Source organism: Pseudopodoces humilis, chromosome 8 (genome assembly GCF_049639895.1).
Source record: "Pseudopodoces humilis isolate 2021_Gansu_Grassland_sample_001 chromosome 8, ASM4963989v1, whole genome shotgun sequence".
In the NCBI taxonomy this organism is placed as follows: Eukaryota; Metazoa; Chordata; class Aves; order Passeriformes; family Paridae; genus Pseudopodoces; species Pseudopodoces humilis.
In genome coordinates this window covers 14,369,725-14,513,323 of record NC_142207.1, presented here as the reverse complement: position 1 = coordinate 14,513,323, position 143,599 = coordinate 14,369,725, and the positions used below count along the sequence as shown (strand labels likewise).

The 143,599-nt window shown below is 47.2% G+C and overlaps 2 protein-coding genes across 7 annotated transcripts; one reads left to right on the top strand and one right to left on the bottom strand.

Annotated features, from left to right (window-relative positions):
* Window positions 1-36,144: 36,144 nt before the first annotated feature.
* On the top strand, window positions 36,145-59,893 carry IGFBP5 (insulin like growth factor binding protein 5). The gene is made up of 4 exons (XM_005519689.2): window positions 36,145-37,450; window positions 54,707-54,933; window positions 55,099-55,218; window positions 55,600-59,893. The coding sequence occupies exons 1-4, from the start codon at window positions 37,120-37,122 to the stop codon at window positions 55,729-55,731; spliced, it is 810 nt and encodes a 269-aa protein (XP_005519746.1). The 5' UTR covers window positions 36,145-37,119; the 3' UTR covers window positions 55,732-59,893.
* A 2,875-nt stretch (window positions 59,894-62,768) lies between these two features.
* IGFBP2 (insulin like growth factor binding protein 2) lies at window positions 62,769-121,095 on the bottom strand. 6 transcript variants are annotated; one of them, XM_088059273.1, is made up of 6 exons: window positions 120,696-121,095; window positions 109,598-109,605; window positions 107,500-107,548; window positions 67,566-67,789; window positions 66,009-66,149; window positions 62,769-64,223 (listed from the first exon to the last, which is right to left on the bottom strand). In XM_088059273.1, the coding sequence occupies exons 1-6, from the start codon at window positions 121,093-121,095 to the stop codon at window positions 64,056-64,058; spliced, it is 990 nt and encodes a 329-aa protein (XP_087915399.1). In that variant the 3' UTR covers window positions 62,769-64,055. The 6 variants fall into 6 exon arrangements, with proteins under 6 accessions (XP_087915399.1, XP_005519745.1, XP_087915401.1 ...); XM_005519688.3 differs by lacking the exons at window positions 107,500-107,548; window positions 109,598-109,605; XM_088059275.1 differs by lacking the exons at window positions 107,500-107,548; window positions 109,598-109,605; window positions 120,696-121,095 and adding an exon at window positions 93,956-93,977.
* Between the last annotated feature and the right edge of the window lie 22,504 nt (window positions 121,096-143,599).

Sequence of the window (143,599 nt, the reverse complement as noted above, 5' to 3'; positions counted from 1 at the left end):
TCTCCTTCACATCTTTTTTTTTCCTCCCTTTGATCCAAGAGAGACAGAGCTTCTTCCTTTATTCCCTTGCTAGGTTTCAGGCCCTGAAGGATTTATGATCATTGAGTCATGATCATACAGAATTTGATTCAAAGTCAGAGACCTCTTCTTCTCTCTGCCCTCTTGAAGAAATAAGTTGCCAACCTGAACCTGACCCAGGAGAGGAAAAATGACACAACCAGTATCAGGGCAGAATCTGAAATTCTGCCTGCCAGGGAAAAAGATAATTTGTGTGAGAATAACATACTGGCATCTAAACCCAACAGGCAATTACCCACCGGTGGTATTCATGGTGAACCAGAGCCAGAGCGTGGACTCAGAGCTGGATCAGAACTCACCTCTTCCTTCACTGAAGAGATATATCTTTATTATTCTATATCTAGACCCCCACTAGCAGCGGGCCTGTGTCAGTTTTGCAGTAGTGTTCAACCTGGGAAACCTCCATCTAGAGCCATATACTTCTTTCCTTGAGATCAAGCAATTAGAATGTGTCAGTTAAGAATGGATTTACCCTGCTCTCTTCTGTCTCTGCATGTCAAGAGGCAGGTGCCACCAGCATCACTCAGGAAAGCCACTGATCTGGGAGAGACATAAGAGTGGGAAAAAACTGCCTGAGATACATGTTCTTTGTATGTGTGTTCCTTTTGTGGCTCCCTTAATCCAGATTTTTTCTGTTCCCTCAGCAGTTTTCCTGCTGCCTCTTCCTGCCATCCTCACACTGAAGCTTCATCACTGAACCATTGGCTTGGTGGCCCAGAGAAGAATCCACAGGGCACATATCATCAGGGCTTCCTGATCAGCTGGAGGGAGCATGGCAGGATTTTCCCCACATCCTTTAATACAGTGCTTTAGAGCAGCTGAGCAGCAGAGCAGAGCTGCAGCATCCAGCAAGGCAGTGCTGGCTCAGCCAGGCAATCTCTGGTCATGTCTGAATAAGGGTCTTGTGGCTTAGCTGAGGCAATGACAGGTTTCAGCCATGATCCTGCCCCTTCCTAGCAAACCTACTTTCTGAATAGCAAATTGGCAGATACACCAGGTTGGCTGGACCCCAGGCCTTCCTGGATCCCTTCCCTGACTTCTCATCATGCGTGTTTTAAATTACTGTTTAAATCAAAGATGTCAGTGATTCAGGCCAAAGGGCTTTGCTGAGAGGTAATCTCATACTTTTTTTCTGGCATCCTTCCTTGTGCTGATCCCAGCACTGAAGGCTTGGGGATCATGAGGGGGCTGGAGGGGCTGCCTTTCCATGCTGCACAGAGCACACAGCCCACTTCTTTGGAGGACCAAAACATTTTTCTAACATTTCTTGCTATAGGAAGGACATGAGACAAACATTACATGCCAGATATTTCTTGGGTTTTGACACATTGCAAGTTGTAGCTTTTAGGCTTTTTCACTTTTTTGTTTGTTTGTTCTTTTCCAAAAGAGTTCCAGGGACTTGGGTTCAGGGTTGGTGTATGCAAAATTGTGGGTGCTGTATGGACTATGAGAGCAAATCTAGTTTTGCAGTATTTGGCTTCAGTGACCCAGCTGCTCTGTTGCTCCTCTCCCTGGGAATGAGGTCACCTCCTGGTGCCGTGGCTGCACCCATGCCCCACCAGCAATCTCAGAATGAGCTGAAGGATACTTACAAACTCACTGCAGACTAGAAGGAGCCTTTTAGAGCACTGCCCTGCTCCTCTAAACTTGGACTGTAGGATCTCAAAATGAGGGAGAAGGAATCTAACATCTGCTGCCAAACTCTGCAGGAGAGGGAAACTCCCTTCTAAGCATAGTGGAAATTAATGTTTACTCCCTCCCCTATGACAGCATATCCCACTTAGGGACACTACCTATACCACTGCTTATATCTGAATGCAGAGGAATGGCCTCTCCTGTTATAGCCTCTCCTGTTCTGGAAGGTATTTCAGTAATTATCTGCAGTACTGAATTCCCTAGGTTGGACAGAAAGGGAAACATATTTCCTTCTCTGTCACCTTTAATTGCATTGCACCTCCTCTTCATTTCTCATCCACAGCAATGCTAACAGGATGCCTCTGGTGGGATGCCTGGCATAGTGGATTGGTATTACACTCTGCTCCAGGTTCAAGCAGGGGCTAGCTGAGTATGATTTGGAGGAAGGGAGTGTAGAGTGTTAATTAAGCTGTACATTTGCCATTAGTTCATGGGTTAGTTTAAAGTGTATAAATCAATACTTGCTCTGGCACAGCTCTGCCTCGTCTTCAGCTTTGCCCAAGAAGTTTTCTATCAGGACTTATTTCTGCTTTACCCTCCTCTCGAGTTCCTCCTCTTGTCTCTGCCTTATTGCATGTCTCTCTATCTCAGCCTCTTCAATTCTGCTGGAATTTTGTTAGACTTCAGAGTCTTTTTTACAAAAGCCCAATAAAATATGATCATGGCTTTACAAAGTGCACAAATGTGAAAAAGACAAAGCTGTAAATGCATATCCATCTGAAAAAACTCAGCACACAGACCAATACTCTCAGGTGTGAGTGAAGCTCCTGGAGTTAGTCTGAGGGGCACAAACCATTTTTATTTCCACCCCTGGCAAAATCTTCAATCTCAGCATCTCAGTAGCAATCTTTGTATCCCTTCTGCTGGGAATGTTTCTCCCAACCCCCAACTTGGCTATAACACAGCACTCTTACTCTCCAGATTTCTATCCTCACCAGTCCCTGCCAGGGATTTGTGTCCAGATCAATCTTTTCTTGCACTTTTTTTTTCTGTCCTAAGGCCTGAACAGCTGCAACTCATTCTGAGAAGCAGAGAAGTCCCCAGTGGGTGGGAAGGATGTCTCCTCATTGTGATCTAACCTACTGTTGTCTTTTGACACCTGATTGCTTCTCTTCCACTTTCTAAATGCTGAGTCCCAATGGATCTAGCCCTGTACTGCCAGTCATGTCCTGTTCTTGCACTGTTTCACAGAGTGTACTACACTGACTTAAAATTTATAATCCAACATTAAAAAAAAATAAAAATTAAAAAAGAAGTAAATATAAATATGTCAGTATAGGTCTCAGTTGGTTCCTTAATACTTTTTCTATTTAAAAAAATGTTTAAAAAATGTTGTCAAGCACTTGTCTCATATCTGTTTGCAGTGGTCAGCCCATGCTTTCTGTGGCCTCCTAGGAACTTCCATGGTAATATTCTGGTTAATATCAACACCTCACTGCTTCTATGAGATTTCTGTAGATAGATACTGTCCGAGGTTTCTTGCAAGTCTGATTTTTAATGACATCTACTCAGAGAAGCATCTGGGATATCAGCAATATTAAAAAACAATCTAGGATTCTCTCTTTCAGATAGAAGTGCAATGGGAGGGGATGTTTATGTCACAGGGATATCTGCCCTTCCTGAATTTCTAAATCAGTTACTCCCATCAAAAATTAAATCACAGCCACCCCCATTCTCCAACAAAGGTTTAGTAACGAAGAACTGTTAGACAGATGTAGTAATAGGACAAATCCTTATTACTAAGGATTTATCTGTGTACCAAAACAGGCATTACCCATTATTCTCTGGAATCTATTAAAATTAGGCATTAGATCCAACTTGACATAATTTATGAAAATTTCAAGTTTGGAGCCAGAGAGCTAAGAAAAACTAGAGCACAAAGCCCAAACACCTCCCAGTTTGAGAGAAGGCTGGAAAGAGGTAGGAACCCACAGTCACACGATTGTTAATCAGTTTTTCCTAGGTAAGGACATTGTTTCCTTTGCGAAGTATACTCTGAGTGACTTGTGAGGACAATTCAAGTTTATCCACCATTTTTCTTATTTAGTCTACAATGTTTCTGAGATTAGGTTGTTGGTACTTTCTTCTTTCAAGAGCTAGGGTATCCACGCACAGACCTCCTAGCACTTACATGTAGAAGGGAAGATCCTGGCTTCAGTTCTATGCTCAGAAGGCAGAGTACCAAACAAATTCAAAGATGATAAAAAAAAAAAAAAATGTTGCTTTTTACATCTGACACCCAACCAAAGCACACCAGGGGGATTTTGTTCCTTTACCAGGTCTTTTTTCCTATCAGTGTTTCTCAGTTTCTTGGAATGGGCAATTGCAATATTTGAGAGCAGTACAGACTCCCCATTTAGTTCTTTTAATCTCTACTGAATTGGCCATGTAGAGCCAATGGACAAAAGGATAGTCTCCATTTCTGTTCCCTTGAGATATCCATTCGCCAAGAGAAGAGACCTGACCAAGAGAAAACTCTTGACTCTCTGAGCAGGCTAGAGTTTTATTTCTGGGGTTCACAGCAATTCAGTCAGCTGTGCTGTGAACTGTCTGGGAGGAGATCCCTGGAGAAATGTCTTTATACATGGAGAGTATCAATGTCTACAGTTTCTGCCTGGCACCCTTTTTCCTGGATGGCCAGGTACCTCCAGCTCCTCATGCCATCAGTCTTTGGACCCTTTTCATATCTCTTTCCCTAACAAAAGAAGTGAACTAATGATATTATAACTAAAGAAACCAGAGGTGATACTTAATGAAAGAGTAGAAATTAAATCTGCATGAGGCAGGGGCAACTTCGTGTCATGAAGTTCTAAGGGATGATCAGCTCCACAGACCAGAGGCGACCTCAGAGCTTCTGCAACAACTTTCTTCCAAAATAACAGACTTGAAAACTACACTATATTAGCAGGGTTAGTCCCTATTTTAAGGTGCTTCCTCTCCCTTCAAAAACACAAACAACCCACACCTTCATAACCTGATGAGTTGAGTTTGTGGAAGAGAAGTTCAGGCTTTATTTTGTCCCACCTCTATTTGAAGGGTTCAGCCATGGGTTAACCTCCATGCCCTGTAACATTTCAGAGCAATCAGGGAAGACAGACAGATGGAAACACCGGGGGATGGAGGGAAGCTGATTTATATGCAGTTGAAACACAGCCGTGGGGCTGCTGCCAAGCCATATAGATGTGGTGGCAACACAAACAGAGACACGCAGAACAGCCTGTGCAAATATAAACACTGCCACACGTGATGAGGGTTCACCAAGTTCATGCAAACACCAGGGAAGGAAAAGAAAGAAGATACTTAACTGGGGAGGCAAGTGTAAAGATTATGTCAGGCACAGGAGCTCTGTTAAACAAGAAAACAAAAAGAAAGTGCCTCTTTTCTTGTTCTAAAGAAAATCACACTTAGATAACAGGAATTTGCAACAGATTTAAAGAACTGGCTGTCTTCTTGTGTCATCAGGAGATATTCTTAACACTCCTGTCAATAACAGTTGTTATCAGTGATCAGTTTTCCTCTCCTATCTAGATCTGGTGGCTGGTAGTTCTTTAAATCATATGTCTCAGATCGATAATTATGTTTGGTACTCTGTCACTTCAGGATTGTTTCCAAATGTTGGAAGCTCATTACTGAAAGCTGGCCTGGCACTTTCAGTGCCACTCCAGTGGACTGACATTTCTTCTCTAGCTTTCCCATGTGAATCTACACCAAAAGCTCAGCAGAGAGTAGAAGTCGTCATCCTGCTACAAGGGGCCTGCATGGAACAAATTTGTGGAGCTGAGTATAGTCCCCAGAGGTTATGAATTGCAGGGTAGAAAACCACTAAAGTAATTACTGCTGACTGCTATCCTAGGACAGAAGGGACATGGAAACTAAATACTCAGCCATAGCTGAGGACGTCTCCTCCACCACGAAGTCCTCCTGGCCACGCATGTAATAACAAACCATATTCTTGCTTTGGGGTATTGTGTTGCAGAGATGCCAGTGCAGCATTTTTTAGCAGCACCAAACTGCAGAAAATACTGTATTTCAGATTTTTTTTCCAAGACAGTATGTCTTTCCTTCACAGAAAAAGCAAATCCAGCATTTTTTTCTACTGCACATACCCCCTGTTTTCATATCCCAATGTCCCTCCAACACCTGCCTCTTTGCTGCCATCCTTTGGCAGCCTCCAGGTAGAAAAAGGCCAGAGAGCCACTGACTGCCATCTGTGAAACCTTCAAATATCCCCATCAAAAGCTAAGCACTCAACAAACAAAGCTGTGGTGTCTTCCCAAGGGCCCAAAGGGACACCGCAATTTCCTCTGGGCTGAGAGATTAGATGGTTAGAGTGCAGGACTGCAAGCCAGAAGGCTCCCATCCAAGCCCAGCCACTGACTCAAAGTCCATAACCACCTACAGGCCTTTGCCAAATACAGCTGTAAGCAGAAAGTTATATCCATGAGACTGATGAGACACAGTGTCCTCTTGTTTATTGCTGTCCATAATATTGACCTGAACAGACCACACTGGTTAGTTGAAACTGGTTGAGATATCCTTGAACAAGGGTCCTTCCCATCGTATTCATAGCTACAGAGACAGTCTTGGCTGTTGGCACCCTGTGCTCACCCACAGAAATCAGCTCCAAGGATGCTGAGAATATTCCAGCATTTTAGTGTGTGAGCCTTGCCCTTTCCATGGAGCAAATATCCCTGGGGAAAAAAAAAAAAAAAAAAGGATGATGAGATTATGATGCTGAAATTCCACCAATTTTGTATCCTATAGTTTTTTGTTTCAATGGAATGTTTATATCCGTATGGGGTTAGTTGGATACTCACCATTTGCATTCTCTTTTCCAGATGGATGAGGCTGTGCTGGAATCTCTCATGTGCTAATCAACCCACCTGCAATAATATATAAACACATGCTATTTCGAGATCTCAATCTATCATGGTGCTTTCCTTCAGACTCTTACTTTCTTGATAGTTCTTTCCTTTTTCTTCAGTGTCTCAATCTCTCCAAGTCTTTCCCAACAATTGCTAGATACCATTGGTAACTGATCTACAAGATGACTGTGCCTTTTTCTCTCCAGACAGATTGAGAAATGGAAATGAAGTGACTATTGCTTTTTGTATCATATTTTTGATAAGGAGATGGAGTGAACTCTAAAACATAGTAGTATGAAAGTCATTTGTCTTTTCAAAAATGCATCAAAATGTCTCCACATCTGTTTACATTCTCCAGTTCTACATCTCATCTCCACAGGGACTGAACAACTCTGTTTGGTCTCACATTGAAGTCTGGATATTTGTTCTGACTCCTTGTGAAGGCTGTACAACCCAAAGCACAGTCCTTCTGGATGCCTCCCCATTCCAGTAAGATCACATTTCACTTTTTTTTTTCTTTTTTTTGCATTTATTAAGTGCTCTCCATAGTGTGAAGAAGGTTCAGTTGACAGCCCTGAAAATGAAGATTCTTGCTTAGACATCGTAGATGCAATATATGTATCACCACTCCACCCACTGGAAATAAGACTTCATCTTGGAACCTCAGCAAAAAGAAGCAAATTAAGTTCACTCTCCATGACCAGAATGAAGAAGCTCTTCTGCTGTTGCAATACATGAAAGTGGCAGCTGTGAAGAAAAGGCAGATCTGGGCAAGTCTTGCTTACCCTCTTTGGATTAAATCACAGAATCATGGAATCATTTCAGTTAAAAAGAGTTTTAGATCCCTGCTGACTCCTGTGCAAAGATCCTTCTACCCCTTTGAGACAGGTACCTTGGGTGTTGCCAGCAGGTCTGATGCCATGTAAACCAACCCATAACCAAAAAACCCAAAATTCTGCTGGTGACACCAGGCTCACAGCCAGGTATTGATCTGCTGGCTCTTTGTGCTCTTCATGCAATTTAAATTATTCTTTCCTCATCATTCCCTCCAACTGGAAGGACAAAGAGCACAAGTTGCACTCCTGATCTCTTAACCAGTCATCCCAACATCCTGAAGTATCTCTTAATGTCCTTTATTCTACCTCTTCCATTAACAATCAGCCAAAAACTTACATTTCACAAACTTTCCTTGGTTCTAGACAGAAACCCTGCCAGCAATGAATCAGATTTGCTTCCAAACTAATCACGAGCATCAACCTCAGTCTATCCAGTACTTTGAAGATCTGGAAGACCAATATGAATCCATATTTCTCCTGACTGCCTTATGCATACTGCTCAGTTCTTGCCATTCCCCAGCTCAGCTGGAATTCACAGCCAAGCCAAGACTGCCAGGATGCATTGGGCACACGTGAGGGCCAGCAGTGAGCCTGGCAGCAATCATGGCCTCAAATAATTAAAATTAAAAAAAAAAAAAAAAAAAAATTTGAAATAAATTATGAAAGAGGATCAACTGCTGTATAAAGCTTTTTCATATATTCAGCCATCTCCTTTCACAGTTTGATCCCACATACATTTAAGGAGTCCACTATGAATATACAAATTTGTGATGTTATCCTCCTTGATAACATCACAAAAAAGAAATTATAAAGACACTTCCCTTCTTTATAACATGGAAGGCAGCCTCAGCACTTGTCAGATCTCTGAAATCCTGAGGCAACTGATAGTTACATTTCATAGTTCTCACTGCTCAGTATCGCTATTCATTTTTTCTGTCCCTTCTCTTTACAAGGGTTATCTTTTTGCTTATGAAGTTCACTGAATAATCTAACATTGGTTTATGAAAGAACTTCATGAACACCAATTAGTATAAATAAACCCATCCATTTTAAACGTGATGCATTTATTCTCTGTCTCAAAGACAGAAGGCCCATTCTGTGGAAAAGCTAAGGCTGGGAAAATGTCTTTTAAATTAAGATGGGCAGATCAGGCTGGGAAACAGCTACAAGTGATTCCCTCTTTCCTGGAAATGGCCTCTAAAAGGCACTAGTGTTAGCACTGATGCTACAGTTCAATAAAAGGAGGCCTTTGATTGCCCACATCACCTCTCTTTTTTTTTAGAATTGTGTCACACATATAAACCATAAAAGAAAATAAAATTTGAAAGACTCTGAGCTGTCCTCTTCCTGCTGTATAACTTCTAAAATCCATTGCATCTTCTCTCTCCTCCCAGAATCATTGTTTCAGTAATCAGAAAAGAGTGAGGATGGTTGTCTGGTATTTACAGCTGTCAGTGATTTCATGAGCTGTTGTAAACATCCCTGCCACTTAAAGCATGTTGAAAAATGTGTTGAGAATATATACATAACATTTATGTATAATATATATCATATCTATAATATACATTATATTTATATATATAAAGTGTGGTGAGAATATATTGACCACATACTGTCACAGTCACTGCCATTTTAGTAGAAATTAAATTGCATTTAAGACACCATGGCTGACTGTGAGAGATTGGCTTCCATCATAAGAATTGAAATGCTTTATTGATAACATGTTTTATGAGCCTAGCTATTAGCCTTGGGGGTGTCATCACACTGTAGCCTTCCAGTTCTTTCCCTCTGGAATGAATCGAAGGCAACTGGATCACTAATTACAAAGACAGGTGCTGGAGCAACAGAAAAGAAGGCCAGAAAGCAAGGAAGAAAGGAGGAAAGGAAGAAAGGAGGAAAGGAAGAAAGGAAGCAAGGAAGAAAGGAAGAAAGGAAGAAAGGAAGAAAGGAAGCAGAAGCAAGATGGAGAGACTGACAAACTTAACTAGAAGACAGCATTTGCCTGGGCTGTAATTTGTTTGCATGCCAGATGTCCGTACGGTTCAGGCTGACAGCATTGCAGAGGGTGGGAAGTTCAACACTGCCCAAAGCCAAAAAGAAGAAAATTTTAAAAAATAAAAACAAAAATTACTTTGCTGCTTCCTTCACCAGTGAAAACTGGGTCCCTTCAGATACATAACTGACCATCCCATGCACTAACATCTTCCCCCGCAAACATGTGACTGGAGTGCTCTTCTTTGGCCAGACCAGCTGAAAAAAAATGGATTTTAATTTAGGAGGGCAAGGGAATTGTAAAACACACCTCTCTAATTAGTTTATGAGTTTGAGAGTGAAGGACTTGGGTGAAGAAATACCATGATGTCACTTCTGTGATATTTGAACGGGCTTATTTATATTCATCACCTTATATCTTTTCCTCTTGCACCCATCTTCCTTTCTTCACCTCTCACTCTCCCCCCATCACCCCTGTTTCTTTCTTGCTCCTTGCCAAGTCCGTCACATACCCGGGGTCAAACAGACAGTTCTGCAGATGGGTTGATGATACTGCAAAACACTCAGTATGGGATGTTTCTGTCTGGCCTACAGATGGGAGACTCATAAACACTTGATACACCCAGTCCCCCATTACTGGTTTAACAGCTTTTCTACTGGAAAGCCAAGAGCTTCCCCAGGCAATGCAGGGAGTTGCCATATGTTCAGAATACTAATAGTTCCTCTAAAAGCTCATGTGTTTTCAGGCTAACAGAAGAACTGAAATTATTTTCTTCTTAGCGTGTTTTCAGTCTTTGCAAAAGGATCCATCTGGATGGGCTCTTGCATGGGTATTGGCAGGCCCTGTCAGTTGGATGTGTGTGAGTGTGAATGGTGCTTTTTGTCTTAAGTCATTGAGATTGATTGCATTTAAAATATTCTTCATCAGGATCTTCTGTCCCTGATGATACCACACCACAGCTCACCAGAGACACCACCACTTCATCTGCCTGATTCTGAGCACAGTGCTCCTGAGAGGTGCATATAGCCCTGCAAACACCAAGTGAGAAAAAGAGGCTGTTCCATGCCTCCAGAGTGCTACTCCATCCTGCACAGAGCAATGGACCTCTTTGAAACCATAATGTCCTGGAGTAGGACATAATCAGGAGCCTCCTTTTTTACTGTGCAATTCTAAGTTTGATCCTAAGACATCTACATCTGTCAGAAAGTCACAGGAGATTCTTCCATGTGTGAGGCCTAAAAGTGTTCGAGTATTCTACTGGAAGAATCAGTCTTCTTGAATTCCTTTGGCTAACCTGAAATGGAGACAGTCAAACAGTGATCAGATGCCATGAGAAGTAGTGAACATGATAAAATACTCCTCTATCTACCCTACATTTTCATGAAGTGATAGGAAGACAGCACCCTGCCTCTGTCTGATGGCACCCCAAGGACTGAAGGCTTAAGTGAAGACCACATCAGTCTGTGACAGTGAAGGATTCCAGTCTGCATTTAATAGGAAAAATCTCATTAGCCTTGGCTGTCTGGCTGAGTTACTGTGGAGAAATTGCATTCTTCTTCCTGAATCCCTTTTGTGGTTTGAGATTGACAGAGCATCCTTCTTTCCACACCAGAAATAAAGTAGTGTTGTCCTGTACCACCTTCTGTCCTAGCTATAGCTGTATTTTTTGTATATTATATATGTAAATCCCTAAGGAAACTGTAAAAAGTTCAGCAGACCTCGGTGAAAGCAAACTGGCTGCTCAGTGAGACAGAAATGAGGTGTGCTGAGAAAAGAACACCTCTAAAGGGAAATTCAGAGAGCTGTTCCCTGAGTCTTGTGCCAAATTCCTTTGTAGCCTCAAGTTCTTGCTGTCCAACTGAGACTACATCACTCTTAGGAAGAGGCTAGAAAACATAACTGAAAGTGCTAAAATGCCATTGTGTATGCAACCGCTTTCCCTGACCTCAAACATAGTTTGAATCACCAGCTCTCAGAAGATGTATAACACAAACAAGAAAGATCTAGAGCAGAAACATGGAAGGATTTCCTCATAGAAAATATTTAGAAAGAAACCCTCTGATTTAGATCACTGACAAATAAAATACAAGAAATTAATATAAAACTGTGACTGAAATGTACCTAATGCCCTCATCACACTCCTAGAATGAGGGATTTTCACCTCTTCCTGAAGTACATGTCTAGCTTGAAATATACAAGCTGCTCTTGTCACATATTCATGTGAACACCTTGGATTACTCATAAGGTTTAAATTTTGGCACCCTGCCTTAGGATGTTCCTGAGTCAATTCCCAGTGTGAAGGACTGCAAGGGGACAGGACTGCCCCGTTCATGGCAGTGGGGCTCTGTGGGGAGCAAAGCAGCTGTTGCGCTATCCAATCTCATCCTACCTTCATTCTTGGAGCCATAGTTAGTTCAAACCAAAGACTGTTATTCCTTCAGATTAATTCAATCTCTATGACATTGGATCCAGCTCATGCATGCTGGGGATACCTCTCTGTCCTTCTCTCAAGAGCACTTTAGACAAAGAATGAAGCTCTCTCTAGCTGCACTACATTAATCAAACTAAACACCCCTCAGTTGCTCCAAACCCCACAGTGGTCCCCATCACTGACATGAACATTTCCAGAGAAAATGAGGGCTTTTATTCAGAAGAAGCTGATATTTGCTGTAGAACTTATACAAAAGCCATTTGTGGTGAGATATTTGTATACTGAAGTTGCCTTTAAAAATCTTCATTTCATAAAAGGCTTTGTCATCTCCAAAAAAATACTGACACATTTACATTAAAACCAGAATTCTTGGAAAACTGTTTTGTCTTCTGTTAGCTGCAAATGAAAGAAGAAAAAGTCCACATTGGTAATTCTTTTGTCAAGAATACAGCACAAAGGCCTTGCTGTCCTCTGAAGTCTTGTCAAGTACTTACTGTTACTCACATGGTAGAAAACAATTTTTGTATCTTCTTTAATGCAGTACAGAAGAATATTTATGTAATGAATCAGATGGAGAAGGCTGGAAGGGCTCATTCCTATCTACATTGATGTTCATTCCACCAACTTCAGCCATTTGTAAATTAAATGCTTAAATTAAATAGCTGTCTAGATTATTCTGTTTGTGAAGAAAGGTAGACATTTTCAAACAGAAATATCCTCCATCTCTGGGACAGGCTGGGGTAAATATTCCTTAGAGATACATATCTCTCCCCCCTGCCTAAACTGGGATCTATACAACATGCCATAGCAAATACCTAAACACTAGACAGGAGACAAACCACATCTTGAGACTGCCCTCCAATATAGCATTAACCAGACCACTCATTGGATGACCTCCTTCATATTATCCTGTTTCTTTAATCTTCTGGGTCGTTCTCTCTCTGGTAAAGCTGTGCCAGACACTTATGGGACAGCAGAGGGATTTTGCCAGCCTATCACTGTGTTGATAGATCTTGTTGTTTCATGTCACCACAACAGCAGTCTTCTCCCCTTTCTACATCTGTCCCTTTTGCACTCTGGTCGAGTTCTGGGGGCTTTCCCATCCTGTGTCACTTCATCTGGTCACAAAGCCACAACCCTGCCACAGCCTTGTTTGCCAAATATGTTGCATAAGGTTCAACTTTGTGGGTTCCTCCAGAACAAGGCGAATACAAAGATCTTCTGTGGAAACAGAAACATCAATTTTCTCTTTCAGGGTGCACTAGACATGGGCTTTGGCCTCTATATTTCCAAGTAAAAACATATTTTAAACTTGAGTAGGATCCTGGAACAAGAGAAAGTTGCTCAGAAATGCCTGAAAGTACTAAAAGGAGATCATTTTAGTACCAAGTTCTGAGCTAAGAGCCAGGGTATGCCTGGAGATACTGCCAGCAGTCTCTTCTAGCTGCCACTCCAATAACATCACAGATCAGGGGCTCCTGACCCTTGCTTGGTGCAGGTCATGGTTGCCACTATCCAACACCTAAAATCCCTGCTGTGTGCCCCAGCTGTTCTCCCTGTACCTCTGGCAATCCCAGCAGTGCCTCTGCATGGCAGTGACAGGTCCAATAAGTGAGCTAGGGTGAGCTTATCAGTTCGTGTCTTGCTCCACACCTACTGTGAAGTAGGAGGCTCTGGATTAGACACAGCTGTTTGAACAACAGGCACATCTAGTCTGGTGGGAGCAAAGTACCAAAAAGGTACTGAGGCTGTACAGTCAGGCAGTGCCAGGCAGCCTACTGCAGGAAACAGCCTTTACTGTACACACTTTGCATGTGAGGAACCAAGAGAGAGCATTTAGCTGCCATGGTTAGCGTGGAAACTTCCCCCAGTGTGTTTAAGAAACAACGTTTTGTGGACAACATCTTGGCTTATCACTGAGAAACATTTCTCCCCCTCATTCTGTTAATGGCAACCAAGAGGGAAATATTTGGTATTCTCCATGAACACTCATGGCAGTTCCAAGAAGGGCATACTTAAGGTCTGTGGCCTACCCCAGGCACTGTTCAGCTTAAGGCAGCTGCCAATGAGCTAGAAGATTGTATGAGAACATTTGGAAGCTGAGCTGGATCTGAACACATGTACATCTGGCCCTGCAACCAGGGGAAAGAAAGAACAGGATAAGTAAATATACTGTTTCCCCCATGTTATCTAAACGTGTTACCCTCTTCAAATTTATTAATCCCTAGGAAATTTTTTCTTTATTAACTCATCCAGAGTTCCCTGGAAGCTCACCTCCATCCATATCCATCTGACAGATAACTACAGGCCACAGGAGGAACTGCCTACTTTGTCTGATTCTGACACGGCACTCCCAGCTCCATTTGGTGTGCACCTCACAAGCGTCTGTCCTGCTGCATCCTCATGGATGGCTCTGCATCCCCCTGCACCAGTCCTGCTCACATATGGTAGCTGTGACCAGGGAGCAGGGACCTGTGTAGTGAAAGAGTCAAAGTTCAGCTCCTTGTCCATCCTGCTCCTGTGCTCCAGCACCTCTTTTGCAGAGTTAATACTCCACACATGGTCTGTACCAGACAGGTATTTGAGACAAGATAGCAATCAGCTGACGCATTTCTAAGTGGCAAACTGGCTGTTTGCCAGGGAGCAGGAGAGTTCAGGGAGTGCTGTTCCCTGAGCTCTCCTCGAGTGCACCAGGAGAAAAGCCACTGAGCGTGAAGGAAGGAGACAGCTCAGCGTGTCGGAGCATGACGTCTGGTCCTGCCTCTGCTCGGCACCAGTAAGGAGGAAGTAAGAAAGCTTTCTTCAGGCTTTCCTAAATCAAAAGTGTGTGAATAGCTGAGGCTGGGGAAGAACTTGTCCCCTGCCAACACATACTTACACACACAACCGTTTCCTCCATCCGTATCTCCTCAGGGTGACTGAGTTTCTGGTTGAGCCCAGTGCTGAGTCACTGCTGTATAAATTCAATTAATATAATCCAAGCAATCCAAGAAAGCACAAATGAGCAGAAGAGATGGAAAGAAATAAGAAGGCTAACAATGTATCAGGCCTGACAGCCCCAGAGAAGGTCCTACAGAAGGTATCTCAGCACCCTCTCTCTGCAACAGCTTGCCCCAGCAGAGTCAGAGCCATGCCTTTCCTGAAATCCCCACAACAACAAATCCAAAAGATTAATGCTTGATCCAGAATGATGCCAAGGAGCCCTCCCACTTATATCAGGAGACTGCAGAGAGCTTTGCACCTGGCAGGATGAGGACTTTCAGTCCTGGAGGGGGGATCCCACTTTATGACTGGAGGTGAATGACAGCCATCTGAGCCCTTGTCCCATGCTGTGAAGGGTGGCAGGGCTGCTGTCTGAGCTGCTCTGGCCAATTTTTACAATGGTACCATTATCCATCAGCCATCTGGCAGGCATAGCCTTTATTTTTTCTGCATCCAGCCCTGTGTTGGCAGATATTAGGTGGAAAGGAAGGTTGGCAGGGGGAGATTTGACATCTTGTCCCTTCTCCCCTTTGCTAACATTCCTTTGGCTTGTAAGTCTGACAAACCAGTGATGGGAGAAGATTGTTATCAGGTAAGTTCTTTGCAAGGACACAGTTTTGCATTTCTTTTAAGACTTCAATGGCGACATACAAGCACATTTCCCAGGAACCAGCAAGGAAAAACCTGACTGCAAAAGGAGCTAGGGAAAACCCTGGGTTTAGGGGTTTTGTTCGTAAGAAGGTAGGAATGCCACATCCTCCAAAATATCCTTGAGGGTCACTGATGTTCTTGGTTATTAAAAAACCTCTCACAAGTGTCAAAGGCAAATGCAGGGGGTGCAGTGCAGAGGGAGGAGGATGAAGGTCTTCAACAAACTACTGTCATGCAGGTTTCACAATCAGAGTGCTGACAGGGGCTGACCTGCTCCACAGACTCATTTCCTGGAAGAAAAGAGTGCATCCTCCCCAAATATGGCTCAACTCCTCAGCTGAAGATGCTGTTATTCATTACTTCAAGACCCAAAGCAGGGACTGAGGTCCCATTGTTCTTGGCACTGTATTAACAGAACGAGGATGAGACGGGCTCTGGTAACCAAACCCAGCAGGAGAGGGGCTCCATCACACCCAGCTCCTCCACTGGGTGGTCTCAGCAGAGCTTGTGCTCTTCTGGGGAGACTGGACTTGAGTGGCCAACATTTCCCTGAGTGGCTCAGTACTAAAAGTGAAGACAGAGGGAAAAACCAGCAGGCAGAGGAGCTGCCCAAGGCACTTGCCTGCACCACAGAGCAGTGCTCCTCTCCAAATGGGCTCGGTGGCTTCTGCCAAGGGCAGACTCATCGAGAAACTTGTCCAAAGACAGCGTGTCTCGCTCTCTGAGTTTAACATGATGCCTTTTGGTCTCTGCAATTCCCCTAGCACCTCTCAAAGGCAAATAGATTTGATTTTGGCAGCTGTTCAGTGGGCCACATGTTCAGCTGATCTGGATGATGTGATTGTTTTTGGGAGGACTTTCCAGGAACATTAAAATTGCCTGGAGGATGTGTGTAGCTGGCTGGAGCAGGCTGGTCTGAAAGCAGGAACCCATCCAACTGTGACGAGTTATGGTCCCAGGTGCAGTTGGTTGCTTCTATCGTGTCTTCAGCAGGGTGTGCCTCCACCTCCAGCCAGGACAGACACCCTGGACACACACAGCCCCCAGGAATGGCAGCTGAAAGGAGACACTATGGCCCTGCAGGAGCTGTGTGAGTCTGGACTTTGCTCCATATTAACCAGTGAAAGAGAAGGAGCAGGGCTCGGCTTTCAGACTTGGGAAAGAAAGGAGGTTGTGTCCCTGCTGGAGCAGTTTCAGAGAGGTGGCACAGAGCTGCACACCCAGCACTCAAAAGAGCCCAGAGGAACAAAATATGAGGATTTTTTTGATTTTTTTTTTTTTAGCTAGCTGATGGTGAGGAAAATGAAGTGTTGCTCTTTGGAGTGAGATGCAGGGCATTTTTCCAACAGAAGGATTTTGAGCCTGAACCTCAGCCCAGGGATCTGTCATGACTAATGGTTGGGTGTCACGCTGGCTACCAGCAACCAGAGGCACTGAGACCCCTGGTCTGGCAGGAGCACACTCAGATCAGACTCTGCTCCTTGCAGCAGAGACTAAAGTAGATAATGCAACACAGAGATTTCCACTGTCGTATTTGTCTGATAACACACCAAAAATAGGTCTCCCTTTCAGGATACTTCTTTGTCCTCAGAAAAAAATAAAAAGCACACAGTACTACACTGGCTTCTCTAGATAGTATGGAAATATAAATTTTAAAACCTTCAGATTTGACTTGTGAAATTTAAAATGACCAGAGTGTGGAAAATTGTTAAGTCAGGATATCTGAGTAAAATGAGCAGAGTCCCAACTGCCTGATCCTTCATCCCACAGTCAAGTCCTTCCTTCATGAGTCTTTTTCTCAGAAAGCTCCCTCCTGTCCACCTCTCAGCACCCACCTACAGAACTGTTCAGCTGGCCACCTCACAGGAGAGGCACAGACAGACCTTTCAGTGGAGGAATACTGAGCTCACATGAGGATACCTTTTACAGGAGTCTTTAGTAATGCAAACCCTCTCACACAAACACTCAAAACTTCCTTGGAGCCTTGTCACATTTCTTCCTTATTTGTAATGGGCTTCAGCAAAACGCACTGTCCATCAAATCCATGTGTCCAAGATCATGTAGTAGGAATCCTGGAGCGTGTGTGAAAGTGATTGCATTTTTCTGCTGGATGTCTTAGCTAAAATGCAAATTAGCTGTCACTCTTCAGTAAATTATGTGGTACTAGGCTTTACTCTGCTTCCCTCTTTTCCCTTGTGTTACAAATAAACACAAGGGAAGGATGGCCTCTCCTACACATCTAGGGATGCTGATAGCTCAGTCAGGCAACAAGATTTGGCTGGGCCTTTCTGTTTATAATAGCATACAAATCTTGCAGCTTAAAAACTACAAACCACATGAACATGCTGTTAAATCACTCAACTCCACATGATTGAGGGAACCCACCAAACCTAAGCACAGCAGAGGAACCCCACAGGAATGGATGTCAGGTGGGATAAGAAAAGAGGACTGACAGTCTGGGGGGAGCTGACCCCTGTAGAGCTAGAAATCTATTCCAAACTGCCTCAGGTAGGAGCCACGGCCCATTTCCTTAGAAGTCTTTGCTAGAGAGATGTCAGCTCTCATCCTTCTTTGTTATTGTGCTGGTTTTAGCACCCTCAAATCCACGGGCACTTGAATCTCAAACACTATGCTCCTCTCTGATGGGTTGCCACAACTGCTGCAAAGACTGCCTGCCTCTTGCCCTGTGACCTTCTGATGAGTGGAAATAATGTTTTACTACCGGCAATTACAGCAAGAGAAAACGAATTACTTGTCACAAGTTTGAGCCACAATAAAGCAGCTGATGCTGGGTCTCTTGAGACAATTAATACAGCTCGGCTTGGAGAACAACATGACTGTGAGAGCTCACAGCCAGCTGGAAGGCTGCAAACAGACTAGCAAAATGGCAAAGTCAGCAGTTACTACCTTTTCCTGGCTAGTTGTGTATCTCATGCCAAAGAGAGGTGACAACCTGTGGTCGCTTTACAGGCTTTAATGGCAAACAGTGCTCTCAGCAAGAGAACCCAACCTCCCCCAGCTTTGTGTTCCCTGCTGCAGTCCCATAAAGCACCAACCAAACACGGACAGCCTGCCAGCACCCCGGCTGCACTAAGTGGGTGTATCAAAAATCAGCACAAGGCTGTTTCTGTGCACAACAGGATATTTGTTCCTAGGTTCAGTCACCTCTATAGCTTGACCCAACCTTTGACAAAAATGTGAATGTGGTATTATCACTTGGACTTGAGCATGACCTCAGGCATGAGGGAATCTGACTGCTGGAAGACCTGGAGAGAGCACCAAAATCAGTGAGTGCAAATGGGTGCAATGGGCCAAAACTCCTGAGAGAGAGAGACTGGAAACAAAAAGTGTCAAAATCTCAGGTTCTCTCATGCAATCAGCCAGCACCTAGTGGGCAAAGCACCATTTTCCAAGGCTGCAGCTCTCTCTCCCTGGCCCTCCATCTAAGTGTGGTGCTTGTTGAGGAGCTCTGCTCCACTGGGGCCAAAACCTGAGAGATAATGCAAGGCAGAAACATAACACACTGCACAACTGTCTACCAGGCACATCTGGATGCAGTGTAAACCTCACCTCTTTGTCATTTATTGATCCCTGTGGGACGTCCAGATCTGTGCAACAACAACAAAAAACAAAACAAAACTGTGATTAGTGATGTGGAAATGTTGCTACAGGTTGAGATGCTGCAAAATGCAGACTGGTTTAGATAAAGCAGGTGAAATGCCCAACTCTCTCAAAATAGAAGACCCCTTCAAGCATGTTTTCCTTTTTCCAGGGGGAGGAAAAGAGAGAAAATGAACAGTGGGACTGTTCTCAACGGAGATTACTTCCACCTGCTTCCTCCTGGATAAAACCCTGCAAGTTACTGTCTTCTATAGTTTCAATGGACTTCCCATTCTCCTGTCTCCCATTCTTGTCACCTGTGATGTAACAACTGTGACAGCTTCTCCAGGTCTCAGCTGAGCAAATATTGCAGACACAACCATATCCCCACCAATACATCTTTTAAATTTCCCCACTGTGTCCTTTCCCAGCTCTTTTGCTGGACATAATGTCACCCACATGACGCTGTCCGCTCTCACCCTGCCATAAGCATCTGAAAAGTTTATCCTGCTGTCCTGCCATCACAGTAGGTTTCACAAGAAGCTGACACCAGGCTCTCCTCTCCTCATGTGGCCCATATCTAGCAGATTATGTGTAAGCACAGATGGCTCTGCACTGGCTGCTAATTAGGGATTGTTCCTTTTCATCTGGTCACTGGGGCTTGTCCTGGGCAGGGGCTGCCTGACTCCTTCCTTTTTGATTTCAGAGGGTTTTGTAAGAAGTTACCAGGCAGAACTGACGGTGGATGAGGTTTTCACAAATTTACATGGCCTGCAGGGTGATCTGCAGCTGTGCAAACACACCCATTGCTCTTCAAGGATCTTGTCCTATTTACACCAGGCAGCAGGGCTAAGTAGAATGTACAGAAATGTGACCCAAGTCTCCAATCCCCAGGACAAGGATGAAAGTGGATTTAGAGTAGGGATGTCTGTTTCTACTAGCAGCTCACCGCCTCTGTCAAGTCCCTGAGTACAGGGGGTGAATAAGCTCAGCACATGACATGAGCCAGTGCATAATGAGCCATTTTTATCACCCACTTCTAAGAGTGGCACCACTCTCCTCTGCTGGGGATGATACACAGGAGAAGTTCAGCTCAGAGCAGCTTATGCCTCCATATAGGCACTTTCTCCATCACTGCCTGCCTGTGGCTGTAGAGCATGGGCCAGAATGGTGCACACAGAGATGAGATGAGATGAGATCCCTTCTGGGTGCCTTTGAACAGCCTTTCCAAGCCACTACAACTTCTGTCTCACTGCTCTGCTTCCCCCCCCTCCCCCACTTGGCCTCTGTGGTTGAGGTAGCCTCAGCCACAGAGATGGGGCAAACAGTGGGCAGCAGGAAAACCTAGCAGGACACAGTCTAGATGGACAGACAGACAAGAGTGGACACTGAAGACGTTGCACTAGAAAAGCTTTTTTGGAAGTGTGGGGAGAGCCAAGAGAGTGCCTCAAAAGCCATCAGTGTCAAAGTGATGGAGCAGTGCCTCCCACAGCAATGGAGATGGGAGGAGGAGATGATTTCAAAGCAACATCAAGCTCCAGCTCCACAGGAGGACCAGCTACAGGATGAGCAATCTCCTCATGCACATTAACCTCGCAGCAAAGAACAGGCTTCACAAACCCCTCAGCACATCTGGTCACACTCTGTAATCTAGCATGGCTCATCCCACTGCCTCCATTCCCCTTGGGAGCACAGTCTGCCGGCAATTCATGGGAGGGCTGAGCTGATGGTGTGATTCTTTCCTACGTTAGCCTTTAAGAAGGAAAATAACCCTCAGCTAGGACATCCAACACCTAATAAAAATTACCTTAAAGAGACTTCTGACAATATTCCTTAGACCTCACATTTTATTTACATGTTTAGTTATTTCTGGTGGCAGGGGCAATTCTTATGCAGGTGAGGCATTTTCCAATGTGGAAACACCTCTGTGGGCAGAGGAATTAACTGTCTGGTTGCAATATCTCATGCACATATTCCTTAGATGGCCATGACCAAACCCCTGCTGACTTGGAATAAGTGAGACAAGCAAACAGACCTTCAACTCTGCTGTGGAGTAGCATCTCAGCAGGGGAGTGTTCCTTTGCCCTTCCCACAAGCATCCTGGCATCTTCAGCATCCCTGGCGTGCAGAAATTCTTCCTTGTCAAGAACATGACCTCATTGTTTCAGCAGCTACACAAATGCAGCTAGGAGATGGCTCTGCCCCCAGAGAGCCTATAATCATGTGTAAAATGCTGGACAGGGAACACAGAAGGAAAGTGTGAAGGAATAATAAGATAATACTGTAATATGTCCTTGGCCTGACTCCCTTTCCTCAGTGTGTTACTCTCTCAACCCTGATGATGTGATGTCTCATTTACAATTCTGGAAATGCAGGCCATTTATATCCTTGTAACTAAAAGATCAAGGACCATACTCCGGAGTCTGCCTGGCACAAGTCAGTTCAGCTTGGCTTACAATTAAATACCCTTCCCTCCTCCATCCTGTGGTAGTCACCTTCACAATCCTTACTGGCAACGAGACATGCTGTTCCCCAGGCCAAGCTTCAGAAACACAGGTATGAGCTGGCCAACTAAAAGGACATGTTTATTATGCCTAGTGTCTAAAGCTAAGTGTCTGAAGCTAAGATTTGCCTATGACTATGGGGAAAGTCAGTGTCAGAGACTAGGTTTTCCTGTCCAGGGACCATGCCAGGAGATAAAAAGAAGTATTTTTTCAAGTTAGGATTAGTCCTTATTGCATACCTGTTGCTTTTTTTAGCACATCATTCAGAATTAGTTGTCACTTAAGGCTCAGCTTTGTGAGAGCATGCAGGCACATAAATAATGATGTCCTGTGCTGTGTGCACTTGTGAGTCTTGATGAGGCGTGAGGCGTGTTGGCTGCACATGCAAGCAGCCACCACCACGCACAGGGAAGCCTTTCCAAGGAACATAAATGTTCTTTCTCAACCAGTGCATGGCTGGCGCTGCATACAGTGCCCTGGCAAAAAAAACAGTAAAAAATCACTGCAGCGTTCCGCAGAGGGCATCTGGCACAGGGTGCTTGAGGAGGATCAGGCTGGCTCCAGCTCAGCCCCAGACATTCAGCCCCAGCTTCTGATCCTGCACTCACTACCAAGCTGCAGAGAAGTTGATATCAAATCTTCACCAATGGTGTCTTTGACCACTTCTGGGTTAGGGCTTTAAGTTAATGCACTGGAGGCCTTTATCTTCAGTGCTATGGCTTGTAGTCTGAGGAACTTGGATCTGGGAGGCCAGATAGATCAGGGCTCCTGTGAGCCACTACTCCTTTGCATTAGGAGGTAGCAATTAGCAACTTCCAGTTACGTGATCACATTTCCCAGTGTCCTTACTGTGTGTGGCTGCAATGGCAGAAATGTCACGTTGTTTGCTTGTGCTTCTGTCCTTCCCCTCTGCTGCCGTGGGGAATCTACAGTGAGAGCAAGGAAGGGGTTTATTTTTTTTGGGTGATATAAAGTGAGTGGGGAACAGTGAGACCAGAACTGCTGATTTGACCTTGAGTGCTGGGAGAAAACATAACACACAGTCTGTATAAAGTTTCCTCTTGAAGAAAAATAATAATAATAATAAAAATCTTTTTGTTCCTCCACCAGAGAAGACTGTAAAAATTTGCTCCTGCAAAGCTGAAGTGGATTTCACAGCCAGAGGAGGTCATTCAGAAACTGTTGCCAGGTCAAGTTTTCACTTTGAACATTTTCACAGTTAAAGGAGGATCCAGAACGTGTAAGAAAACACAGCCCCAGATTTTCCACTTTAAACTTCTTGTTGCTTTAACTATAAGGTGCAAAGAAGAAAGGAGGATTGGGGACACTGGAGTGGCAGGGCTTGGGTGATTTGTTGATCTAGAAAATTTGTGCATCTGCTCTTTCGAGTGAAGTTCCCATTGCCTTTTTTTTTTTTTTTTTTATACTCAATTTTCCAGCTGTGTAGCACAAAGCATGAGCAGGTCAACAGCTTTGCTGAAGATCACAGAGTGAGTCAGTGGCTCTGGAGAGATCAGAGCCAGGACCCCACTGTGTGCCAGCTCTTTGTGCTTCCCTCTGCTTTTAAAATTCATTTCAACCCCAGGTGCTAAAACAAGGTGAAACAGGACAAATTCCAGACTGACTTTGGCAGAAGCTTATGAAGGACACAGTGAAAATGCCGCCACAATGCTGTGACACCAGACACCACAGACTGAATGGTGCTCAGTCATATTTATGCTTAAGGGTATGGGCATTTCCATGTCCCCACAACTTTACAGTAGCTTTTCAACCCACTGGCCCATTTCAACCCAATCTGACAGCACTGCAGGATGCTCCAAGATGCAACAATTCTACAGTTTTCCTGAAAACTGGCAACCAGATAAAGAAGAGAGCTGGAAATTAACTACCTGCTATAGGAAAAAGTGACCCATTTGCAGCATTGGCCACCAGCAAACCATCCCAGACAGAGCAGGGAGGGTGGAGTGGGCACAAACCAGAGGTTTGTGACTGCACTTGCACAGGGTAGCTAAAGAGGGCTCAAGTACCAGCAGTGGCTGTGCTATGTAACTGTGAGCACACTCCTCAGCACAGCTGTCACAGCATCTCCTAAGCCTCAATAGGGATCTCAGGCCAGAGACAGGCCCAGGCACAAGATGGTGACATCCTCCTCTTCTGGGGTGGGGACACACACACACACAGCAGCTCTACAGATGTGATTTGTGACTTGGATCCTCCAGACTGTCATTGAGTGTTCCTTCTTTTTCCTGACTGGACAATTAACCTATTAAAAGGGATGTCTGCCTTTCCCTCCGAATTACTATTTCTCTGTGCTCAGCTTAAACCTTTTAATTTCTGAAATGGATAGGGAAAAAATTATTTAGAGAGCTGTTTTGAGGTATTTGGGAAAAAAAAAAAAAAGCCAACCTTGACTATTTTGCCCAGCAGTAGATCTCGATTTGTTATTGTAGGGTCACTCGAAAGTAATGGCTGGCAAGGGTGAAAGTAATTTGCAAGCCCAGAGTTACGCTGATTAATTGTGGCCAAGCTGCACAGCAATAGTAGGGTCTTTTATTGGGAGGTCACCAAAGGGTACAGGGCTGAACAGAACGGATCATTACTGGAGGGCTGCTGGTTAATAGGAACTATAGAGCTGTTTATGAACAGGGGGCTCGGCTGGTCTGAACAGGATATTCATGAAGACTGTGCTACAAAATGGTTCGTTGTTGTGGTCATGCGCTCTGGGCTGCTCATATTCGTGGGTGCACTTGTGTGGGCATGTTCGGTTTATTTAGAAAATAAGGGCATTGAAGCACTTGTTTTCTGAGGAGAAAAAAAAAAAGCACAGAGTAAGAATTACTCCAACTGTGCAAATATTGAAGAGAAAGCAAGGAGAATGTCTCGTTGTCCTTTTTACAAGTCTTCAAATGACAAAGTAATAGATGTGAAACACTGGGCAGAGCTGTGCTTGCCATAGCCTGGGGTCCCCAGCACAGCAGAAGGCTGCTAAACCAATAATCTTGCTTTCCTGACCTTGCAGCCTTCTAACAAATCTTTTCTACTTTAGCAGAACTGGTTTCAGAGAACAAGGCTGTGTAATCTGGTACTCTGCTAATGTCCCCATTTAACAGATGCCCGGCTAAATCCTGCTCGTGCCTTCACTGGCACAGTCCCATCACTTTTGGTGAGACTGCTCTGGCTGAGAGCAGACCATGACACTTTTTCCATTAATCTCATTCCCCCTTCCTATTGTGTTTGATTGTACGGTGCCCTGGAAACTGGGAAACCTGCATGTCTTCAGCCATTTGATCTACAGGAAATGTAGTCACTTAACAATCTTTTCCCTCACCAGAGAGGTATTTTTGGTTTGCTTTCTTTGGGTGGTTTGTTTTGTACAGTTTTTTTGTAGATCTTGCCTTTCAGTGCTTATGGAAACTGGTTATGGCAGAGATAGTAACTCAGCAGCCACACACCATGCTTGGTTAAAACAGTAGCCAGGCAGCTCCAGAACAGAATTCCCAAGCCCAAACTTTATCTAAGGCCACTCTTCAGCCAGAAGTAGCCTTTCTGGCTCACCCACCAGAGTGGAACGGATGCAGGCGTGACTGAGCCTAAGACATCCCGCGCAGGCTGCAGCTGTAGCAGGGTGACTGCATCCACTCATTCCTGCCTGGGCCCTGGAAGCTGAGCAGCCATCAGCCAAAGGGCTCACAAGCCTACTGGAAAAGCAGTGAACTCCAAGGCACAAAAGCCAGGCTGCTTTGGAGGAACACTGCGAACACTGAAGCAGTCACCTGACCATGGAAAGGACAGGATTTCTCAACATCCACCAAAACTCTGTCAGATTTGGGAGCATCTCAGATCTTCCACACCTAACTTTAACCACAGAATAGCTCCACAACTACTTTCAATCAGACACCCAACTTTTAAAGCTATAAGGAGAGATGGGACGGAGTCTAGAAAAATAGGCTATTACATTCATTTGGAAGACCTGTTTTCATTTCTTCACTACTAGGGTGGTAAGGCACTGAAACAGGTTTCCCAGAGAAGTAGTGGCTACCTCATCCCTGGAAGTTCTCAAGGCCAGAACAGGGGTCTGAGCAACCTGGTCTAGCAGAAGGTATCCCTGTGCATGGCAGGGCATTGGAATGAGACAACCTTAAATGCCTCTTTTGACCCCAACAATTTTATTGTGCTATGATTCTATGAGTGTCAGTTGAAGATGAGGTGAAGGTCTTATACGACTCTAACTGTGATCTCCTCCAAAATCTTGCACCATTACACTTGAAATATGTTCAGATTTTGGAAGGTTACAGTGGAGAGTGTGACATACAAGATCTGAAAACTCTGTCTGTGCTTTGGAAAGATGAAATTTTAAGAGGCAGACGAGAAGGACATCAAGGAAGGGATGGGAAATCAGGCAATGTGCTATTCACAGACTTGGAGACCTCAGAAAAGCATCAAGGATCTGGCAACAAGTAGTGACTTCAGGCAAAGCTAGAGCACAGAGAACAGTTACAGGAGCCAGTCACCTGGGAAAGCTGCTATAGTAAAGTTTATGTTGGATCAGACTGTCCTCAGGGATTTCTGCAGGAAGATTGAAGAGGCTGCTGAAAACTCCGGAAAAAGAGTGCAAATGGGCCATAAAAATGAAGGCACGTGGGAGGAATGATTTTTTTCCTTTGGCCGAAACTTAGACAGACTTTTGTTCACAGATAAAGTTCTTGTCCTGAGGAATAATCCATCACTGAGGAATAATCCATACGAATGCTTGCAGAGATGGCATCATTGCCAGAATGCTTATTAATTGTGGTCCTTCCAAATGTGACCAAGAAAGGGTTCTCCAGCTTCCTTATGCAACAGGAGAGGGAGATCCCTGCTCCTTTTCCTATTATAGATTGTCTGCTCTTCATGGCACTGTCTGCTGAGTCTACCCTGTCAAGCTGGTCTGTATTTCACTTGAGCCCTCAATCATCTGTTGCCCATTTTGCACTCACTGGTTCAATCTCAGGTTCCCATCTGAAATATGAAAATTAACTGCCCCAGAGGAAGCCAAATATTTTAAGGCATCATTTACACCAGACTCTTTTCAGACGGAGGGTGACCAAAGGTCCATGGATCCCAGTGGAATTTGCAGCCCACAGCTATGGAGCAGCTCTCCTGGAATTTTCTTTTGTAGGAGGCCTGTGCTTTCTTGCCCTGTTGCCATTACCATCCTCTTGCCAAACAGCACACAGCTGGCTGGCATTTTCCCGGGACCATCGCGAGAAGGGCCCTCAAAGACGTGTGCCAGAGCACACCTTGGGTCTGAGCGACTTCCTGTCAGCCTGATATGCAGGGCAAATACTGAATTAATTCCTGATGCCAAAACATGCATCCCAACACAAAGATGTCACCCACTGGCATGAGTGTGTTGAGTCACTACATTTCCCCAGTCTGCAAAAGCACAGGAATCATATGCTCAATATGCTGTTTCCAGCAAAGACCCGTGAGGTTGCTGGCTCCTGCTGTGAGACCCATGTGCTTCATTCAACCTCCCAGTGATTCTTCTGAGGAATTAGGACCAATGCAAGGCATGGCATGTGGCTCTGACTTTCCCTCTTCCTCTCTCAGCCTACCACAGCACGGCTGTGAACAGAAAATAGGAAGACTGCAGAGAGAGCCACATGCCCCAGGTTGTGAAACTTGGTTCACAAGAGGCTGCGGAGATTCCCTCATCAAGAAAAGAAAAAGGGAGGAGGGCAGGGGGAAAAGAATAGAAATGATGGTTTGGACCAAGTTCAGGCCTTTGATGTGTCGCTGAGTTTGGGAGCCCAAGACACACTTGTACATTGAAGGCCTCACTATTTCTGTACTGGGCACAGACTCTGTTTTCCCTCAGCTCCTTCCTGGATTGTTGCATCTGCTCTTATTTCAACTGCCATTTTTAGGCATGTGCTTTAATACTACTTTTTATGCATCTAGTGTAATACCACTTATTATTTCCTTTAATATTGAGTGAAACAATCCTTAGGGTCAGCCTCGACTCTATGGACCAGTGTGTCCCATGGCTGTTCATCAGATGGCGGCAAGGACTCTTGCTGGGGCGTCCACGAGCAACACTCTGCTCTGCCAGGTGGCAAGCAGGGCAGAGAAGGGAGTCAGGATACTTCCTAGGGAAAACAAGGGGAAAGGATGTGCTGTTCAAAGGGTGAAAATGCCTCCCCTCACCAAAGAGGTAAGGGAGCTAGGGTGGCAGACTGGCAGTGAGGCCCTTCAGCTCTTGCTCTGTGTACTTTTGCAATACTGCACAAGTGAGAGAATAGGGACCACTGCTGCAAGCCATCTGTCAGGAGTGCCAGGGAGATCTGCCCCTGGCTCACAAACACCACCTGTGTTTCTGCTGTGATGGCCATGCCTGTCTATCTTAAGGGAGCCAGCAACTGGAAAGCAGAGGAGGAAGATGGAAAAGGGGAGGTAAAAAAAACTATTGGTCCTAGATGGACAGACAGACAGATAATTATTGCTTTTAGAATCCTGGGGGACAAGTAAATTGCAGAGGAAGCTGTAATATGCCATAAAATTAATATCTCTAGTTGAGGCTGTGATTTGACACAGGCAGGAGAGTTATGAATTCTAGTTCAAGAGTCGGTATTATTTTAGTTTACCCTTGAGGATCAGGATTCACAGGCTGGAGACAAAGTAGATGCTGTATAAAAACATTTCCCCACTAGTAAGAGGGTGTTTCTGTTCTTCACTGAGGGGCTTGTGTAATACACAGTTTTAGGGAGGGCATTTGGTAGAACACATAAAATATATCACATTACAGGTGAGAATATGTGGGATCCAAAGTTTTGATGTGTCTGAAGTAAGACAGCTCTGAAAATGGAGATAACTGGGTCAATGACAAAATGTGTTATTTTAATGCCTTTGAGGTTTGGCTTCTGATGAGTATTTGGGTCCTCACCCCTCTGACTTAAGATAGGAGAGGGGGTGTCAAGCAGGAATTGTCAAGCAAAGGCAATGAGGAGAGAGAATAACTTCAGCTGCAGTGCAAGGGAGACGCTTGTCAGGGATTTAAGAGCTGCAGGAGACTGGGGAGGACAGTGACCTCAGAAAGAGGCACCAGAAGAAGGAGCTGGTTGGAGAAAAGCCAAGTGCCATTTGACATCTCTGTTCTCTTCCCTAATTGCTACACACCTTTAAATAAATATCCTCTGACCAATGAGGAACATTCTGACTTGTGAGAGCTACCCCAAATTGCTCTGTTCATCCACTAGATCCACCCGTGCAAGAGCATGCTCCCAAGAGATCAGGAGGAGGCACAGCTCAGTCCAGAGCCAGAAGAAAGCAGCCCTTAATACTTCTTTGCCTTGAGCAACAGCTTTAGACAATTACCCCCAGTCCTGCATCCTGCACCCCACCTCTGCTGTGCTCTGGACTATCATGGACTGGGTTAACAAAATAAGGCTCTGAAATTCAGCCTCAGAGGAGGTGGCAAATTGGCAAGCCAAGCTGGGACCTGTTTGTGGGAGCAAGCTCTGTCATCGAGGGAGTGAAGCCATCCGTCCCCCCTGCACATGCACATTGTCCTCTCCATCACGCTGGGGACAGAGGTGTCCCAGCAGCAGCTGCAAGTCACAAAGGATTTGTTGTAGAGAAAAAGCAAAGGCCAAAATATACACACAGGTTGCTCTGCAAGAGCTGATCCTCCTACTTGTCAGCAGTGTAACCGTCTGGAAAAGTATAATTATTATAAATGTAATTAATAGTGATCTGGGAAGATTATAACTTTCTCTCCCTATTCTTCTTTCTCCCTCCCCGCCCCCCTTCCAAACTTTCTGGTGGTGCTTATTTTGGCAACCCTAAAATAGTAATTCGATGCAAACTCTGGCCACAAATCCAGTGGAGCTTGATAGGCTTTAAACGAGGGGAGGGGGGGATAGGCAGGGGTGATGGCTTTAATAACTGTTCTTGGAGAAAGGCCATTGATGTGTTTTCATTACTCGGAAGAAAAAGAAAGCCAGAAAGAAAACAAGTGGTAGGACAGCCATTAGAAAATAACTATGAGTGGGGGTAAGGAGAAGTTCAGGGAATTACTTCAGGGATATAATCGTGAGCCCACATCCAGGCCAATTACTGGTGGCTGAGAAGAGGATGTATCCAAGCAGGGTTTGAGGGCCCCTCTGGTTTGGGTCCATCTCCATTCAGTCTTGCATGAGCCAGCACCACCATCACAGAACCTGCTGTCCCTGGAGTCTCAGCAGGACCCCAAAATGCTTCATGCATCTCTGATCTTACGGCACTCTGCAGACCTTCAGGGATGAGGCTTCATGCCTGTGTCAGGGATGGGACAGAGACAGAATATTTTCCTTTCACATCAGGGAAGCTGAGGCTGTAAGCTGCAGCCTGGATTAATTCGGTGAGGACTTTAATTGTCCTTTGAACAATACAACTGCTCACTGTGAGTATTTAATGAAGGCAGCTGCACACAGGCATCCCACCAGCAGAAAGTTTTGCAAGAAATCAAGGTGTGATAGTCACAGGCAGGAGAGTTCTCCCTATTTAAAAGGACTATAAATGGTAACAGCCAGAACTTGCTATCCACAGATCCCAGAATAGTTTGTCCATGGGAACTTCTGCAGCACCTCAGCAGAAGACAGGCTGGTTTCTGAGAGCTCTTCAGAATCCGGCTATAGGGATTATGTTTCCTCATCCCTAGAAAGCCTCCAAACCATCCATACCCACTCCTGTCAATGGTGCAGCCAGACACGCACTCACGAGACTCTCCATGACAATTACACCTCCCTGCCCTTCAGACAGGGGTTTTGGTGTGTTCCTGGTGGTAACACTAATTCATACAAGAATATTTTCAGGCACATGGCATCACAAAAAGAGATGAAAAGCCTATATCCATCTTGGCTCATGCACAGAGCAGAAGGGAATCCAGAGTGGTTGAAAGATGAAAAAAGAAAAAATGAAATCAGCAGGGCTCCAAGAGGATATTTTCATGCCAGCTCCTCAGGCATTATGCAAAGGTTCAGAAATGAACGTGCACAGAGCAGGCTTGGAGGGAGGTCACAGCCAGGAGTCATCTCCTCAAGGTAAAGTGCTCCTCTCTGCTGTTAGTGGGGCCAGCAGCAGGTACATGACCACAGAGGCAAAGGACACCCCACCTCCACACAACACACCCTGTAAGGGACTTCAAGATTCTCAGTCAACTCCAAACGTATTTTCTACCTTGAATCATTATCCAAGTACTCAGAACACATAAAACCTTACATGGGCAGAAAGGATTATCCTTCTTAGGATTTCTTTGCTCCTTCTGCTAGGAGATGCCCCTCTCCTGCCGCAGCAGCAATCCATGGTATTTCTGTGTCACCTATCACCATGGCACCCACATACACAGCACCTTTCTAGAGCACCTGAGTCTATGCTAGAGAGACTCGGCAACCCCTTGTATTTTATCGCACTACAAGGTAAATAATCAGCCAATACCTCCAGAAGACAGCAGGCTAGGGCATCTGTTCAAATTTCTCAGAGACCATCTGAATTTATACTCTTTCTTTATTTACACTACTTTTTCTCCTGATTATTGATGATGGTTCTCATTTGTTTTTATTAGATGCAGGTGTTTTCTGCACTTCAGCTGGGAGCACTTTCCCTTTTCAGCCAACTTCAGATCTACTTTTTGTCTCAGTCACCTTTTGACTGTGATACTGGAAAAGTAGAAAAAGAGAGAAGGAGATACTGAGTTTTGCTGCCTCAGCAGATGTGTGTTAAAGTGCTTTAGTGATTCAGCCAGTGTGTCTGCCTGAGGCCAAAGGAGAGGCATTGTCTGAATCTAAAACAATTAATAACAAAAAAACAATGTGGGCAGCGTGAAGCGGGGGAAGGTGGAGGTGGAAAGCGAGTGAATCACATGGATATTTCCAGCTTGCAGAGCACCTTGACAAGATCTCCAGCCACTTACAAAGACAGTCCTTTAAGTCCTCCCTGTCCCCTCAGAGACACAAAAGCCTCAGCAGTCCTGTTGCACAGATAAGGGAAATTGAAGCTTCTTTTGCAACCCATCCCGAGTGATCAAGCATCTCTCTCCCGAGCCAGACTGCACCTTTCCAATGCCCTAGGGAAGCAGGAACATACCTGGCCACATGGCCATGGCATGCATGCCCTACTTGCTGCTGGGCCATGCACGGTGCTGGGAGGGGCACTGAACTGCTCACCCCACACTCAGGTCCTTGAGAGCCACCAGCAACACGATGACCTCTGCTCTCCACTCCAGGAGAGGTGCAAAGGGGAGCCTCTGTTGTCTGCTCATGATGAAACATCTGTCTTTTCCCTGTTAGCAGAAGAAATTAATTTTGTCTGTGCTCAGGCAAGAGGAATTTGTCCCCTGAGCTATTTCTGTTTCTATCATTTAAACATCCAGAACTGCCTTTATGCTTCAATCCTTGTGAAAGTCTCTAAGGAACGACCTCCTGATGCCCAAGATCTGATGTCCCTCGCTTACTGAATCCCCCCACTTTGCACCCCAAGCTGACTCGTGTGGGCCACTGGGAGGTGGAGGCACCCCAGTCACCCGTCACCACTGGAAATCTTGGCAGCTGAGCCCTGATAATGTGAAACAGAGCCAACACAGCCCTGCAGAACACCCAGGCGCTGATCTGGTGGGGGGGACTCCATTTCTACATGTGGTTTAAAATTGATACCCCCATGAGGCATGTTAGAAAGCAAAACATTGATGCTGTCTTCACTGGAAGCATCGGTTGCTTTGTTTTTTTAATGACACAGAAAGCTGCTTGCAAAGAGATAATTTCATTCAGCCTAACCCTTGCTGGATGTGGAAGGAAGTCCTTGGAGGTGACTCTCCAACGTATCCAGTATGCCACCTAGCCCTCGTTAGCTCTACTACATCCACTGCTGCGGGATGGGCTGCGGGATCCTGCTGGAAAGGGGCTCCCAGCGCGAAGCCGCGAACACTTGTTGGGGTTATCATCACAAGCAAGAAGGTACTGTCCAAGGGAAGAACAAGTATCTTGGGAAGAAATCACATTTTACTTTTGACACTCAACGCAGTCTCCATGCAAAGTGAAATACTGTGTCGATATCTGCACCTCCTGCTGGTGTTCATCTCTCCTTTCCGCACTTCTGTCTCAGACTTGTCCCATCAGTTCTACTTCTGTTGCTTGTCGTTTTTGCCTCCAAGGATTGTAGAAGTATTGGCTTTTTCTTTTTTTTCAGAACAATGCTTTGGGCACCTGATTTCACAACTATTTAGTGTTTTTTAATGCTTGCTCATGAGAAAAAAAATTATACATTTTCCTGTATAAGCATTATTTTGCTAATGAGTTTCAGATCTACAAAAAACCGGACAGTGGTTTTGGAGGGAGAAGAAAAAAGTATCTTACTTTTGTATCTGTCATTCAGCTCTTAATCTTTCTAGATTGTCTGAACATTTTTCATGTTCTAAATGCTTCCAAAACACACAGATTAGCCCAAACTGATTAAAGTATGTGTTCCATCCTCTTTATCATACCCAGGAAAGTCATGCTTCTGCATATTACTGAGACTATCATAATGAGGTGTAACATATCTGATATGTTAAGAACATCAACTGCTTTCCAAATAATTATTTCTCTTTTTGCAGCAGAGCTGTATGTAACACATAGAGCCTATAGCAATGAAATGCATTAGAAGACACTAACAGAAACGTTGGTTTCCTCTGAACACTCTCTGTTCACTCCCTCGAAATAAGAGAGCATGTCTTATAAACATAAAACATGATTGTGATCTCCCCTGGAAGAGCACAAGCCAAGAGAAATGTGATCTTTGTTAGCTGCAGGCTCTCCTACAGTTCATGGGCAGCCATACACTGCACGCTCTCCTGTGGCTGTCTTATGTTGCCAGGGTAGTGGGGGTTTTTTGGTGTCAGCAGAAGATGCCATAAAGACAGACCTTGTGAAGAACATGGAGAGAGCACAGACCAGGGGGTCATCTGCAACTCCATCCCAACTGCTGGCCTCGGTGGTTCAGTACAGGTGGCAGCCCTAAGATCCTCATGGCTGAGACTACTTTCATAAAATGAGGGGAAACCTGCCAAGAAGGCATCTCTCATGGCTAAAATATTGTCATTTTCTGGCTGAGGATATGACTCAGTTTCCAGGCAAGCCTTTGTGGATGAGTGTCCTCGCAGCACGGCACAGGAGTGAAGCGAGGGTGGCTGCAAGACAACTTCACATGACCTGGGTTTTGGCCCAAGAGAAATTTCCCGGAGAGCCCTAAGTCAGAGCAGCTTCCCCTGGGATCCCTTGCAGGATCTCTTCCCCGTGGCAATCCAGCCGTGCCCAAGCCTCCCATGCCAGGGCTTGCAGCTGGGCTTGATGGAGGCAGTTCTCTACATGCCTCACCATTTTGTGTCTCGCAGGAAGGAGTGGGAGTGAAACCTCTCCTCCACCCCTCAGATACTCTCACTGTCTCTGTACCAGGTATTAATACGGGGCACTCTGTTTCTTACAGGGTGGAGGAGAGAACGAGGAAAGCCGTTTTTCTCCTGCCCTAAGCCCTCTCACAAAGTGCTTCCAGATCTCCAGGTGAACAGTGCTCACACTCTGCCTGGTGCTATTTTCTGCAAAGCACCCATTCAGACCAGTGGCAGATTCTCATAAAAAACAGCAGCAGGATGCAATTAATACACTGTAAAAGCCCTAAGTGTCAACTGAAGAAACCATTTTAAAGCACTTCAAGATAAAACCCCTGGGGAGTGCTTTTCTTACCTTAAAGGTGCCTATTTTTTTTTTTTTTTCAGTTAACTGTGATCTAAGCAGAGATTCAGGTAGTAATAAATAAAATCTCAGGGAAAACTCTTGGTAGAAAGAAAAGCGAAAAACCCCCAACCACGCTTAGAAATGTTTTCTTTTTTGAAGGGCAAGGGGTAAGAACAGGAGGAATTTGATCTTTACTACTGAGTCCACACGGGGTAGAAAGGCAGTAAAACAAGGAACACCTGAGAGGTGCAAAGAAAGCCTTAAGCTGAAAATTTTGGAGAAGAAGGAGTTAAATGCTTTTAAGCAACCATCCGTCCTCTTACCATAGATAAGGGTGCATTCTAGTGGCAAAATCCATGCAATGCAGCTGCACAGATGACTGATCTAAAAAGAAACCTGGGGAATATGAAGCTTTGGAGGTGTGTGTGCCTGTGTGGAAAGGGGGGTTGACTTGAATCGCACATAAACCTCACTCAGAATTAGCTGATCCCTTTGAATTTCCCACTGCCCTGCTAGATGCTCCAGTGCTTGAGCTTCTGAGCAGACTCCCATCCTTGGTTCTGCTCACCCCCCTGCTCCAGGTGTAACCCCTGAGCACAGCTGCGGGGGCTGCACACCCAAGTTTTGGAGATTCCCTCCCCTACGCTTCCAGCTTCCCTGCTCCTAGAGATGAATGAGAACTAAGGGAGGCAAGTGAGAAGGACCAGGGCCGGGACAACTGTAACTCTGAGGAATGCAGCGGCGGAACAAAAGACAACAAACCCAAAGCTACCCAGGACAGGGGATGAGCACTGCAAAACGCTTTATTTTTTGCTTTTTTTTTTTTTTTTCTTTCTTCTCCCTCCCCATTTTGTGCGGGGCAAGAGGCAGAAGAATGAGCTAAAACGTGCAAATTTGACTTCACATGGCAAAATTCCCCTTCTTTTCTGGCATGCCCTAAGCAACAGCGAACTTTTCCAAAGAGGAATCTAACACAGTCCTTACAGGCATCCCAGCCCTCCCCCTGCTCACTGTCCGGCCGTGTTAACCCTTACTGTTTAGGGGTTGTCGGGGTGCACCCCGGCACAAGGCAAAGAATCACTGCGGTTTTAAACCTCGCCCAGGGGCAGAGGGACAGGAGAGGAGGGCAGGGCACCCTGCACACACAAAGGCCCCTTCCCGGGCCCGGGCGGGCGACAGTAGCTCGCTGGCAGGCAGCCAGCCATCCCCTGCTGCGCTCACCTTTGGAGCGCACGGGTGCCAGGGCTCGCAGCCCGCCCGCTGCCCGGGCACCACATGGGGGTCCACACCCACAGCACACGGTACAGCCCCTAAGGTCAGGCCCTGCTGACTCAATCCTCCCGCTTCCTCCCCAAACTCACAGCCCTGACCTCTCCCATCCAGACTCCCCGCAGCCCAGGCTGCCCTGCAACCCAACGACAACCACTTTGCTGCTTTTTTTTTTTGTTTTTTTTTTCTTCCTTAAACCGTGAGGATCTGAACTTCCCCCCCCACACACACACCCCCCCTCCGGTCCTCGGCTTCCCCTTCCCCCTCCTCCTCCCCTTGTCTCTCCTCATAATATTATCCTTGATCACTGCCCGGGGTTTGAAGCCCAGAAGTCAGGAGCTGCGCACCCCACCCCCACGGCCCGAGCGCGCACTGATAGGGCCCTCGCTGCTGGCACCTAGTCAAGCTGAGGTGTCATTGGGATCTCAAATTGCAGCGAGGGGCTGGCAGGCAGCCAGAGGCAGTCTATTTAAAAGACAGCCTGTTCTGCAGTATTCAGTCTCTTTAGAAACTTCTCCAGGGGAAAAGTGTTGGGAGATCTACAAAGTGGATTTTTTTTTTCCTCTCTTTTTCCCTTCCCCCTGATTTTTTACCGCTCCTCTGCCGACTTTGCAACAAAACACTCCAACTTTGCAGAAAACTTTTTTTTTTTTTACTCTTTTGGTCTTATTTTTTTTTTCTTTGCAAATCTTGGAAGAGGAAAGCGGGAGTTGAACAGAGCCGATCGAAACACAACTTTGCTTCATACCAAGCTTCCCAGCAGCTCGCTGCGTCGGGAGAGACTTTTCCTCCTGCAGAAGAAGAGGGAGGGGAGGGGAGCTTTTGCATCCCCTCTTCCTTCTCCTGCGTTTTCTTTTTTTTTTTTTCTTCTCCTCTTGACTGCTTTGATGCGTTATTAGCAGGACACTGGTTTTCAAGGAACTTTGCTCCCTTCCCAACCTGCCTCCTCCCAGCCCTTTGGGAAGAGAGAGAGAGAGTGTGTGTGTGTGCCTGAGTGAGTGTGCGAAATTGCCGTCCCACCTCCCCAAACACCCCTGCTCCCCCACGCCTCCCCCTGCAACCTGTAGGCTCTGCAACCCCTGCAGGCTTAGCTCCCTTTCCCCCCTCCTTCCCTCCCTCTTTTTTGCGCTCCCGCGGATCGCGGTGCGAATTCCCCCTTCCGAGGCGAGAAAAAGCTGAAAGGAGAAACAGGGGGGGGAAAAAACAAAAAAAAGACAAAAAGAGGAAATCTAGACATCGCCCTCTCCCAACGCCAAAAGAGAAGCAGGAGGGTCTCGCACCCCGAGAATAACCCCCAGAGTGGGGCGCCTCCAAACACGGGCTGCGCTTTCCTTTTCGAATTTTATTTTTTTTTTTTAGTTCTTTAATTTTTTTAGTTCTTTAATTTTTTTTTTAATTTTTTTTTTTGACCCCCGAAGGGGCAAGCGGAAAGCCAGCGCCGCCCGCTCCCGGCAGCCCCCCGCGCCCCGTCCCGCAGCATCCCCGCCGCGATGCTGCTGCGGCTCCTGGTGCTGCTGGGCGCCTGCCCGGGGCTGTCGCGGTGCCTGGGCTCCTTCGTGCAGTGCGAGCCCTGCGATGCCAAGGCGCTGTCGCTCTGCCCGCCGCCGCCGCTGGGCTGCGAGCTGGTGAAGGAGCCGGGCTGCGGCTGCTGCCTCACCTGCGCCCTGCCCGCCGGGCAGCCCTGCGGCGTCTACACCGAGCGCTGCGCCCGCGGGCTGCGCTGCCTCCCGCGCCAGGGCGAGGAGAAGCCGCTGCACGCCCTGCTCCACGGCACCGCCGTCTGCCTCAGCGAGAAGAGCTACCGCGAGCAAGCCAAGGCCGGTGAGTGACCCCGATCCTCCATCCGCAGCTCTCCCGGATGCTTAACCGCCTTGCCGTCTCTTTTTCCATCTTTCCGTCTGCTTTTTCCACCCCACCGCCAGCTCCCGGCTGCGTTTTCCCTCGTTCCGGGTGCTCTTCCACGACCCTCCTCTTGCTTTTCCGTCTTTCCGGCTCCCTTTCCATCTTTCCGCTCGCTTTTCTGCTCCCTCCCACTGGCTGCTCTTCCCTGCCCTTGCCGCTGCTTTCCCATCCCGCCGGCTGCTTTTCCATCTTCCCAGGTGCTGTTCCATGCCCCCACTTGCTTTGCCGCCTTCCCGTCTACTTTTTCATCTTTCCGCCCGGTTTTCCATACTCCCCCCTCCCCCCCCTGCTCCCGCCGTGTGCTTTTTCGCCTTCCCGGCTCCTCCATTCCCCTGCACCACCACCAGCTGCTTTTCCAGCTTTGTGGCTACTTTTCTGTCTTTCTGCCTGACTTTTCTCTTTCACACAGTTACACACTCCGGCTGCTGTTCATCTTTCTAACTATTTTCCCATTCTCTCTTCTCCCCACCCCCTCCACAAGCAACTTTTCCAAGCCCCCGGTTGCTTTTCCATCTTCTCTGTCTGCTTCTGCACCACCACCACCACCACTTCCCTAGCTGCTTTCACCCCCCTATTACTTTTCCACCTTTCCAGCTACTTTCACGTCTTTCTAGCTGTTCTTACACCCACACCCACAGTTGCTTTTCCATCTTTGTGGGTACTTTTCCACCCCCCTAACTGTTCTTCCATGCCCCCTGCAACTTTCTCCCATCCTTCTTTCCTTCTGTGCTCTGGTCAAACCTCCTGTTGCATCATCTCACTGCCTCCCCCTACCCTGCCTTCCATCGTCATCTCTTGATTGTCCCATCTCCAGTGAAAGGGTTTTCTTTTCCCACTTCCCAGATGCACCCTTTTAGTCGCAACTGCATCCCAGTCCTTCCTCAGTTGCATCCTTTACATCTTTTCTGCATCCCTGTCTTCAACCCTCTCCCTGACAACTTCCTATCACCATATCCCCCACCTTGCTCTGGGGCCTGAGCTGATCTCTGCAGATTGAAGTACAGAGGAGAGCAGGGCATCTCCTTAAAACCAGCAGCCCCATTCCCAAAGTCCTCAGCCACCCCCAGGTTTGTTGCTCTGCCTCACACTTCCTCCTTGGAATCACTACAGCCTGCTCTTTCTGTCTGCCAGCTGCTGGACATCTTTGTTGGGCGATGTGCTTTAGCTTGGGGAGATGAAGAGAGCAGGTGCATTAGAGACAGGATATTTGTTTGCAAAAAATAATGGTGGTGTGGCTAATAATGGGCAAGAACAGGTTAAAAGCAAGCATGAAGGCAAGCATAGCAGCACCAGTACAAGGCCAAGCTTTTGAAATGTTTGCACCTTGCACGTGACAAAAACATGAAAGAAAGCACTCCTTCATTTTGACAGTCATTTCACTCCCATTTCTGGATCCTGTAGCTCATGTGAGGACAGATTCCCTATGTTCCTCCAAATACATCTGTATTTCTGCCACGCTGTGAAGGGGAGGTAAGGAGGGTGTCTGTATGTCTGGGGGAGCCACTTGGCAAAAAAAACCCCAAAAAAACAGAAACCCTCACTTTCTTTGGTCCATGAAACAGTCATTTCTAGTTGTTAGCGGGCGACTGCTTATACCCTTGCAACGGGAATCCGTTTCTCCTTTCTAGCACCTAATAAATCCTGATGCTTTTATTATTTTTCCCCTTTGCTGCTTGCAGGCAGTGGTTGCGTTGCTACGCACCATCCTTCAGAGCAAAACCGAATTCTGTGTGGAATAACTTCCCCGTTCCCTCGAATGACATCAGATGTCCAAACTCCCTTTAATCAGCCAGAAACAGCAGAGCTGAGCTTGGTTTTCTGAAGGGCAGCTGTAAAGGATGAGGGTTGGGAGCCGATCTACACAGGGAGCAGAGGTGAGGCCGGGAGCCACGTTCCTGCCGTGGAGCCCAGGAAGCTGGGCAGTAACCACTGTCAGCAGAGATAGGCTGAGTATCCCGGAGCTCGTCATCCTGGTGTTTATTTACTCTGCACGTGTGTGTGCATGGCTGGGGGCAGGCAGTGTGGTCGGGAATGCAAAGCCATGCAGCTGAAACCCAGCAGGAGAGCAGGGCCCATCCCTGCGCCTGAGCTGAGGGTGCCCCATACAGACACCTGAAAAAGTTTTGGCACTTGGCTCCCAGCATGAATATCCTTCCGTTTCACCTGCCTCGCACTTCCCAAGGAAACTGGTCCTTCAGCAGCAGCAGGTGCTTTGTGTGAAAACTTTAGCTAGGTCCCTTGTCATTCCGCTGCTTCTGATTTTCTTGGGATGGGGAACGCCTGTTGAATGAACAAGGAAAGGGACAGGAAAGTGGTGGCAGGTTTGTCGTGCAAACCGACCCCCTGGCACTACCTGCGCTTCCAGCTTGGACTCCCCAAGTGCTGCGGGGGCCTCTTTTCAACAGGTTTTGTTCGCAGACAGCAGATGAGCCTGGATTGGAAAGGCTGCTGAAAGAAGCCACAGGAGACCAGCAGGCTCCTCTTGAGATTTATGCAATTGCAAAAAATAAATAAAAAATAAATCAGGAATTCCTGAGGATGGGAGAGGGGGGGAAAAAAGTCACTTGGCATTTGACTGGTTGGTAGCGTGTGAGAACAAAGTATATTTTCATAGGCATGTTTCTAAGCAACAGGGCAAGAAAAGAAATGAAGTTTGACTTGAACTTTCTGGCCTCTGCCAGTTTGGCCAGCAGTACAGGGACCGTGCACTGGGGAAGCTGGCCTGGCCCTCCCATTTATCAATGACCAAAATTGGCCCTGAGCAGCAAACTGCTGAGAAAAAATCAGCACTTGGCAAAATAAACTATGTGACAGTGGTGAGGACTAGATCAAACTGCATTTCTATCTATTTCTGCCCTTATGCTGGCCAAGTTTAAAATTGCAGATGCTTTCCTCCTTATGGAGAAGGTAGAAATGCGTTGAGCAGCACTGCAAGAGCCAGAGTCTGGGCGGCCAGGCTTAGCTCTCCTGTTGAGCAGATATCTTGCCCGGGGGCAAGAATACTCCAGGTACCATACCTCAGTTTCCTCACATGTATGCTGGTCACAGTGGTACTGAGGAATGCTAGAGGTAATGAGCAGAATGTCCTCCTGGTATGTTCAGAGGTCTGAAATGAAAGCAAGTGAGGGATTAAAGAGCCCTAGTAGGAGTTGTTTTAAGTAGATGGGTATGTAGGTACTGACAGGATGGTCCCTGTAGTCCTTCCTCCCACAACAGTCAGACACTGTCCTTTACTAAAAGCCAAACATCACGTCTACAATTGACTGTTCCTGGTAAAAAAACATGAATGAGCTTCATTTATGGCACAGGCTGCAGGATTCTGGGTTTTCTCTGTTTTGTTTAGGTTTCCTTTGAAATATACCCCGTCTTTTCCATTTTTCTCCCCTGTGCTCCTGCCAGACTTCCTCCTGCTGAGACAGCAAGGTCAGGCTGAGCACCAGGGAGTGGAGGGTACAGATTGGAGCCTGCTGCCCTAAAAAGGCTCATGGAAAAACAAAGGTTGTCAAATATTTCCTTCTCTCTCATTCCTGCTCTCTTTCTAGAAAGCGAGCAAGACTTGGCAAGTTTCCTCATGAAACCGTGAGCCAACGATAACCAGGAGGGGAAAGGGCGGGAGGAGGGTGTGCAGAATTAGCCCTAAGAAAACCATCTTTGCTGTGTCAGCAGAAAGGTGGAGGAGGAGGAGTGCTGCCGAGTCCAAATTTTCTGTAGCTTGTGTTTGGTGCTGTCCTTTATTGCTCCCCAGCATATTTCCCCCCACCCCATTCCCCCTTCCTGTACTCGCCTGCTCTACATTTGGGGATGCTGGGTTTCAGGGGTGAGCAAAGGGAATGTGGCGAGGCAGGTGGGCAGCTCCATGCCGAGGTCCGGGGTGAGGGTTAGGGCAGGGGTCATGGGAGCAGGTCGCTCGGGATGCGCTGGCTTGTGCACATGTCACTCTGGGAGGGACCCGGCTGCTGCGAGCGGCAGGTCCATTGTGCAAAGCAGCTCCGAGCTGTCAAGGTGAAAGCTAGTATCAACAGGCCTGCAAAACCTCAGACACAAAACAGGAAAATCTCCATTTTTCTTTTGATCTGGAGTTTCAATAACAATATACTTAGAAAAAAAAATAAAAAAAAGCGAATGAAATATCCATCAGGTGCCAGCAAGAGAGCTGGGTTTCTGCGGTGTGTGTGTGTGTGTGTACGGGGGAGGAAGGGATGGGGTGGTTCAAACAGGAAAGGAGGGGCCTTGGCTGGAAGGATTTTTCGGCAGCCTGGTTTCTAAGGAAGGAGGGAGAATATTAAGTAGTTGATCCAAATGAAATTCCTGCCGAGTGCCAGCAGAGTTCACCGGAGAAAAGACGTGGCTCTGTGCGTGCGTGCGTGCATGAGTGATAGAGCTGGCCCCGAGCTTCCACGCGGCCCTGGACCCGCTCCAGGTCAGTGCAGGGAGCCCTCCAGAGCTTGCACCACCACAGCGGAGAGCAGGGACTGCACTCAGACAGGAGCCTCTGCAAACTTGAGGGATGCTGGAGGAGGCCATTGTGCCTCCTTGTGTCATACTTAAGCAGCAGCATCCTGAGCCCAGCTGATCGTCGCTGCTTTGGCACGTCAGTGACATGAGCACAGTCACGTGCGACTGGGAACGTTTGCTTCACTGCGACGTGTCTCCTCAGGCTTGACGAAAAAGGGGTAGGAAAGACGGGGTACCTTCTGTGTCAGCTTCAGGACATCCCGCAGTGTCTTCTGTCGCTTATCTGGCCACACGTGCCCGGGCAGGGGGGACGAGCAGAGGCGGCAGCCGCGCACGGAGCGCGGTGCTCTGCCTCCTCCTAACGACCGCAGCCGGCAGCTCTGCTCGCAGCCGCACATGCAGGAGCAGCTGCGGGAGCTGCTACAGCAGCAGCAGCAGCAGCGTTTCCCAAAACTCCTGATGCAAACTGAAAATCCTGGGAGCAGCCTGGGAAGGGTGGCGGAACCTCAGCCCCTCCGGAGCTTGCCGTGCTCCTCTCAGCTGGGTGAGCTGCTAAGAATAGTTGTAACTCGTTTCTCTGTGCTAACTCACAGGGCAGACAAAAGTGAACATGGCACAACAAATCCTGCCCCTTCCCTTTTGTTTTGCTCTTTTAACCCAAGCACTTAGTAGTGCAAATTCAAGGCCAGACTAAGTGGAGAATTTGGCTGGAACACACCTGCCCCTCGATGTGGGATGCAGAACAGCAGAATTAATATGCACAGGGAAGATACGCATGTGAGCGTATGCACACATGCACCCGTATTCACACGCCCACACACGCCTGCATAAACATTCAATGTGTGCAAGCACACGCACAGAGCATTCTTGTCTCTGGAGGCAGAATGGTTTCTAGGCAGTGCACACAAACCTCTCCTAGATGCAGAGGTTCTGGTCATGACTGGCACATCGCATTTTGCCATGAAGATCAGATACTGGCATACAGATCAGCCTACCCTGTCCTCCCACTGGGGGCTCAGAAATGAGATGCACCAGGTGAGCATATCTAATAATGGGAGGTGAGGAAGGAGATAGATGCAAGATCTATCCTCCTCTCAGCCAGCTGTGTGGATCCAAACTCACCACTTGTGTTTAGAGGTGGCTTGTGTGTTCAGGCTAGACGAAGATAATATGCTGAGAGATTTCTTGAGGGCAAATTTTCCCATGTCAAACAAGCAAATTCTCCACAGTGAAGGTGTGAAGTTGTGACTTGCAAAGGAGAGCCAATCCACCTGCCAGGGCAGTGGTATCTGGTGTCGTAGGTGGAAGGAGATGGTGCCAGGGGCACTGAGGTCTCTGGGATCCTGCAAACTTCTCCATGCCCAGGCAGCAGCAGCTGGCCTCCAGGAAGATGTGAAAGAAGAACTGAATTGGGAAAAGATGGCCCCTTTGCTGAAATGTGGCAGCTGAGGGCAGGAAAAACAGCCTTCAGCACTGAGCAGAGGAAGCTACAGGACCCAAAGAGATGGTGCATGCAGAGGCCAGAGATGATCCAAAGGTCATCTTTGGCCTGTGTGAATTCACTGGCAACCAGCCTGATAACCACTTAGTCATTTATAAGGAGTTTTTTTACAGGGAAGAAGTAGATATTATCTGTTTATCATCAGGACAGGAATAGCCAGAAAGTATGAGGAGGCTCTGCTGGTGAGAAGGAGAGGGATGTCTACCCCCTCCCATGCTGGAATCCCCTAAGACCTGGGTCCAGTGAGTGTGAGCCTCCATACTGGGTCTCCCCAGGGCGATACATGGACCAAGGACATGGAGTGGGGCAGCAGTTGTGCCAGCACTCCTGGATCCTGGGGCTGCCTGTTTAAGATCACTGGGCACAGTTCATGATTCATGCCTCAGGTCATCCTGGAAGGGTTCCGTCATAACTGGTGACATGCCCCATCCCCTGACCACTCAATTCCCACAAGACGCTATGTTCCTTCAGCTGTGTAGCCAAGGCAACTCTCAGCAAGATGTTGCTTTTGAGGTGACTCTTTGATGCTAGTGATTTGTGGGAACCCTTTAGTGTTCATGTCAGTGCACTGCTTGAAGTTAATACCAGCAGAAGCCAGCATAATGTGTTTGCAGAAATTTGGGACTCTCGGTGATTCGATGTGAGCAAATTTGCTCTCAAGGAATCCATTTCTCAGCATGTTTTGGTAAGTTTTCTGTCTATGATGTTTCCAGGACAAGTGTGAGAGAGAGACTCTGGTCAACAGATTAAATTTTGACGAGGCATGTTAAATTTATGCGTGTGAAGTCAGTAGGCATTTCTTGTGTGCATGTGGACCAGGCCTTGCTCTCACTATTGCTCTTATTCTCCAGACCCCTCTGACATTGACATCATTTTTCATTGCAACTCCACCCCAGTGGTGCTGTCTCTTCCATGCAGAATGTGGGAATGGGGGGTCGATATCTCCCACAGCAAACTGGCACACTGTTCCCTGTGAGCGTGGCAGGCCTTGATCCTGCAGGATGCTGAGCACCTTTCCTCCAGAGCCAGACAAGCAAACGCTTTCTGGCACCTCTCCTCTCAGTGGGAACCAGCTGCCTCAGTCCTCGAAGGACTGTGGGGCTAAGGCAAAGGCTGTTGGCTCTGGTAGAGTTGGAGAGCTCTTTGCAGCTTTGAGCCTCGAGGGCTGTTGTTGCTGTTTGGTTTGTTTGCTTGTTGGATGGACACAGCTGGCTTGATGATGGAGATAATTGTTATGTTGATGAAGATGACTTGTCTGGTAGCTATTTAAGGGCAAGTAAGTAATTCTAACAGATACTTAGGGAAATCATTGCCTGGCTAAACAGAAGAAGGAATGTTTCTTAAAGGTAACTAACTTTGGGGGCAAAGTTGGCCAATCTTGATAATTCTTTTTTGTAGGTAAACAGTAGAAATATTTTATTTTTTCAGATGGGATTCATCAGAGGACAGTAAAATCAACAGAGCCATTTATTATTCATGCTTAAGAAATCAGATGTTATGTGTTAGAAAATGATGAAAATCTGTAATTAAATAAGCCACTGAAAACTATGGAACCTGGCTTTCACTTACTAATTTAAAGGAGATGCTGGAAAAGAAGAAAAGTTTTACCAGGGAAGAATTGCATGTCTTACATCTGCCCAGCAGTCAATTATGCTGCTGCCACAGTTACATATATGTCTTAAGATATTTTATCTAAATAGAAAGTGACATATAGTCGTTCGTATTTGTGCGTCCTACTTTCCTGATGAAATAGTAGATGTGGGTGAAATTTTACTGCATCATTTCATAACCATTTCAGTAGCCAGTTACTTGGTTTTGTAAAAGCAGCAGTGGCCTGAGGTTGCAGGAGAAACAAAAAAGTGCAACAGGGTTTTAGCATTCCAAAAAGGCTCCAGACCTGTGGCAAGGAGTCATCAGTTATCTTTTCGTGGAATTTCAGATCCCAGAATGGAGGTCTATACTTTTTTGTCTGTCAAGAGACCCATGGGGATTTTTAAACACTCAAAAGCATCTTTGCATTGTGTTGGACCAAAATAAATTGCTAATGTATGCAGTGGTACAGGGTGGAAAAATGTTAGGAGGGGCAAAAGTCATCCATTAGGATCAAGCTTGAGAAAATTTCTCTGTATCAATATTGTCCAAGTGTGAATGTCAGGCTTCTGGTACTTTTTTGTGGTACTACTTAGGTGGACTGAGAGACTACGTAACATCCGGCTGCAGACACAAGGTTTATGAGAGAAGGAGCCATTAAGAAGGGAGTCCTGAGGGCAGAAGTTGGAAATTTCATCCCTCAGAGGTGATAATACATGGACAGTACATGTGATGATGTGTCATCTGGTGCTGACACAGGGATGAGCAATGGATGTTCTTAAACAGCTTTTCCATCTGGTTTAAGGCAAAACTGTGAAAGTGAGGCTGAAGGCCTAGAACTTAATCCAGGCTAGGCTGGAGTTTGCAATCACAGCTGCACACCTGAAAGACTTTTGGTGTTGTAACAGTTCTTGTCCAACACCTGACTGAGGTGCATCTCCACCTTGATGGGCCTTTTCCTCTCCCTTTGTCATGAGCAAGTGGTTTGGCTTTCTTGGCCCTTCCAGTTCCTGACTGCTGTTGAAGTCAACAGAGACCTTCCATAACCATCTGTGGGGACAGATCTTGGAATGGAGACCACCAGCTTCTGACAGGAGCAGCGTGTCCTGGATTCAGTTCCAGTAGGACACTTGTTAAAACTTCTGCTCAACATGAAAAAAAATGAGATCCAAAACCCTGTCTAAAAGGCAAAAGCCACCTTCACCTGTAAACAGGCCTGAGAGCTTAGATAACCTGTAGTGACTGCATTTTTGGTAGGACAGCCTTTTCTCAGGATCCTATCCTTTAATACAGGATTTTCCTTTTAATTTCATACTGTTCCTAAGGTAAAAAGCTACAATATCCACACTGACATCCCAGCTCTTGGTAGCCACCAGCAGCACTCCTTTGGTTATGGGTCATCTTCTAAGGCCTTCTTAGCACCTGACTCTACTATGATTTGTATTACTTGGGTTTCAGAAACCAAAATAGCATCAGCATCCTGGCAGCACCTGGTTTTAAGTCCAGGTTTCTTGATGTTTCATTTATATTGATACCACTCTTCACCTGAGTTTTAAAGACAAGCCCCACAAAGTCCACAAAGGCAAATTACTTACTACATCTCCCTAGTTACACTTCCTCCACTGCTGGTGTTGAGCTGCCTGCATCCAGAAAGTCCCCCTTGCCTGCTTCTTTTTCATGCAATAACGGCAGTTGATGGACACTTTTAGGGTTCCAACCCATCACACTTCCTTCATTTCTGCAGGCACAGGAAGATTTTTCCAAGTCATCTCTGGCGGCCAGATGATCAAAAAACCTTTTGTTTTCATTCAGAAAACCTTAAAACATGTGTATTCTCATATTTTTGTCACAAATAAGCCCCATGGAAAAACTGCTGGTAAACAATTCAGTGATGCCTTTCAGGAGCTAATCCAGATTTTCCTCACCCTTACTGTCAGTTAGGCAGACTGACATACAGTTTTCTCTGAGTTTTCCTTTTTTAATTTTTTATGCTTTGGTTTCTTGGCAGCTTGATATGGGTTTTGCCTCCTTTATTGCAACCAATTAAATCTGCCACTAGGGTGGATTTATTGGAAAAGATGCAAGACTTAAGAAAAGCTGAATTACTTCATCCTTTCCAGGAAGGAAGAATATGTCTTGGTCACTCTAATATTGAAAGATGATTTATTTAGATTTCTGTGGGTCATAATTCAGCTCTCAGCTTCTTCTGCAGTTTCAGCATATGGAATGGGGAACATCTGCAGTCTCCAGATGATGTGAAGGAAATATGTTTTATCTCCCTATCATCAGCACATCCCCAACAGGAGCTTCTTGATATAAATCTAGTCCTGCAATACTTCCTTCCCCTCCACTTGGAAGATAACTTTGTTCAGGAAATGTCAGGCTGATATATGCAGCTATCTAGCAACAGAGTTCCTGCAGTTTTGCAAGATGGTGCACATCAGCATCATTTAATTGAAATGTATGGACGTTTGCTGATCATCTTGCCAGAGGGTGAAACTCTGGGAAGTTTCCCAGTTCTTTTAGTGGTTAGACATTTTGGGTTCTCTCTTGGGCAGAATCATTGTCATGAGAATCCAGAGGCTATGCTGCCTGTTGACTGTCACCTGCTCTTGTATGTGCATCTTGTCTTGTATGTGCATTGCAAACTCTCACACCTGCATGGAGAACTGATTGTAAACAGATTTGGGAGGTCCTTGGAAAGAGACAAAGACAACACCTCCTGTTCAGCCACAGTCTTTATTTTTACATCTCAAGGCAGCACCAGTCTAGCCCACCAGCTGGTGCCCAAGCTTGGCTCTTCCAGCACAGCATGGGTGCTTGGAGACTGCTGAACTAACAGCAGTGTGTAGGGAAGGAGCTCCTATTATGAAGCTCCCCATATCCAAACCTGATTTTCTCCTTGCTCTACAGAGTTGCTCTGCAGTAAGGAAGGGCAACTCAGGAAAGTACCATCTGGCACTTAGCAACACAGATCCTTCCTTAGGCTTCCAGTTCCCATAGCTGTACTGCTCCCACCTCCATAGCATTTGCTGGCACTGCAAAGTCGTGCTGACCCAGAGATTGACTCCTGCAGATAGGTCCTGCACTTCCAGACCAAAACATGAGCTGGTTCCCTTGAGAGCTCCTTTCCCACATGCTGAGCTGCATTTCTCCCCCATCCAGCTCTGTATGAGGACACAGAGGTCATCAGGATGATGATCTCCCTTTCCCATGAATCTGTGTGAACCTGGGGGCAGCACAAGCACCTGATAATCATGCTCTGCAGGTGAGCCCTGGCTGATACAGCAGAATCTGCATCTGCAGATTTCTGCTGAGGAGACATTAATCACCAGAGAAAGAGCTGGTCTCCCAGGCTAGTTCAGCAGAGCCCAAATAATAATTTAAAAATAGAAATTAAAAAAAAGCCACATAATAGCACATCCCTCTGCCATCAGTGCCTGTTCTCTGAGGCCCTTCAGGTATTCCTGAGCTGTTCCCAAGCATCCTCCTGGGTCTTAGCTTAATAAAATGGAGATAAGCCCTAACCTTCCAAACCAACTCTCTGGATGCTTTTCCATCTCTTTTCTGAGCTTGGCCTTACTGATCCATGTCCCTCCCTTAAAAGGTGTCTCAGTGGAACAAGGGAGTGAGGTCTCACCAACTTCCAGCATGTTGTCACAGGGGTGTGAGATACTGGAATACCCTGGAGCCCCTCTTCCAAAAGCTTGTGTAGCTTTTGAGCCATGGACTGATGGGATTCTGATCATCTGCCTTTGATAGGTGAGTGGGTGTGGTGGAGCAGAGTGGGTGTTTTTGAGAGAACTTCACCACAGTGCTTTGACTGCTGAAGACTTCCTTCCATACTCTGCAAATCACAAAAGTTTTTTGCTGCCTTTGGCAGCTGTTGACGTTCCTAATCCCAAGGAAGGAAATAAATAGGGTCTGTGTTTTCTTACTACTGCTTCTGTGTCTGCAAAACAGCTTGGCCCATGGGAACTACATCACAGGCTGCAAGGGGACCAAGACTGCAGAGGTGGTGGGAGTTACCTTTCTTAACTTCAGACCTTTGGAGGCCTATATGTGATCATTGAAGTAACAGGAGAGGAGACTGGACCTTCGTTCCACCCTAAAATCATCACCCAAGCCAAATGATGGGGCTAGTCACAATTTGGAGGGCGCAGCATCTCTGTGATGACTTACACATGGAATTTGGCCATCCAGAACACTTCAGTGTTAGCATTTGGGTGTTATGTGACATAGATTTGTTTTAAGTGTCTGTTGCACGTTGCTGAGACTTGTGGGAGGTGGTGTGGCAGTCCCAGCAGGGCTGCTGTTAATCTCTTCTTGGTGTGTGGTGTCTCCTCTGAGCCTCTCATCACCTGCAAGCATTACCAGCATGCTCCCTCACCAGTCCCTACCAGATAGACTGCACTGGCCTGATGCCAATACCCCACCAAAGCACAAAAGTTCATTCAAAGTCCAAGGCACATTGCAGCTGGCTCTCCTGCAGACAACACCCTGGGCTAGTGGAGGGACTGGCTGGAGCCTCCGTCCTCAGCCCTGGCTGCTCCACCTCCAGTGGGTGCCAGATGGCCTCGGGCTGGGCGGCTGCCTGAGCTCACTGCCTGACCTCACCAGGGCGGTGGTCTCAGCAGTGACCCCAGCCCAGGCACAGCGCCTGGGCCGCTCCACTGACCACCCCAGCAGAGATGGGGGCCGGTCACCACTGCGCGGGGGGCTGTGCCTGGGACAGGAATGTAAGTGAGCTGTTCTTCATTAAGCGGGTGAAAGCTCCTGGGCTTCTGCCTGAGCTGAGTCTGGTGGCCTCCGGGGAGCTCAGGAATGCTTTTGCTCAGTTGTACTCTCCAGCTGCCAAAGGGTGCGAGATGAGATGACTCTCCTCTCTTTGCATCCCTTCCCTGCCTGCATCTTGAGCATGCAAACACAGTAGCTGTCTCTGTGTGCTGACAAGGAGGGGGGAGTTTTTATTTTTCCATCATGGCCACAGGTGCAAGTCCGGGTCAGGGAGGAATTTGCTTGCCCATACCAGGAAGTTTTGGTGTAGGTCTCCTCCTCTAGAGTGGCAACAAATGGGAAGGGCAGCTGGGGAAAATACTCAGCCAGGTACGTAAGAACTGGATTCCTGCTTAAGCCCCATATGCAATGGGCACCTCTGAACAGAGATGGCTGAGTTTGGGGCAGAGGACTGGGCAAATTCTCAGTGTCCATGAGTGACATTTGTGTTGTTCCTGTGCTAGAGGTTTAACTGAGATCCCCATTAAATCTTTCTCCAACACCTTCCTGCTTAAGTGGTGTATAATGTTAGTGACTATGCTGTAAATAATAATGATCATGCTAATAATCAAGAGGCCTGTTTATCAGGGTTGTGCTGTGGTTGTGCATGTACTTCTTAGGTGCATGTGGCTTTTGGTGTTGGTGTTGAACAGGACAGCAAGTCCTCTAGCAGTGGGCTGTGGCTGTAACGAGCATGGTTCATTAGGAGCAGCAGTCAATAGATCCTTTCTGCCAGAAACCAGTGAAAATGTGTTACAAAAATTCGAGCCTCCCAGCCATTTGGAAAAAGTTTCATGCTTCACTCTGTAATGTCAGCAGGCAGGGATGCAGTGTTCCCACACACTCCACTCCCCCTTGTAAGTGCACCCACCACCATATAGAGACCTCCCCGTGGGTCCAAAGCATCTGAAGCCCAGGAGCACTAGGCTGGGTTTTGATGCAGGGCAGGATGATGTGTAGTCTGCTCTGAGTGGTACCTCTTAAGGACAGAAGGCAGCCAACAGGAGCAAATTGTGGTTTTCCAGAAACAGTGTCTGGTATTTTGCTATTCCCTTTCCCTTCTGCAGGGAATGGCTGGAAATGGTTCCTGTTAGGGAGCTTCCTCTGGCTAGCCTGGAGTGGGGAGAAGACACTATGCCTCAGCACAGGGCATAGGACAGCCCATGCTCTGCTGTGGGTATTTTTTGCCTCCCAGGGCTTATGTATTAAGACATCAACAGTACAGTCATTTTGGCCTGGCTTGGTTCAAGAGGCTTTCCAGATGCTTGCCCTTCTTTCCCTGAGAAACAGTGGATCAGACTAGACAGGAAGCCATGGGGTGGCTCTGAGTTGAGCTCAGTCTCCTGCCTTGGCTGTAGGGTCAACATCCCTTTGAAGTGGCTACAGCCCATTGTGCCACCTCCAAGCTAGCCAGGCATCCTCAGCTTGACTAGCAGTATCATTCTTTTGTGTCATTTCTCTGTGCCAGTAAGCTTGGGACCTGTACTGGGAGGTGAACCTCTCCTGAGTTGTGAGGAGAAGGAAGAGCTGTGCAAGTCACCCACCTCCTGCTTCCCACTGTCTCTCATCTAGGGAGACCATGAGTAGGGCCTTCCTGCCCATGCCCTAAGCCCACAGGGATGCAGCATGCTTTGCTCATGCCTTGTGCCCCTAGAGAGGCAGCTCTGCCTCTGCAGGTGGCCACCAGGCGTGTGGGAGTAAGTGGGAAGGGGCTGTGTGGCAGGCCAGAGCCTGACTGTGAGGGAGGAGGAACTCCAGCCTGAACTCCTTCCAGAGTCTTCAACACAAGTAGGGCTTATTTGGGGAAACACAGCATTGCTCCTTGCCAGCATCTCCTCAGTCAGGGAGGCACAGCAGTGCCAAATGCTGCCTGCCATGAGCCGGTCTGAGGTTATGAGAGGTTAATGAATGAGCTGGTGGGTGAGAATGGGAAGGAAGGTGCAGGAGCTCAGGAGATGCTGATGTGAGTGTCTGGTCTGGTGGCAGTGGGCAGCTGCAAGTTGAGGTGGATGAGCCAACTGGGAAGAGAAGGGAAGGGCTGCATGAGTGCTTCATGCCCCAGCTCTGCCTTACATTCTCCTCTTGGCACTGGGAAGGCCCCTTACCAGCTGCCCAGGGCTTGTCAAGAGTTTCTGTCAGAGACCTCTGCCCTTCAGTTTGTCAAAATTGGCTTGTTAGAAGAGGTTGCATCAGCCTTGTTGTTGAAGGAAACTTGTCTATAAAAAACCTAAGAGGATAGAGGAAAGTGATCCCTTCAAGGCATCCATGGAGTTATCACTGGGATATAAAGACCCAAATAAGATACCATTGCTGAGTCACAGATGAAGGAGTCCCATCACTTCTATCCTTTGTTGTATGACATCCCAAGCATATGTTCCCGCTTGAGGGGGAACGCATGAATGCCAGGGGGACTGAAGGGGGTCAGTTCCAGGTGCTTTTTCAGCCATGCGGAAAGTACTGGACTCGGGTTGGGATCTGGGCAGCTTTTAGTGCACATCAGTTGTCTGCAAGAGCACAGGCTCCCATCTATCCTTGCTGAAAGGGCTCTCCGCATTAGTCCCCAGGTCACTCTGGCTTGCTGGTAGCTTACAGGGAGAAGAGGGATAAGGTGCTTGCAAAAGGGTAAAGGTGCTGAGAATGTGAACAGTCTAAGCTGCTGCAAACACCCATTGCATGGTGAGTCTTGGGGACTGGACACCTTGTACTGTTTTTCTGACTGAATCCTCACTGCCTTGTATCCTTTATTTGTTATTTGTTTTTATTAGGATTGCGCTAAGAAGCTGTGCCTCACTTATTTGTTAATGCAGAGGTAATGAGCTGTGCCCCTTCTGTGTTACTGCGGGGTTGCCAGCACCGATGTGAAACTTCCCTCCCCTTATTACTCTGTGGCAGCCCAGGGAGATACTCTGGCAGCACCTTATCCAGCCCTGGAGATGGGTGCCAGAAGGAATTCCTGGGACAGAACACAGCGTGTTTCACGGCCACAAGAGCAGCGTAGTCACTGCAGATGCCTCTGTTCTTCTTTTGGACCTTGAGTTTCCAGAATATCTTTTGAGGCAAAGGATGCACTTCAACTGCACTTCATATTGTTTCATTCTCTGGGAAGTAATTCCCAGCTTACTCAATTTCTTCTCTATCCCCTGTCTGTCATCCTCTTAGAGTAGAGGAGCTGTGATCTGTGCAAGCAGTTGAGTCTTCCAGCAAGGAATAAAACCCCAAGCATATGAGCAACAATGGGGCAAAAATGATCGTGTCCTGGGGAGCCACATGAGTCCTGAGGATGGTGCAGGGGGTTGTTTATGTTGCTCTTGGCAGTTAGGAGGGTGTAGAGCTTAGGATACTGATCCAGTGCTGTTCTTCTGGAAACAGAAAAAGCAGAGGGCCACTTTAATAAATAAGTGGCCATGGGGAACTTTAAATTCTTTGCTGGGGGAGTGTAAGGTCACTTTTGGTTGGCCTGGGCACCCAGTGACCAGCCTATCTGCTCAGTCACCTCCAAACCCCCCCAACTGAGGTGTGTGACGGTCTGGCACTACCATCTGCCACTGAGCTTCTTGTCTGTCCCCCCCGCTGGGCATCCTCAGGCATCCCTGGGCAGCAGTGGCATCATCTTCACCTTTCTCCCTCCTGGTGCTGCATCTGGGCTCCAGGAAGCAGCTGGTGTACAGAAAGAATCCTGTTTGCCTTGTTGGGGGCGTATATCTGCTTTTATTTTAATCCTGAGCCTTTTTCCCTTCTGTAGGAGGGGATGAGCTGGGTTCACTGGCATAGAAATTGCAAAAGATGCTGTTCAGAAACAGATTTCAGCTACTCTGACGCTTTCCTTCTGCTGCAGTGAGTTTCCTCATGGTCACTTGCTGGTCCCAGCACAGACTTGTCATCAGTGCCGGATGGCTGGAGACCCAGGGGTTAGGAGACTGGAAACCTCAGGAGCTTTAAACTGTATTCATATTTAGTCAAGAAATAACCCTTTTTCACTCTGGTGGTTGTACTAAATGTCACAAGTCATCTAAGTTTAGACTGTTACCACCTTGCTCCTATATATAACTGCTCAGGGCTCCTGACTTCATCCTGCCATGCAGCAGAGGTCATGCTGGGAGGTCTGCAGGAAGATGGGTACCCTAAGATGGACGGAACCTAAACATGGTCCCCGATTGCTGTCAGTACCATCAGTGGCAGTTAGGCAGCATTACTTGGCAGTGTTACCCTTGGCTTTGCTGGCTGCTTGGTGTGTGCCAGCAGAGGGGAGCTGGTTTGATCCTATGAGTGGGGCTGCAAGCTGAGGACTCCAAAGATCCCAGCACTTGTCAGACACATCTTTGGTATCACTGCTGAAGTGCCTGCCCAGCCACGTGGTGGTTGTGCTGTGTGATTTACCTTGGCTTTGAAATTGTCTCATTTTCAAGCATTCCTGGCTTGTGTTCTCAAGGCAGGATTAAGTATGAATTCGTCACTTAATCCTCTCAACATGCATAGGACAGGGGCTTCTCTGCCTCATTTATGTGTCATCTGGCCTTTCCTGGAGATAGGATTACCCTCACACTGGTCTTTTTCCACAAAAACAATGATGGCCCTTGTATGTAGAAGTGCATCCTAGACCTCTGACTCCTCCATGCTCTCTAGACACCTTCCTGTCCCGAGCTCGGAGGTCACAAAAATACCTTGTGAAGTCCCACACAGTGGGATAAAACCAGGGATGTAGGCAGCAGCTGGGAAAGGGATTCCTTTGGTTATTTGTTTCATCCTGCCTGGTGCAAAGACCTCCTCTGGGGTTGGAAAAGAGGCTCTCTGTGCAAAAGCAAGCCCCACTCATCTCATGGAGACATGACAGTTTGGTACCCCTTCCCTTGCAGAACGGGAGTCCCGGGAGCATGAGGAGCCAACCACATCGGAGATGACAGAGGAGACCTACCCGCCCAAGGCCTACCGGCCCAAGCACGGGCGCCTCTCTGAGCTCAAGGCTGAAGCCCTGAAGAAGGACCGCCGGAAGAAGTTGACCCTTGCCAAGTTCGTGGGCATGGCTGAGAACACGGCTCACCCTCGTGTGGTCATTCCCGAGCTCCGGCAGGAGTTTGAGCTGGTGGGTGCCTTCACCGTCGCTCCATGAGGCTCCCATGGGAAGGTGACTGTGGGAGGGCTTTTACTGCTGGGTAATGGGTACTAATAGGGGGGGACCTGGGGGCTTTTGCAGCTGGAAGGCTCTGTCAGGTGTTCCCCTTCTCACATTTGATCTCCCTCCGTGCAGGGCCCGTGCCGCAGGCACATGGAGGCATCCCTGCAGGAGCTGAAGAGCAGCCAGCGGATGGTCCCCCGTGCTGTCCACCTCCCCAACTGCGACCGCAAGGGCTTCTACAAGAGGAAGCAGGTAGGATGCTCCCCATCCAGGAAGGCTTTTCTTCTGCTGCCCCAAGTGGGAAGGATGGAGGTTTTTCCTTTGCTGGGTCAGATGGGGTGCTGCTGCAAGCATCTCCAGATACATTTGGTGGTGGGTGGCCTTGCTGATGGCTCCCAGTGCCCTCTGGCTTGAAGCAAGCACCCTGATGGAACTGGTGAGGGAGGGGAAAAGGTCAGAGAACCCTGGGCTAGGGTAGAAGCAGGGAAAGGGACATGCTGAAAACAGCAGGAGCTAGATGCTACCGTGGGGGATTGCATCCCTGGTGTGAAAGGGGTGAGGCCTGATCCCCAGGGAGGGAGCCACAGCGTCTGGTGGCCAGCTACTGATCTCTGCCCTTGGGTGTCTCCCCAGTGCAAGCCCTCCCGGGGCCGGAAGCGTGGGTTGTGTTGGTGTGTGGACAAGTATGGCATGAAGCTGCCGGGGACTGACTTCCTGAGCGGAGACCTGCAGTGCCACGCGTTCGACAGCAGCAATGTGGAGTGAAGCCACATCCCCTCCCTCCGCCCCATCACTATCTACCCAGACTCCCTTCCGCCCTCCCCTCCGCACCTCCCCACGCCCCGGGACTCCGATTCCTTTCATCTCATGTAAGACGAAAAAAGAAAGGAAAAGAAAAAAAGAGAAAGGAAGGAAAATTAAAAAAAAAAAAACAGAAAGGAAAAGAAAGAAAGGAGAGAAGTAAGGAAAGGAAAAGTAAAAAAGAGAGAAAAGAAAAAAGAGCAAAGGAAAAGAGAAAAAAAAAAAAGAAAAGAGAAAAGAAAGAAGAGAAAAGGAAAAAAAGAGAAGAGAGAAAAATAAATGCTGAAGAAACTGAGGACTCGGAATCTACAACAGCCTTTTGACAACAAGGACTCAGCAAGGAAAGGATAGAGCCAGAGACAAATCAGCCATGGCCGCTCTGCCGTCCTGCACCTCTCCCCAACGCTGCCTACACCCCTCTGCCACAAGCAGAGGTCACCCTGATGCAGGAAGCTCTCCAAGTTGGTGATTTTCCAGTACGGGTTTTGGGCAGGTTCATTTTTATTTTTATATTTTTTTTGTGTTAGCTAGTTGATTTCTGAAGGGTCTTGAGAGAAAATCTTGTGGCCACGAGCATTCCCCTTGCAGTCCTCCAATGTGTCCTCCCCATGTTGCTGGGACTCACTTGAGTTGATTACCATCTCAAATGACTGCCCTCAATCCAAGCAGATTTCAGCAAGGGAGGAGACGTGGGACTGACACTCGCTTTGTGTCTGGAGATAAGATGGGGAGGGAAACACACAAATACCCCTGGAGAGCATCTGTGGACTTCAAAAAAAGTCATCACAAAAGGAAATACAGTATTCCCTGTCCAGTTCATCTTGATTGGAAGGTCAGAAATTTTCTTGGACAAACAGGATTCTGTTTGTGTGAAAGTGCTCATCACCTGCATGCACGTGTGTGTGCATTGATGTGGCTTTTCCTCCTTGCAGCACTTCACCTTGAAATCTGGAGGTTTCAATGTAATATGCAACTGGGGGATATGCTGCCCCTCACAAAAACAAATAACCTGCTGGATTTAGCACAGAAGCAGAGTTACGGAGGAGCATCGGTGCCTGTGGAATCGGGGCTCATCAACACTGAGGACTGCATCACTGTTCAGACTGAAGTATCCCTACATGGGGACAGGGGAATCCGGGCCAAAACTCTTCACCACCCTTTGCCACCACAAAGACGACCAACTATGGAGATTTTTTTTTTTTTTTCCTTTTTTTTTTCACAGCCAAAAATGTGGTTTGCTCCAGGGGAAAAAAACCCCAAACCTCCACTTGTTTTATCGTGGTTTTTTGTTAAGGCTGGTTTATAGCTTTCCCTGTGGGTAGGGAAACACCAGTCTCCATCCTTTTGCATTGAGGATACTGCTCATGTTGCCATGGCTGATTCCCACCACACTGCAGTAAGATCCTGTGATGGGTCCTTGCCTTCATCCTGGGATCCAGCTCCTTGTTGAGTGACAGCAACCACTGCACCATGGAGACCCACTGCCTTGGGCATGCTGGGACAGCCCTCGGCTGCCTTCCTGACTCATTTGTTGTTTTCAACGTTTGCATTTGATTTTGGGACTCTTGCCTCTTGTTTATCCATGACAAGGGTCTCCACGATTTTGGTGCTGGGAGGAGATCCTGCAGCGAACGGAAGGAAGGAAAGGGAACTGTGGGGTCTGGGTGCTATGGTGGGGAAACACCCATTGGGAACTACATCCTACTGCCACAGCTGGAGCAAGCAGCCAGCACTGGCCAAAGGACACAGCTGATCTCAGGTGGAAGGTTCCTGAACTCCCAAATCCTTTTAAGCTTCCTGGACCTGGGCAGAGAAAAATGGAGGTCCACAGCACCACTGGGGCCCCCACCAGAGGGGATGGGACAAGGGGGATTCAACACTAAGGGGTTCTGATGAAGGCTTCTTGCCATCACAGGTTGGGAGCCTTCATATCCTCCCATAAGATGACATTACTCCCTTAAGCCCTGTGGGCCCCCCACCAGGACGTTATCCTGATGGAGGGCAGGACTGGACACCTGCAGTTATTTCCCTCCAAGTGACAGCTGGGGGCAAGTTTTGCCTATGGACGTCCATGGAGACCCAGCAGAACACATTTCAGCCTGGGGACAAAGCACTTTCCCATGCTTTGGAAGGAAGTGTGCCACCAAATGTAGATCTGCCCCCAAAAAAGCCTGTTGGAGTGGGGTAACTGTGTTGTTGGAGGGGAGCATGGTGGGGGCTGAGAGAGGGACCCTGGCTCTGCAGAGCTGATGGAGCAGGGTTGGTTTAACCAGAGTGGTGGGTTAATGCTGGGATGCAAGTCGAGTGAAGAATGGGGTGAAGACAGCAGGAGAAGGAAGAGCTTGTGCTAACCCCAGGGGCCATTGGACACCATTGTTGACACTGTCCTCTTGCTGATCCCTGTGCAAAACCTCCTGACTGTCATAGGCCAGTATCACCTTTCCCAGGACCCTTCCTTCCTTCTCTCTTCCCCTTCCTTGCTTTTTTTTTATTTTATTTTGTTTCTTTGTTTTGTTGTTTGATTTCCCAAAACTTGAAAGCCTTTGGCTGCAGAGAAAGGAGACATGCCTATGGGGTGGGATGGGAGAAGGCAGAGGGCAGCAGATCCCTAGAGACCTTGCCTTTTGGGGAGGATACTTTTGCAGGGTGAGGGTTAGCTCACAGGGCCCTGTGGTGGTGTCTCAATGAAGCCACCACAGACACCGGGGACACAGGGCAATGCTCCGTCCTCTCCCTACAAAGCAAGTCTACATGGCCCTGGGATCCCAGAGTACCAAAATCCATCCCACATAGCCTCCCTCACAGCTGCATACCCCATACTGGGATTGGCATTGCCTGTCCTGTCCCCATGAACCTTGGGGGTGAGGATGATGGACATTTAGGTTGCACCACCCTCACCCCCCAGATCACCTTCCCAGGATGGGGCACCAAGTGACACCCCCCCCTTCCCCCCCAGGTTGCCCACTCCCTTAAGGATACCTGGCAGGACGAGGCTGTTTACAGGCTGCACTAATATTTAGGACCGGGGTTGGAGCCTGGGTTGTGCTGGGAATGAGAGTGACTTTAGGAGGGCTTGGTCACCCTCAGGGTTGGCAGTGATGAGGTGCTCCCATTCTCAGCACCCAGCAGCACCCCTTTGCATTTAGGAGAGAACCAGAAGTGGCAGATTTGGAAGCTGGGGAGGGTTGAGGCACACCAGGAGATGCTGGCAATTTGTGCATCAGGGGTCGTGAGGCTCAGGGGTCTCTGGCTATGGTATTTGCACCGAGCCTATGTTGGTATCTAGGATGTGAGCTGGGAAGGAGAGGACAAGGATGGCTCAGGACAGCCCTTCCACCATATCTGCCCAGGGAGCGGCGCTCAGTGGCTTGGGCTACCCCTTGTCTGTACTGCAGTGGACTTTGAAAACCACTAGTACAAGAGCATTTTGCACTATTTCTCCGCTCTCTCCCCCCTTCCCCTTTTCTCCACCTTCCCCATGAAAATTCGTTGCTGTTGGTTTCGTTTGGGTTTTTTTTTCTGTTTTGTTTTGTTGTTGTTGTTGATTTTTTTCCCCCGAATGGAGCATTATATATTTAAAGAACTGTCAGTTCACCTCGCTTCCAGACCGCTGTCCTGGCCCTGGCTAGGAGCCCTGCCTGCTTTGGCCCCCTCCCCAGCCCCACCAGCCACCGCCACTGCCATCGGGACAGATGTCACCAAGCACGTTACCCACCGTTGTAAAACAGTTGTTAAAACACACCAGATTCCGAGTTTCCTGCCTGGTTTTTATCTTTAAGCAATACTCACTACACATTTTACGGTAGCTTTTTATAGCTTTACATACATACGGTAGATCTGTTGTTTCGTTTTGGTTTTGTTGTTTTGTTTTGTTTTCCAGTAAACAAGAAATACTCATAATCTTACTGGTGGGAAAAAAAAAAAAAAGCAGTTTGTGAAAAACTGACAATGGAAGAAGAGCTTAATGCTCTGTTTAGCATTTTGTACTTAAAAAAAAAATCTCACATTTTATTAAAAAGTGAAGATTGCTGTATACTATTTATTCAACTTATAATTTATGTTACTCTTTGATCTTTGTCTTTTCTCATGACAAAGCATTTATTTAATAAAGTTATGCATTCAGTTAGCTCGTGCCTGACCCTCGTGGAGCATCTGTGTGCCCAGGCCTGCCAGTGAGCTGCTCCAGCCCTAAGCATCCCACGGTCGCCTGTGTTGGGTCCCCTGGGGGCTCAGCCAGCTCCACAAGGGTGCTCAGGGAGGTACAGGGCATGGGGTAAAATGGTGGCAATGCTTTTTAGGGGGGCTTTTGATACTAGAACAATCTACTAGGTGACTGGTAAAAGTTGCAAGCTTAATTTTACGGCTTCCTGAAAGCAGAGCTACAATTTGTTGGTTTTTTGGTTTTTTTTAGCATTGTCTTTGTGTGGATGTGGCAGTGGAGCACAGCACACACGTTCAACCAGCTTACCAGGGTAAAGTACCTAGCAACCTGTGACGTTAAGCCCCTAAATGCTATCTATCTCAAACTGAGCTCTACAGCTTGGGAGCAGACGTGCTATTTGAGTCTCAAACCTTTTGGGGCCGCTGGAAGATTTGCCCCAGCGTCCGTAACATCCCTGGAGCTGCTCAGCCCAGCCAGGCCGTGGTCCTCAAAAACTCTGTGGTAGCTCTCGGTGGCTCATCCCACTGCCCTCCCCGGTGCTGGATCTGAGCCTGCCCCACCGTCCAGGCAGCCATCACCCTTCATCCTTCCACTCCCCCCCGATCTCCCTCCTCCTGTGCCCCTCTTCCCCTCAATTCACCTGCCAGCATCACCCCATGCACCCAGAGCAGGGCGGGAGGTGAAATCATTCCCTCTGTCCCTACACTGAGGACCAGGGGGTTGCCAGGGCTGTGCCAACAACGCATTTCGCAGCCATCTTGCAGCACACGGAGCTGGCACAGCCACCCTGTCCCCGATGGACACGCCGTCCCCCCCGGACACCCCACACGGCCGAGCCCTCGGGCTGCACGGGAGGCGGGAGCCGCGCGGCGCCGCAGCCGCCACCAGGGGGCGCCATGCCCCGCCCGCCTTTCCCTCAGGGCCCGGCCGGCCGGGCAGGGCCGCGATGCTGCCGCTTCCAGCCGCAGAGGCCCTGAAATTGGGCTTTCCACACAAAAAGTCAGTGCTGCCTTCAGCTACGGGCTAATAAATCACATCCCTAAGGATAGCTGGAGCTGTATACACCTGTATAAGAAGCTACAGCTGCACACAGATATGGTCATACATTTTCAGAATAATGATATTCTTTGTATGAAGTAACATTGTTTATATTATACTATCGCGCAGGTTTTTATACTAAAAATATAAGGAATAAATTCTTCACTGTGAGGATGATGAGGCATAGGAACAGGTTTCCCAGAGAAGTTGTGGATAACCCCCAGCCATAGGAGCGTGCAAGGCCAGGTAGGATGCAGCTTGGAGCAGGCTGCTCTAGTGGTAGGTGTCACAGCTTGTGTTTGTTCCCCGCCAGCCCTTGAACAGGAGGGTGGCCCCCAGGCACTGCTGGGCTCTGGCTTGGGCATCTCTGTCACCTCCAGCCTTCTTTGGGCAGCACCTGGCTTGGAGCACCCTTGTGCCCCACCCTGCTACTCGGCATTCCCTGCCATGGCATCACCTGAGCCACCTCCAGCTTGCCCCAGAGGCACAAAACAGGCTGTTAATTTTGCTACCTTTCCCATGTTCTTCAGCTTACATCCCACACCCCATTATGCCTGTCCTCTTTCCCCACCCCTGCAGTCCCATGCACTCACTGCCTCCTGTCCCCATACAGTTTCCTGGTGCTCCTCACCCCTGGCAAGCCACTCAACATGTGTCAGTCTGAAACTCGTGGCAGGGAGTAGAAGGAAGCAGGAGAAGAAGCCCAGTAGTTTTGCCTCCCCTGTGGGAGTCCAAAGGGAAACCACAGGCAGCCAGATGCAGGATGTTGGGGCCAACAAAGAGCCTCTCCTTCAATGCTGCCATTTTAATTGAATGTAGTGTGGGGTTGTTTTTTTATTATTATTTTCCTCTCTGTGATGCCCAAACACCAAGCTCTGCTGTTACACGCCCTTTGGTAGCACTTCTCACCTTGGGAGAAGGTGCAGGATATCTCTCCACAGCCCTGTGAGTAGAGCAGCTCAGCCAAACTCTGGTCACACACAGAGCCTGTACCTCCCTGCACTTTCCCAACAGATTCACAAGGACTCATGCGTATGGTAGGAATATAGCCAAGCAAAGGAGGAGTGACACCAGTTCCTCCCTGCTCACATAACTGGGGCCAGTAACAATGAAAAGCTCAGCTCCCATTACTGCCTGTCAGCCATGGACAAAGGATGGTCAGGGACAAATCTGCATGTGATGAATCAGGCAAAGAAACATTTTCTGTAAGCACTGTGGAGGGGAAGGACAACAGTTTTCTGGCATCCTATTTAATTTATTCCATCTTTACGTAGCTCAGCTTTCTTAAAAGGGAAGAAGGCAAACACATAAGAAAACTTCCCTATTTCTAAACAAAACAAAGTACAAACTGCAGATGAGAGCCAGCATGTGCAAGTTTTATGTGAAAAAGCAGAACACCCTCAGATGTTAACAGAAAACAGGTCGCATCATTTTTACAGTTACTTGGTTTTGCATGGTGTGTTTTCTTCTTTCATGTGCTCCCATTCATACACATCCACATATGCCCATCCCCAGCTTTCCAAAGGGGGTCCTTCCCCTGTCTCCCCCACTGCCATGTCCAAACCCCTGCAAAGGCATGAGGGCCCTAATTTACAGAGCCCACCCCCTGTGCCCTTCACACTTCAGATCTGAAATGTGGGGACAAGAAGGGGGACAAGAAACAACAAACCATTTAAGAACAGCCCGAGATGTTTACTCCAAGGAGAGGGTTTTTGCAACTGCTCTAATAAGGACAATCCATACTAAAAAAAAAACAAAAAACAAAAAAAAAGCAACAAAGAAAATACTAAAACCTCCTTGCTTAGGCAATGGGGAAGTTATTTATTCTCAGCATCAGTGTGTTCTGTACAGAAAGAAATCAACAGGTGAATTAACAGCAGAGACACATCTCTCCTCAGTATGTCCAGCACAAAACCTTTCAGAGCACCTGGAATCACTTGGATTTCATCTATACAAATGTGTATGTGGGCAGAGGAGTGAGAGAGTGTGTATGTGTGTTGTCTGTGTGTGAGGGCCTTTACAAAGCAGGATATATACTGTAATTTACTTACAAAAAGAAAAAGTTATGTGCTGAATAACAGATGCTCACTTCAGTCCCAAGCAAAAATGGAGGGACAAGGGCAGCTGCTTGGGAACGCAGGTTTTAGATGTTTTGTTTTTTCCTATCTAGAAATAAAGAAAAAATGAATGAGAGAGAGACATCCCCTGGCTTGTTATCCTAAATCTACACACGCATCCTTCCACCCAGCCTCAGCAAGTTCATTTTAGCTCCCTCGGCATAAGCTGATCCTTAGAAATACTGTGCAAAAGCCCTTCAAATCCCTTGGAAAAACAAGCATTTAGCTTTGCTATCACCCAAAGGCCCCATGCTCCCAGACCAGTGGTTGAAGCCAGGTCCCTGTGGTGTGCCCCAGCATGAGCAAAGGAAGCACCCAAGAGTGTTGTTAGGGGGCAAGGTGGCAGCTGTCTCATCTTTAGCCCTTTCCCTCACTGCTGCTTCCTTGGGGAACACATCCCAACTGTGGTGTTATGTGCCAGCTGGGAATCCAGGGTCTTTCTTCCTTCCCCCCCTCCCACACCACATCCCATGCCAGAACTGATGGCTGGGCTGAGGCACAAGAGACTGACTGGCAGGACACAAGAGGCAGGTGACAGTATTTACAGTCTTTGGTCTTGGGGAAGAGAGAAAAAGAGGGGGAAAGGCTGGGCTCTTTCAGGTTTTTACCCTCTCCCACTCATAGCAAGGGGTTTTGTCCCCTGGGAAGAGTCAGGGAGTACATGGCACTCTGTGCTGGAGGGTGCAGAAAGATGCCGCGAAGCAGCAGGGAGGGCAGGGCTGCAGAGTGAGGAGCAAAGACCAGTTTTCTGGTTTATGTTGGGTGAAAGACTAAGAAAGCAGTCCCTTCTCCTTGCAAAACCCCCACTGCCTTCCCCTCCCATTATCCCTCCCCTCCCCAGGAACCAGGCAGCTGAGGAAGGAGGGCAGCACCCAGTCTCTTCCAGAGCTTAAAGAGACATGCTGAAACTCATGTAAAATCCAGCACTGGGGCCACAGTGAGCCACCTCCAGCCAGCAAGATCCTATCTGTCTACTGGCTCCGCAGGGCGTGTGCTCCCCGGTCCTCCTGCTCATGGGCTGTGTAGAAGAGGTGGCACTCGGGGTCCCCGCGGATGGTGGGTGCACCCTGGATCACCTTCCCATGGATGGGGTCCACGCACCAGCACTCGCCACGCTGCCCATTCACCGACATCTTGCACTGCATGGAGAAGAACAGGACAGGTGTCAGAGTCAAGAGAAGGACAAAACAATCCACTTCCAGGTCACCCAGCCCAAGCCCCAGCACTGGCAGAGCTGGGGTTTCTCTGGTGATCTGGCACTAGTTTAGATTCAGGCAAAATCCATGGGATGCTGTACTGAAATCCTCCAGGGCCAAATGCTTCACAGCAGTGTTATTCCAGCAGTACAGGATGAGGGCTGAACCTCTTTCCCCAGGGGCTGTGCCAGGGACCAAGAAGCAAATTTTAAGTGTCCCTGAAATGCATCACCCTTTGCCAACTGTTCATGAAAGCATCCAGTGAGACAAGGATCCCTTGGCAAAGGGGGACGAGACAGACTGACAAAGGAGCTATATAAGATTCTTCTCATCTGTAGAGTATGGTAAACAAACATCAGATCAAGGCCCCCGCAGCCAGACCAAACATAGATTCACTCATCCCAGAACAGAGGTGGGAACCATGGTGCATCTGGACCTGGACTCTCTCCTCCCAGTCTCGTTAGAGAAAAGTTTCTTGGTCTAATAGTTATTGTCCTACTCCTGCCCTTCAGTGCTGCAGGTACTTTGAACCCGATGTTCATCCCTTCAGCCCCAGCAGATACATTTCTGAACAGGGTGTAGTGGGACATGCAGAGGTTACTCCAAGCAGGCCACTGCAGGCTGACTTGTTCCCCAGGTACAAGGAGCAGCAGAAACTGTTTTTTTCTTATGTAGCACACAAAGCATCACTGCAGTGTCCAGCCTCATTCCCCAGACATGGCTCATCTTACAGGCAATTTGCCAGCTCTGCTCCATCCAGCCCTTCCAAGTGTGCTCATGCTGGGGGATCCAGCCAGCCCATGGGGCTCTTCAGAGGTAGATGGGTGAGGGTCCAAGTGGGACAGAGACAGAAGAACAGACAGAGGGAGATTCTCTCAGAGCATCCTATTTTTTTTAATTAATGCTTCTGATCAAGGGGTAGAAGTAGCCCTAAATAAAAAGCCTAGCCATGTAAACAGCATGGGTCCCCTCCAAAGGCTCAGTTATAAGAGATCCTCATATCCAGGTATTATTCACAGGTGACTCTAGTCAACCCTGCACCAGCTGCTGTTCTGCTGTTTTTCCTGGCAGTTTTTATCCCGTTGCTCACCCACCGTCACCTAGTGGATTTGCATGGATGAAGCCAGAATTCAGACACACAAGTTTTCTGAGTTTTTCTGGGTCCTATAAATGCCTTAATCAGAAGTATGCTGCACCCCAATCCCCACCCTGCCTGAAAGGAATCCCTCCTGGAGCTGTGGGACCAGCCTTGACTTGTGGAGGAAAACCAGTAAAGTGCAGCAGAAACCTTTCTGACTCCCAGAAGTGCCTTCTCATTTGTCTACAAGGCTGTTTCAGTATTCAGTCCCTCTCTGCTTTTCTCTCTCTGTCTGCAGCAGGGCCCAGACAGGACAAGGCCTGGCTCAAAGTTCAAGAAAATAGACCTGGGCAGATAAGCAGCTCTTGTGGGGAAGAAGAACTAAATTGATTCTCCATCTCTGGACTGTCCCACAACCATGTGTGGATATGGATTTCATCTCCACTTGTGCAAACCTGTGGCTGCAGATGCACCTGGGTGTAACTAAACCTGTCCATGCCACATGCAACATTTGCTCTTTACCTCACATGATATCAGCCCAGCCTTGAACTATGCAAGTTCTGTGTCCATACATGGTGGGGACAGACAGTGAGCGAAGGGCTGCTTCTGGAAGCACAGACAGCCCCAGAGCTCCCACTCTCCCCACTTACCTGTTTGAGATTGTACAAGCCATGCTTGTCACAGTTGGGGATGTGAAGGGAGTAGAGATGCTCCAGGGGTCCTCGCTCATCTGGCAACCGCATGGTAGATATGCGTTCCAGGACCTGATCCAGCTCCTGCTGACAAGGGGTCTGAAAACAGCACAGAAAGCAGATAAATAAATAAATAAATATCTATATATCAGGACAAAGGTACCATTCAGCATCAACACTGTGGACAATGGGAACACCAGTAGGGATAAACACATGTGCATCCCTAAAGACACAGGTTCACCACTGGGTCCTGTTGCAGACTTCACCTCCAGGTACCCAAAATCAGAGTCATGCACAAACATGGAAGTCTCCCATGTACATGGCCAAGAGCCAACATAATACCAGGTCCCAAGTCCTGGATACAGAGGAGAAACCTCAGAGAGACCACCATGGCTCCCACTGGTGGTGACAAGAGACATGAAGCAGGGCTAGTCCAGACAGACCAGGAGGGTTTCCATAACCATAGCCCAGAGCACACACCTGAGATGCAGTTTTGGCCCAGAAGTGCAACTCAAAAGCATGTGAGATTCCATGGGAGTGGAGAGGAAGACTTGGGAATGAAAGTACCCAAAAACCAGCCTCTGGAGGTATCCTTCTTTCTCCACAGCAGCTCCCAGACAGGGCTTCCAGCCAAGGCAGTATGGTTGAAATATGCCTGCTGTGAGCCAAACTGAGTCTACACCTCTCTGCTTTTGCAGTGGGTGAGGTTTTGGGGTTTTTTTGCAAAGGAGCAGCAGCAGTGTGTGAGCTCTCAGAGTTGATGGTGCCTGCATTTTCTTTTGAACTTCTGTTTTGCCTGTTTCTTGGAAGGCATGAGGACTCTTTTAGAGCTCCTTTCTGTCCCTGTGCTTCCCAGATAATAGTAAGTCTGTATGTTTACAGGGACGTATATTGCGGACCCTTTGGGGTGGGTTTCCATCTCCATCCCCATTCCTATCCCATCTAGTTGCCTTGATCAAGCTTCCCACTAGAGGGAAGCCACGGCCAAGAACTGGATAACAGAAAGGGACAGGCAAGGAGACTGGGAGGTGTTAGATCATTCTCCCTGCTACAGGACAATCACACAGGTCATCCTCGGGGCTTGTGGCCTCCTTTAACCTGGACTGGGGCTGCCCTGCAGCAGGCAGACAGGCCTGCTTCTGGCCCCTCAAATCCCCTTGGGCCACACCTGCTTAGTGAAAAAGGGTGTGAGAAAGCCAGTCCATGGGCAAAGGGCATGCCTTCACCCCTGCAGAGGTGGGTGCTGAGTCAGCAGAAGCCCCTCTTCAGGAGGTGAAGCTGCAATGAAAATAATGCCTCCTGACCAGCATACCAAAAGTTCATCAAATGGTGTGTCCAGCCTCAGGATCAGGCCAAAAATGTTTTTCTTCTTTTGCTTTTCCCCACTTTTTTCCTTCAACTTATTTTTTTTGTTTTTAAGACAGTAATTGCAGATGACACTTAGGCTTTGCATTCAGCATTTCCCAGTAAGCACACAGCTTCCCCCCTTAGCTCCCCACAGCCCTGCCCTCTCACCCTGCCTGTCGACAGCCGTGACTTTTTGGAGTCCTCATGGTTGTGATGGGCCTTGCTGACTTTGCCCATCTGCCGCTGCTGTTCGTTCACCTTCTCCCTCATCACTGCCAGCTCCTTCATGCCCGTCTTCATGGGCTTCCTCCCTCCAGCTCCACTCAGGATCCCCACGGTGCCATCCACGTGGTTCTCAGCAAGAATGCTCTCAGACCGGTCATCACCATTATCTGCAGGAGACGGGGCAGACAAGGAAAGCGTCCAGCTCAGTCAGGCGCTGCCTCACGTGTTCATCCAGCCCTAGATCATTTTCAGACGTGGCTGGTTACCAAGCCATAAAATCTTTGCATGCAAAAATGTTAAATTGCATTAGCCCTTTCATCTGGAAGGTGAGAATAGATCCTTTCATTCTGGAGTTATTACCACTCTTAAAAGACAGTTTAGAGAGCAGGGGAAATCGCTGCTGGAGAAGTTCTTTCTGGCTTTTCTGTGACCTTCTAAGTTACTTCCCAAGAATGCAATTTTCCCATCAGAAGTCCAGTTGGATTAGAGATTACAAGTGTACCTCAGCTCCAATACTTAAAACCACAGTGATCAGCAACAATACCTTGAGTCCATCTATCATCCCTCAGAGTATCTCCAGGAATACTTACTCAATATTCATGTGCTAAAATAAATTCTCAGGCCTACTTTCAAAAATACCTCGCCTCTGTTCTGTGGCCATGTGGCCACCCTAATATCCTTTGGAGTTCCTGCTATTTCAGTGATCATCATCCTTGCCATACCATCTTTCCCATTGTTTGTCATACACTGTTACTCATTTAGCTTCTACCTACTTCTGCATTTGGCCACTTCTGCTGACAGAGGAACAGTCACAACTCTGCAACTGCTGAAAGCCACAAGATACCAGCTAGTTCAGCCATTTCAAAATCAGTTGTCAGAAATCTGGAGATTTCTGGACTTTTTCCATCTCCTGCTCTGTGCTTCAAGCATTCTCCCAATTCACCAGGAATTTGTGAGAGCAAACCTTGCCACAGCAGGACACGATGGTCACAATGCTGCAGGCACCAGTGTCTTAGGACTTTGCAGTGGCAAAGAGGACAGGTGACAGCTGCTCACTCCTTGTTGCCTGCTCTGATCTGGCTGAGCAAGCGCATCTAATACTATAGCTAAATATAATATTGAAGCTGACCCTGAATTAAGCTGGGACTTGAAGCAGACCTCCAGAGGTCCCTTCCAGCCCAAATTAGGATTGAACCCACACATGCACATCACCTCTCAGTGCAATAACCCAGGCCAGGCTTTATATGTCTCTGTATATATTTATATAAGACCTCTTCAGCAACTTCATAGGTACCACACCAGGGGACAGACCAGGCTGTTCTGGTGGTGGTGACAAACAGGAAGTGTCTTTCAGTATTGCCAAGGAAGAACTGTAGCACCCAGCTTCCCAGCATCACAATTCTCTCTGGCACCTCTAGTTTCAGCTTTCCAACATTATGGAACTCAGGCACTTATCTAGAGGTAAAGAAATCATATCAAACTGTGCATGATGCAGGACAAGCAATGCTTTAGCTCACCTAACAGTGCTTAATTTATGGATCTCTCCTGCTTCTGAGGACTAAGCATACAGAGCATTTACAGATGTTAACAGTTCCTTTTTTCAGAATCTGCATGATGATGTTTTTTCAGGGCATAGCCCTACTGTCACAACAGAGTGAAAAATCGTAATAGAAAGTGTTTTATTTCTGCCACAGCTTTCTAAGCTCTTTTCAGGTATTACAACCCCAAGCTCACAAATGAGAAACTGCCAGAAGAGTTTTGTCTGAACTGAATCAGCAAACATGCAGCTGCCTGATGCTGAGATGGCCCAGGTGGGCTGGATCAAGGCGCTACCTAGCCAGCTATTCATGAGACCATCAGCAGCTGCTTGAGAGCAGGACCATTCCTAATCTGTGCTGCAGACCAGCAGTAAAAGCACTTTCATGCCTGAAGAATGCATATGACCCACAGGATTCAAAAGCCACCAAAAGACCCATCTCTCAGTGGATTTGTCCAGCGTCTTTTTGAACTTCTTCACAATTTCCAAAAATACTAAATGCATTTGGTCTGCAGGTTTTTAGCTGCTTAGGTAGCAGATGAAAAGTAAACATGGGGCAAAACCAATCCGGCAAAGTCCATTACTTTCCTCAGTTCTGGTTCCAGATGAGAACTGAGACCAGGTTTGATAGCCAGATGGGCGAGCTCAAAGTCTAGGCTGCTGTCTGGTGATTGCCATCTGGCCATCATCCTAGGAGTCAGACAAGCAATATTTTGAGCAGGAATATTCTGTTTATACGCCAGTCTCCCCATTAATTAGAAACACATAGTGAGAGGAGTGAAGGCCATGAGGCTGCCTTTAGAGAAGATCAAATAAAAAAGCACTGTGAAGAGATGGGCAAGGCTGGCCAGGCCCTGATAAGCTGCTTAGGAGAGTTTTAGCCTTCTGATCTCCTTTGTGCTCCTCTCCTTGGTGCCCCCCAAGTTGTCAACAACAGCAGAACAAGGGCAGCAGCAGGGCAGCTTCTCAGACACACCACAGTCCCCTGCTTCATTCAGAAAAAGATGGTACAAACTAACAGAAAAGCAGCACACTGGAAGTGATGTCTTCCCCCATCCATTTTCACTCCTTCCTGCCTCCAACTAAAATATATAGACATCTGCCCAAATAAGCACTGTGCTAGTAAATGCAGGCGAGCTGGTAAGCCTCTTGTCGGCTGATTCATTCACAAAACCTGCTTCTGATAATATTTTTGCTCATTTTTCTCACTTTCCAATGCTAACAAATATCAGCCCAAAGAAAACCACCGATGGGAGTGGAGTGTGCAAGCCAATGTGCATGAACACACCCAGGGACAGGAGAGATTGGTCTTGGCTCCCCAGGCACCATCACAGGAGCAAGACTGGATTAGTGGCCAGGAAGGTCTAGCTACTATTGACTGTAAGCTCTCCTCTCTAAGGCCAAGTCAGCTATGGTGAGCCATGCCTTTGACCCTGCTGCCAAGCTGGACTGGCCCACCTGGGGCTGATGGCAGAGCCCCATCACAGCTTTTCCCTCTCCCAAATCTGGTGCTGCTCTTAGAAGAAGCTATCCTGACTTGGAGCTTCCAGGGGTGGCTTCATCACAGGGGAAGGGAGATAAGACAGAAGATGTTGGCCCCAAGTGCAGAGCATCAGCATTTCTTTCAGGACAAGCTACATGCACAGGAGAAGGCTGAGCACCAGGTGTGATGGACCACATTTGAAAGAGCAAAAGGGCTGGGAAGCAACAAGAAGAGTAGAGAGATAAAAGACTCGAGGTCAGGACAGCACAGAGCACGTCACAAGCCAAAACCCCTCTTACATCCAGATAATGCTTTTTAATGCTGCCCCAAAAGTGGCAAGTCATGTTTATTTATTACAAACCATGAACTTATAAAGCCACCCAGCACCCCTACTAGCATGGGATGGGCAGGTATGTAATAGCCTCAAGACACAGAGCCCTAATCTGTCTGTCATCCTGGCCAACGCCTTTTTGCTGACCAGTTTCAATTCACACTAAATATATCTGTAAGGGAGTGGTGCTAAACTCCAAAACAATTGTTTTATAGTTTTTTTTTTTTAATGGCATGTGGAAAACATCTCCTGTGTTATTTTGGATCAAAAGGTAGAGAGCTTTGTGCAGGGTGGGACAAGTGTGGCTATTCAACTAAGCAGATAGCTGAAGTTCTCCTGAATGCTGATGCAGAGTCCATGAAACACCTCTCTACTTGCCAAGAAAACAATTTCTTTATGGCCTTTTTCAAAGAAAATTCACATTAACTTCAATGGGGCGAGGACTTGGCTGAGGAAAAAGCCTGTTCAAATGGCCATCAGTTAACATTTGTAGGAAGCTGCACCGTCTTGCCAACATTTTCAAAAGTGACTACCAATTTCCAGGGCTAAAGTTTTTGGGAATCTGGTTTGAGACCTCTAGGCACCTCTGCCGAGACAGCTGAGAAACAGAGGGGCTGAAAAACAACTTGTCACTTCCAGAGCTACGAGAAAAAATGTACCACACAAAAAAAGGCAGCTGCCTCAGGTTAAAAATGTATTTTTATCCCTTTGAAGAGCCCCAAAGCATATGTGGGCCGCAGAATGAGATGGAGCCAGTAGCACTCACTTAGCACAGGAGGGCCAGGCTCTATCACGGAGAGCACACACCATGCCAAGGACTGCAGCCGCCCTCACCAGTGCTGCTCCTGCTCTCTCTGCACTTGCTTTCCTTCATCAACAGCTTGCCCAGAGGGTTTCACGTGCATTTGCTTATCTGCCCGGGGTGTTTGTACAGTGTTCAAATGCTGATTAAGGTTCCAGACCCACAGAAAGTTTCACCCAAGTGGCATTCAACACCCTGCCTGAAACCCCACTAACTGGGAGTTCTGGCTGTGTCCTGGGCTGGATAGGGCTTATATCTCCCTCCCACAGCAATCACAGCCTCCACTGGCCAGCATTTTCCTTCTGAAGATGTCTAAGGGCTGTGCAGTTCATTAATTACCCTGAAGACAGAAAGACGTTCATCCTGAATTACACGTGATTAAATAAAAACAAAAAAAAGGCACAGAAATATTTGAGAGTGCTGCCCAAAGCCATGCAGGGAATATATAGGCAAATCCAGAAGCCTAAGACCTGACCTGGCACTGCACCATGTACAGGAGTGAGCATACTTGGAGTTGCAGGAATGCAGCATCCATGAAGATTTTTTTTACCTTGAGCAGCATCGTCCATCTTATCTAGTTTTGAGGGCTTTTTTGCCTCCAACTCTTTTAGCTTTTTGTGTCTGCAAGTTCTACCATTTCAGGGTAATTTAAATGCCTTATTGCTTGTCACTTTATTTTAAGGAGCAAAGCTGCCTTTCCCAGGCTGTCAGGAAGTCAGTGCTTGTCCTGTGCAGCCTGAGAGCAGACAGAGAGAGCCTTTAAGCCTGACCTTTCATATGCACAACAGCTCCAGCGGAAGAATTACTTGTAGGAAGGTAGGGAAGGAGCAGACAAACCCCAGCTACAGCCCCAGTGACCTCTGCCTCATCAGTCTGCAAAGTACTTCTAGAAGAGCCCTGGGCAAAGGTGCAACAGCTCTGTTGTGTGTATTACGACCTGGAACTCCAAAACCTCAGAAAAACTTTGCCCACAAGGATTATACTGGCATTGCAATTGCCTCACAGCAGGAGCTGCCAAGAACAAAGCCCACCCCTAAGCCCAGGACCTTTGGCCCACACCCTACCCCAAAAAGAACCCAAGGTTTGCTGATTAGCACTGCCAACCTGTAAAGCACCGAGCTGTGGCACAGCATCTATCAACACTCAGCTGGCAGCAGAGAGAAAATGTGGGAGCACTGGTATAAGGTCTGGCCCCAAGCATCATCAAGCCAGTCTGGATACAGCTGTCTAGAGGTAGATGAAACCAAAGCACCCACTCAAGTTTCACTCTTCACTTTGCAAAGAAGCTCATCTGGAAATGCCACAGAGAGTGCATAAGCAATGGACTGTGTAGGAGAGGGGGCAATGGGAGACAGACGCACATTAGAGAAGCATCACCTGCCCTGCAACAGCATCTCTCACAGAGGGCAACCATAGATGCTCAGGGGAGGGGCAGAAGAGAAGACCGTCACAGAGCAATTCTTCCTCTGCTCTCCTCCTGGACATCGGCAGGTCAGAAACCAAAGCTATTTCATCCAGACTAGGTTTAACAGCCATTGACAGACCTAAAGAGGGAAAAGCTGTGCATGACCCCTCTGGATTCAAGTACAGGGATACCCCCATATTGCTTCCTATCCCTTCTCCTCAGCCAGCAGCCTGTTCTTCTTAGCCTCATCCAGTTCTGCATGGGGAACATGCCATGTTTAAGCTGTTGATTTGGCTGCAAAGGACTTACAAGTCCAGAGGTATCTGTGCCACCAGCTTTTGGGAGGACTGGCCTGAAGACCAGTCATCCCAATCTCTCAAAAACACTGGCTGCCAAGGGATACCGATCACTTCAGAGCATCTCTCCAGCTGCTGGTAAGCTCTGCGGGACTCTGCCTGCTGGCATTCCCAGGGTTATTTCATCACACCAACTTGCTCAGTATCAGTGAGGAATTGCACACCACAGCCAGAAAATTCCTGCATTGGTCTCCAAGAGCTTGCTTTACCTCTGTGATAAGCTGTCCACAAAGCACTCTCAGATCTCCAGGGGCCAAAAGCCCTAGGGCTCTGCAAACATCCTTTTTTTTTTTTTTTTTTGCGATGAGATCTTTTCAGCCCATCTCTACTAGCAGGGAAGGCAGGACTGGGGAGGGAACAGCATGTTCTGGTCAGGGGCTGCTTAGCAAGCTCCCCTCCCTACCCTGAGCAGCTGGCATCGAGGGGGTGATCCAAGGGGCACCCAGTGCTTTCCTTTGACTCAGGCATCCTACAGGAAATGCTTTATGCGCCTCCAAAGTGCCAGGGACACTGACTCTGGGCAGCAAAGCAAAGCAGCCTGCTTTGCTCTCTTTTCTCTGGCTATTCCTAGTGGTTGGAGAAGCTCAACCTTCCCTACTCCATCCACCTCTTACCACTGCACAGTGCCCTATAGCACACCTGTGCACCTCTGCACACAAAGCCCTCCAGCACTGAGGGAGAAGCAATACTGACATGAAGCTGATGTCAGATGAGGATAGAAAAGGGACTGAGATATCCTTCCCCCCGGGCTTTACTTCAAACAGTCTTTTTTTTACTTTTTTTAAACCATGTTTGTAGACTGGTTTCCCAAGGATACAGGACTTGAGCAATTACACAGCCTGCCTCTATGTGTTTCTGCATGTGCGTATGTTTGTATGACTGCCTGTCTCTCTATTAGCTCTCCTCCCCCTCCACCTCCCAATATATCTACAAACACGTCAGCAAATGCCAACTGCATCTCAAACAGGAACACAATTTGCAAAAATAGTAAGTTTCCACCATTTCATGGAAATGTGCAACCAGGCTGAAGAGAGACAAAATAGCAGGGTTTGTTTTGTTAGCTTTCTTTCCAAATGCTTTGACTGAAGGGCCGTGTAGCACATTAGCAGTCCACTCTGTGCAGACCCAACAAAGCACAAAGCACCGCTGGGGAAGGTCTGCTCCAGCCCTCCTCTTGCCAGCAGTGAGCCTGAATGTATTGTTTGCGACATCCTGCTCTCTCCCACACCAGCTGTTCACTGTGTGCCAAGAATGGTAAGTAAGAATGCTGTTCAGGACCCTCAAAAATGCAGGAGAATACTTTAAGTCCCTTCATTTACCAAGCTTCCACTTACAGTGCTGCTTTTCTTTCACCACTTCTCCCAGGCGTGGAGCTGCTGTGCATCCCAGTGCACACCTACAGCAGAGACACTCTGGACTTACCTAAAAGCTGAGGCTGAGGAGCCAGAAGGTCTCATCTCATGGCTGATGACAGCGTTTTTGTGCAGGTACTTAACCTCCACATGTGTGAAGGCAGCATGCTCAGGGGAAAGACCTTCAACGCATTTGGAAGGTTTTGCTGAGTGAGGCTCTCTGAGCTCCTGCCACCATAAAAGCATTCCCCCTTGTTAGTGAACCGTATCTCAGCCTTTTCAACACAATTCAACAATTAGCCCTCTGCAAAGCTCCAACCTTCCCAGCAGAACCAAATGAATTAACTTGAAAACACTTCCCAGCTTAAATTAATTGCACTGCAGCTTCCCAATTTGACATTGACCCTGTCTGTAAAATCCCCAGAGCAGTTACTGCTTAGTCATTAGGGGCTTCTGCCTGAATGAAACAAGCCATTAATCCTACCAAGCCAAATCTCTGCTCTCCTTCCCTGCTCACTCACATGCATCTGTGTGGTCTTCAGGCATCCCAAAAAGCCTGAACCAATTTCTAGTATAAGATCAGTGCCTTCTTTGGTTCCTATGAATTTCCAGAATAAAAGTGAACCACAAAACCACCTTATTAATTTCCTATAGGTTTAATTGCTGTGTTTGAATTACCTGTATTTCCACACTGGAAACATGGGCCCATCTCTAACCCCGAGTCCAAATCTGCCAGGGTTTTTGCAACCCACAGTCCAGAGTACTGGAGCACAAGCACAGGAGAGTTTTCCTTACTGCAGCCTCCACGAGGGTGCCTGCATGTTCATTACTATCTAGATTATCTTTGGCATTAGACTGCTGCACCTCACTTTCCTGCAGGAGAGCCAGATGCTGCCAGAATTACAGAAGCTGTGAATCTCAACAAGGCCAATTCCCAGGTATGACACTCTGCAGCCTGCCAGGAAGGACTGATGAAGGACTTATAATCTGATGGACGCACAATATACAAAAACAAGAAACTCTTCAAAATCACACTAAATGTTTCTGCCTCCCTCACACATTTTGGGAAAAATTGTAGTATACAGGACCTTTTCAGACTATTCTCCTATTTTTAAATTATTACCTTCATCAGTGCAGGCCACAACAAGCAAACACCATGCTTGCTGGAGACAGACTGCCAAAGATTAGTTTGAACCTGCACAAACAAGAGATGGACTACTAGAGGAAGCACTCACATCCATCCATGTCTCCTGGACAGGGTGCTTTAGCCAAATACAAGACATCTTGCTTCAAGGAGAGGTGGCTGAGGGAAATTTTGTATGTTCTATCATATAAGAAGCTAAGGGAGAAAGTCTCTGACAGTGCCCTCTGCCTGTTCCAGCTCCTCAAGGACAGACAAAAGCTCACCAAAAAGATGTCTTCTGGCTCTGGAAGCCCAACTGCAATTCAGTGATTTGTGAGTAAGCATTTGGTGCCTGTTCATAACCCCTATCAGGATCAATGGCTGGTGGGGAAGTGGCTCTGGACATGGCATGACCAGAAGAGCCTGGAGCAGAGTACTGCACCATCTAGGAAGGCTATATGCAGCACAGCCAGAAGTCTGACCTTGTACCCTCAAGAAAGGTGAAAAAGCCTCAAAACCAGCAATAAAAAAACCCAGTCAAACAAAAAACAACCCACAAATAAAGCAAAATACACTTAAAATGCAAAAAGTTGCTTCATCCTGCCTGTAAGAGCCATCTCTCAACTATCTCTGGTATTGCTCTGTTCCCTTCTCAGCCACATTGGCTTCTCCAGTTATTATGCATACAAATGGAATTAACTTCAGTCATTTATATTACTAATTTTTAAATAACATCTCACTTTTCCAAAGTCAATTTTCCAGACGGCAGCTCAGGCCAGGACTCCCCTCACCACCCATCCAAATCTCATTGCATATTTCCTCAGTCTGCCTTTTTCAAAACACACTATTATTACAGTAATTTCTTCCTACCTTGTCAGAAACTCTGCCAGAGCCCAACAGCCAACACCAGCAGTGTCACCTTAAGGTCTGCTGGACTCACTGTCCTCATGCAGCCCCTGAGCCATGCACCAGCCCTTAAAGCCAACACTGTATGCTTTTTCCCCCAGAAACTTGCATTCCCCAGGCACAAAGCACAGGTGCCTCCAAATAAAACCAGAGCACTGAACCGTAGGTACAAAGAGGGAGTATCTACAGCAATTCAGATGAGCCTTTTCTGCCCTCAAGCATCTCCCGGCTGCCTCCAGCACTCACAGTCATTATCTTCCCTCCTCATGAGGGCTGTTACTTAGTCGCTACATCCCACATTTAAGCCACAAATTGAGCTGTTCCCGAATTGTGTTTTTTTTTCCTCATTTGACATCCAAGCTAAGCAACACCACAATTGTTTCAGGTTATGTCAAAACACTTTGGTGATATGTTCTTGGGGCAGTATTTCACTCAGTTTTGCAGTCACTTTGCTCAATTTCTTTAACCCTTGTTTTATCCTTCTCACAGCTAGAGGCAGAGCTGAATGAACCCTTGTGTTTAAGTACTCCATGAGAAGGGACTGAACCAGGTCTTGCATATGTATTTACTATGCACATTTACTATTTATCTTAGTATGTGCATTTACTTGAAACAAGGCAACTGCCACTCTGTAAGGATAAAGTCTTCACTGATACAATACTGCTACTGAAATAACCGGGAGCTTTGACAAAATTAAGACTTTGTAGATTCATCCCACTGCTGACTGACACATGCAGGAACACAGTGAAACATTCAAACTCATGGACACTCTACCAGAAGGCAGTAATTTGATCTGTAATAACTGTTCGTGGCATACAAGGGCCATGCACACCCAAGTAATGCAAGGTACCTTTTATGGTCCCTCAGTGACTTCCAACCTCCAGAGCCTACAGCATGGCCACATCCATGCCACTTGGCCTTCAGAAGGGGAATTTTCCTCCCCACAGGTGCGAGGGAAGCAGTGCCAGGCAGCACTGCTGCTTCACTCTGATGTTGTTGCTTTGGTCTCTTGCCTTTATAGAAAAAAGGGCTGTATCTCATTCCGTTTGAAAATTACTCTCTATTTTGGGCCACCCATGAAGTTGCCCGAATTCAAACCTCAGGAGTTTGCAGACTCCTGCTGAGCAAATGCAGGAAGACGGAGTCATAAAACTGTGGTAGAGGAAAGAAGAAAAGACGGGAACATCAGTAGCTGCATTCCCAAGGAGAATGGAGGCACTGCAAAGCTTTAGAAACAGACCACCACAGAACACAGTGATGGAGACAAACATGATAACCCAGCTGAACCACTGGAACGGAAGCTGGGGTGCACATCAGTCAGCTTTCCATTCAAACAGCTCCAGAAAGCATTTTATGTACAGCTAGGCAGCATGCTCAGCACCAAGCACCCTGGTGTGATTGCTTTACACCTGATCTACACAGCACCCCTCTCTTGGCCAGATGATCTGGATACTAGTTAAAGCCTTCGAAGAGATCCAGGCATGTGGGAAAGAGCACTTGAAAAAGGGGATCTGATGATACACTGTGTGAGATGGCCCCCAAGCTAGAGAAAACCACCCCTGCCTTTGTAAGCAACTCAAATACTGAAACACTGAGCTTTCTGCAAGAAGTGCGGGGAATCCCCTGGCTTCAAGAAGGACTGGTGCTCCCACTGAATTCACCCCAAAATGCCAAACACCATAAGCTGGCTTGTGGCATACGGATGTTTATGTCTTCCTCCAAACCAACCCAGAACATGGTGTACACCTGGCGTGGGTCAGCCTTCCCAGCCACGGCCCAGACAGCTGCTCAGCAGCAAGTACGGCTCACACTGTACTCTGCTCACGTTGTATAGCAGGCAACAGGTTTTACCTGGTCTTTATCTATGGCATTTTGGAGCCCCAAGTTTTCAGAGCAAAATTCAGCAGTCATTTAAGGGCATGTAAGTCCCCAAGCACAGGGTCTGGAGAAGGAGCTCATCAAGGGGGGCACTAAACCGTCCCAGGAGCCCTTAGGTGGGAGGCTGTCAGAGGTAGATTGCCCTGAAGTGCTGTAACTCACACTGCTCTCAGACAGACCACCACAGCTGGAAAGCACTGTAACCACAGCCATCCCAGAGGCAAGGGAGCAGGAGCCAAAGCGACAGCGAACAGCAGCCCCCAGCAGCTACATACCCCTTTTTATCAAACACCAGAACAAAAGCACTGCTGCACTATTCCCCATCAGGAAGCAATGGGTACCAGCACCAACCACCACCACACTTGGTCCATAAAGCCCCACTTCATTACAGCCACTGTTGCCACATCTGTTAGTGTTTTAAACCACATACATCTGGCTTAATTGAGCACTTGACTTTATTGCTGCTTTATCTCCATTTTCTAAACAGGCCTTGGGGAGAGGGCTTTGTGTGGCTGAAGTTTGCTTCTTTTTTCATTCTTCCTTTTTGAATTTTTCTTCCACTGAAATTCCACCTGAAGCAGGAACAAAAGCCACTGTGACAGCTGCTCACAATCTCTGGAGCTGCTTTCACGAAAGTCTCCTCTCTAGACAATAAACCCCATGCTAAATATTGTGGTTTCTGTGCTTCAAAACTGCAGACTTCAACCCACCAACCCCACTCTGTTTCTCCAGTAAAAAAAAAAAAACCAGAATTAGTGGCAGAAGGTGGTGTAGTACATGTCAGGAAGAAAGAAAAGAAAAAGGATCTTGCTGCCCCTGCTGTCTCTGAAACTTTGCCTCTGCCAAGTTACAACAAACAGGAAAAGCAGAATCAAAACACAGCCCCCATGTCCCACTCCAACCACCCAGTGCAGGCTGTACTGGTGCCAGCTATCACTCACAAAAAATCACACTGTGAGACTCCTCTGGCACATCCTTCCAGGTGGTCTGAACAACAGAAAAGCCCAGCTCAGGAAGCCTGCACTTGATGCATGCAGTGCTTGAATCCCTTCCAGGAAGCACAAGGGTCCTTCATGCCCCCAGATTGAGGAGAGGTTACCTGAAATGCTCTTTGCCCACTCCTATATGTCTGTTTCCCTGTGAAACCAGAAGCCAGGCACACAGTAGCTGGGAATGTAGAGGAGCACTGCTTGTAAAGTTGGCTGCTTTCCCACTAAGCCACCCCAAGTACTTTGCAGCCACTGGGAGAACAGGATTGGTGTCTCCTGGGGCAAGGAGTTTGGACACCATTGCTGGCCTGTGGCATCCTCACAGGGGCCCATGTCCCAGCATCCTTCCACAGCTTTCAGGCCATGATATGCGATGGGCACTATCCCAGACAGTATTTCTTTCACTCAGAGACCACTCAGCTGGCAACCTGTCATTGAGCACCAAATGCATACAAATACATTACACTGCTTAACACTAACAGACTGCAATCCACACAAGCAGCCCAGGAGCTCTGTACCTGCTAAAAGCAGGATGACTTGCTGAAATCAGGACTACTGCAGCTTCAGGGTACACGGCTGAAGTGATGTTTCATCACACCACCACTTGTCATGTCTGTGATGCAGCAATCCCCACAATCTGTTTCAGGCACCCAGAGGGAAGCTCCTCAGTTACACCACCACTTGCTTTTCATGCTCACCAGGTACGTGCCCCACCCCCACCAGCCATCTCCCAAGTGTCCTGCCCTAACCACAGCTCCTTGTCCTCCTGCCTGCCAAGTACAAGAGAATCCTCTTCAACCAGTGTCACACCTTGGGAAATCTGTGGCTTTCAACTCTTCCAATGGAAGCAGGCATCAATGTCCTGCCTGACCCTCTCCTATGAGAATAAGATATTCACAGCACTGTCAGCTCTCCCAGTGCTGTGCTCCAGTTTGATTTCATGCTGCAGGGCTGAGTCCAACCATCCTTTGTCGCTGCTGCCTGGTATCTTTTCTTCAATGTCTAAACACAAAAGGCACCCTTGAAGTGAGCAAAAAGCAAGGCATACTAGCAGCAGCTGAATGAGCTCCCCTGGTCCTTCCTGTCCCAGTCGAACAAAACTTCAAACCAAAGAAAAGAAATATTTGAATAGTGAAGTGAAAGAGTCAAAATGTAATTAAACTCTGCACTTCCTATCCCAAACTGGTAATGGATGTTCCTGTGTGTGTGACAATTACTCAGGCAATCTTGCTTCACTAGAGAGGAAAACAGACCTGTCTTTAAGAAGACAAACTCCTGGATTCCTTGGAAGGAAAGCACTGAGCAAATTACAGTCTCTAAACCTCTCCCTGCCCTCCTCTCTTCCTCCAGCACAGTTCATATGCACAAAGCAGAGACATCTTTCCTATGAAAAAATCCCTCTTTAGGCTTTAGGTTGAACCCAGCTGGACTCTACCTGTGGGAACACCAGTTTGAGTTATTTTCAAAAGGACACTCCATCTTCCAAAGTTAGGGAAGGCAGAGAACTTAGGTACCGCTGTACAACCCACACTGACACCCCTGCTTTGACCAAGACAGAGAGGGGACAGCAGATGGCTTCTGCAGCATTGCTTCCCAGGGAAAATGCTACTCCTGGGAGCAGGCAGGGAATGAGCTGCTCTCCTCTGGGACCAGCAGCTGATATCAGACGGATCATCTTCTCTGCTTCTGGAAACCAATGACATAGGGACTTTCCAAGCCACAGGCTGCACATGGATCATCACATTTCTCAGCCAGCCATACATCTGTGATTTTCTATACTTCCTTTTAGATGCCATTTATATATCAAGGCAATTTCCAGCTTCTTACAGTTCTTACTGAACTTACATAGTTCAGTTCTGTGCCCTGCTTGATCCTTTCATGGAATGCCAAACGAAACTGAAAAATAGTGATCTTCTTGTTCCTGCTTCACAGCTTTCCCATAGCCCACAGGAACAAGCAAGCAGAAAGACCTAAACATCACAGTGCTGGCGTTTATACCCCATTGAGACAGGTTTTGAAGACCCCTTAGCCAAGGGGTGACCTTCAGAATGCTAAGTGCACCTGCTGTGTGCCATGCATGCCTCCAAAATCAACCACAGCCCTGGTGAAGGGCTGGGAGCCAGGACACTTCTTCTTTAAAAAGAAATAAAAATGCCCAGCCTTTTTGTAACTACAGAAGGCTTAGGCATGAGCTAGGGACACAGGAACAAAGCCAAAGCACATGGAAAACAGCAGCAGCAGTTCTTACTGCTGCATATGTGGAGAGCTGGGACACCACCCTAGAGCAAGAAACTCACTGCAAGCTCCTGACGAGCTGCACAGGGTTCCCTGACACAGAGAGCCCTCCAGTGCCACCCCCAGTGCTGCCCTGATGGCCCCAGCCCATCCGCACTTGCTCTTGTCACACAGTGGAACATGTTGGCTGAGGACCAATGAAAGCACCTTCTAATGGGATTTTTCAGGTTTCAAGGATATCAGTGTCTGGCACAGGCTAAAGTAATTAAGAATACTTCCAAGAGACAATCTGGCATTGATTAACCAGCTATTTACCACTGAACATTACAAGTCCCTGCTCTAAAAGTGTTCTGCACCAGAACACTTGCTATTTCCTAATTGTTTTCTCCCCTGCCCCATTCCTGTCTCTCACAAAGCCCAGCTGTGGCCTCTCACACCACTCCCTCAGCCTCACCATGCTTTGCCTTGCTAAATAAACCATGATGGTGTCAGCCAGACTAAAGCTGAAAGGCTTTCTGAGGGTTAAAGGGAAAAGCATGTTGCTATTGGCAAACAGATAAATCCGGTTTTCACTGAACAGGTCTTAAGATGGACAGCCACAGCCACATGTGCTTGCAATCATCATATTTACATTTGAGTCTTCCTACTGAATACCAGCAGGAAGAATACCAGGGTAAGAAAAGCCTTGGGCTGATCTCATTTCTACCAGCTTCATTTGGCTGATCTCTACACAGACACAGATCTCTTCATCATCAAGTTCCTCCAGACCAGAGATATCCCTAGCACTGCAAGAGCTGAGTTAACAACTCATTTCACTACTACTCCCTCCTGCATCACTTAGAAAGTGTGCTTGGAGGAGCAGCAAACAGGTACCGCTGGAGGGAAGGGTTTTTAGTCAGTAGAGAAAAGTTATGGTGGCATTTAACACCTCACAGGAGGGGTAATGCAAATTTTGCATTCAAAGACAGGATTTGGTACAGGACCAGAGGAGGTAGAATGGGCATGTCCAGTTTCAGGGCACTTCCACATGGTCTCCATGTGTAAATATCACCAGCTGCTTTGCCATCCCCTCTTTGAAAGGGAATTTGGAAGGTCTTCCATTCCCAGTGAGCTCCAAAGGAGCAAAAAGGAGCAAAATACACCCAAGCCTCTGTAGTACGTGAGTTCTTCCCTGCAAATCTGTATCATCTCAGCTCCCAGTGCCCTCACAGCAGTTTGGAGATGAATGGAAAGACAAGAAATCAGTGGGACAGGACTTTGCCTCTTTTGAGGTCTGTAGAATACTAGGTAAATTGACAGGGCAACATAAATATTATTAAGGAGGTGTAAGAGGAGAACGGAAACTGCTTATCAATAATGAAAAGCAAAAGTGAATAAAACCTGTGGAGATAATTCCACACAAGCTTGTTCCTAAAATAGATAATGGAGCACCACAGAAGAAAGTAGGACAGATTGGTCAGATATGATACTAGACAGGAAAAGGGCAACAGGGAAAATCTGACTACACCTATAGTTAAGTCTTGGAAGACCAAAAGGAATTAACAACTCTTATAAATATGCAGCTTTTACTGAGATGAAAACTACTGGATTAGGCAAACACAGACAATCAAAATAATTAGCCACTGGTATAGTTTACAAAAGGGTTTGATGATGTATCATGTTATGAGTGATTTTAAAGTCAAGACCAAATGTCTGTAGTGTTCTAGTCAAAACAGCTGTTCACACAGCAAAAATCTGTGGTCTGAACTAGAAAAGGAAGCAGGCTGAAGAATTAGACACTGTCCTTCTGGCTGTAAAGCTGTGAAAAAGTAACCTGGGAGCATCAGAGATAGATGCCCTAAGAGATGTCCTGACACTGTGTGGAATGATCTCTAAACCAAGAACCTCCACCAAAGAAAAGGGCAGTGCTCCAATTACGCCTACTGCAGAGGAGCTGGGATGGAGGTCTCCAGATGATGATTCCTTACAGAAAGTGGCCTCCATCAGTTGCCACAATTGACAAGCCTGAATCCTTAAATTGGACAGAAAATGGAGAAGCACCCATACAGCCCATGAACCCATGAAACAGCCCCAAAGACAGACAAAGGAACAAACTCTTAATAGAGCATCAGCTGGTGGAAAATTTGAGAAGTCATCCAGACAAATTAACTTGGAAAATGGCAGAAGGCTGATGAATATTTGGCATCAAAACAGCCATCAGCCTTCCCGCGATGTTCCCAGAATGAAACTGTAGAACGAGCCATAAATAGTCTGAAGTGCATCTTGCTCCTTTGCCCCAAAGGCAGCATGGCCATGCTGGGGGAGCTTGGAAGTGGAAAGAAACAAATGCTTAAAATCTAACCCTCACTGAGTCACAGGAATAAATCAGTCTAGAAAGGCCCACTGTAAACTGGGGAAGAGCCTTTTGGAGGCCTTAAAGGCATGTGACACTTCTCAGTTTCTCCCCTACCAGCTTTTGTTTCATTTGCAATTAAAGTATCAGAGCTGCCAGCTATCCTTTTCCCTGTTCCTGTCCGGGCTGTTGGCCTCAGGCAATATACCTGATACCTCCTCTTGAGCAACCAATTCTCTATCTCTGTTCCCAACTTTACCACATTATCTAGTCATTGCCATTGTATAAGGGTTTTGTTTTAAAGCCTTCCCCCGCCTACCCATTGCAAATACTCACTTTCTGATCACTTGCTCCATTTCCCAAATCCCCTTTCATTTAAAGTTTCAGGTCACAAAGTACAGATTTCCTCATTTCAGCTCCCCCCAAAGCTTGAGTAATTTAGCTTGGGTGCAGAGTAAACTCTAGAGTCTAAAGAAAAGAAACACATAGGACACTTCTGCTACTCTGAAATGCTGAGCAATAAAATCTCAGTAAATAAATAAATAGATGGAAATTCACTTTAGGTCAGAGAATGTCATGCCACTTGGTTTGCTACAATTTAAAATAAAATCAATTTAAAAAACAGGCAGACCAGGGACCCACACCTGAAAAACAGTATCAACAACAACAAGCTAAACCATCTCTCCTTTCCCTTTGAAAATTCAGTACAGTAAAACTTTTTGTGAAACATGAATACTGCTTTAGCCTCAACCTAACTGTACTGTGAATGAAACCTCAAACTCTTTCGAGCACAATTTTATTTTGAATTTGATCTTGATCATCATTTGGTCACACTTATCTTTAACAATCACTCTACCATGACAAAACCTGCCTTCTGCCAAGCTGAAGGAGCATTAGCATGGTAGGGTCAGCACTATGTCCTGTGTGTTGACAAAACCAGCTGGGCTCATGAGGAGAACTAAAACATTTTAGAAAATCCTTCTTTTAAGGAAAAAAATCCTCCCTGGGATTAGTGCAAGGGCCTCCTGAACCACTGGACATGAGACTTGCCATCAGCCACATCACAGCAGCCTCCCCGGGAGCAGAAAAGTATCTGCCCTGCCCTTGAGGTATCACCTGGAGATGTCATCCTAGAAAGACAGTGCTCCAGCCAGCAGAAGATGCATATTTTCTAGACAGGATATTATTAGAGCTGAGTTATGGTATGACGTCCTCATGCCAATACTATTTTCTCACTCACAGTGCTCTTTCCCCTCCCTGTCTTTGTTTTCCTCCTGTAACTCATCAGAGCAGCCAAGTCCTCCCTGTGGCACTGGAGCTCTTCCCTGCACCTGTGCCTGCCCACATCCATTTTTCAGGCTCGTGACTGCTGAGGGCTTGCCAGCTGCTTTCTGGGGGGTTAACACTTCCCTCCCCATGGGACACTTCCCTGTGGATACAGAGTGAGCCTCGGTGGTTCCTCAAAGCAGGACGGAGGTCCCCCCTCACCCTGGGATCAATTAACACACACACATCTCAGCTGTCCAATGGCAGGTTTCACTAGCAAAAGCCCCATTCATCAAAGTCTTCAGCCTGGTCTTTCACTGCCCATCCCAGCACTCTGTTCTATTCACCTTTATCCCACTCCTGACCCTCTCAATCATCCACATCATTTATCCTCAAGAGTTATTCTGGGCTTTCTCTCTTCATAGCAATGAGCCTAACAGTGCAACAAGTATTCAACATCTTCACATCTACAGTTTCCACCAGGGATGGTGCTCCTGTCCTCTGACTGATTTCAATCAATTTGATTCTTTGACTTTTAGTTCTTACTCTCAGTTTCCAGTATTTCCATGTCCTCATCCCCTCCAACTGTATTTAACAATGAATCAAAATTTGATTAATACTGGATCCATACCTACATCATCTTTGATCTTCCAGTTGTTCCTTGCTGCACAGCAGCTTCAAGTATAATGTTATTTATGTAGCTGAGAAACCTGTTGCTATTTGTTTAAATTTCTTTTGCCAAACCTAACGCAGCATGACTTTTGGCAATTCTCATTTTATCCCTACCCTTCCTGACCTCTAAGACATTGCTTTTTTGCCAATTAGTCTTTTTTTCCATTCCTTACAGACTCTATTTAATCCCAACTATCCTTTTTAAGGTGGCTATCCACCAGCTTTCAGCAAGGAGACTTTCCTGTCCTGTTTTCCTCCTCTGTATAGGACCCCTGGTCCAGATAGTTTCTGCACCTCTGAATTAGAGGCTCTGTATCCTCTGCATTCTGCATTCACGATTCTCTGCCCAAATGACTTCACCCACCAGGTTTTTTTCATTTTTCAAAGTTTGCCCTTTCAAAGACAAGTATCCTAGCTCCAGATCTACTTTTGTTTAGGTTTATTTAATTTAAAAGGAATCCATTTTATGAACACTAGGTCCAAGATTCCTCTGTACAATCAGGCTCCCTTAACATCAACATTAGTCACCAAAACAAAACCTAAAATAGCACCTCCATTTGCTGGTGCTCTATTTAATGAGAAAAATCTGGGCTACCACATCCAGGCATATCTGTGTTTTACCTTATTAATAAAACATGTTTGTCGATGTGTATTCCTAGATATTCAGATATGTTCCTAAGTTCCCACAGCAATATTATTTTGGAAACTTTTATCTTTCCAATTATATTACAAAGACATTTATCCACACGACCCCTGCCACCCCATAGAATTTCCTTCATTTTCTTAATTTTCATTTTTAATTCCACCTTCCCCACAAAGGTTGCCTTTCATCTTTACACTGCTTTCACTTCCAGTCCATATAGGCTCCATACCAGTGCTTCTAGTATCACCAATTCTAGGTCCTTGACTTCTGATCACAACCACCCAGACCTTCCTCCTTTCTGAGGATGTTATCAAAGAAAACACACCATCACAGAAAAACACAAAACACAAAACCCTGTCACTGCAGAACATTTAAGTCCGCTAATCGTGGCCTCATCTTTGGTCTGTTTGAGATGGAGTCAGTAGTGTTGGCTCAACAAGAGGGACTGTGAATGGACTTGTCATGGATGTCACAGGGCCTGGCACATTTCTTCATCAAAACCGATGTTAGCCAAAAAAAAAGGGGAAATGCAAATGAAAGAGGATGAATTAGACTAAGACAAAAATGGATTCTGGTAGATTAAGAAAGTCTCAGTGCCCATTCTGTTACTGACTGCAGGACCAAAGAGGTTTTTTTTAGTACTTTCTTTCTTCCTGATCCCACTTCAATTTTTGTGTGCTCTGTTTCACAGTTAAGTCCTTGAAAGCAACCAATGTGGCCCTGGCCATAATCTGCTTCAGGTAATTTACGATGGTACAATACAGCTGACTTAGCGAAGTCAATCATGACACCAGGAAGGTCCCATAAACAGTCTCAGAGCCAAGTTCGTGAACCAGGATTCAAGAGAATTGGATTTGAGCCCTCCTACCCTGCTTCTCAATCCTTAAGAGACCTTGAGGAAATAATTTTATCACCCTATCCAGCAGTACACATCTATAAAAAAGGGACCATAAAAATCCCATCCTTGACAGACTGACTGTTAGCATCAAGCCACCTGACAGAAAAAAGTCCTTGTAACTATGGCAAGGACAGCCACATAGCTAAAGTGAACAGATATCCAGGTGCAAGTCCCTTGCTCTGACACTGACTGTGCTTTTAATGCCACATAAAAATAATTTCCCTTTTTTTTTGTCATGTCATTATCACTGAACACACAGGTTGAAGTAAAAAGGGGCAGGGGATTGGGGGAAACTCCGATTTCTTTCTCTCTTTAGCCCTGCAAAGGCTGTAGGCATTCAGCGAAATCCAAAAAAAGGATTGTGGTAATTACCTCACCTGCCTTGCTCCAAAAATTGCCTCTTCACAAAAAACCTCATGCACTGCAGCTGCCCAAACTAAGACAACCCCAGACAATAATCCTGAGTTGTGCATTTTGCTTGATTTTTTTCCTCAGGCTATGCAGGTTAAGCAAAACAGACCCCATGAAGAAACCCAGGAGATACAGACAACTGCCTCTGAATACTGCCCCCACTCTGGACCACACAGCAGGGTGGGCTGGGGGAACACAGGTGATTCCCCACAGCACTGAACACAATTCACCTCCCTGTTACCTTCCTACCTGCTGAAAAATTCCTATTCTTGCTTGGCATCAGGCATTGTGATTTACCAAGCCTGGCAGAGGTTGGACACATCTTAAACTTGGAAATTTCAGGAAAGATTTAGGTGCATCTTTTCTTTTCCCCCTTCCTCCCTCACACAACAAGAATCAGCAATTTTGCAGAAGTGATTTGCATTTTCTCAAGCCAGTAATTTTTCATATCAAGGAAGTGTACGTGCCAAAACACATGTGAGCCTAGGCATGTAAGAAGCAACAGTAGTCTCCAACTTGCCCTTGAGAAACATTAGGCAGTAATAAGGTATTCATTCATAGGGAGAATGCTGTTCCCAGTCAGTGAACAGCTTCAGATGGGCCAAGATTTGGTCCTGAAGGAACTGTAAAACCCTGGGAGGAGCAAAGGTCAGATCCCCAGAAGTGATAAATTTAGCTCCTCACCTCAGCCACTTGATCAAATGCTATTGTTACCACTTTAAATCAGTTTGTTGACCAGAGGTCCCTCCAGGACCACAGAGTCCCAGTATATAATTTGCTCAACAGGCTAATTTAGAGATAATCTTGTATCCTAAAGACTTTTCCATCAAAGAACAATACTCCGGCTCCAAAGGAAAGGGGTGAGCACCCCTAATCTCACTGCTTCATGACTGGATTAGGTAATATGGATCTTCAGGTTCAGAAGGTGGAGCTGAGCTCCCTCAAATCCACCTGCCCCTGCTGAACCTCCTAAGGCCTGGCTGATTCAAAGGCTGCAATAAGCAGCCACATGATGAAGTCCCCCAGCCCTGAGCCTTTGCTCTCCAAAAAGTCATCACAGTTTATAAATTCTCTGAAATCAACACTGCACCATACAATGCTTAGCCCTTGTTTGTTCCACAGTGAATAACATAACTCCAGTGTTGGGCAACTTGACTTGCAGAAATCCAAACTGTCTGCTCCTCCCACCCCAAGGAATGCTCTTGCCTGCTTCTCCATTGTATGGTCTGGATGGCCATGGGTTTGGAAGGAGGACAAAGCAAAGACAAAGGGACAATACAGTGGTTTGAGACAGCAGCCTGGTCTCTCACGTTGCCATATCAGCTCAGCTGGTTATAATCTCCTCCACAAAATGAAATAACAAGCAAACGACTAATGACTGGAAGATGAGTGCGCCTTGCTGAGGCAACACAGCAGGGCAAAGGACCTTTGCCAAGAGCAGTGAGAGTCTTATTTCAGTGCTTGCATGAATACAGCTGCCATTTACCTATGTCCCCAGATTCCAGCATGCCTTCAGAAGGCTGCTGCGATGAAAAGGAAAAATCCTGTCCTCTTCTTCCACCAATTACTGCCTCCAGTTCGCCTTAGCTGCTCTGAACCCCATTTTCCTTTAATGAGCTAGGCCAGCCTGATGCTTGTCCTGCACAGCTGTTCACAAGCACCTATTAGAGATCTCTCAAGCACCCAGAAAAAGCAGCATGAACAGGATCAGCCAGGAAATCCCCAGATGGCCTAAGGGGAGGGAAAAAAAGCTGCATGATGCAACCTTGTGCTGAACTAAACCTGCCCTAACCAGTTCCCATTCAGAGTAGTTTCTTCCCCGGGCAAATGAATTTCTTCCCAAGACAGCTTTTTGTTCATGTGCAGATGTCCAGAGGCAGCTACCTCCTTGCCTTGTCTCCACCACTTATGCCACATCATCAATTATATTTAATGTTATTTCACTCCTGGCTTTGAGCAACAGCAGCTCTCATTTCAGGTAAGGACACACTCAGCCCCCTCTTTGTTTCCCCATCTCAGACCAAGCCTTCACTGTATCTTCTGAGAGCAACATTAACTTGTGACCAACCCTGTTCTTCCTTACATTCTGATGGAAAAAAACCAGTAGTTCAAACCCCTTCCACCATCAAAATTCCCTCATGGAACCTCTGGGGACTGCGCTTTCTGTGGCAGTTTAGTCTGAACTTGAGGGCTGTGTTGTGCTGCATTATCAAGAAACACTTGGAGAAAGGAAACTGGGTTCAAGGAGATGAGGAAGGAATCAGGAAAGTCTGATAGATGTCAACCTGCCATCAGCAGGGATGTAAGCAACAACTTTCAGGAGGTTGCAAACAATAGGACAGAAAAGGTGTGACAAGCCAGAAAAGGAATAATTGCATTAAAATGGCAAGATTTAGACCAAAATACTCTTGAACTGGGGGAGGATGAGGCCAGTTTTAACATGTCTTCTGCCCAAAATGACAATGGACTGGAGGGTTCTCCAGGGAGCAGAACAAGGAGGTTGTATGTTCAGGGGGCTGGCATGAATGAATTATTTCCATCTGGTTTTTCAACATCAAATTTGTAGTATTTTAAGTACAAAAATTATAGCATCTCTGCCAGCTTTTTAGAGTAATAAATAGTTTGAATGGCTCCGAAGATTATTATACCAGGCATGAGATGACTGAAACATGGGAAATCTCACCACTTACATTTAAAAAAACAGACTGAAAAAAATCACCCATAGGACCTAACTCCCACAGTCAGGCTAGAGAGACCGACAAGTGGCTACACATTTTCTCACCACCAAATCTTGTCCAGCCTAGCATGGAAATACCCAGAGACAGAGTTGGGCTGGAAAACCTACTGGTGCCAGAGAGTACCTGTGTGCCACTGCAGCTGGACAAGGCAGAGGAAGAAAAAGCACTTGGCACATCCTAATGATGGTGCAGGACAAGCCAGTAAGCCCTCAGTGATTGTCTCCCTTCTAAGAGACCTAAAGCCCAAAAGAAACATCAAAGACAAGGTTCCCCCTCCAGCATCCCCTGCTTTATCTCCTCACACTCACTGTTGAGTGTGTGACCTTCATGAGGGGAGCAGACAATGCTCATCCCAGAATAAGATCCAGGGAAGGACAGAATACAGACATCTCTGCAACAGAGCCTCCGCAACTCTCATCTCCCAGATCCTGAAACAGTGACTAATTAGAAACATCTTTAAATCCCCAGCTGGGGAGGTGCCTGAAAAGAGACAAAACATAAGGATGATGATGATATTTGTAACTGCTGTTACTTGTTATCATCTCAAAATGTTGACAGCAGCTCTTAGCAAGCACGTGAATAGCTTACATGCACTAATTCTCTCTTAAAAAGCATGTGTTTAACCCTCATCAGAGACAGCACTTCTCCATTCCACATGAAACCTCAGGAATTGCCAAAATGATTTAAAGCCCTAGCAAACAAGAGCTCTTGAAAGTGATAATCAACCCCCTCTTGCCCACACATGACTCTCAAGGTCTGTTTCTCATGCTCTACAGTTTCCAGCTGGGACCCATCAGCAAGCTATCAATTGCCCCTTACATACAGATGAACAGGTAATTAGTTAAATGACCTAATTAATATTAATACACTTGAGTGATATAACTAACAAAGCTTGATCTTTTTAAGGAGCTTTATGTATCTTTCCTGAGAGCATGCTTTTGAGTGCATTGCTGGTTCTCTGATATCTAATACTGGCTGAGTTTTGGCTTCAGCCCCTTAGGAGACACGAACAAGGTACAGTCCTACCACCCAGCAACTATGTCCATAAAAGCCATAGGAAACCAGTATCTTAGAGCTCAATCCCTCCACTGAATTTTCCGGTTCAGAAGTTTTCAGGGTAGCCATAGAGACAAAGATAATCCACACGTGCCCACACACAGGCTCTCTTGGAAGAAAGCCAGGCTCAAAGTGGGACAGCCAGTGCATTGCTTTAATACAAGAAAGAGAAGTCTTTACTGAGTGCAAGAGCCAAACAAGGACCATGTTTGCACTTAATTGCCCAGATGCCCTCTCAACAGAGTTAATACAGCATGGCACACTGTAGAGGTGTTAAAGGGGAAAGATTTGCACTTTGACTGTCATCAGATGCTCTGGATGCATGAAGTGTGCATTCATATGATGGGGATTAAAGAAAAAAAAAAAAAAAAGTAAGATTTGGAAGTTGTAAGGGGTGGGGGAGAGAAAAAGAACAGGCACAGTGAACTCAGCCTCATAAAACACATGCATGCACTCACCTGCACCAAGTGGGGACGTGGAGAGCCCCGGTGCCAGGTCCTGGAGCAGCACAGGGGATCCTGCCCTCCCCATCCCCGGGGCTCAGGCGGTGGCACAAACAAGCAGGGACAGACACGTTGGGGAGCAGCCCGCAGGGAAGCACAAAGCCAGTTGCTCACCACACAAAGCCTGAAGGCAAGGCTTGCTCGGTGCCCGCCTCCAGCTGCTGCACAAGGGGAGCCAGGGGACACGGCCCCTGTGCCCGCAGTGCAGCACCCACAGCAGCCCCACACACGGGAATGGCATCTTCTGCTCCGGACACCATCCAGCCTTGGAGGTGTTCCCGCATCTCCATGACTCCAGCACATCACATATGGAGGAAACCCAGGGAGAGCGCTGGATCAAGCAGGAGAAATTAAGTTTGAATTCATTTACAGTAATTTTAGGACCCAAATGAAATACAGCAGGCCCAGGGGACCTGGCTGGCTGGCTGGGCTGGCCTCACCACAACTGCGAAATTCAGGGGTACCTTCTGCAGCAAAGAACTCCTTCCAGCTCCAGTGTCTGCCATTAGTAACATTTGCCCCTGTGCCCCACTACCCAGGAGACTGCCGAAGTAGTAACTAATTCAAATACTCCACAAGTTTTCTACTCTGTTCAGGCTGGGACAGCTTTCAAGGAACATTGTCAAGGCAGATATAGCCCAAAAAATCCCAACCACACACATCACACCCCCAGCCTGAACCCTTCAAAAAGTGAGAGAGAGGAAAGGAAAAAGCTGTGTCAGGATGGAGGACACAGCATGAAGGGTGCAAGCACAGGCACATCAACAGCTCCTAGGAAAGAAGAGGGGGTTGAAACACAGCCCAGACCTGCTGCTTAGCAGCTGGGATTTAACACTTGCTGCAGCAAGAGAAATTAGTAACAGAAATCAGCACAGAGAAGGATGGGGGTGTCAGGTTCAACGCAGGGCTTCAACAAGGGAGAGCAGCAAAAGTCATCTTTAGGGAAGTGTTGGTTTGGCTTCTTCTATTTTGTTTTATAGTTTTCAGGAGTGTATCTTCATACTCTTGATCACAGTCCCAGGAGTTTATACCCTCCCTTAGATCTTACTCCACCATCTTGGTGCATCTCCAAGGCATGAACACCCTGGAAACATGAACAGCAAGTGAATTCTTATTATTTTCTCTGCTGGAGCTCTTAGGGATTTGACAGAAAATGCTTTTGTTAATGGCAACAGCTAGCTTTATCAGCTGTCATTCCTACCACTGATCCAAACAGAGCATTTATTGAATGCATTTATTGAATGGGAGGAGTAAAATAAAAATCCACACCCCACGAACATTTGCCTCACTAAACATGCTGGTGCTGCCCAGGCATTACCCCCTGCATGGCTCCTTCACCACACTGACCCATTCTCCCCTGGGGAGAGAGGAGGGGGCAACAGGTGACAGTGAGCGACACTTCAGGAGCCACACTCACCATTTTTGCAGGACATCCCCATACTCCTTTGCAGATCCTCTGCAAACACCAGGCTCTGCAGGGAGAGTGGACAGGAGGAGCCTTCCCTGCCATCCCACCTGGTGCACATGCATGAATTCCCTGACCTGAGAGCAGCAGTGGTATAAGGCTGCTCCCTACTTTTATCTCAAACCACAAGCCTTTATCTCTATTTTGTCTCCCCTGAGGGAGCTCTCCTCCTCCAGCTGAGGAGGGGAGCTACAGAGCAGCTTTAGTGGGCACCTGGCATCCAGCCAGGACCAACCCACCACAGACAGGCAGCACACATAGGCTCCTCTTTAAAATTTAACCGGTGCCAGCAGCCGCTCAGGTTCCTGTTGCAGGTGGCAGAGCTCCCTACATCAGGATGAGCAGTGAGCACCTCCATCCCACATCTGAAATAATTTGGGAAAAATGCAACATTAGCTCAACTACCACCCATCTGAGCAGATACTCATGTAGTGAAGGCTCCTGAGATTTTCCCCAATACCTGCGCACGTCAGTCACACTTCAGGTTGTGACTGCAGAGAATCACACAGTCCCATTCTTCCAAGATTTCCTCCTGCAAGAAATGTGAACCACTTGACTTTCCCACACAGATGAAGGGAGGAAAGCCAAGACGCCAAGCAACCGCAGGCTCTCAGAAAAGAATTCATGATGAAAAATGATGGCTTTTCCTCTCAAAAAGTGTGACCTTAAACTGGGAAGAATTTGGGAAGAACCTCGCTGTGCACTGCAGCCCCTCACTCCACGGAGTGCACCTACACATTAGAACTCTTGCTAAAGCATATCAAGTCAATGAAGACACTCAGCAGGAGCCTAGTTGGGCTGGTGGACAAAAGGGAGGAGGCAGGGAAAAACTGTGACAAATTGAAAATTCATCATGGATTGCGTAACTGCATGAATAATTCCTTTCAAGCCATAAGAGATTACTGCAAAAGAGGTAGCTTGCTGCAGTCCCTCAGCTCCGTTTAATGAAAGAACTCCCAGACGGGTGGTTTGGGTATTTGGGGGTTTTTTTTTGGTGGGGTTTTCTGGTTTGTTTTAACAAAAAAAAAAAAAAAAAAAAAGCTCAATTGCAAGATGCAGCTGATCTTCTATCAGCAGAGAAGAGCTAGTGGAACCAACCAAACAGGTGACACTGATAGATTTCCCTACCCTGGTAGAACAAGAATTTGCTCAAAATGTCTCTTTTGCTAGAGACAATTTTTCATTCATGAAAACAACAGAAGAGATGCTCATTGGTGGGGAAGGAAGCTATGAAAAATACTTTCTCTAAGCCACTGAGACTTATGAAAGCATCAGGAAAGAGGAATTGGTGAAAAGAAGAAAGGGACTGGAAAAGTCCCAACAGTAAGATATACTTAAACTACTGAGCGTCATGCCCGGAAGCAGGGAAACCCCATGTATAAAACAATATCTCAAATATATATATATAAAACTATATATCAAATCTGGAACCACTTAGCTCAGGAAGGGTCCCATCCCCTGCATCTCCCAACTGCCATGGAATGCTTAGGCTTTTTCTATATGCCAAATTGAATTCTGCAATAATCTCTTCTGGTCCTTCCTGTAACAAGCAATAGGACAAGAGAAAATACCTTTAAGCGGTAGCAAGGGAGATTTAGATTGGATATCAGGAAAAATTTCTTCATGGAAAGGGTTACCAAACATTGGAACAGACTGCCCAGGGAAGTGGTAGCATCGCCACTGAAGGTATTTAAAAGATATGGTGCTTAGAGACATGGTTTAGTGGTGAACTTGGCAGTGCTGGGTTTACAGTTGAACTCAATGATCTCAAGGGCCTTTTCCAACCTAAATGATTCCATGATTTTGGGGCAGAAAGTGCACCATTTCCCAAAGACAGCCAGGCATCTCAGAAGCAGAGTAGCATCTTGACCTTTAAGCACACACACAGATGCCCTGATATCTAATATTCTAGATGAACCCATGCTGCAGCTTTCCTCTCCAAATAGACACTAACAGGGCCTTTCCTCCTTTATGTGGTCAGTGATTTTTACCAACCTTTGAAAATTAAAATCATTGGTCAGACCCCACCAGCAGGGAGTTGGTCAACGGATCCAAAAACTAGTGGGAAAGAGAAAACCTTTATAGAAAACCGACTAAAATTCATTCTGTCCTGTGGGATCTTTAGGAGCCAAGCCCACTGGCTTTGGAGCTCCCTCCTTGAATTCCACATATTTTACACTATTTGCCTAAAACCAGATCCCCAACTCTCTGCCAAGCCCTCCTAATCCATCAACTTTGAGGCCAGGACTGCAGCCCACTCCATAAGTTCCTCCTTTCTTCCATGCAGCCCCAGCTTCTCCTCCTCTTCCCTGAACATCACTCCCACAACTGCTCATTACCCATTTTTCTACTTCACCTCAGTTCCCCTCTTCTTGCTTCCCACATGAACATCATGAGCTCTAACTCCCCACCTAGCCAACCTCAGGTCCCATTTTCTTCAGGAGTGCCTGTGTATCTAACCCGAGCTCCAGGACCAGACAGGAAGACCAGAGAAAAGGACAAGGTGGCAGGCTGAGTAGTATGTAGGCTGCTGCTTATTGGGAGGGTGGGAGAGGACCTCTTTTCCCCTATTTGGGGATAGGGGTGTGTGAAAGGGGTTCCGGATTGCTTCTTTCTCCAGCCCTTCCCTGGCATAAGCGCTTTGGCAGCTCAGTGCTTCCCACCCACTCAGGATGGCTCTGAGCACACTCGTTCCTTCCAGGTGATGTTGCTCCACGTACTCCCATACCAGCCCACTCCAGACACTGCTCATGTGGCAGAGCCAAGCCTCTGCATCCTCCTGTCCAGCCGGGCTGGGGTGTGAGCAGTAAATCCCATGGCTGGCCCCCAGCTGGGGAGCAGCTGTGCTCACAAGTGCTGACTCAGGCATGAGCAACACCAGCACAAGGGCATCGCCTGCCCTTGGCATCCAGGGCCAGACAGCCGGCAGCCTGGGCCCAGAACATGCTCTGCCCTGGTGAATCACACACCAACCCCGGCAAGTCCTTTCAAGACCCATCAGTCACCAGAGGGGAAAAAAAAATACATGCACACAAAGTAATTAGAGGTGTAACCCTCTCCCCTCCCTCTGTGCAGGCTTAATGCTTCCTTTGTCCAGGCACGTTTGCCTTGCTAAGTCATGCTTCAGGACAACTTTCTTGACAGAAAACAAAGGTTAATTAATATTAAAAAAAAAAAAAAAAGAAAGAAAGAAAAAGAAAAAAAATCACACAGAAGCCATTAAAATGGCCACCCTCTCAGCACAGCTCTCTACTCACACTCTTCCTTCTTGGAAACAGAGCACTGACCCATGGCAATGACCCCTGCAAAAAAGCCAAACTGCACACAACCAACTCAGGGCTGTCCACACTCCGGTGATGGAAGGGTGGGAAACGAGCCAGCAGAGCAGATCAGAGCCACAGCAATGTTCAAACCTGAGGGCTGTAATCCACCTCACTCACAGAAGTCCCAGCCTCACTGACCATTTGCCTCCAGCTAATTCAAAACCTTCTCCTGGCAGCTCGGTGGCACACATCCTGTGACCTGCTGGAGCTCTGCTACCCGCTGCACCAGCAGCTCTGAGGAGTTCATACAGAGGAAGGATACCAACTCCAGATACAGATATTCTGCTCCCATCCCTCCTCACCTAAGCAGCTGAAACCACAACAGTCATTTCCAATTTATCACCTACATTATCAAATGCTTCACCTCCATGGTGGAAGTCCCTCATTACAGCACACACATGAGAAAAACAGGTAGAAGTCTGCTTCAAACCTGCACTCTCCAAGTGCAAAAATATCTCTTCCAGATACTCCTCCAATTCACCTCGGACACACATAAGCCCTTCCGATCCAGCTGGCTCAAGAGCAGTGGTGAAAGCACACACGCACACGCATGCTCGCCAGCCAGCTCATTAAATCTAATTAGACAGTCTTCCACAGGGAATTTTGAAATTCATATCCAGCAATTACTGCGTCCTGTTCTTTCCTCAACCCTCTGGATGCGTGAGCATGATTATTCACCAAATGAAAAATAAAAATTAATATGAAACTTCAGAGAGTTGCCATATGTGCACATTATCACAGGTGCACTGTAACTTAATCGGTGTTCCTGCTGAGAGATGAATATGGTAGCAACACAGGGAAAGAACACTCAAGCCTCAGCTTTAGATCCAAATGTCTCCAAGAAACTGACAATATGTAACCATAAGTTCTCCCCAGTAACTTTATAAAAAATTTGTCCTGCTGACTTTCTGCTGTGTAAGGTGTGAAGCCACACATGCACAAGACCACCGGCAATCATGAAGATAACTAACCCGAAGTGCAGAGGGACTGATCCTTGATGAATTCAAGGAAAATGTAACAGTCATCTCCATGTGTGTCTAGAATAGGAAAATTGTCATTTCATAACTGATATACCATGTATAGGATGTAAGAGGGCTCAGCACTGAAGTTGAGGGTCCCATGCATTCCCCAAAGTGTTCCCCATCCCCAGCTCTAGGGACATTCCCTCTGCTCACAGAAGATTCCTTTACCGCTTCTGCTTTACTGTATCAATTCATGACAAAAAAAAATTGCTCATCTGGCTTGTTTACACAGAGGAAGCTTGATCTGAATCACTTTCACAGTAGAGTAGCTAAACCACAGAATGCCAACTCGACAGAGCATCCCTCCTTTAAGTCTGCCTTCTCATTTGCAGGGAGAATGCTGCTCATTTTCAACAAGGAGCACTTCAACTCCCAGCAAATGTCTTGCATTGAAACATCTATAGATAAAACTAATCCAGAGTATGTACACATCATTAATTCCTGAGAGTCCCTCAGCTTCCAGACTCAGCAGCCTCTCATCATGCCTGATCCAGAAAATCCCAGATGAGTTCAGTAAACTCCTGGTTATCTTGCTCATGTGAAAGCACACCAGCAGATTTCACCAGGAGATACCAACAGCATTGCTCCACTGCAGCAGCCTACAGAAGGTATTCAGTAGACAAAATAAGCATCTATTCTGGAGCCCACCATTTCATTAAGCTCATTGTTAGGGTGATTTGTCACCCAGAACAGCTCTTCTGAAAGCAAAGAAATGCTGTCCTTCTGAACACGCATAAAATATTTAAAAATATTTCTTTTACACTGAAGGGGTCATAGTCTGGTCTGGTCTCTCCATGGCCAGGTCTGAAGAACCAAACCCAACCCACACACCACTTTGGACACTGCAGCTACATTCCTTTGATCCCAGCAGCAGTAGGAACTAATTTCACCTTCAGAAACTACTTCCTTTTAGGTAAGCTTTACAAATGTTTTTAACAAACAAGGATCAGAAGCAACTTCAGACACACATGAATGAACCACTGAAAGCTGAGGAGCATTTGACACTCCAAACCCCAGTATGCAGCATGGCGGGAGAGGTCTCACTTGACCATGCCATATTCCACTCCTGCTAAGGGCAATGCTGAGCTTCCCAGGACAAGGCCCTGAACAGAGGCCTCCGACCTCAGCTGATGTGTCTCACTGACAGAAACATTCTTCTTCCGTGTATCATGAGTACTCTGCCTCCAGCTCTCCACGCCCTGGTGACTCTGAATGAAGACCACCCCCAGACTCATCGCTGCATTTGGCTGCACAGTGAGGCACTCTGGAGAAAAGCCTCTTACAACAGTGTGTAGGGCAAAATAGAACTCCAGTCCTTCTCCCCAAAATCCTGCACAGGACCAACCTCACCAGCAGCAACAGCTGCAGCCTGACTATGCTCAAGGAGCAGCTTTACTTGATGCCACAGAGCCATCAGCCTTGGGAGCCCGGGGAGCTAGCACAGCCCTTCTGCCATGGTGCAGTGGGGTCACCCCATCCAGCCACATCGATGCACAGAGACATTTCAGTGCACACAAAGAGGTACAAGTGGCTGTGTGTCTGTCTGGGCATGCAAACTGGTAATTTCATGTCAGCCACTAAAGACAGAACACAGATGTGACAGCAAAAAAGCCGCCTAAACTACGTTCAGCAAAGAAACTGCCATGACCCTTCTCAGATACACTTTGGGTCAAATCCAGCTGCAGGCAAGGATTATGGAAAGACTCCCGCTGGCCTTCTGGGAGCTGCATATGATCTTCATGTAGATGCACTTGCACAGGGCACAACTAGTTCAGTGCAAGGTTGGTGCTGTTCAATGAGTTTGCAAGCTCAGCTAGTGAAGCCAAAGGGTTTGCAATTTCCATAAAGCAAGTTTTTTCACTCTTGCTCTTTCAGGTCTTAAAGACACATGCAAAAAGGAAAAAAAGCCAACAAATAAAAATCCAACCACAACAGCAACAACAAAAAAAAAAAACCTCTTACATTAAAGCAGAAAAAATCATGGAATATAATGGACTAATACAACCATCATTTATATGGATGGATGATGAATATTCATAGAATTTGCCTTTGTTTTCCTTGTTGATTAAGTATTTAACTTAGATTCCTACTGTTGACAGAATTGCAAGTCCTAAAATCTACAGGATGACAAGTATCCACCTAGGGCTAGTGCACACAGCTACCCTGAGCAAGCTGTTCAGATTTAGTGATTATTCTAATGGTAAAATTTTGTCAGAGAAACTACAGTTTCAATTTTAAAGAACATAAGAAATTAACGGTGAACTGCAGCACCCAAGTTAGTGAATAGCTGTCAAAACAAGGAAAAAAAAACCAAAAAAGCCACACCCAAAACATTTTCACCAGTAAGATCTTTCAGAAGATCAAGATTATAGCACGTTGATACAGCCAGTGACAGAAGGAAACTACTAAAAAAAAGAAAATCCAAAATAGTTTTCCATAATTTTTGTGACCTTACATTAGATGATTTTTTGTTGCCCACAGTCAGAAACAGCAGTAACATACTCCCAAACTTTCTTCCATTTTGATCTGACAATTATGAATTGTAGTAAAGACTTTTAATAAAAAGGAGAACCTGTAAAAATTGAAACACAATGCAACAAAATGCTTAGCTGTATTACAAAAGTGGCTTTGCTCTGCAAAAGTGTTGTTTCAGCAAGAAAAATAGAAGATAATAAGACATTTATTCTGGCTACTGGAAAATACAGATGTTAGTCCTAGATCATATCCTGTTACAAACAAAAGCTAAGGGAGGGGAAAAACTTTTTAAAAGTATTGGAGTCACAACAGCTTCTTCACAGAGACAGAGAGAAGCAACTTGAATATAAATAAGTGTCCAAAATAGGTCAGCACTCTTTTCTTGGCCACTGAAGTCTGATACTTTTCACTTGAGGTTATCCCGGCCGGTGGTGGCACACAGTCTGCAGGGACAGAGGCTGAGGGCAGACAGGGCTCTGAGCTCGGTGGGAGTCACAGCCCTGCTGCTGCCCACAGCTGTGTGCCAGGACCTGCATTCCCCTGACCGCAGTTCCTTCCAGCCTAACCTCACTCCCCTCCAGGAGGATGCTCCGTGCCCACACTTTTGACCTCATCAAGCAAGAGGTGTGATAAGAGACGGTGTTTTCCCCAGCCCCTACGAAGACCCGCCAGCTCCATGCATTCAGCCCCGAGCACCCCTGGCAGGAAGCTTCTCTCTGGGCCAGGAGAGGATTGGGCCCTGCACCACACAGCTATGCTGTGTTTGCCTTCCCAGCAAAGGTTACAGTCCCTTAAACCAAACTCCAGAAAGCAGTTTTAGACCCAAAAATCGGGCCTTGAGGTGCAGAGCATGCACCTCAGCTGCTCTGCCACTGCTTCCACGGGGAAGCTGGTAGGAGCATCAGGCTGCAGGAGAGCCACAGGTTCCCTCTCCCTCCTTAAGGAAAAAACCGAACAAGTTATTTCTACAGCACTGAGAGGCAAGCCTGCCAGTCCAGCCTCGGCAGCATTCCTGTCTAGCTCAGCTTGTTTACCACCAATAAAAAGCCCATTAGTTGCACAATGCGCCTGTTTAAAATAACTCAAAAAAAATCATCACTGGCAAATTAGTAAGACATTAGGACATGCAGACACCTCAGCATGGCGTTATGAAAACCACAGAGGAGTCAGACTTCCCTCAGGAGCTTTTCCCAAGGAAGACAATTCCAAAGATTTCTCTCCCTTTGAGTGGGCCCATGTAACTTTGAAAGGCTCAGGACCAAAACACAGCAGTGACCCAGTCAACTGACCCAAGGTTTCCAACCAAGTGACTTCCAGAGAAATTAAATTTACCAGGCTCAAATGCTGCCGGTTTGCACTAATGAGAGCACAAGGTCCCCCCTTCACAAAGGGCCAGCCAGCAGAGAAGGCTGAAATGGCATGAGGTATTCCCAAAACCTCACACCCCTGACCAGGGTCTGATCCAGCAGCAGCTGACTCAGCACACTCCCCTCCCCAGCCATCAAAGAACCCTGCTGTAAAACCATTTCTCATTAAAGGCAAAAGGAAGCATGAGGTGAATCATAAGCTGCCCTCCTTTAAGGGCTGCTCACATAACTGCTACATAAAAAATAACCAGCTCCCAGGCCAGTCCCTGACCATTCTGTGACACAAACACAAAATCTATCCTCGCTACCTACCACACACACACCACTGCTCTCCAGCTAAGCCCACAGCAGCACAGCTCAGACCTTGCAGGCAGGGCTTACAGTGCCTCTTCTCACCACTGCCTCCAAATTTGTGCAATTCAGAGGTCACTGCAAAGCTAACCCCAGGGTTCAAGCAGTGCAAAGAGTGGAGGCCTGCCTGGCTTCTCACATGCCTCCTCAAGCGCCCAAAACCCAGGAGATAAGGGCAAAGGTAGAACAAGTTCAGGAAGGTGGATTTTAGGCAGAAGAGCTGAGGATTTTTACAGTACTGTCCCTCTCAGCAAACTCCTCTAGATGCTGAGCAACCCCAGGAGCTGCTTTAAACACTCAAGAGTAATACTGCTTTTCCTCTTGAGTCCAGTCCATTTACAGGGAGGCTGCCCTGTAAATCCATAGCATTGCCACCAACCTCACCATTAACTAAGAGGGAAAACCAGAAGACACCACTTTGCAAGGATGTAACCTGATTTCCTATCTCTCCACAAAACAGTGGGTTGTCTGCGACTCCTCTGCAATTTCTGCCTTTCCTCCACGTGAGCACCTGTGTGATCCCAGCCATCTCTCTCCTCAGCCCCTCAAGAAGCTTCTTTGGGAGAATGCCAAGCAGAGATATGCATCGAGAACACTGCATTTGTGAAATGGGATAAGGATCCTGCTGACAAGGGGATAAGAGGGGATTTCAAGAACAGCTGCAAATATCCAAAGTGGTGATTTAACTTTTCACAGGAGAAAACTTTCTCTTCCCATGCCCACAAAAACAGAGAATGTATTTTTCAGATAATGCACTCAATCCTCCAGATTTGTATGAATGAAAATGGGGTCACACAAGGAGGTGAACAAGCACTAAGCTAAAGCCTGGGTGAAAGTATAATCTCTGGATACAAGAAACAAAAACATCCATCACCACAGAGGTTTCCCAATATTTGTATTACCTATGTGGCAAAGAATTCTGCTACAGAGCCCCGAACACCAAATACTCCCAAACAAAACCCAAATGCCACATCACAAACACTCCCCATCTCCAGTCTGGAGGATAACAGCTATAGCTATAACTATCTGTCTATCTATCTATCTATATATATATGTAACTATATATATATATATTCAGCTGGGACTTGATGAAGACAACAGAGGAGCAAGAACTACAACTAAATTAGTACCCAGTGTTTTGGCTGGGATGATGCTCAGTGATCAGTTGTGATCACCTCCATCTGGAAATGGGTGGGAACCACTCCCCTTTCATTGTTTCTGAAACCTGCATTAATATTTTAAAGCTGCACTCAGGAATAGTTTTCCCACTGCCAACAAGCCCCTTCCACAATGGCTAAACAAGTAACACCAGCAAGGTTACAGTCAGAAAGAGCTTAATGTATTGAGGTTCCTACCAGGTATCCTACCAGATATGTTTTTTAACAAATAACAAAGGAGGGTGCTTAAAATTAGACACCATGGTGGCCAGTGACCCACTCTGCCCATCCCTACTGCATTTAATGCATCCAAAACAGCTTTAGGGGAGAGAGCAGAAGAGGTGACTCCACTCCAGCAGATCTCACACCAGATAAGGGTATCACAATTGTCTGTGCCCTGGTGCTGCCAGGCAACATGCCAGCACAAACAGCATGCAGGTGCTCCAGCTGCTTCAACAGCATCACAACCACATCCTTGGGATGGATCCAGGCCATGCCCTGCCAGCTGAGCCACACACGACCATCTCTGGTGCTCATGGCCATGGAAACTGAGCTTCCATTTGCCCTTCTTAGGCTGGTTTGGGGTGCAGGGCCAGCACAGGGGAGGTGGGTGGGAGTGCAATCCCCAGGAGTCTGCAATAAAGGAGATCTGTGTGGCTGGCCAGTGTGAGGTCTCCTGGGAACAGCCCTTTTACTGGGCTCCAGATGCTGTGGAGTGATTGCTTATATGAAGGCAGGGGAGGCCTCTTTACTGTTTCTCATTTCCTCTTTTTTTTGCTTCCCCCCCCCATTTCCTGGTTTTGTTCAGAAGCACAAGAGAGTCATTCATCATTTTTCTTCCAGCACAAGGAGCGCTCTCACCTCCCCCTCACCCCTAAATCCCTCCCCACCAGGAAAGGGCACACGTTCTCCAGCCAAAAAGGCTCTCACAGCAGGGAAGGCAAAGCTCCCCAGCTCCTGCAAGCAGCTCCAGCACAAAGGGCCACATTCTCAGCTGGTTCGGTGGGTGCCAGCCCCCAAAGGGGGAAGGCCAGAACTCAGCAGCAGCAGAAATGCTAAGTCAGAGAATGGATACCAGCAGAGGAGGAGAGCAATCTGCACCAGCTGGAGTTATGATGCAAAGCAGAGGGGAATTTACATACTGGGACAACAGACAGCACCTCAGGTAATTGGAGAAAAAGAGCCAAGACATAAAGGTCCACATATGTCTCAGCCAACATGCCATAATGGTCACTTGCCTCACCAAAACCTGGGAAAACCTTCCTTGTGGCCTTGGCCCTCCCACCCTCTGGAAAGTGGATGGGCACTGGTCCAAGTGCAGTCCAGGCACTGGCACCACTTTACAAGCCACCAGCCCCAGGTTTGGGATGGGATTCCAGGAAAGTCCTGTTCAGTTTGCAGGAGGGGAGAAAGGGGATGGCAATAGGTGCAGACATTTAACCTATCCAGAGGTTCAACACCACCCCCAGGAAAGCTTCATTGGAGGGCTGTGCTGCAAAATACACTTTGGTTCTCAGTCACACAGCTCTTTTTCACAGCTTCTTGATGGCTTCTCCTTGTCCCTCCTTGGAGAGAGAGTGCCAGGATGAAAACATCTCAGTACAGCTGTAACAAAGAAGAGGATGTCTCTCAGAATGCCCTTAGAAAAGAGAGTGAACAGGAAAACCCCAAATTCTTGCACACATTTCTATAAAGGAACTGTGCATTTTCATGAAAAGCAGGACAGTGCAAACACCTGGGGTCTGTTTGGGGATGTTTGGTTTGGCTGATGACCTGGAAAAAAAGCAACTAAAACTGGACATACAGAAAACATTCCAGGTTTTGGTTTGGGTTTAATCGCAGCAGTAACAGAAATCAAGTCAAAAAGGCTGGCTTATGGTCAAACCCCAGGCTTCTTTTTGGTCCCTTTAGAAGGAAAAGAAATAGAAGATTGTGGTCAGTTCTGGGCCCAGTTGGGTGGAGGGAGCCTGTGTGCCAGCAGCTCCACCAAGGAGGTACATTTATGGCCCAATTTCAGCAAGAACTGGAAAAGCAATGACAACACAAGCCACCCCAAGCCTGGCCACTTGGGACTAAAATCTTCCACACCCACTGAGCCAGAAATCCCGTTGGCTCCTGCAGTTGCTGCTCAGGAGGTTCGCTAAGCCCAGAGGGATCACTCTGCTCCTCCAGGCTCGCCCCTAAACACCACCAGCTGCTTATGCCAACTGAAATGTCAGAGTTTTGCAAAACCCATGTGTTACAGTGTGGGAGTCCAGACAGCCTGGGTTCATGTGTCAGGCACGGGAAGAGTTTGGGGTGACTTTTCACACATCCTGGGTCACTGCTGGCATGTGTTCTTTGGCATTGCTTTTGAGAGGGTGGGTGTTCATTCCCTTTTCTTTCTTTAAAGATGCTCACGTGGTGAACTTCTTTAGCTGCTGGTCTCCCTAAAAATCTTTGCAAGCTTGTTTTGAGGTTCCTTTATGCTCCCAAGGAGAAATGTCAGTATTTCCAAGTTACCAAAATAAAACCTTAGTTTTACCTTTTGTTTTTTTTCAAATACTTTGGCAGCCAAACCAAAAGGATCAGCCCCAAGCAGGAACCAACACGTGGATTCCATCATACTCTAAACCCAGAGAGTGTCACCTCCACAGCTCCCAGACATGCTTGTGCAGAGCTCTGCCCTGACCCTCCCAAGCTGGCAGGAGCGCTCCTTGACGGCTCTTCTGGCTGGATCAATCAATGGCAGGTTTCAGCAGGTCTTCACTGAGCCAGACAGGTCACAATAATCCTGCTAGCACCCTGCTGAAAATATGCAAAGTAAATATGGGACCAAGCATAGTGAGAGAAGAGATGAAGCTGGCAGAAATGCAGCAAGAACACAAGAGGAAGAAAGAAAGCAAGCACAGCACCTTGTAGCAGGAAAATAATAAACTTGTTGACCAAAAAAAAAAAATGCAATGGGGAAAAAAGTACAAGGTTCTAGAGAAAAAAAAAAAAAAACAGCAAAGGAAGAGGGCGAGACTGGGATGAGCATGCTGCTCTGAATGCACGTGGTCAGCATGGGTACAATGATGCATATTTTCTTTTTGGCGCTAAAGGGGATCCCAGAGGGCCCACAAAAGCCTTTTCCAAGTCAAAGAACCAAGCTTTTGACTACCCCTTACCTATCAGGCTCTCATTCCACAAAAATCCAGACTTCTGCTATTGCAAAGAGTATTAAAAGAAATTTTAAAAAATCCCATGGAATTTTGCACTGGAGCCTTTTCAGTGTTTTCTCCACCCTGGCATCTTCAAACTAGGCAACACGTGGCACTGCCATCGTTTTTGCTGTGCTCATTACTGAAGCAACTAGCAAGCTGTTCAGTCTAAGGAACTTACTCCCCTAAGGTACAGTCCCATTACTGAATCTTCCAGGACCAAAGGATAAGCACACCCAAGAACAACACACTCAGCTGTACGTGCCTCAGTTTCCTTGACTCCCAGGTGGAGCTTTTACTGTGCAGCAGACACCAAACAGCCAGTCTGTGCCTGGGGGCTGCAGAACCACAGTCGAGGAGGAATGAGATCAATTACATGAATAACAAAAAGCCGGATGCCAGCCACCAGCCCCCACCCCACACAGCTCAGCAGGATGCAGAAGGAAGCAAGCAGCTCAAAACCCAGAAGAGCTCCCAAATGAGGCCAGTCTTATCCTATTCCAGCTACAGACCTGTATCTTGGCCTTCACAAGGGCCAAGAAAAGCCCTGCACATTTTCTTTAGAAAGGAGCACAAGAGTGAAAAGCCCCCAGTAGGAGAGTTTTCCTTTCAGTCTGACCTGGACCGTCCTGTGCATCCGCCACGAGGGCACAGCCACCGGGAGCCAGCTCACCCCGCTCAGGGAGGAGAAAAGGGAAGTTAATTTTTGCAGCCAAAAGAAAATAGGGAATTCTTTTCAGATGGCAGGAATGTAACCGTGACATTTAGTCACTTGCTATTTCTACTTCCTAGCTATGTCTCTCCACAGGAAAGCCCCTGGACAGAAGCACCCTCCAGGCAGCATTGCAACATATGTGTGCTCAAATTCTGGTGTCTAATCCCACTCCTGTGGCCCCCACTTCAGGTCCTTGGGAAACAGGGGTGGTTTTGGGGAGATTCAGTCTCACTCACCCTGTGCCTTGGCTGCTGTACACAGATGCATGTGTATGTCTGGGAAAAGGGCAATCCTGCAATTCTGGCCCAAGGCTGCTCAGGGTCCGACCCCAACCGAGAACAGCAGAGCTCCAGTCTCTTCAGAGGTCAGCCAGGACAGGATGGCAGCACTGTCCTGTGTTGGTTCCTGTGCTGGGTTCAGAGCAGAGGGGAGCCAACACCACCTCCCAGCTCTGAAATGCAGCCATTGACCACTGTCACAGCAAGGAAATCACATTTGCTCCAGGTTGAACTGCCATGATGGGTGACCCTATCTGATGGCTTTGCAGCACCCCCAGCCTAACTCCACCACGGGAGCAGTCTGATCTGCACTGTCCTAGTCCCTGCCAGGCTGTGGCTACGTGTCCTCCAGGCATGCTTCCACACTTGGAGACCAAGGAGAGCAGCCCAGCTGGGGTTACTCCAGCACAGGGCAGGCTGCACACCTTGCACAAGCCCCAGGTACTGGTGTCAGGCAGTCAGCTCAGCTCAGGTCACGATTTCAGGGATTTCCAAAGCTCAGCCCAGTGTACCGGCTGCTCACAGAGATACCTTTGTCGCTGTCTGACCGCACTAATTGCAGCCTTGCATTGCAGGCTCTTTCTGCCACACAACCTAAAGTCCCAGCCTTCCACAGCTATTTCTTGGGCAAAACTTTGGTAACTTCCCTCATCAGATGGGAGTCCACTGCTTCAGCAGCAGAGCTGCAAAATCTTAATGCGGGCTGCGCACAGGTGTTGACAGGATATGGTTTGTATGGCAGTGGGGAGCCCATAGTGGGCTGTAAACATTCCCACAGGAGCATTTACACACTCAGCACTGAGCTTGATATCAGTCTTAAACGTCATGATGATGGAAGACAAGCAAAATGCATAATTTAACTGCCAAAAATGCCAATCATCAGAGGATGCCATGGAGGTGCTGTGCATTCAGTTGACTATCCACACATAGGCAGGGAAAAGCAAAAGAGAGGAACTGGAAAAAAATGCACAGCAAAACACAGACTCAGTTAAATATTTATGGGGGCCACTGCATTTCAATCACAAGCTGTTTTTTAGGTCAGCTGAGACATTTTAGTTCTGCTAGGGCAGATCAGCTCCAGGGGATAGGATACTGCTGACCACGACAAGCTGGAGGCTCACCCCTCCTAGCACACCCCGTAACTAAGGATAAAAACAGATCTGGGCAGGGCTGTGCTTCCACTGGGCACAGCCCAAGGGATGGGACCTCCCTTGTCACCACAGCTGAAGCCTCAAGACACAGGACTGATGTACACAGACATCACTGTGGGTTTGTTTGCTTCTCCCAGCACTTGAAGCCCCACTGCTGGAAGTCAGGTCAGCTCACCAAATAAAGAAGATACCTCTGTGAGCAGCCAGCAGACCAGGCTGTGCTTTGGAAATCCCTGAAATCGTGGGCTAAGCAGTATCAGCAGCATGATGGGTTTCCATAGCACTGTTCCCACCTCGCAAGTCTCACTCCATACTCTTACCATAAGTTCCCAATTTGTACACTGCTGGCTGTCACTTAGCTAAGGCTGGATTATGAATGTGACAGGTTCACCTACCCCATCGTATCTGCACTGCCCAAGCACTTTCAGGGTGGTCTGAATTTGCAAAGGTCAGTTTCAATAGGTGCAGGACCAGCCTAATGGTTTCAAATCCTTGAAACCAGAGTGATAAAAAGAATAAACAAAAAAATGGAGGATAGCAGCGACTGAAATCCACAACAAACATTATTAGAACACCAGAAGCTTTCCAACCATATGAGATTTGAAGAATCTATGTCTGCATTTGCATTTTTTACTCTTTGTACAGGGCACATTTTGTTAATGCTGGAAATTCTGTGTTTCAGTCCTTGTTAGATCATTTGGCCATAGTCCAGGATGAGGGTCACAATTCTCAAGAGGGCTGAGCAGTAACCAAACCAATCTGTGCCGTGAGGCCTGCAGGAACTTTACCACCTCACTGGTCAGCTTTCTCATGTTGAACTCACTTCATCCAAAACAAACAAGTCAAGCCTGGGTCACAAAGGTGGGGCTGAGCAGAAAGGAAGGGTCAGACTCAAAATGAGAACCCCTGTCCAACCACAAGTATCTGAAGCAATGTTCATAAAGCAAACACTAGAATGGCCACAGCAACCAATACACCCACCTGTCCTTACCAGCAGGGCAAATCTCAAGAAAACATCAACATGTCTAAAAAGGGATTAAAATAAAAGCACACTGAGTCCATGGACAACATTTGTTTAAAAGCCATGTGAGAAGTGGCAAATTTCTGCAGGCTGAACCCCCACCACAAACATAAGCAAGGGAAAGTTATCTGCTCTGGGATCCCAAAATATTTACTCAGTCTAACATTATTTTGACTGCACTCAAACATTTCCAAAGTCCCATGCCACCATAAGTCAAGTGCAGAGCACCCTTTCACAGGGGTATTTCCAAGCACTTCACTACCATAAAAGCTAACAGTGTCCTTGCAAGGTAAGAAACACATTCTGCTGGGGAGAAGAGGCTGAAAGTGTGCGGCCTTCACTGTGCAACATCCAAGGGTCAGATCTGAACACTGCACCAAACTGAAATTGTGGGAGTAATTACGAAGCCTAGATGAACAGCCTAAACTGAGCGGGAAATAAGAGGCTGAGAGAAGACTGTCATGGAGCAGGCTGGGATGTTTAAGTGGCTGCAATTGATCTAAAACTTGGATTTAGATCTCATCTGGCTAAAAGCCACAGCTTGGGAAGCACATCTGGTGGAGGATGTCAGTATACTCTGTGTGTTTCCTCACAAAGGCTTGGAATACTAGTTTTTATTTTTAGTACTATTTCCATTTCTTCATGTAATGAGTTCAGTGTTTCAGGGAGCCCTGGAGGAGCAGGAAGGACAAGTCCTGTAATAAAACTAATTAATTCATGTGGAATTTCTAGCCACTATTGTGAAAGTGGACAAATTCCTCACTTCTGAAAAGCTGCCCAAGTGGCCATTAATCTGGCTGTGGTCACAAGCCAGATTCCTGTGGCCTCCTGCAACACCCAACCAGCCCCCAGGACAGAGCCTGCAGAAACCAAAGTGGATGTTGTTATTTCCTCACACCGACTCCCACAGCCCGAGTTTTACTAGACAAGATAGTTGCTTCAGAAGGCTCCATGCCAAATACCTCCCCGTGCCCACAGACCAACCACGCCTCAGTTATGAGCAGAGAGGTCCAGACCTTCCTACACCTCCAAAGTCAGCCCAAAACAGACATTTTGGCTTTACTCAAAGCTCCATAGACCACTTGCTTTCCACCTGCCCAGTCTTGGCCACGCTGTCCACAACAGGAGCCCTGAAAGGAACAGGGTACCAAGTTTGTCCTGAAGACATCTGAAGTTGTATTCCCACTACCCAGCCGAGTGTGCCAGGAAGTTGAGCTTTACAGGTCCCATCTGCAGGCAGTTGGAAAGCTGGGCTCCTCCACAGAGAAATTCCAGGCAAGAATCTAATCAACCAAAATCCCTCAATAATGCACAAGAATTAATGGAATCTGAAAGCTCGAGGTGACAAGATCTGTGGGGTCTGGCAAGGAAAGAAAGGAAAGAATACACTGATTTGAGTTACTAAAATCAACAACAACAAAATGACACAGAATTCCCACAGTGACCTGTAAGAAGGCACTATTTTGCCACAGTCTCACTTTTCTCTCCCAGTTCCAGAGTGCTCTTTAAATTCAGTGATGGATTGGTGGGTTAGCCTCTAATTAGTACCTGCACTGCTGACCCAGCATCCTGTCCCAGGAATGGCAATACTCCCTAAACACCACTACAAAACCAGGTCTTCTGGTCCAAATGATCTCTGTAATGGTCTGTAACAACCTGGCTTTCTGCCTAAACAAAATCCTGCCAAAACCACCCCTGCAGAATCCATGGAAGCAGTCCTGTTCATTATGGCCAGGCATAAGAGGCACCAGAAGAGGCACCCTACCATGGCCAGCCTTTGCTCTAGGCCTCCTTATCCCATCCATCTTGGCAGATTATTTTTTTGTTCATTCACACCACAGTCAGATCAAGATGGTCCAACAGTGGTTTCACTGTCATTCTATTTATCAAGCTCAAATGATGTTCAGACAAAAAGAAAAGACCCTCTACACATAACAGACCATATCAAAATCATGGTCCTTAGCTAGTGGTGGGTACTATGCTAGAAAAATGGCTGTTGGAGCCCAGTAGTGCAGAGAGAAAAGGTTCCAGAAAAGGAATACTGTCATTGATCATCTGGACTAAGAGATGCCTTTTCAGAGCCTGGGACAGAGCCCGGAGCAGTTCTTCCAACCTTCAGAAACCAGTGTTAAGACTCATTATAGTGCCATCACTCAGCATTTTCCTCACACTGGGTCAGCTGCAAAGACAGAATAGCAAAGCCGCTACTGAGGGAAGGGTGGATTGCAGCACCCCTGAGCAGTGTCCCCAAGTAGCAAGATGTGATTCACCGATACAACTGGAATTCGTTTTTAGCGCAGGCACTTCACAGTGAGTAAGGAGGGCGAGAAGGAACTAAAAACAGCCATGGAAAGTCCCTGGGCTGTTGGGTCAGCTTCATGCAAACAGCAACACCATAGTGGCTCTAGCCTCCACACCAAACCCTCCCAGCAGCCATGTCCCAGAGGACACAAACCAGGCACCCTTGGGGCCTCTGAGCCAGCTGATCTAAATTATTCACAGCCTTGGCAGCTACAGTCAGAGTCAAGGCTATGAGGAAGAGCCCTAGCACCAGCTCTAGGCTCCAAGAGTGGGAGGATGGAGCCTCATGCCAGCCGCTCATCCTGCTTCTCCTCTTCATGCCACTCCTCTTTGCTAAATCTGAGTTTTCCTCCCCATTTCTGCTTGTTTTTGGAGAGCTGGAGGGAGGTGACCCTCTGGAAGCAATGGGAGAGGAGCGTTCCTCCTGGCTCAGTCTGCAGCAAAAAAAATGTCAGATTCTGTCCAGTTTCACTGGAGCAAAACGTGGGAATTCTTAAAACAGGGCACTCCCTAAAAGAACCTAGTCACACTAAGGACACATACCTGATCTTTGAAGGTACCAAAAAGGTCTCAAAGGACACCCAAAACCACAAAAACACTTTCAGCAACTCACCAGTCACCTCAGACTGAGCAGCAAGCACTCTTGAAGAAATGGATGTCAGATATTCACCCTTTCCTAGTTAGAAAACAGCAAGGAGAAAACAAGGGAAGGAGGGCTTCAATCTCCTCACCAAACCAAGAGAAATTCATCAGCTTGGACTAAGTCTTCTACAACTAGCCATGAGAGCTGAGACCAGACGTCTGGCTGAACTCTGACCAGTAACATCATACCAGGAAATCTTGCTGTAGTCTGGAGCAAAAATACTGGGCAAAGCTTTATGAATTTTCATGATATTACAGGACATGTAATCCCAGACATCTTGTCATGCAAGTGAATGCAGTGCCCTGTGTGTCAATGTTGTAGACATCCTGCATCACAATGACAAGCTGCAAGGAGACACAAAGAATCTCTCTAAAATTGCCTCCAGCCAGTAAGGTGTTGAAAATATTATAAATTTCAAGAGCAGAGCATTAGAAATACCCTCATCCCACCTGAACTGGTTTATCTGCAAAAAACTGTAAGGAAAAGCAGGGATTTCTACACAGTCCAATTCCCACCAGTGCTTTGTGTCACTCTCAATTACAGTCCAGAATGAAATACCAAGAAATCGTTCCTTGCAGCCGGCAGAATTAATGGGATCTTTGACTACAGAGAGCACCAGGCAGTGAACTTGCTCCCTTACCAGCCAAGAGGCACAATGCAGCTTTCTTCAGAATAAAAGCTGCAATGTCAGAGGACAGTTCAAGGCTTATAAAAGTGACCTGATGTCTCCCAGTATTTCAGTCCATAACAAAGGCATGTAATTCCTGATCTTTTCCTTTCTTAAACAATTTATTTCTACCATAAGCTGATATAACAAGAGACTCCATCTTCCCACTGGTATCTCACTAAATGACATGTCTGGCAAAACACTGAGCAGAAATCAATCAATAATGCAATTACAAAGAGCTGTCAAATGCTGGGCTGCAGCAAATCTCCAATAAATGAGCACTAACCCTTTTCTCCTCAGCCTTTGCCTAGGATAGCCATCACATCACGTGTTCTTGTAATTAGGTGTCAACTCAACTTTTAATGAGGTCATGCTTGGCCAGTTTGTGAATGAGAAACACCTTCCAGCTTGCTGGCAGTGACTGCTGAAAGTAGACAGAGATGTTTCAGTCAGACTTGGTCTACTGAAGGTAGTTTGTCTTTGTGGAAAGAATAATAAGACTAGATGTGAAATCTGATAAATTGGCAGAAAACTCATCCTTCCAGAAAACTGAAGATTCGGTTAAGTAAACTTCTTATCATGGCTCTGCAGGTCCAAACAAAGACCAATTCCTGTATGACAGAGCATGAGAATGTGCACGGGGAAGAAAGTGGCACACGGCTGCCACAACATCAGCTCAGCAGACTAATCTGCACAGTATGTTAGAACTCCTAGCAGGAATTTTTCCTTCTCTCACAAGCCCACAGCAGGACCATGCACCATGGTCAGCCTCCCAATCCCCACAGCACACATGTACTACAGCTCCCTCCTCCCGGGAAGATCCCGGGCACTAATGCAGGCCTCAGGACAAACCTGCCCCTTTTGGCAGATGCAACAGTCAGAGAGGACAAGTTGGAAAGCCAAGCACAATGTGTTCAGTACGTGCTGCTGAAGGACACTGTCACAGGGGCGCTGATTCCGGCAGCACCTCCCCAAGGGAGAGCCGGGGTGAAGATGGGTGGATGCGATAGTGGAAGTGCAAGCAACTGCATTGGATTTGCATCTCTCTAATACAGAAAGGGTCTGCTAAGCAGACACTTGGTCACAGTTACATATCTCACCCCAATTCAAGGAAAGAAAACAGGAATTCTTTTGCCTGGAAATTCAGTATATCGCAAGCTCAGCCTTCCTTCTGTAACAGAAATGCTTTACACATTCTTGTATATGTAAATGCATCTTTACATTCTACCTTGGCCTTCCTGTTACTCTGTCTGCTTAGAGCAGAAGATCCTCCCTGAAGGAGTCCCAGCAAGCAAAGGCACATGTTACCATGCTCAGAAAGCTTAGAATTGTCCAATATAAACAGAAATGCAAAAAATCCACCAAGGAAACTACTGTTTCTCCTAGATCCATAGCTCATAACACATGACCAGGAAAAGCAGGTACAGGAATGCTGCTGGGATGAAACCCTGCCTTCATAAATCCAGTTGTGTTTGTGGATAACAGCAACAGCTGTCCATTGGGCAGATAAATTAGACCCAGATGATACTGCAGGCAGGTCTAGTACAGAATCATACACAAAGACACCTCTCTCACATTCCAGTTTTCACTGCTTTGCCTCCTGAATTGTTTATCTCAGCTCAATTCCTGGATGTGGATAAAACAAACGACATGGACTTTCTCACAGACAGGGCTTCTTGGTGTTCCCTTGACAAATACCATACTCAGTGAGTATAAGCCTGAAATCCAGAGGAAAGGAAACAACTGCAAAGGGCAAGAAGGAAACAGATCATTTGCCAAGGGACAGCATGAAAACACATTTCTGCTTTGGGTCAGAGCCTTGAAATCTTCCCAGGCTTCCCTCTCCTTTCCAAACCACCATTTTCACACCAGCAGCACTCCCCCCACAGCAAACTCCAGTGGGACTGTGGCAGGGGGTACCAGTTTAAAGAAGCTGCTTCACAAAGGTGTTATTTATTGTCTTAATACTTAAAAGATGACCAGGTTTGCTCTTGACCAGACACAGCTGCTGCAGACGAATGTGAAGACCTGGTCCACCTACTGGCAAAGCCCCATAGACAATGAGGACACATGAGCTGTGTGGTTTTCTCCTTCACCTACCATCCCTACAGCTGTTACTAATTGCATTTGACTTTTAATGATTTCTTCCAAGGCGAGGAGCTGTGCAGACATTTGGCTTATCCTGGGCAGAGCCGCTGTAGTGGCTGTGGACATATTAACACACTTTGTGGATTTGGTTCTGGTAGCCAGCTTTCCTGGCATGTGGTAATGTCCAAGCTTGCATAAGCCAGGCTGAAATCTGGCTTTCACTCATAACTAACCTCCCTCCTGTTCATGTGCTTCCAGCACAGGATGAGGGGGATACTCACAGTCTGGCTCTCTTCTATTCCTCACCCATGTTTTAGTACTTTCAGGACATCCACCGCTGCATTGGATCCACCAACCTGACTGGCCTGGTCAGAAGTTGTGGAGGCACAAGACAGATACACACAAGCACATGCAGATCATGACGGATGCTTCATTTCCTTATAAAAGCAGGAGAAAAGCAGAAGTCTTCCTGGCAATTCAGCAGAGATGAAAAATGCATTCATAGCATTACTGGCATGGTTTTAAAGTTGCTGTTAAAATTCCAGTTACATTATGCTACCTCCAGCCTCAGAGTCTTCTGTGTTTTCAAGCAATACATTAAACTGTCTTTTAGCAGCTGCCTGCCAAGGGGAAATGAAGGTTTTGACATCTGACCTGTAAGGAAGGATGTGTGGCATTTGGAGCTACCCAAATAAGGATTTTGGTTGGATGCTAAAACAAGCTCTGTTTCTAACAGTTAACTATTTTGACACTGTTTTTGTGTCATGGCAGTTCAAAGAGGAGACCCTGGTCAGGTGAGTAAGGCAACTCCAGCCCTTCAAGTTCAAGTTTGCTTTTGCACAATTCTCTTTCCCTTTGGAAAGGTTACTTTGCACTCGCAAGGACTGAAAAAACACATTCCTAGTAAGTAAGTGAGATTCCAAAGCAGGACTCATTAGCTAGCAGTGGGTTCTGTGACATATCCCACTAAATTAGTACAAGTATCCCAACAACAAAGTAATACTACAAACACAACTGAACTGAACTGGCAAAGGGAAAAAAAAATTCTCTTAACGTGTCAGCTTTGAACAGTGGTTCAAGAACCATTTTATCAGTGTGGAACAAGTTTTATTCCTAGGATCTTGTCTCCATTAGGAGAAAATATGTTCTTCAGCTATTCTCATAGCTTGGGAAAGACAATCTAGGGCATCTGCTGACGGCATTGAGATCTGCCCTGCTCTACCTCTTAGCATAAATTCCCACCCTGGAGCAGCACTTGGCATCCTGCTGGGCACCCTGCTGCACCTTGAGCCAATTCAGGTCGTTGATCTGATACTTGTTTTCTAGGGCTGGCTTGCAGCAGGACTATCTCCTGACCCAGCCTGAATAAACCGAGAGCTGACCCCGGCAGAAGGGCAGGCAAAGGACATGGGACTTGAGAGCTGGACAACACCACACAAGCCTCTGATTCCAGTTCATCATGGCTAAAACAGAAGGCAGGATCCCCACCCTCTGGCAGAGACAGGAGGGGTTGAAAGACCCTAGTGGTACCTAAAATGCCTCTCAAATCACACTGTGTCTACAAGACCCATATGGCCACCTGAGGCCTGTTTTGAATAGAAGGTGGCTGAAGGCACCAAGATATTTTCTGCCAGGACACAGACTAACACAATGAAAAGACAGCCCTCACTCTGCTCCCTGTGTCCTGGAGGACCTTGGGCACATCATTTACTGCATTTGCAAAACCGTGATAATCTAGCTGAGGTGCTAAGAGAATAAACACACTCAAGACCAGCAGGAGCTCTGCACACACAGTAACAATCCTGTCCCCAGGTCAGGCATACAGTCAGAAGTACAGGAATCTGAGACACCATGACCTGAAACAAACTGCAATGGAATGTGGTCCAGAGGCATCAAAACTACCTAAAAGGCCCTGGTGCCTGTAGATGCTGAGTCTCCACCTCAGTCCCACCACTGACAGGGGTTGATGCACTCACGTCCCCTGGGAGGTAGAAGTTCTCAGACTGATTTCCACAGACTGCTGCTATTTTGTTCCAACATTCCCAACATCTCCAAAATACGCAAAGCCTCTTGTGCAATGAGCAACATCCCTTGCTTTTTAGCTACATGGTGGTTTATGTTACTTTCCGCCTACAACCATTTCAAGATTGGCTTTACAGACCTTAGTGGAAGACTAAACAATGCTGGAGCCATAGCAGGAGAATTTGCAGAGTTTTATTCCTTGTTTCATTTGGGCAATCCTTCTGCCTCTCATCAGGGACAAAAAAACTTGCCAACCTCTTAATTTAGGAATAGCACGAGCTCTGCATTCCAGTCCTGAATCAGCCAAAGGAGCCTTTTCAAGCTAGAAAGGGGAAAAAGGGTAAATACCTTTAAGCACATTTAAAAAGAAGGAAAAAAAAAAAAAAAAAGCACCACAAAACCAACCACACCAAAAAACCCTCAACACCTGCTTTTTGCAGGCAAAAACTTGCTCTTGGGGCACTCTTGAAACTGGCTTAACATCAGCATTTGAAAGCAAATTCCAGTCCCTGCTCTTTTGGGTGCCAGAGTGCTTTCCCTGGGACTGCTTAAAATGAAAAGCAAACTCAGCTCCCTCATATATGTTTATGTATGTTTAGAAAGCACAGTGCAGATGGGATCAAAGATGAGTCTGAAGAGAAGAGTATCAAGTGAAGGTGGCAGATTTGGATTTTGTTTTTGTTGTGGGTTTGGTTGTTTTGGTTTGGTTGGGATTTTTCTTCCTAATGGCTACAACAACCTGTTAAAAATTTTGTAATCTGAAGAGCACAAACCCTTTTCTGGATGTCCAAGCTCCTCTGCCAAGACATGTTCAACTGTGAATATTCCAGCTGCATGTTTCACATCACGCTGGATAAGGATGTGCTAGTATTTTTATTATTCACCCCCTATGGATATTACAGAGCACCACATACATTATAGGGTTCTTAAACTGTGCTGTTTATGTTTGTGTGTATTACCCACAGATATACAATCAAATAAATCACTCCCATTGTAAAGGAATAAAGATAATCAAATCAAGCAAAATACTGAGTGAAGTTAACATAGAACTGAATTAAACTCTGTAAAAGGAAAAAAAAGAAGCACTAACTCAGAAAATCACCTCTCAGCCCATCACTGCAATGCCCTCCACCCACCCCAGCTTTTTGTACAAGCATAAGCCTGGAAGTCAGCGCCAAATTCCTTAAATCTAAATGCCCTTGGCTTCTTTCTGGAGAGTCTAAAATTCATTCCCTTGACACTCATATTCTGTAATCAAGGAAGATTTTGCATCAACATTGTTCTCCAGAGTCCTGGCTCTCCACAGCCCTTCACAGCTGGGCAAGGAAGCAGGGACAGGAGAGGGGACAGGAGTGGGGAGAACAGCAGTCGCAGCCTGGCTGTGCGAAGCAGCAGCTTGAAACGTGCAAAGTTCTCTGTGCTGCTGTTTTTTCTTTGCTCTCTCCATCTCTCCTCCTCGAGCAGAGCAGCGTGCACAGATATCCGGAGCAGCATGCACAGGTACCTGGTTGCATTCCCATCCTCACAGAGAGGGAAGCCGAAGAGGTACAGCCCGGTTCAGAGCACTTTTAAATAAAGCCCCAAGAGGGAAGGGAGGGAATTCAAAGTCGTGCTGCTGAACTAGTTATGCAAACAGGGTCAAGAGCCCAAGTCATAGCCAGGAGAGCAAAACCATCAAGGCAGCAGAAGTCAAGGACGGACGATTACAAAGGAGAAAGCGCTGGTTTCTATTTCCAGAGCTGATTTGTCAATTCTCAACATGCCACAGAAAAGGAAAGAGCTTGCAGTTGATCGCATGGGAGAGGAGGCATTAATGAAACCCAGCACTGCTGTATCGGCAGCCCGAAGAGCGCTCCCTCCCACGGCAATCACAGCAACAGGTCAGGAGCCTGTTGGCGTGCCTGTGCCCGGGGCTGTGCCCTCGGGAGACGCTCCTCTTGTCCCTGCACCCAGCTCCCGGAGCAGGGGGGCCTGAGGGGGCCAGGACCCCCACGGGAGCTGGCAGAAGCCACCTCATCGCCAAGGTGGACCCTGCTGTGGAAGGGCGGCCATTGGGAACAGGTTCCTCACACAGCAGGGCCCCCGCAGTCCCTCAGCTTCCCCCTTCCCACCAGGCAGCACATGGTCCTCCCACACTACCTCTCTCCCTATCTTTGGGGCATCCATCACCCTTCAGGGTGGTTTTACTCCTTCACCAAACACAAATCTGAACATTGACTTATCACTGCTCCCCAAAGGACCTTCACCACCCCTCAGTTGCATCTCCCCAAAGTTCACGCTCATCTGTTCCCATCGTGGGTTTTTTTCCGTAAAAGACCCCAACCTCCAGCTTGCCCTCCGGAGTAGCCCCTGGATTCCCACCCACCTCCCCCCCTCACCTCGTTACATTCCACCCCTGGGGCTCCTGTCCCACAGCAAGGAAACCTCTCTAACCCCCCAAAGTAATTGCACCCCCAAATATCTCATTTTGCCCACCTCAGGGATGCGCTCATGCATTGTCCCCCCTCCAGCGCCCCTCTCATGCCTTCCTTCTTTGTGCTTCCCTGGACTTACTCTCGCTCCTCTCCCCCAGGGAACCCCTTGTCTGCCCTCTCCCTTGAGTTCGCTCTGCCCCGGGAAGACCCCCCTGAGGTCACCCTTTAGGATTCCTTTGTCTCCTGGACGTTCCGGCACCCCGGCGCTGCCCCGGCACACGCTCCCGAGTGCCAGTTCCAGCGCCCACCTGTCCCCCCGTGCCCGGCACCCGGTGAGCGATGCACGGTGCACCGTCCCCAGCGCCCGAAGCTCGGACGGCGGTCCCCGGTCCCAGTCCCCGGCGCGCAGTGCCCGGTCCCTGGCGAGCCGAGCAGAGCGCTCGGTCCCGTCCCCGGTGCGCGGCTCTGGGCGCGCCGTGCCGGACCCGCGGAGGCCGGGGCCGGGCGCTGCTCACCTGAGGGGCGCTCGGCGCTGGCGCCGTACTCGGCCGTGTCGCGGCGGCGGGCGCAGGTGCCCTGTCCCTGCACCAGGGCTTGCAGGGGCAGCTCGGCGCCGGGGTCGGGGTAGCAGCGCAAGCCGGCGGCGCAGCGCGGCGTGTAGACACCGCACGCCTCGGCCTCCAGGCGGGCGCACACCGGGCAGCAGCCGCAGCCCGGCTCCCGCACCAGCTCGGGGCAGGGCGGGCGGGCGGCCGGGGGGCAGGCGGCCAGGCGCTCCGCCGTGCAGGGCGGGCAGCGGAACAGCACCTCGGGCAGCGCCGGCCCCGCCAGCGCCAGCGCCGCCGCCGCCGCCGCCACCAGCAGCCGCGGCCAGGCGGCCCGCGCCGCGCCGCGCCCGACCCCGCCGAGCGCCATGGCGGGACTGACGGGCGGCGGGGCCGGCAGGTGGACGCGCCGCTCGGCCCCCCGGCGGGGCGGCGCGGGGCGGAGAGGAGAGGAGCGGAACCAGGCGGCGTGGCACTGCACGGCCCGGCGAGGCACGGCCCGGCCCGGAGAGGCACGGCACGGTACGGCACGGCCGGGAGAGGCACGGCACTGCACGGCTCGGCTCGGCGCGGAGTCGGGCTGAGCGGAGCCGAGCGGAGCTGAGCGGGGCCGGGCGCGCCGCGCCGCCGCTGGGTCCTAGAGCCGCCCCCGCGCCCGCCCCCGTTCCCCCGCGGGGGTCGGGGCTGTCCCTCCCGATGGGGAGCGGGGATCAGACCCAGAGTGGGCTGGGGCCAGGCGCACACAAGACCGGGAGTGTGAGCGAGGGCCTACTGCAGTGGGAGACAACGTGTCCCTCTGGGAATGGGGCTCTGCACCGCTGAATACGCCCGGCCAAACACGGAGGGAGTCAAGACCCGCCTTACGGAGACACCTTGGACAGGGAGGGATGGAGATCCCACTCCACCACAGGGCTGAGGTCGTGCCTCACAGCAACACCCAGTGCTGCGAGAAGGGGAGCTGAGTGATCTCCACACCCCCAAAAATGAGGGGAGCTGGGGGGGCGGGGGGGGGGGGGCTAAGCAACAAAACCCCGCTGCCAGAAAAGTGCCAGGCCTGACACAAGCCACATTTCAGTCCAAGTGCCACCATGGACATGGGGACCAACACCTAGCTGGCTCACCAAGTGTTGGTCCTGGCAGTCACCGTGCCCCCATGGGAACAAGACCCTGGGGCTGGGGGAGACCTCTTGGAGACCCAGGGCTCCATGCCCACAGGGATGCTCCATGTCTCCAGCTTGGCTGCCCGCAGGATATTTTGCCCCCTGATGAAAGCTGTCTGCAGCAGACTCAGCACCTCCCTTGTGCCACTGCCTCATGAAGGTGACCAAAAGTGCAGTACAACCAGAGGCACAGAGACAGAGGTCTCTTTTGGGTTTTGGTACGAAACACCCATTTCAAATCCTGTCACACTCCTTTTTCTGCTGCCCGACTGCCACAGGCTACACAGAGGATTTTAACTACAAGGAGTCACTACATTGAGGTGACTTTTTTTTCTGTAATAAAAAAATAGCAACAACAAAGTCAAGGGAATGCAACTGAGCTAATGAAGCTGGAAAACTCAGTTAATACCTTTGCGGGGTGTATGGTTAAAGTCAGGCATTGAGGCAGCCTGAGTTCCCTCAGCCAGAGGAAAAATGACAGCTTTGGAGCATTTAAAATTTGCTGGTGTAATTTTTTGTTGCTCTGATTTTAGTTTTTTTCAAATTAAGAAAAATGCAGAATGCTGTTGTTGACAACTTGCGCGACACAACTTTTGGCACAGGATTACTCACAGCTCTAGAGTTATACAACAACATGTTTGTTTGTGAGATTGATGACTGCAGGCTTGGTTGATGGACTGCAGCGTTCAGCATGCTCTGTGAAATCTGTGATACGTCCTGAGACTGAGCATGCTGTCCCATCCCAGCCCCTGAGTCTTCCCAAACTCAGGTTTTGCGAGAGTTTAATCAACCATGGTCCCTTTCTCTGTCTGCCCATCATGCTGCAGATACCTTGCCATAGAGCAGGTGCCCACTTGCTTTAATTTTTAAAACACACCATTTCTTGTTTGCACTTTACTTAAGCTGGACACCAATTTTAACCAGCGCCATTTCACTTTGGAAAGTATCTGGCTGCTTTTGGGGTCCCTGTGGCAACAGCACTCATTGCTCTGAGTGCAGGGGACTCTGAAATTCCAAGCCAACAAACACGTTCCCCTGAAATTAGAAGCAAATAATGGAGAGATTTTTATTCAACTTCATGTTACAAAATGTCTTTTTACATTACAGAACCCAAATTTTAGCCTGGGCAGCTTGAGAAAGTCTCTTCCAGAAGACAAAAAGAAAAATAAATGTAGTGAAAAAGCCCAACACAGGATTTGCAGTTGTTACTCCGACAAATCTCAAAGTGGGAAAATGGGATGCACAGCCCTGCATACCAGCAGCCCTTCAAAAGCCTCCCTTTTAGACAGATTTCCCTGCAGATGTTCAACAGAAAATGGAGCAAATTATTTTCACTGCACTCTTACAACTTCTTGGGGATAGCGGGAAGGAGGCTCTAGGTACCTTTTTTATGATCTGCTGTTGACTTCACTAATGACTCACATTTGGTTCCAATGAGATATTTTCATATGACTAATGAATCTATATTTGGAGGCGTAAGAGGGTTTGGCTAATTATCTGTTGCAGTCAGTTAAATATTCCAAGTATTCAAAGTAGGTTTTCTTCCAGTGGCAAATGTTATGCCCTCACAGTCTGTCTTCTGGTGCTTTAAAAGAGCCCAGAACTTTGACTCGCACCAAGCTGACATCTGGGTTTCTGCATGTGTAAGCACAAGAGACGGCCTGAACTTAATTATACAGCAAACCAATCCTGCGTTTTTCAGGTGGCCAATAGGTCATTGCCCAAGGGACGATTTAAACCCGATTTTTCAACACGCACTTGATGCTTGCAGTGGCCCATTTTGCTGGGGGCATTTACAGGAGTGCCATTAATAACTCCTGGCAGGGGCAAATTCCTTCTAAGCACCGTTGTGTAGGCTGCTTGTGCACAAATCATTTTTTCACAGGGAGGGTTCGAAATCTGATGAGAGAAGGGAAGGTAGAGAGGAGGGGGAGGGGAAGGGGCTCGGCTGGCTCAGCTGTCTGAATTGCAGGACATTAAACATAATGATCCTGTAGGGAAAGAAACTGTACACAGCTCAGATGTGGGAACGAGCCAGGATTTCCTGTTCATATGCCTCTTTAGTAGGTGCTTGGGCTGTTCTCCTTCTTTTATCGCCGTCATTTTCTTTGTCTGCCACTGAAGCAATAACACCGGTGCAGATACAATGGATCAGATGGTCCCCCTGCCCCTGCTGCTCCAGCCCTGGGCTGGGAGACCTTTCTGTGCTGCTCTCCAACTCCAGCAGAACAATAAAGAAGATTTTACAGCTGTTGCGGGGATGGGGGGAGGCGGGGAGGCAGAGGGAAACAGCTTGAGTGCCCGTGGCCAGCTATAATTTCTCCAGTGGGTTTTTGCTGACAGTTTTAGGATTAACAAGTGAGCTCTGTTCCCAGGCATTTACCCCTCTGGATAAGCTGGCCTGTTTGTTCTCAAGGGTTTATTTTACCCTACAAAATATGGCATTGCCAAACAGATGTACGCTTGTTCCTAGAAAGGCAAGTTATAGCTGAAGCTGCATCTCACACAGGCTTTAGCCCTTGGAATTGTTTGGAAATGCTACAGTATTCCTTCGACCCTTTTCAGGGCAGTTTTTTCCCACAGACGTGCTGGTTGATTCTTTTATGGCTCTGTCCTTTGTCAAGGATGAATTAGGAAAAATAAACTCACAAACAAAAAGTGGAGGCCCAGCACGGAGATCCTCTTGCTCCCAATCATTAAGAAGTATTTTACAGCTCTGAGTGTGTGGGGGGAGAAAACAAAGTGCCCTTCTGCCTTTTTCTTTCCCTCATTTTTTCTTCATGGGTAATAGACCATGGTGGGGGGGGGGGGGGCTGGGGGGGGGGGAAGAGTCAAGAAGATTAAAACATAGTTTTAATTATTTTTAAATTACTTCTTTTCAGTAGACTGACACAAAGTGCTTTATGGTGGGTGGAGAAAGTCTCCCGAGTCTCAGAGCTGGCTTGGTGAGGGGCAGGTGATGACGAGGGGAGGCTGTGAAGAGGAAGGTTGGGATTGATGTATTTGGGCCTCCACTTTCTGTTTGTGAGTTTATTTTTCCTAATTCATCCTTGACAAAGGACAGAACCATAAAAGAATTTTGCTTTCTCCCCGGAGATTCAGCGAAGTTTGGCCATAAGTAAAAGATACCGGGAGTTAGTTAGGCAATTAGGCATTGCCTCTGGCTCACAATGAAGCGCATCAGAGTGGGGTGACAGGGGGTCTTCCCTCCTTCATCCCCATCCCTTCCCAGGGGGTGCCAGGGGAACATGACCAAGGACAGGGTGAGTCGGTAGCATGGGCAGAAGGAGCTCTGCCCTGTCCTGTGCCCCTGCAGGGGGAACTTTTACTCCCCCTCAAAAGGAACACTAAGCCTTAAAATCCAGGCTATTGGATCCAGCCAGGGAGTTGGCTCTCTGTCCCTCCCTCCACTCTCCCCAGGACTGTAGGTCCCAATGCTCCAGCTCCATGCTGCCTCAATCCATGAAACTTAACCTGCTTTCAGCCACCCCAGTTCAGTAGCTTTGCTCATTGAATTGGGGTGGGGGAAATGAACTCAGCAGAGCCCTTCAGGGAGAAGGGAGGCACTGGCAAGACCCTCTTGTTCCATCCTGCCCACAGCTGCTCCCCAAGGCAATCACACTGGAAACAGCAAGCTTTCCAGGAAATAAAGTAATGGCCCAGAACTGAGTTCCCAGCATCATGTATGGGTTAGGTGCCCAGAGGTTCACTGCATGCCTTACCTGCACTGCCAGAGTTACACCTGTGGTTGCACGTCAGCCTCTCATACTTCCACCCCCCAAAACTCATCAGCATGTTTTACATTTCCATCAGTACTTGTTCTCTGGAGCCTGGTTGGCTCCTGTGCAAGGGGCTCAGGTAGCCCACAAGCTCCTACGGCTCTGATCCACAGCCTTAGCTCTTCTGCTCCACAGGTCACACTCAGAGGTAGGTCTGGACCTGCCTGATGCCCCAGGCACCCCTCTCTATCCTCATATTGTTTTCGCCAGGTGCATCAGCCAGAGTTCAGATGTCAGCAGAAGGGTCAATTACAGGCCACTTTATTTACATTCACCCTATCTGAAATGCTTTTAGAGCAGCCCTAAATGCATTATCTTTGAGCCTGATCCAGTAATTATGAATGCTTAGGAATGGTGCAGGCTAGTTTGTTTAGGTTTCTCCAGCACTGATTAGAGATTAGCAGAGCTAAAACCACCCATTAGCTGGAAGGCATAAAGCAATGGTGATTCTCATGCTAAGGGGCCAGGTGCTCAGCACTTACCCATCTCCCAGCCACCACTGCTCTCCATCAGGGGTGCAGGGCAGAGGGGCAGGGTGTCACAAGTTTGTCTGGTCTGCAGTTGCCATACATAGCAGAGGTTTGTGCGCTTGGACACCTCGGTAGTCACTCCTCACTCATCCCTAAGCTTCCTTCAAATGTGCATTCGTTTGTTGCAGGTGTTTAAAAGAGCTTGAAACCAAGCAGCTAACCAGAAGGAGGTGAGGAAAAAGGTTCTATATTGATCTAGGCCGATCAAGCACAGTGACGTGGCTTGTAGGGACGATAAAACAAAAGCAGAGAGGATTTATGTGGGGAATGTCCTTGATTTCTGCAGGTCACAGGGCTAATTACTCTTGGAAGAGGACGAGGTAAGGAGATGTAGCTGAGGGAGGGGAAGGAAGAGCCAAGAGAGCAGTGCACCTTTGCAGATATTCCTACTGTAAACAAATCTCTGTTTGAAGTGGGCCTTAGGTGGCTAAAGGTACTGTACACAGCTCCTTTATTACAGTTTCCCAGTGGCAGTTCTCAGGATATCAGCAGAAGGTGACTTGTTTACGAAGATCCTAAATTCTCGGTGGCCTTACAGACATCACAAAATTCCAGCTGTAACTTAGAGGGAATGGGGACTAGTACTGTTCGTATTTGGTGACTAACAGCCTTTGCTTCTTACCTGAGGACCTGTTCTTTTGGCCTCAGAGACCTTCCCTCTTCAGATCACTCAACCATGATTTCCCTTCAGTAATAGGACTGCTCCCAAAATCTCATGTGCCTGAGTGTAAGAGCCACCACAATCCATACACCTACCGAGTCTTCCAATATGATCCATGGTTTCCATGGGGATTTAGATCCCAAGATAAATATTAAAAATCTCTTTGTTTCACTGAATCCAGATGCTAAAGAGTCCAGCTTCTTGGAGAGGGCTGGGACAGCCTCCCAGTCCCTGGAATAGCAAATGGACAGATACAAGAACCCAAAGATTGCTTTGACATTTGCATTGACAGGCTTCCCTCGGTGCCTGATACCCCTTGAGCAGGGCAGCAGGATGAAAGCATTTCAAAGCACACATAGATGCTTAAGAATTTTGTTAGCAGCATCAGCCAACATTTCCACTTGCTTTGTATTTGCTGTTGGAAAAGTAATAACAGCTTTGGAGAACCTACTCAGGAGAGAAAACAGCTCTTTTCTAGGCACCATGCTGGGATACTGCTTTGAGTAACAACATTGCATGCAGGAATGGAGTGGAAAGGGGCTGCAGCCCCAGGGAGAGCAGGGATTGCTTACATGAGTCCACAGAAAGTGCTTGGATGGAACACGATGAAGGAAAGGAAAGTGTAGTGTGACTACATATTAAGAAAGGACTCCAGCTGCTGGTCTCTAGCTGCCTATGTCAAAGCCTCCTCGGGGAAGTAACTTTATTCGTCTCATGGGACAAATAAAACAAGTACTGGAAGAAACACAGGGAACAGTCGTGTTTTGGCTGGGGCAAGACAGGCCATTCAGATCTTGACTCAGAGTACAGAGCTCTCCTAGGGCAAGAGAAGTGTTCGAAGGTACACTGACATTTATGTCTAACACAAAGGAAACCCCATCACTAAAAGTCCCCTGGCTTTTGAAAAACAGGAGCTGCTCCAGGACTAGGGAGCACACAGGACTGAAGTGCCTTTAACCCCCTACCTACTTCTTAAACAAGAATTTCTCCAGTCCCATTTCCCTGGCCCTGTGTCTGCACCTCTCCTGGACTGACTCGTTTCTGGATATGTGGCCAAGGAAGAGGAAGAAGGAGCCAAGAGCTGAGGGGACAGAGCATCTTGCAGGAACAGGTCCTTATCCTACAGCTCCCCAGGATCTAGATAAGCTCTATTCTCTATTCCACCTTTGACCTTGCTCAGTTGCAGAGACCACTTGTAGGGGACCTTGGGGCAACACCACCTCTGCCCTTCTGCCTCCAGACAGAACCCCTTACCCTCTTCAGCAGCAGCACAGGAGAAAGACTGAGGAACCAGCTCTGTATAAAAGTGTTCAGGGGCCAGCAGAAAAGCATGGGGCCTCAACTCACCATATTTAATCATATACTTTAAAGCACACTACTTGTCAAGACAGGTGTGGGAGGGGATCATCTGGATGATCTCATCCCAGGGTAGCTCAATGAGCCCTCCTGCACTGGTGCAGCCCTGCTGAGACAGCCAGGCAGCCTGAGACACTCCTACAGCACTGAGTCTTTCCATTTCTTCAGTATGTTTATATGTACCAGCCTATGAACACAAGCACTGACGTGCAGCCCACAAGCAAGACCCCTTCTGCAGCATTCTCTCCAAGCATCACTGCTGGTTTCTGGCTTGCTTCTCTGGACACTCACTGTGGCAGAGGAGGAGCTGGACTAACAAACTCTTCACTTTTTTGCTGATGTGGACACCCTGCCAAAGAAAAGGCATGATTAAAGTAGGAAGGTTGGGCCACCACTGCCCAAGGCTATATATTCCTTCCACCCCAAGAAAAGGTGCCCTGGTAACCCCACAAACCAATAACCCCAGCAATCCCCCACCTAAAGCAAACAGATGCTGTGCAGAACATTCAGCTAGGAACTTAGAGAGTTCCCCTTCAGAGCTGGAATAGGTTGCTCAGCATCTGTTCTGATCCAGTTTTAAGTGTCTCCAGGGATAGAGATCCACAGCCAGTCTGGGCTAAACCACTCTCCCTCTGAAATTATTTTCTTTTCATTGAGACAGAACTTCCCTCTCAGCAGCTTGCCCCTGTTGTTTCTTGCCTGTTTGTGGTGCCTCTCTGAGACCTGTTCCATCCTCTCTGAACCCTCCCTTTGGAGAGTCAAATACAGCAATTGGCTCTTGTCCTCTCTTCTTCACGTTGAACAAACATAGCCCACAGCCTCTCTTCATCACTTGCCATCACATGCTAGTAATTAACCAGACCTTTTATTAAAGGTTCTAGTATCTCACTCAACACTAGAGCATGATTTTAGGTTTATAGCTCTGTTTCTATTCCCAAGAATATTTTACTGGCCTGATGTACAAAGATGCTTAAACCTTAAAATGAAGTCATCTCTGCTGCAGAGCACAGCTTGCTAATTAACCCTTCACAAAATCATTACAGCTAAAATCTCAATGCATGAGCACCAGCGTAGCTGAATGGAAGGGCAGGGGGCTTTTAGGAAGAGAGCAGGAGGGATCCAGATCACGGGTTTGCCTGGACATCGCAGCTGCATGAGCCAAGCTCTATCATGTTGCTTTGAAAGCAAGCAGACATTAAAACTGAGGACGCTCCCACTCAAATAAACTAGATTTGGATTTTAAGCACAGTCCCACTCTGCAAAGAAGCTCTATAAAAATGTCATTGTGGGACATCCTGTTTATTGTCTCTCACAGATTCCAGATGAAACCCGCCCCACCAAAGAGAGCTGTTTTCTAATGAGCCTTCTGCAAGCACAGGTTCTCCTCCCTCACCCACAAGCTCTAAAATGGAGGGTCCAAATCTACCTCCCCCCAAACCCTATGCAATACTCTGGATTTTGGGATATCCACCTAATCAGAACCTTTTTCTGGATCTATGCTGGATTCATCCTTGTACAGCATCCAGCTCTCCCTCCTGTCACTCTGTCCCAGTGGGCACTGCTGGTGTGGCTGCAGGGAGGAACAGGGAGCAGTCGGGAGCAAACACACCCTTGTCTAAGGCAATAAACCAGTTACTCACTCTTTTACCTACCAGAACAGCTGTGAGCTGGAGTAAAGCCTACTTACTTTTGTTACTGGGCTTTTCCAGGAGAACCTAAGAGAACAAAGAGCCTCTGCACTACAAGCATTCAAAGAGAAATGAGTATATGATTTCCTTCAGCATTTTTAACTCTCTTAGCAAGTACAGCCCAGTGCTGACCTTTTACAGGAACCAAATGCACAGCAACTGGTGCTGGTTTCCCGCAGTGTCTTTTGAGAGTTGAACCACATTTTAATTCCCTTTGATGCTGCACACACACTAACTTGTGCTGAGAACAAAGAGAGGGCATCCCAAAATAAAGGACAGGAATATCTGCTTCTCTTCAAACTTGCCTTGTTTATTTTTTAATTTGCTGATTAAATCTTAAATCTTAGCCAGGTGTAAGGGTGAACAGTACGCATTCCCAGAAGGGAGGGAGCTTGATTAGAAAGATTCTGTCCTGCAGCACATGGGACTGTGAAGCTGCCAGCTGGAACAGGTAACAATGTGAATGTCTGGTGCTGTAAAGGAGCAACAGAAGCCATTTGAGTAATGTTTGTGCACACAATGGAGAGAACTGCTCCTTGCTTTTAGCAGGCCGGAGAAACAGCTTCTCTGGGGAATCAGCTTTCAAGACTCCAGGGCCTGTGATCCAAAATGGACCCAAAAAAGAGGAAGATGTCTCCGAAAACTGCAGGAAATAAATGCAGGAAACAAGAAAACAAACAAACAAAAAAATACACATTTAAAAAATACTTCCTGTATCTAGTCAGACTGAAAAATAGCTAAAAGTTTTGAATAGAAGATCATGCCAATACCAATCAAGACATGAATGTAGAAAAAAATGAAATATGGTGTGGAATGTAGAAAAAAATAAAATATACTGGCCAGAAGAAATGGAAAGATGCACACAGGTGAAGAGGGTAAAAAGGGGGTTGTCTAATCTGATCTTGTCTGCTGAGAGCCCAGAACAATCCCAAAAGATCTCCGGAGTAGTGAGCATTGCAGGGGGGAGTGCAGGGACAGGATCGCTGTCTTAGCTCGCTTGCCCTCTGCCGGATGCCAGGAGCTCCTGGGTAGAGTCAGCTCTTTACAGTCCAGTGCTGCACTTCTGCAGGGCTGCATGCACTGGGAATGCAAGGGGAGTGGGCAGGAAAAAGCTGAACACAGAGCTAGTAACTGCAGTGGATACAGAAAGTGATAGAGGGAGAGTAAAAAAAAAAATTAATTGTAACATCACAGTGGGATATAACTCTTGCCACTTGTGTTTCTTTGAATTGCCCAATGCCTCAATGAAACAAGATTTTTCTAGCTCAGGTTCTCAAGATGTGCATCTGTCTCCCTGAAGGACATTACCACTTCTTTCTTGTGCTGCATCAATATGCCTAGAAGAGGTTGTCAGGAGGATACTGCCATCCTTCTCTCCAGGCAGGACTACCCTGCCCCATGGAGAGGAGATGGGGGCACAGCTGGTGTTATAAAGAGACGTCCAGTTTTCAAACTCCTCCATTCACTGAGCCAATATAGAAATAACTCAGCCCAATGCCTTTTTTGGGTCAGCCTGACCTAGCAGAGCATAAGGAAAAAAGATCTCCTAGGAAATAGCTTTTGCACCTCTTAATTTCATGGGACAGGTCAGGGCAGGTAGCTGCATGGAAGCCAGCCAGGATTCCTGTATACCCACACCACCAGCAGCCTGCACATGAGCTCCCACAAGGTTTAAGTCATGGTCTGTGGGAAAATGTCAGCCTCTCTACACAAACTATTTACATCAAAAAAATCAATGCACCTCAAGAGGTTTGATAGCAAGTTCAGCATGATCCACATGCCATTGAGATACTGCCTGCATCCTCCCAAGCACGTAGAGTCTTACATAAGACACCTTGAAGGTCCCCCACTGCTGCGAATTCACTGGAAAGCTCACTCTGGTGTGGTAGAGATGGGACTCAACCATGTGGCTTCCTATACTCAACACTGCTGCTTGTAAAATCTCCACCTTGACCTTTATACTTACTTTTCTCCCACAAAAGCAAGTAGATGCTTCCACTCCAGCATGACAGTAACCTCTCACATGAAGACAAGGGGTGCCACTTCATGAACGTTGACATTGTGCCAATGAACACAGTCATTACTCAAAAAAGGGCAAAAGCACAGTGAACAATATGAAGTGTTTGGTAAACCAGTTCACCACATTGGTCTGAACTGGGAAGAACTGTGAGAGATCAGCCTGCCAAATCCTCCGCTGGAGACCTTCCAAATTACCCATGCCAGCCAGGAGAGCACTGTCTGGGAAGCTGATGGGATGGGGTGTTTGCAGGCAGCTGGACTTCCCTGTGTCTAGACTGATTTGGGGGTGGCAGGGGTTGTGCTCCGTGACTCACCCACGCACCTGGCAGCATGGCAGTGACCTCCACTCTGCTCAGCAGCTGGGGTGGAGGAAGTTGTGTGTGATCCCAAGGAGAACCACTCTGGAGCTGGGCCTGGGTGCTGCGGTGTTCTGGCTGGGCACCAGGCAGTCTGGCTGAAGCTCCATGGCTGGAGCACACAAACCTGTTCCGTCACTGCTTCCATCCGTGTCCTGTTCTGTGCCTAACTCGTGGGATCACAGGGGACATAATTCTTGTACCTGAGCTTGTCCCCAGAATGGGACTCTTCTGCTAGCCACATTATTCACACACCCACATGTCCCACATAAGGTCTGGAGCTTGGCAGTCAAGATCCAAGCTCACGTGCTCTGTGTTATCAGAGACACTGCTCCAAGGCACCCAGAGCCCTTTGGCAGGTCCCTTGAACATGAGCAGGTCAGAGCTTTGGGCGTCTGCTTTCAAACCCGCTCTGGAACTGGCAGCATGGATGTCACAGCGAGCTTGTGGCTACCACAGCCGAGTGTGAGCCCAGGAAGACTCACAGAGCTGTACTTCACACTGGGACAATAAAGCCACCATCCCTGGGGATGACAGGAAACTGTCCCCAGAAGAGAACAATTGTGCTGGTACAACTGCACTGGGGACTCCAGTAGGCTTAGCTAAAGCCACTCACATGTCACATCACGTCCCACCCCTGACCCACATAGCTCTGTGGGTACAAGTCTGTACCAGTGCTCTGGCCAGAAAAATTAGACATAACAAATATATTTTTAAAGAAAGGGGAGGAACATTTTTCAGGCCTAGGGGGTAGAGGGTGTTGATACAAACTGCAGGAGAAAGTTCAAGGTCAAATCCTCCTGTATGCAAACCAGCTCCTCCAGCAATCCTTTGCTGTATCTTTGTACTTTTCCAAGTATCAACCCCTATTCTAATATCATCCATACAAACACCTCTCTGCTGTAGGCACACTCATTTCTGAAAAATGTCAGGCTGTGAATCAGTTCTGCTCCTAGCTGGTAAAGTACTCCAGGTAAGGGCAATATCCAGATTATACCTGAAAACCATGTGACAGAAAGCCAGGTGATGTTGCCTTTCTCACACCAAGATGCAGATGCATTAGTCCATGCTTCTCATTCAGGATATAAATGGAAGACTTGGCCTTCATAGTTCTTGTTCTCACCTCTCTTCCAACACTGGGACAGACAGGTGGACAAGCAGCTCATAAATGAAAGATCCTGGACCACTCTCAAGGGACACCTGACTAAAACACCTTTCCCAACATAGATTGCCCAGAGCCTTAACATATGTGGTGAATGTCCCAGCCAACCAAAGGGCTACTTTGTGGATTGACCTTCAGTCAGATGAACTAAAACCAGACTGAAGCCCTGTCTTTGGCCTCACTGCCAACAGATGAAGCCTTATGAGCTGGTTTTCTTGTTTTGTTTTGCGTTTATTTAAGTATTTCACTCTTCTCATTGGAAGAGGCAAGTGGTTGACTGTAGGGAAGGAAGTGATGAAGGCCACCCCACTCACAATGTTTGTTGATCTCACCCGTCTCTCCCAGCCTCTACCACAGCAGAAACTGCACAGGTTAGATTTGCAAAACAAAGTCAGCTCTTCAAGTATGCTAACAACTCAGCAATTTGGTGAGCAGTATTTCCTGCAACAAAACCTCCTCTTGTAGGTATGCTTCCTCCCCTGAAGATATGTCCTTGTGTACTGCAGATTAATCTCTGTCCCATGGGCATGATATTAATTTTTATTATAACAACTATTTTCAGGAAAAATACTGTATAATGAAAATTAACTATGTTACAGATGCTAAAAAATGCATCTTGTATGGCTCAAAGCAACCAGCATGGTCATTTTTTACTCTTCCCATTTTCAGTTCCTTGCCACCCTTAAAAATGACTGAAGAAGTATAACAGAGGTGCAGCAATTTTGCCTTGAGGTCTTTACCTGTTCTTTAATTCAGTTAAATACTCCACTGGAATATTTTTCCAGTACCCATGACTTCAAAGCACTCTTGTTAAGTGCTTTCTTTATAGTGTTTCTCACCACAAAGGTGTCACATTGACTTCACAAAGATTTTGGGGAGCACTTGGCAGCCCTTCCACAGGGTTTAGCAGACCCCCCAGAGCTGGAGGGGCAGTTCTGGCCATCTCACAAGAAAAAGCCATCAGCACAGCAGCATGCCAAAAACTCATGCTTCAGTTCCAAGTGAGAAAATCTCATAACAGAAACCATGCCACAAACACCTGTGCTCTTGCCTTGAACAGGTGAAATGAGTTTCTAATCATCCTCTCCCTGAAAACAGTCCAGGGGCAGCAGTCCTGAGGATTGTGCAGTACAGATGGAGCAGTGGTTGCATTCCCAAAAGTGCTCCCATCCAGGCAGTCCTGCCCCTATGTGCTCACCAGCTGTGCTTGCAATAGGCCACCTTCAGGCTTCCCAGATCAGCCAGGGTCACCCAATCCCCACCGAGGTCTGTCAGCCCAGGTCTCTCTTTGGAGATCTGATGGACTGAGCCATTTGTCCTCCAGGCTGCCCACAGGGACCCACCTGGGGCTGTCTGGAGCACAGGGAACAGATGCTTCCCATGATGGCTCACCTTGTCCTGCAGACACAGATCTCCTTTTGCTGGGGCCTGGTGATTAGAGAACTGCTCCCAGTGCCAGCTTCTCCTCTGTTTCCTGGCTGTATACTGGGACATGCTGGCTTCGTGTTCAGATTTTTCAAATATTTTGCATTGTGGTTTTCCATGCAGTGCTCAAGATATTTTGCAAAAGGCACCTTATAAATTGACTCAATAAATACACATAAAACACCACGTTTAATCCTTCCTTTCACATTCTTCTCTTCATTATTAAAATGTCTCAAACCTACTGACTCCCTCCCCACCCTGTGTTTAGGCCAGTCCAGTCCAACTTAAAATACTTTTGGCTTCTACAGGAAGACTGGAAAATGACTATTTTGTTTCAAGAAAGCTTGTTTTGGACTAAAATCAGGCCTTGTTAATGGTCAAAGCAAAGAATGGCTGTAGGGACTCTCACATCAGGTGCACAAAATAATCACAGCATTGGTGGTGTTTTCATGCCAGGGGACATGCCAGTGCCATACAGCAAGGCCTCCACTCAGCAGCCCTTCCTCATTGGGGCACTCTGAATGGGAAACCATACCTACAAAAGAAAAAAAAATTCTGAAGGATGGAGAGGCTAAAGGACACACAGACATAGGGTGAGCAGTGTGGGTACAGCCTTGGGAACAGTCAAGGCCTGCCACACCTTTGGAAGGGTGTCCTGATTGTAGTGCACGAGTCCTACAATGTGGATTCAGCCACTCCAAAAAGCAGGTCAGATGGGTACTGGTTTGTAATTGACTTTTGAGGAAGATCCATCAAACCTGCTTTTGTTTCCTCATTTCTGTGATGTTTGCACTTCATCCAGCACCAGGGACGTTCAGCCATCCAACTCTGCTTTCATCAGCCTCCAGGTCCCATTTTCTCCTTGCAGCCCAGCTGTGCTTGGCACCAAGAGACCATTTCCAGGTTCTCCATGCATTAAAAAAGGAATGGCCCAAAGAAACAAGGAGAAGTAGTGAAGGTCACATTGTGATGATGGCACTTTATCTGGCACTAACCTGTGCTCTGCACCTCAGAGGTTTCCTGAGAGATGGAGAGGTTAAGTATCAGAAGAGCATTTTGTATATCATGGCTAGCACCTGAGCATTCAGGATTTCCCCTGTCACCAGGGGACACAATCTCATCTGAAAATAGACAAATTAAGCTTTGGTTTCTGCAGCAGAGCCACAGGGCACAGTGGGAGACTCACACCACCCACTGGGGCAGGAGGGCACACTCACCTGACAGGGCACAAGTCCCAGAGGATGACACTCATGCTCTTCAAAAGGCACAAAACTGCAAATAAAGTCTCATCAGACAAGAGGTCAGAACAGCTGAGAGACCATGCTAGCTCAGATTTTGTCCTGGAGCCCTTACCCCGTGGTTTAACTTTCTTAAGAGATTTCTCTAAGGATCACAATGTTCTGGACAAAAGACCTTTGGGACCTGTTGGGTAAATGTGGGCATTTTCTGTATTCATTACCAGCCTCTGGCTGCATTAATACCTTAGCTATTTCATCACAGGCCTCTCATGCCTGTTAATATGTCTTTTGGACTCATTTCAGCCCACAAGCCTTCCAGTTCCACAGTTCTGCTGTACAGCCTTGCCCTTTTTCAGAAGAAGCTGAGCGCTGTGGTCTGGAGGTTAAGGCCCTGGAGACTTGTGCATGGGACAGCTGGCCTCCATGCCTGGCTTGCTGCAGCCTTTTACCCTTTCCATCCCTCTGAGCCCAGTGGAAGAATTGTGGCGGAAGCAGGGGGCCTTGGCCTGTGGTGATGGCTGGAGTGGGAATTACCTGGGCATGAGCGCATCCATCTGCATCCAATGTTCTCACTTCTTCAAGGATAACCACAAAACATCATGGCAGCAGTGAGGCCAGGCACAACACTGGCTCAGCCAGCCACATCCAATACTTGTAGAGCTTTAGTGCAAGACCTGAATGACAGAGAGATCAGGACTCATCTTTTGACACAACTCTATTTAAAGATGGCCACAGGCCCAAATGGAGCTTTGCCTTCAATGTCTGAAAGGGAAAAGTCCTTTTCACAGTATTTTTCTGGACTATTCTTTGCAGAAATTTTTTGGTCCAGGGGTCAGGAAAAGCCCTGTGTGTAGAGCCAGAGACAGCAAACCCATGCACTTAATGAAAACCAAGCCTTGAGGAACGGGCATGACAATGACCTTCAGTGCCTTCTGTGGGAGGAAGATGCACAGAGCAGCCAAGAACCTGATGCCTGTCCAGTCCAGTCCCTGCTCCATGAAACCACCTCATGGTTTCCCTGCCCATCTCCCAGGACAGATGGAGATGATGCATGGAGGTTTTGTTCCTCTTCAAGGCTTTTAACAGTATTTTAATGATCAATCAGCCAAGCTGTTCATGAAGAAAGGTTGTTAAAATATTGCTTTTTGCTGCTAAAAATTGTCATTATCCTTGATCTCTTTTTAATATGTTTCTCAGGTTTAAGATGAAGAAATAAAACCTACAAGGTTTTCAGCAAAGGCCCATAAATTTGATTTAAAAGAAAATAACCTCAGAATTGGATTATTTGGTCAGTTTCCCATGAAAAATCTATGGGCAAAGTCCTCAGAGAGACATGTACCCTGTTGAAATGCTTAGTTTCACAAAAAGGACTGGTTTTCATAATAAGAAAACAATTTATGTAAGAAAATAAGAAGCATGTTTGATGAGAGAGTTCATATGGGTTTGGTTCAATAGAAGCTACTGGATCTGGTATTCTTATATTCTTAGCCTGTCACATTCTTTCTGAAACTGTCAGCAAAGGATCTTGAATCCTATAACCAGGTAACTAAACCAGATTGACATGTCTTTGCTCTTTCCATTATAGGCATGGATTCCTTGTTGTTCTTGAAGGTCTTAATTTGCAGTATTCAACAATTTAATAATTGCCCCATGCCTTCTGCTCATTAATTACATCAATGAAAGGAATGTATTTGATTTGATGTAGATTATATCCATCTACATCAAAAAACAACATGAGTGGCACTTTTTAACATGAACAATGTATTCAGCAATAAGAGAAATGTCACAGTCCTTTCCAAGATGGCAATAAACTGATAGATCTTGAAGTTTTTAAAGCAGAGATAAGGTAAATTAATTCAGATTTTTCCTCCCAGTGCCAAGTCTGAAGCTGGTGTCTTGCCAAATCTACTATAGAAGTGCAAATTGATGAGGAAAAGCAACGAAAGATAAGAACTTGTCACTTGTTTTCCTGTTGCTCCAGACAGTATTTCAAACCACCTACTACAAAACAGCTGCCTCTGTGGCATACACATCCTACCCACAGAGAAATCCTTGAAGCAAGTCTTCCAACATGGTCCACCCAAGCATTCCTTTTTTCCTCAGCTTCCACCAAGGTAACAAGTATGGATCTCTCCTGAGAGTGAGCTGCAGATGATGACTTCAAGGACCTTACCTATGGGTAGCAGCACAAGGAGGGAGGAACTGGAAAGGATATGGAAGTGCCTGGAGGCCAAATGAGACCTCTTTCAAGGCCAGAGGTGCAGATAAACTGACTTACTGCTATGCAAAATGTACAGCACTCTTTCTGTCCTCACTTTTCAAGAAAGGACCAGAGCTAGCATTAGGCAGACAATGTCTTGTTCAAAAAAAATCTATCTGGCCATGCTTTTACCTATCAGCAAGCTCACAAGATACCCCTAATCTTCTTGCATTTATTCCCATAAATGTTGTTATGCAGGTCAAATCACAGCAAATATTTTCACAGTGGTGGCTCTGGAAACTTAATCCATTTTTGCCTAGAGGAGAAGCCATCCAGCTGAGCCAGCAGAAGTTTCAGTGCAGCCAGGAACAGAGAAAGAGGAACCTGTCTTTTACCAGTGCCCTCTGCAGACACATTTGTTGGGCTGAGTTTTGAAGCTGGGGCTGATGTATAATGGGAAAGAAAACGACTGAGGACAAAAGACAGAGGGGGAGGAGAGATTGCTTATGAGATCTACTCTTGCAGTCCTGAAAACTTCTAGCTCTGGGACTGTTCAGAAGAGTGGATGACCAGTGTCCCCTTCATCTTACCTGAGCCACTGCTCAGCCAACTGCAGTGGACCACTTGAGGTGACCAAGACAATCAGTCCATTAAAAAGAAATAGTCATCTACACTTTGGTGAGGGACTCTGATTCAGCACGAGGCTCCTGAACAATGCAGCTTGCTGTCCAGGTATTGCTCTCCCTCTGCCTAACCCATAAGCTCAGAAACCAGCCAGAAGAGACCAGAGCAATCACTCAGTCTGAACTCTTACACAAAACAGACCACAGAGCCCGCCCCAGTAATTCCTGCATGAATACACTGCAGTCCTCTGGAGCCACTGGGAATACAGGGATGGAAACAATAGCTTTGAAAGAACAAATCAAACTTATAAAACAAAACAAAAAAGGGGGGTGGGAGCAATAAAAGTCACGATGAGTCAAGGAGGTAATTATGTGTGATAGCAGGGTTCCTTTGGCTGGGGACCAGCAAGAGACACTGTCTGCATCCAGCCCCTGGGATGAGCATGACAGAGCAGTTTGTGCTGCAGAGAATTAAGTCTCCAGACAGGAGAAAGGCAGCCATCCGAGACTGGGCCAGGCCTAACTCAGACACGCACAAGTCATTAAGCTAATGTCTCTTAGCTAATTGTACACACAGAGACATATCCTGCAAGGAAAACAGCCTGAGAAACAGCCTCACGGAATGGGCATTAAACAAACGCATTAAGCAGGGGAGCAGTAATCCTTCCTCAATGCCAGCAGGGTGTGAGGCATTTCTCATCCACAGGACCACAGCCATTCAGTCATGCTCAGCCCACAGGAATCCCACAGAAGCAAGAAACTGCAAGAAGCTACAAGCCCCCCTTCACTGCTGTGTGTACAAAGGCTCAGGGCAAAGAGGAAGAGATGTGGCTGACGATACGTGTGTGCTGTTAAACACACCTCCCTGGAAGAGACTGAGCCCCAGGTTTAGATTTAGTAATGAAATCATGAAATGTGAGCAGCAGAAGGAGACCAAGACTTCTGCATATTTGCAGCTCTGCCTGTATTTGCTCAGTGATTCAACAGAGCATAACTGGACTTCTTAGAAAAGGGCCATGAGTCATCCACACCATTGGTTCCTTCCCTCTCCAGAAAACCCCCAAACCAAGAGGGTGAACATGGGAGAACAACAGTTTTCCTAATGGAACCAGTTGGCCTCCCAGATTCTCCCATCCTTTCTCATGCCAGTTATCTGTAAGCCTCAATATCCTCCAAGCAGAAGTGGAGGATGCATAGTCTGAAGCCCTCAGATGTCAGTGCTTGAGAGTTAAGAGCTGATGGGTTTTAAAGTCAAAAACAGAAGAGACATCAGGAGGACATTCTGCTTTCCCTCCTTCAAACACTGACAGCTCTTCCCAAGCCACTTCTGACAAATGCTTGCCTAATCTCTAACTCAGAACTTCCAGACGTGACATTACTATCACCTCACTTCATCACTGTGTGGCCATCACTATTGAGGGAAATTGTTCCTATCACAGAGTTTTAGAATTTTATTGCTGGAAAGGACCTCTGGAAGTCTCTGCTCCAACTCCAACTCAAAGCAAGGCTGACCAGATCTACTTGGCCAGAAGATGTCCAACCAACACTTTACCCAGTGCTGAAGTTTCAGTCATCACTTCTTGTTAGGTCTTCAATGAATACAGAGAACTGATGAGGCCTTTTCACCTTACAGCAAAATATTTTGTGTATTTAAAAACAAATATTTTCAAAATGGCTTTCCTTTTTTAGATCCTTTAGCCTTTCCTCATAGGTCATGTTTTTGAGACTGATGATCTTTTATGCCTACTCCCCACAGACAATTGCCAGTCTCCAGCCACACACATCCTGGAGCTGCCAACCTCATGAAGACTACTGTGACTGTAGATGGGAAGAGTCATATGCCTCCACGGCCTCCTCCATGGAGATGAGAAAACAGAAGAAAGGCTGGCAAAGCAGAAACAGCTCATCAGATGCTCTGAACTTCCCTTGGCTCCCTTCTCTTCACATCTCTCACAAACCTCAAGCATGAAGATATATGAAAACTCCACGTGCTCAGTTCAGCTGTTGTACTTCTTGCTGTGCCAACATTTCATGCCCCTATCATATCATCAAAAAAAGGAAGACCTAACTCATGAGACAATACTGTTACCATTATCTAACTGGACCATGCTAAAAAACCCTCCAGCCAGAGGAAAGCCCTTTTGTATCATGAGCAGGAGAAACACAACTGCTGACTCCCAGCACACTGGGAGGAGAGACTCCTGGCAAGATGTGTTCCTCAGGATCCAGAGATACTAGGATCAGGTTTCCCTTGGCTGTAAGCCCACTCTTGGGTATCTCCCCTGCTCTGCAATTTCCTTCGTGGCATCACCTCCATCTTCTTCCCAGTCCTGTCCTGGGAGGTCTGTTTCACCATTCCTCCTTTCCCAAACATGAGAAAAACCCTAATTTAACTTTTCTTTAACCTGCCCTAGTCCTGTGTACTCCCCACACCCTCCCTCTCCCCAAACACATTTTAGAACCAAGAAATTCCTCTCAAACAGGAGGTGCTTGAGGACAACAGAAGTTTGAAAAGAAAGGGCCTTGCCATGTTAACTAGAGGTGCCTGCCAGCCAACATCCCAGCCCCTGAACACACAAGGAATTTTGACCTCACATAGTGAAATTTCCTAGAACTTTAAACCTTTGTTGTTGTTGTTGTTGTCATTGTTGTCCTCTCTCTGGCTCTCTCTTGGTTTTCAATTTTCCACTTGGCAACCACGTTGAAATGATGCAAAAGAGCAGCCGCCGCTTAACTGCAAATTATTAATTAGCTGCCAAGGAGCCTGTGCACGACTGCACGCAGGGCAAGGGGGGGCTCTGTCCTACATTACAAAATCAACCCACTGGCTTGGCATTGCTCTTCTGCCCAGAGATATAATTTAGTGGCAAGCCTCCATTTGTTCCAGAACTGATTCCTAAAAGAGAAGGCACTTGCACGGTCTGCTGAGGGGGAGAGGGGGAGGATAAAACCAAAACAACACCCCACCCTTGGTGACCAAGAACTGATCCTTTAGCTGTTGAAACTCTTTTTGAAGAGCCTCAGTTGCTGTTAGAACAAATACTAATTGTTCTCAGCTAGGGACTGGCTATATATAGCCTGAACAGGCCATTCTGCTGTGAAATATCAGTCTGATAAAATTGGGAAAGGCTTCAGGTGCTCAGGGATACTCAGGTCTCTAAGTTTTCCTAAGACTTATTGCCATCCCAGCAGGAGCAGACTCCCCTCTGCTGAGACAGTGTGTCTGGCCACATGTGCCCTCCTGAACTGCTGCAACACAACTGAGAGTAGGTTTGCACAAGCCGTGGCTGAAGGCACTGAGGTTTTCGATGCTGTACATACACTTTGCCCCAGACACGTCTCTGCTCACAGGACCTCATAGTTTAAATACTCAAGACCAACAAACATCCCAGGGGGGATCTGTTCCAATGGGTAATTGCCTTTATTGTTAAAAATTAACAACAAAACAATAATCGTAGACAGCTGGGCCTTTCGTGACTTTTACAGCAACATTCCCACAACTCCACAAGAGACATTGTTTGGGATTCACAAATAAATTTTCACCCCAAATCAGGATAAATCTTTAGTCAACTGTTTCAAATACCTTCCCAAGAGGGAATGGTCACTTCCCACGTGGCTTACCATGGCATATCTTCCTGGCATGCACATTTCTGGCAGTGGGACTGGGGGGCATCAAGGCTTGTAGGAGCCAAGCTCCAGACAATTCTTGTACCCCCGGAGCTGCTGTATCCCTCATTTTCTTTGTGTTCTAACTCACAGCATTTCCTGGCCTTGTCATTGACAGAGATTTGTGAGCCTTTGGTCACCCCCTCCTTCCAAAAGATCACCTGGGCAGGTGGCCCAAGGCAAAGGGATGCTCAAGGGGAAGCATGAGCATACAAAAAGCTGCAGCCAGTTCACCTTCAAGGAGGTAGGCAAGGATGACCAGGAGATGGACTTAAACTGAGTAAAGAAAAAATGCCAGCTCTTGCAAGCCAAGCTGATACCTAGGAGAAGACTGAAGGGAAGGGTGGAGGGAGGTTGGTCAGCTGCGGTGATGTGCATCCTACAAAGCCAAAAAAAGCATCCTTGGCTTGGCTTGGAATGCTCCGAGTGCCAAACCTGAAGCAGTCTTGAGACTGTTATTTGAAGGCAGACCTCAGCTGCACCCTGCTTGTCTCAAGCTTGGGTGTCTCCTTCTCCTATCACTCATAACAATTTGTATTTCTGTATGCCAGGAAGTGCTAACCAAGACTGAGGGTGTGGGCTTGCAAAAGGCAAGCAAAGCCTCCTGCAGCTCCCCATGATGCTGTGGCTGATGTCTGACACTCCACAGCCTGACACAAAACCACAGCAGGGTGATGCAAAGCATCACATAGACCCTGTCAGGATCAGCAGGAACAGCCAGTGCTCAATTCCTGCCCTGAGAATCAGAAACTTGGTAGTCCAGACCAAGAAACATTCCTGGGGGATCTGCTCCACTGATTAATCAACATCACACTTAAAAATTAATAACAAAATAATAATAGTAGGCAGCTGTATCTTTCCTGCCCTTTGTAGCAACATTCAGAGCACAATGAGGGACATTGTTTTGGGTTCACAAACAGCTTCTGGGACATGTACACATCTTTATCTCTTTTTCCATGGCTTACCTCCTACCTGCTGGACCAGCCCACAATAAATCTAACTGTCTGGCAG

What these genes read in the sequence shown, in the direction of transcription:
- IGFBP5 (XM_005519689.2), top strand. Translation starts at nt 37,120, where the DNA reads ATGCTGCTGCGGCTCCTGGTGCTGCTGGGCGCCTGCCCGGGGCTGTCG. An exon ending in TCCGGCAGGAGTTTGAGCTG is followed by an intron (nt 54,934 to 55,098) that starts GTGGGTGCCTTC and finishes CCCTCCGTGCAG; the next exon opens with GGCCCGTGCCGCAGGCACAT. An exon ending in GCTTCTACAAGAGGAAGCAG is followed by an intron (nt 55,219 to 55,599) that starts GTAGGATGCTCC and finishes GTGTCTCCCCAG; the next exon opens with TGCAAGCCCTCCCGGGGCCG.
- IGFBP2 (XM_088059273.1), bottom strand. Translation starts at nt 121,095, where the DNA reads ATGGCGCTCGGCGGGGTCGGGCGCGGCGCGGCGCGGGCCGCCTGGCCG. An exon ending in GGATGCACAGGACGGTCCAG is followed by an intron (nt 67,790 to 107,499) that starts GTCAGACTGAAA and finishes CGTCTCCTGCAG; the next exon opens with ATAATGGTGATGACCGGTCT. An exon ending in GCTTGTACAATCTCAAACAG is followed by an intron (nt 64,224 to 66,008) that starts GTAAGTGGGGAG and finishes TTCTCCATGCAG; the next exon opens with TGCAAGATGTCGGTGAATGG.